Genomic DNA, 131,883 nt, shown 5'->3' with positions numbered 1-131,883 from the left:
ATTTTTGTAAATTGAAAAAAATACTTCCCTACAGGAAGTGGGATGTCCTTTATTATTACTAGAGGAAGGAAATAAAGTGCACCAAGTTCAAGTAGCTTTCTTAAACAGGTCTTAACAGGTTGAAATAGGGGGTTTTAATCCTCCCTCCACTCAAACAACTTCATTGCATCAATTAATTTTCTTCTGCTTTACACATTATAGCTGTAGTTCTGAAGATCAGTACCATTAGTGTAATCCCACTGAATTTGGTGGCAAAAAAAAAGAACTACAGCTGTCCTCAGTGATGGCAGAATGGCTCTGTGGCTTTTTTTAAAGCTAGGTTTTTAAAAGGGCTCATTTCTCTCTAGTGTTCATGAAGTCACTAGTACTGTGGCTGAGGTAAGGACTAGTGAATATACAGGGTGCACAGAACGGTATTTGTTGTTCCTTTCAAACGGTTATAAACCCCCTGGAATTGATTTCTTATCTATTTGGGGTTCTTTGATCGTGTGTTTTTATAAAGCAAAACACAGATGGTTCTTTGGGTTTATATTTTGATCTGTTTATTGTGACTTACAGGTACTTGGAGAGTGGAGAAAAATGGGGGTTTGTTCTTCACTTGCTGAAGTGCTGAGTTGCCCTTAATTTCTGTTTTACTCTTGTCTTCAAGATAATCCTTTTAATGCAGCAGTTCTGACGGTTTCACATTACTTTTTCTGTTTAATTTGAGGAGAATGATTCCTGAAGTACAGGATGTACCTCTTCCCACTCTCCAGTAGTTTTGGTTGGTTTAATTGGAGCAAGCAAGGTCAACAGTGCTTTAAAACACACTTACATTGATGTAGCTGAGCATCTGTCATAGCTTTGTAGCGAATGCTCCTAAAAACGGCTCGTGTCCAAGACCTCAGTTAGTGCTCTGATCACTTGTGACAGACATTAGTCTGTAACTTGCCAGAGGATTTAGATTTTTGGTTACTTGGCTTTTCCATCTTTCGCCTGATTTTGAACAGTATCTCAGAGTGCTGCTTTTGGAGATCACAGCTTTTATTCTGTGGCTTTGTGGTGTCCTGTCTCAAAGTCACTGTGATGAAGTGACCACGCTGTTCTCCAAGCCAGGAAGTGCAGTTAATTCCCTCTCATTTCCATCTGGTCCCATGCTTTGGGTTTTTTTTCCCCCAAATCAGTACAAGTTAATAATGACCAGGGAACTAAGGGAGCATTTCCTAGTGAATAAAAAAAGCTATAAAGCTTCAGAGTTCTGGCTTAGAAATAGGATTTTTTTTTTGTTAAGTAATTACATTCCTCACTGGAACTTATTTCTAAGGGGGAGAGTAGTCATTCTTGAAACCTTCAAAGTTTTTTCTTCTGTAAGAGACCAAAAAACCCCTATTTTTTTGGAAACAGTTCTATACATTTGAAAATGAGTTGTCTATACTTTGTTCTTAATTCTAATTTAATCATGGCCTGTAGAAGCCAAGGATGTATATTTTGCACACAGTCCAGAAAAGAGTATTTAATTGTTTTGTACAGAGAATCTTAGAGTATAAAGAATCTCACTGTTGTGTTTCAGTTTTTGAAAGCACTGTATGCTTTTTGATCATTTGGGTTTGGATGGGGGTTACTGATAATTCTTAATTACAGTGGAATATAGAGGAATATTCGATGTTTGTGTTTTGCTATCAACTTTCATGTATAGATTTTCATATACAGGAAGTTTGGAGTATTTAATGAGAACTGGGAACAAAACCAAACAGGTTTCTTGTTATGTGCCAGAAATGTAAAATGTTTGCAGTCTGCTATAGATATATAGACAGAAACACTGTACTAATCATAAATAACTGTTTTTAAGCCTGGAATTTGCTTTTGCTTCCTGAAATCTCTCAGATGTTTTTTTTTGGGGGGAGGGGAAGGGCAATGAGCATTAGTCTGATAAATGTTTCGTTACTTTAATGACTGTCTAAGAAGCAGTGATTGGGCAGGAAGTTACAAAACGCTGCAGAAAGTACTGACTTTCTGTCCCTATATTCCTAATTTCAGGTTTTTACCATTTAACGCTGTGAAATGACCCTCAAGGGCTTTAATGGCTGTCTGAGAGCTGTGGCAGTTTATTTCCAGTGGGTGGGACCTTGAACTGTGTTGGTGGGTTACTGGTGGTTGTTCTAGTGTGGGTATAAGATAAAAAACTATAAAGCAGCGTTTCAGAAATTGTCTTCTTGTGGTGAGAGGACACCAACAATGAGACACGTGGGTTCTCATCAGTGTTCTGCAAGGCCTTGCCAGTCCCTCTCAGGGATGCTTTGTCTCAGGGAATTACCTTGTTTTTTTAAGACTGTCATTTATAGTTCTGGAGTGAATTGTAAATTCTGTGTTTCCTGTTTAGTGGCTGCATGCTTTCCAGTTGGGTGCTGGTGGGGTTTTTTTGTTTTGTTTGTTGTTTTTAATCTTAACACTGAACTTTTGTTTTCATTCTTGGCTCTAAAAACAACAGTTTGCTCTGAACCCACGCTATGCCTCTGGAGCACTACAGCTCCAGCCAGGGCACGGGTACACATGTGATGTGAATGTTAAGAGACCCAGTGGGGAGAGGTGGTGTGAGTGACTATCACCCAGCTACCAGGTCTGCTGCCTGAGCGCTGGGTCTGCACTGATCAAAAGAGAATTTCTCTAATCCAAGGCCTGGGAGAGCTAAGCCATTCAAAGAGGTTGTGTGTAGCATATAAATTTGGGACCAGAATTGGCCTTACGTCTCTATGATGGAAAGACATCCAATCAGTCAGTAAATCCCCATTCAGTTCATTGACAGTCAGGACCAGCTGTAGCACAAAAAAGCTGACAGCTCACCAGAGGAGAGGCATACATTGTACAAACACCAATCACCTTCCTTTAGGAAGGGGCCCAGGCAGCCCTCTTGCTGGACAGCAGTGCTGTTTGAGTGGTTGCTTGTAAATATTTAAGTTAATTAGGCAAGGAGGGGTGCAGTGGTTGCTGCCAACAGGGGCATGAGGGCACTGGCAGACAGGGTGAGAACTCTCACAGACCCTTTTGTCTGCCCCTCGTCTCGGGCCTGGCTGTATTTACAACTGGCATTTTCAACCCAGGTCTGTCTTAGTCGTGGAAGTAGTTGCACTAAGGACTGCTGCCTGAGGCCCATGTATGACATCATTTGAGTTGGCTTTCAAATCCCACCTCTTCTCAAGCATCTAACAAGCAGTTGTCTCTTGAAACCCCGGAAATCTGCAAATACCAAAGTGGTTTCTAGCAAGAGACCTCAAAACCCTGCCATTGTATAGGAAGTTAAAGGTGCTCTTGCAGCAGTCAGAAACATGAAAATATCCAAATGACTTCTACAAGCACAGCAGCTCTCCGTAGAAAGGCAGAGAGGACATGGGCCAGTCTGCCATAGGGGATTCTCAATCCTGATACTCAAAACAGTAACAAAAAGTAGCTTCTCAGAACATGGCCATTTTATATTTAACAAATTCTGTGCAGTTTAACTGGTTGGTGGGCATTGTTCAGAAACAATACTGCCATCTGTACCAGTGGTCCTGTGACTTGGTGGACCTGTGGACTATGGCGCACTGTTGGCAAGTTAGGGCTTTGCTTCCTCACCTCCTAAAGGACCCTCTGTATTACTGTGTTTTCCTCAAGTGGGGTTGTTCAAAAACTCTGAGTATGGAAGAAGATGCTGGTCCAAAACTTCTCAAACAAGGGCAATGTGAAGTGCTAGCTCTCCTGTATGCCAGGTACCATGAAGATGGAAGCAACTGTGCACAGGCCCATCAAGGGAAGGTATGTAAAGCCTTAAGAGTTTCTCACAGTAGATGTTAAGAAGTTAAATGAAGGCTAGAGTATGACATTAATGGAGTGAGAAGCTCCATCCGGTGCCTTTTCAAGTGATAAGTCATTAGTTTCCTTTTGGTTACTCATGTTAAATACCTTTCCTTGTATAGCTGCAGTAAACATACACATGGGATGTTGTTTATATGACTCCTGTGGTACTGGTGGTCACCTAGTCACTTAGGAGACATCTTCATTTCTGATGGGAAGGGGGCTTTGCAGTTCAATTCCAGAATAACTGACACAATATGAAATTTAAACCACAAGATTTTAATAACCCCCATAGGGGGAAAATACAGCTTGTAAAAACAAAAATAGTTAGGAAGGACAGGTACTCGAATGAGCAAGGAGGTTCTGGTGTGCTGACCTGGTGTGCTGCTAGGGACCTACAGAGCTGGTTGTGCTCCCCCCCGCCTCCCCCCCAGCAGGTCAGGAATAGGAGTAAGAAAAGCAAAACCCAGAAAGATTTTGGGTCAAGAGAGAGGTTTAATAAGTAAAGAAGGTGGGGGAAAAAACAAGTGATGGAATAGCTGTAACTCACACAAGCAGACTGATGACTAGTCAGTCTCTGAGCAGTGACCACCTTGGTTGACAAAAACACCCACCACCTTCTGCTACCCTGTTTTATTGCCAAGCATGATGTTACATGGTATGATACAGGCCTTTGGCCAGGTTAGCTGTCCCAGCTGTGTCCTCTCCCAGTTACTCATTAGGGAGTGTAGTTTGAAAAAGAGAAAGCTGTCATGCTGTGCAAACACTGCTCAGCAATAGCCAAAGTAGTTGCATATGATCACCAATTTTAGCCACAAATCCCAAACACGCTGCTCCAGGGGCTGCCATTAAAGTTATGTGTCCTAGCCAGACAGAGTAAAAAAATACCCATTAATTTGTGTGTGTATGTCCATAACATCTCTTTCTCCTAACTCCATCCAAAGCTGAAGGCAACCCTGCCATCTGATGTGAGGTTGGTCAAAGTTTTGTTCCTCCTGTGCTGCTGGAACCAGGTGGTGACATGACATCAACGATTAGTTGTTCAGAACACAAATAATTACATTTTAGCTTCTGAGGTTTGCATAGTGTAATCCCTGTGCTTCTCCAACTCTCATCTCCCAGAAATTTATTTCTAAACAATTTATAGTCAATTAATTTCAACCAGTATTTTACCTATACATGAAACAACAAAACATTCTTAGCATTGAAGTGTTACTGGAGAAGTTACCTGAACCAGTATTAAACCATCTCTGTAGGTGAAGACTGTACAAAGAAGCACTGAAGCCTGGGCTGACATACAGCACTGGTGACCGTATGCTTTTCTAAATTTAACTAAATGTTGTGTGTCATGGAGGTTCTCAGGGCTGGGACTCCAGCTTACAGCTGAGCTAACAACACTGTTCCCTTTGCTTCTCAGCACAATGCCTTCCACACAGGACGCCCACGTACAGGATATCCCTTCCCCTGGCTCTAATGCTCACCCGGATGCTTCTCTGATCCTTTTCCTGCCATTACAATGGCAGAGAAGGGCAGTTGTTTCCCCTTTGTTTTAGTGAGATGAACTGGCTTACAAAAAGCCCAGCAAACTCCAGAGCTGGTGCAGAGTTAAGTGGCAGGACTGGGGGCAAGAGAAACGGCAGTGGCAGCTGGATCTCCCTCTTCTGGTAGCAGTGAACGATTACAATGCTCAGTAGGTCTCTTGACATTTGTGGTGGTACCCACAAAAATTTTGGTAATAAGCGAAGACAGGCATAAAACATGTAATACAGGTTATTGCTTCTGTAAGAGCTAAACTGTTACTAAAATGTTCAGAGGGCTGTTTACTTCTTTAAGCCTAAAAGTTACCACACTTCATAAATGTAATTTCAACTGAAAACAGGGGCAAGATGAGCTCAGAGCACAGCTTCACAGAAATGAAATGACTTGTCAGAACTCTGCTCCCATATAGCATTGTAAAGCTGTAAAGTTGGATCTTCCAGTTCACAAACGTTTGCCTGATTCTGTCATTGTACAGCATACTATACTCACAGAATACCCCAAGAATAGGTCTCAAAACAGACAAAAAGAAGGAAAAAAGTCATAGCAGAAATGCTTAATTGGCATTAAGTACAGCCAGAAAGAATCTGATTAAATGGATTTAGATTTATGGAACTTGCCTATGCTGCTTAGAAAGGTGACCATTCATGTTACACTGTCAAAGGTTCCAGATGAGAAGGGGTTGTCCACTAGTTTATATGGATGTGTGGTTTGTTATTTTTTAAATAACTGCTTTGGCAAGGCTAATCATCTATTTGCAAACATGATCAAGGCCACAAGTGAGAGTAAAAAACACCCGATCAGGTTACAAATAAAACAGTAGTAGAATCAAGTGTGATGGCATAACATTCCTTGGTCAGCTTTGTCAATAATGACATAAGGCTCCTGGATTTCATTTACTTTTGAATTATAGTTCTCTAGCTTTATGTCACTGGATTCAGGAGAGTCATGTTCAGGCTGCAAGAGGTTCCTTCTGCCCTGTGCGCTGTCCCCTCTTCTGCGTGAAGACCGGACGTCAATACTTCGTGGTGGAATGTAGGTGAGGTTTGGGGGCTCCCTAATGTGCCTGAAGCATTCAGAAGCTGTATGTGCATCAGGAGCATCCCTTAGTAGTCTCTTGCTATCAGAACCAGTGGTGGGGTCCTCCATGTTCCCCATGGTACTGTGGAGATCCGAAGGTGGCTCAGGATGTGCAGCTACTCTGTTCTGCATCTGAGCATTAGTCAGATATGTATGTTTTGTTTTGGAACGATTAAATTCTCCTACATTCCTGTCACTTGTACCTCCATATGGTACTGACTCAGACTGGCCAGTTTCCTCTACTGGATACATAAGGTCTTCCTGATTGTCCTTGATGTGTAGTTTTGTGAAGGTTAAAGACAGCTCACAAATCTCTTCTTCCCTAGGGCCACTGCAGTTTTGGACAGGTGCAATGTCCTTGTATGGCAGAGACTTCAGCTCATTGGGTTCATCAGCAGGGTCTGGGTCAATGCAATTTATGGCATCGTTAATTTCTGCCTCTATTGATTCTTTGGGGACTTCTTGAGCTTTGTACTCTGAGGTGGTTTTGCTGTCACAGGAGCTGTCAGCAAATATTGCAAAGGCTGGCGGGCCGCTTGCTCCTGGTGAGAGTGGCATGGGCCTGATCTCATTTGCAGTGGGCTCTGCAGTGACTGCCAAAACACATTCTTCACTTGGACTGGCTCTTGGCTTTTTTTCAAAAGCTTTTGGAGAAAGATTCTCACTGAAAATAGGTGTTTGTCTTATGACAATGTCACTATATTTGATCAAGAAGTCCTCACTGTCTGAGCATTTGCCCGGAAAACGTCCAGTGTTCATGACTTGCCTTTGGTGTTCCTGGAGCCTGCTAGCGGACTGAGCCGCTGCTACCTGAGGCGTGTCATCTGTGATCCTCAGATTCCCAGCAGCTTCAAAGGATATATCCACATTAGCTGAAGACTTCTGTTGAGTAGCAAGGCACAAAGACGTCTCACTGTTCCCTCTGCTTTCTAGATTTTCAGCATCTTCTCTCTGGGGTGTCTGATCCTCTTTGTCCTTATCTCCATGCTGCCGGTGCATCTGTGTTCTCTTCAGTAGGGTCTTCTCCAAATTGCCATGCTTTCCTTCATTTGTCATTTCCAGGATGGTTTCACACTCCATTCTTGCCAGGAATATTTCAAATGCAGTCTGCTTCGTTTCCTCATTGTTTCTCTTTTTGACAAGTGAAAACTCTGTTGCTGTTGTTGCAGTGTAACCTATTTTCTCCAGTACTGTTTTTACAATGTCATCTGGGAGCACAGATCCAATATAGTAGACGAAATTACCGGTGAATGTCTGAAAAGAATGCAAAATTCAAAACCAGATGAACACTGGGGGGGTGTGTGGGGTGGTGGGAAGCATGAAAGACTTCCTAAAAATTTAAAGTATTAAAAAAGATATTTAAATATTTTTAAAAACTGTGCTCCTGGAAGTCTGATGTTTTAATTGGAGTGAGGCTTTTCTAACAGCATTATTTTGTCAGCCTCTTAAAGCATTATAGCTTTGCTATAACACATCAATTCCAGTGAAGTTATGCTAGTTTAAACCTGCTGAGATACTGGCTAGGAGCATCAATATTCAAAAAGGAAGAGAATAAGAAAATAGTTTGTGTCGACCTAGAGAAACTCAGCAGTAAGTCTTATGTGCTGTACTGAAGAGTGGAAGTTTTTGAAACAATGAAGTTTGATAGAATGAATCACTGAGGTCTAATCTTTTCCTAAAGAAACAGATGTGATGCACTCACTGTTAATCGTAATTCTCAATCAGTAACAAGACTATAAACACTTTCTTTTTCCAGGCTTCAGGCTCTTGATGTAACTTTGCTATTTCCACTTTAAATTGCCACTTCTTTGAAAGGACCTTTCTAAAGGGCAGAAAATACCACAATATTGCAAAGCATGACCTGAATAAAATGCTGCTGCTGTGTAGCAACGTAAGAAATCGTTCTACATTTGCCTGGTTTGCAAGCCACCCCAGACACCAGGCCTGGCTCCTGAACTGGAAGTGGGTTTTGGTTTTGTCTGAAACATAGTGATAGGAGAGACAATGTTGACCTAAGCACGACCAACTCCAGGCAAGTTGGAACAGAACGGAGGTAGGAATAGGGAGTCAAGACTTCCAGAATCCAGGTACCTTATTTTCAGGCTACCCAGCTTAAGACTGACTGACATATTTCCTAAGTGTTAGAGGGAGAACAAAACTGCACCCCCCAAAAGCCATTAACCTAAAAGGCCATAGTATAATGTAGGACTGAGCCTCAGTGGCGTTCTCAGATAAATTTGTCAACTGTGTGCCTTTCATGCCCTAGCTTCTGTTTCTTCCAGAGGGGAAGGAAGGAGCAGGCACTGCGGGTGTGTGTGACATCAGAGTGAGAGAGGCAGAAAACGTGTGTAGTATTCCCTGAACAACTAGTATCTTTTTATTAAACCTGTATGTACACAAGATACTGTTTCTTCTCCAACCTGTGTCTTGCAGTAGAATAGTTTCAGGCCTTCCTCAGGTGCTCTGCACTCTGGATTACCCACAGTGCTCTTAAAAAGTTGATTTTAATGAAGTTTCGGGCTCTTGTGATACAAAAAAGCTAAGCCCACCATCTCACCCTGTTTTAGGGAGGTGAATGAGGACAAAAGGAATCTGCTGTTTAAGAATCTGCAGGTGAGACCTACAGGCTGGAAACAGGAAAGAAATGGCTTTTCCTCACTAGCACCTGTTGCTGTAGGAAGGGAAATATGTGTCAGTTCTGGGTGTTCAGGGCTTTTGTTTAAACAGAAGTACGTTTTGTGTGTGTTGAAGACTGCTGTCTCTTCTGGGCAATGAGGTGCATTGGGTGTGCTAGGGAAGTGGGGTGGCCTCGACCACCCTGCTGCAGTAAAAAGCAGCAGCATTTCCTCTTTTGAAGGGGGTTTTCCTGCCGCCCCCAGAGCCAGGAGAGGTGGTAAAACCACCGGGCCCGACAGACTGCCCCGCCCTGCCTTCGGCATCGAACTGTCAGCAGAAGTGACAGCCAGCAACAGAAAGTGCATCCTCCTCGCAGGCAAAGCGCGGTTAAAGCTCAGAGTAACGACAGCCAAAGCCTTTGGCCGTGCCCTGTCATTGCTCTGCCGTCTCACAGTAACCGCGGGGCTCTGCCCGGCTGCCCGAGCTGCTCGGCACTGCCGGGAAGGCCGCCGGCGGCCCGGCCTCACCAGGACCAGGCCTGCAGAGGCCAAGGAAGGCCCGGCAGCACCCTCGCGCGGCTCGGGGCACCCCCTCGCCCCCTCACAGTCGGGTCCCGCACGCTGCTCCTCGCTCCCCGGGGCGCGGGTGCCGCTGCCGCGCCGAGAGCCCGGCGACCAGGCCTCGAAACCCGGCAGCCAGCAGGCCCCGAGGCCGGACAGCCCTTCTCGGGGCCGGCTGTGCCCCCCGTCCCAGCCCCGCGGCGCCTCCCTACCTTCAGCGACCTGATCTCCTTCCGCCACGGGGACACCAGCAGGTTGACGCAGAGCAGCTCCAGCACCTCCAGCGCCTTGAGCAGGTCGCGGAAGACACCGCGGCTGTGCTCGCCCCGGGCCCGCCGGCACCGCTCCGCCACGCCGCACACGTCCAGCGCGCCGCGCCGCCGCGGGCCCAGCAGCCGTCGCGCCCTCTCCTTCAGGGAGGCCTCGTCGCACACCGCCAGTTCCCCCCGCGCCCCTCGGGCCGCATAGTAGCTCAGCAAGTCCCCCCGCAGCACCGCCTCCTCGGCCGCCGCCGCCGGCTCCTTCATGGCGGCGCCAGACCGGCCGGGCCGCCCGACCTGCCTGGCCGCCCGAACGCGGCGCCGCTTGGCCCGCCATTGGCCGCTGCGCCGGCACACCGGGCGGTCAGTGGTGTCCCGCCCTGTCAGTCAGGGCGAGGGGCGGGCGCCCCGGCGAACTGAAAGCGAAAGGCGGGAGGGCAGAGGGGGCGGTGCTGGCGTCGCGTGGGGAGGCGGGTGGCGCCGCGCGCCTCGCCTCAGCGCGGGCGCGTGGCGGCTGCGGCGTCGTGTGAGGGCGGCTGAGGCGCGGGCAGCGCCCTGGGCTGGGGTCTCGCCTTTCGGCTCTGCGGCTCCGGCAGCGCTGTGTTACCGCCTCCCCGAGCCCCCTCCCGCTTCTTCCCTCTGCCGGGGCCTGGCCGCTCTGACGCAGGACGCGAGGGCAGGTATTCGTCCACCCACCCGCCTGGGCGGGCGGAGGCCGGGGCTGAAGGGCGGGCGTGAGGGTGGAAGGCGCCCTGACGGGGGTCGCGCTGTGAGGCGGCACGGCGAAGCTCAGCGACATCGCGCGTTCTTTGTGCCTGGTTTGTTATTGTTTTTATTGCGTGTTGGCTCTGAAATCCTGGGTTAGGTTTGGGTTGGGGTCAGGTGAAAGAGATGTGTCGTCTGCTGCGGTGGCTGACGTGTTCCTGGGAAGGGCCTGAAGGGGAGGTCGGTTCCAGCAGCTGGCAAGCCTACCTGGCTTTGATCCCGATGGCTTTGTTAATCTTGAATTTGAGTTTTAGATGCTGCTCCACTGTTGTGTACCTGTGTGCCTTTGCAAATTAGTGGCAGTATGGGCCTCCTGTGGCCTTACCTGTTGTTGCAGACCAGCTGGGCTGCTGTCTTCAGTGATGTCTCTGCTGACTTGAATTTGCAGGTGTGAATCTGACTTTTTAATGGTTCATCTTCTAGATTGTCTTCATTGCGTGATTTTAAAATGAATATCTGTCTCGCTCTTAGCCGCTGGGAATGTATGTCTTCCTCTGATTAAGGGAAATCTCAGGCTTGCTTGACTGTGGTCTTGCATCTTTCTTGTGGAAAGCAGCTGTGTGGTGTGGCAAACAAACTGGTTTTCTGTCAGACTTTCCAGGCAAGGGGGCTTACCAAAAACATATGCTTTTGATCATCATTCCAAGCGGAATGTCATTAGGAAATAGTTTTGTAGAGTTTGTGTGTGGATAATTGCTATATAAAAATTGCTGATCTAGCCAAGAGGGAAGGGGGGACAAATCCCCATACTACCACCACATGTTGAAATGAGGCCATCTGGCCATCTGCTGCAATGTCTGAGCTTCCTCCCCTACCATATGTGCATCCATACACAGGCAAGCTTGGCTCTGCTCTTAGTAGGGTGCCTGCAGGCAGCTCAGCTCTCTTCTTGCCATATGCAAAACTTTATTGACCCAAATGAGAGGGTTAGATTTCATGTTTCTGCACACCATGGGGGTGGGGGGGGTGTTGGTTGCTTTAACCTTTGCAGCTCTTTTTAACATATAGAATAACTGTAATGTCTGGTACATTTTAGTAGAATAATACAGGGAATCTTGAATTGCAGCGAGTTCTTCTGAGTGTTTTGCTTTTCAGTAAAGCATATTTGCATAACATAGTCAATACCAACTTGTCTCATTTATCTATCTATCACTGCATTCTTATTCTGTGAATTAATCTCCTAGAACAGCTTGCAAGGATGGGATTTATGTGCTGTGTTTTGAGTGTCCAAATACTTTAAAAGTCTATTCCCTGAAAGGGGAAATTTAATAATCTCCTTGGTGGGTATGTATGCCCTGGTTTCAGCTGGGTTAGAGTTAATTTCATGCTAGCAGCTGGTACAGTGCTGTGTTTTGGATTTAGTATAAGAATAATGTTGATAATGCACTAATATTTCAGTTGTTGCCACACATTCAGGGAGTTCTCAGCTTCTCATTCTGGCTTGCCAAAGAAAAGGCAGAAGGTGCCCAAGAAGCTGGTTGGGGGACAGCCAAGACAGCTGACCCAGACTGGCCAAAGGGATATTCCATACCTTGTGATGCCATGCTCAGTATATAACTGCAGGGGCTGGCTGGGAGGGGGAGGGCTCAGGAATGAGCTGAGCACTGGCTCAGGGTGGTGAGCGCTTGTTTGGTATATTCAATTCATTGTTCTTATTCTGTTCCTTTGCTGTCGGTTGAAATAAAGACAGTTTAATAGGACAAGCTTGACCTTTCTTCTTTTTGATTCTCTCCCCATCCCACTGTGGGGAGGGTGAGCAAGTGGCTGTGTGGTTGTTTTAGCTGCCTGCTGGGTTAAACCATGACAGCGTGGTACTAATCCCAGCACTGCCAACAGGACAGAACACTCTCCCATGACCCAGGTGCCTGGAAGGCAGTCACAGTTCCCTAAGATGTGACGTCTCCTACCTTACTCCTCTTTCTTCAATGAAATGTTGAAATGTTTTGCAAAGAATTTTTGCTATTCTGGTTGTATTAATTTTGTTTATTACAGACATCAGTCTCTTGCAGAAATATAAACCCCTGCTAGCAGTAAAGCTGTGGCAAAATAAACATTTTGACACTTTTTTTTCCCACTGTTTTATTGTCCTCTGTTTTTTCATTGTGGTTGAGCTGATTTGGGCAGAGGAGGATTATTGAAACAATATGGATAGGAGATGGAGGAGGACAAATAGAATTAAGGCATTGGACCCAAAACATGAAGGGACCACCATGGGTACTTCTAGGTTCCTTAAAACTTCAACTTGTTTGCTCCTCTGTTGGGTATGGAAGCTATTGCTTGTTACTTTTCCTTGCTTTAGTAGAAATGAAAATGCATATAAATACAGACCGGTCTGAATTCTGAGCTATGAATTTATTGTATGCTTATGAGCTCAATGAGCTGAGGAAAAGGGAAATGAACATGAACTTTGCTAGCTGAGAAGAAGTTTTAATGCATGAGATGGTGCTGGGGATTCAGAAAACATAGGTTTAGTTTTTGAACTATCCAGAATTCCCACTTTGGGTGGGTATCCAGAGCTCCACTTCAGTGAAGTTAAGAGCTGGAGATACTTGGCTGTAATTAGGGTGGTATTTTCACTGGAAGTTTTGCTGTGACAACAGCTTGGTGTTAGAAAACATGTAGTTCTCAGTGGGACACTAATGCGGTCTGGGCTAAGAGAATCCTTTTTTCCCAGAGGGTACTGGCAGACAATCTAGGGTTTGGAAAGCTGCTAATATTAAGTGACAAAAAAGTACAACTGCAAATTGCCAGGTATTGAAGCAGGGTCAAGCACTGTCAGATAGTGATAAAGAGAGGATGTGGAAAGTTCCACTAGAGGACGACTGAAACTTGGCCTTTCTGTTCCTGGTAACACATGGATTTACTCTACAATGTTTAAAATACTAATTGTCTGTTTCCCATCAATTCTATTATTTCTATAGGAAAGTGGAGAGCAGCTTTCTGTTTTCTGTCCTTCAAAACCAAGAAAAATAGTAACTGGGTCTTTTAATTTTCTTGGCTCTTTTCTCTAGGCAGTCATGTCTGTCAGCCTCCTTGACTTGTGCAGCCTCCGGCTGGATTCAGTTTTCTGACAAAGCAGTAGTAAGGGGAGAGCAATTTTGAATGCTTTAAGAATAATAACACTGTCTATATTCCCAGGCTGTTGTAGGTTTTTTTTTTTTTTTTTCCTAGTATTAAGACATTATTGGCTCATAGTTAGCCTGTATGTCTGTCTTTTTCTCAGATGTTCTCCTGTAGCCATCTAACAGGTCACCCGAGTCACACTTTTGTGAACTTGAGCGTACATTTCTCAAGTGCAGGAACTGTTGTTTGTGTTCACTGAATCGCATCTTGATCTTTCCAGGCTGTTTCTGTCTCTTCAAATTCTTGTCCTGCTCGCCTACGTACTCCTGCCTCTCCTAGATTTATGTAACTTGATTTTAGTAAGTCCATTCTCTCTTTTGAAACTCTGAAATCCAGCAGCACTCAGTATATTCATTAGAGCACAGGTGATTCCACTTGACACATCCTTTCAAACTCACACAGAGCAATTGAGAAAATACTTTCTCGTATGTTATTTTAATTTACAGATGTCCATAGGTATGTAAGTAGAGTGTATTTCTGTAGTTTGAGGGGAGTGTCAGACTGTACTGTGACTAGTTAGATCAATTTGATGTGATTTTGATTCAGGAAATACACTATTACTTATCTTGCTGTCCTAAATAATTATCTGTTTCAGTATTTCTGCAAAGACTGGCCTGTTAATTCCTGGGTTTTCCTCTTTTTTTCCTTGGTGGTGTGTTTATTTTCCAGTCTCTTGACCTTAGTACTTTTCAGAGGAACACATGAATGTGTTAGTGAGGGTTTAAAATGCTGGAGAGTATTTCCAAGGGTTGCAGTTTTCACTGCAGCAGTGTTGCAGACTCTTCCCTTCCTGCTCTTGCTGAGCTGGGCTGAGCCTGACTGGACACATGCTGACTCGTCCACCTAAGCAGGAGAGACCTGGCTGCTTATTCCTGTGATCTCTGACAAATGAAAAGCCTAAATGTTAGTGGCTGAATGACGTTGCTTAGTTGACACTTGCTTAGTTGGCTGATTAACAGGAGGCTAAAGCTGTGAGTAGTAACAAGGTGATATGCAATAAAAAGCACAGAAGCTGTATTGAATACATGTATGTTCTTTACTAAAAGTTTTGTGTAAAGATCAGAATACTAAAAATTGAAGCAAAAGAGATAACTACAGAAATACAGTATTGTTATCACATAGCAAGAAACAGCATGTCCAATTTCCTGTTTGTATTAATTGTAATAAATGAAAAAAGGCCTGTGTTAAGCCTGTCTTAGGACTGGCTGTAAAATTATGTGAGAGAGCTCAAGGTAAAATCTGATATGAATTTCTTAAGTGGAGCATCAGGAGTCACTCTGTCAACTTCGCTGAGATTTATCCAGTATCTTAAATATTCTCCAAGCAATTACAACACGTTCTTATTGCATCATTACAAGAAATCTCAACGCTCTTCTGGTAGTACCAGCAGCAGAAGCTGTTAGAGCAGCTTTAGTGCTATAAACCTCTAAAAACTTCTCTTTGTAATATTGTCTGTTTGCAGAGGTATATGGGTTGGATTTAAAAGCTTTTTCCCCCCCAACTTAGTTGGAAGTCACCTAGTTAAAAAGATAACAAGAGTAGAAAATTCTAAGCCACTCATGCAATTGATCATGGTATCACTGAAGGTAGCATACTCTACTTTTATTTCAGTTTGTGTGGTTTTTGTTTTTTTTAATAATGAATGACACAACCTATGCATTCAGTGGCAGCTTAGAAAACTGGAACTGTATGGAAGTGTATGTTTTGGTTGGCTTCCATACCTGTGTGACAAAGTAGCAGGGATTATTTTGATGGATGAGTAGACTCTGCAAGGTGTGATAACTAGATGACTTGACTTTATAAAGCAGTATACCACAAGAGGGAGTAGACAAACATTTGTAAGTAATGCTGCTACATACAATCCAGACATCAACGTGTAACTGTTATCAAAGGAGAAAGACTTTGATTATTTTTCCATAGTAATGCATCTATATCATGAGGTAAAACAAAAATCTCCCACTTTGATCAGAGGCCTACTTAAAATTAGTAAGCTGTATATAGAAAGTTACTGAAAGGTCACAAAGTTCCTGTTGTCTGGTAGAAAGCCAAGCAGGTTGAAAGGACTTCTCAAAATGCACAGAAACTGTAAACATCTGTTACAGAGTAGATGCTTCCCTACCAGATGTGGAAAGTCTGATTATCTTCAGAAGAACCCTCAGGTTTGCTATGCTACAAGTGAGGGAAACTCACTTTTAGGGAGGGGAATGGGAGATCACATTTGTCTTCCAGTATTTGATTATTAGATTTCCTCTCTTACTCCCCAGTAGCATCCTGAAGTAGGCAGGGTTTGGTCCCAGTGCCTTACCCTGTTCTAGGCAGGTCTCCAAGAGCTTCAGGAAGACACAGCTATGAAAGCATGTCCTGTTCTGCATAAATAAACCTCTGTGCTTTCCTTCACATTTTATTTTCCTGCTAGTAAATCTGACTGGCACATTTCTGAGTGGGTTTTCATTTCTGCCCCCTAATAGATAGTGTTTTGCTTCTCTTATTGCATGCCACAGGACTGTTTTACACGAGTACTTTATATAGAGGAATAGTTCTGTTTGTTACAAATGTGAAATACAGCCTATGTTCTGGCAATGCTTGCCAGAAGTTTTGCAGTGCAAAGTTATGAATTTTTCTTCCTTTGGGTATACTAAGAATACTGAAAATCTTGCTGAATTGCAAAAGATTTCTCTTCTTTTAGCAAAATACATATTTACTCTCAGCTACTTAGCAAAAAATGCATACTTACCTTATCTCATCATGTGCATATGACTCAGTAATCTTATAATTTATACAGCAGTAACAACCATATAATTACTTCCCATCTAAGTATTAATTATAATTGTGTCAATCTTTGGAGTGTTGAATGATGATTACAGTTGAAAATTATTTAGTATTTACAGAAAATGTAAGTGCAATTTTAATAATTTGGATGATGCTTCCTTTTAAACACAATTATATATTTATTATACTCATTTTTAGTATAAAATGCAGCCCATTTTATCAGTGTAACTTTTTTTTAAGTGAAAATATCTTAAGAGATTTAGTGGAGATGAGCCTCTGATAACTCTGCTGAACTAGTAGTATTGGTTGAGGATGTAGTCCTTATGTGGAGGTAGGGTCCTTGTGTACCATTTAAGATTAAACTCTCACACCTGCAGTTTACCTCTACTTTTCCTACTAGTGTGCAACTCCAAATGGTGTGCATTTATCCCATGAATGTGTGGGAAGTTCAGGCCTATGAACAGAGGCTAGATCTCTGGGTAACAAAATTCCTGTGAAAAGGATCATGCCTGTTAAGAAAAGGTTCCTGCACAAAGTGAGGTTCTGTTACTGTGCATGCCAGGCCCAGCATCTATTATTTACATCACACTAATGCAATTACTAGAGGTGAGGGTCCTTTGTAACACTACAGGTTCCTTTCTAAAGACAGAGACCAGTTAGTGCCTGAAAATGCAGCAGTGCATGGGAAATGGCACGAAGCATCCTCAGGGATTCCAGAGGCTGCTATTCCCTTGGCTATGGCTAGTCCTTACGAAGGGCTCCCAGGCCTGCACACAGCTGCAGCATGGCTTCCCCAGGCAAAACCAGTTGGTGTTTGGGGATCTTTTCCCACCTCTCCATTGCTTGCCACCAGTTTCTTTTGAGGAAGACTTACAGCAGGCTTTGCAATGGTCTGGAAAGCCTGATACTGGCCAGGCTTTCCAAATGAAAAATAGGACTATCATAATATTTTTTTTTCTTGCTCCTGTATGGTATGGATAGTCATGTTTTGCAGGTAGTATTCTATCTACTGAAACACACATTTAGATGAAGAATTATTTTAAAATGCTGTGTTGCCAGGACACTGAATGAAATGTACTAGTGATACCTACAAAGACAACAAAATGCGCTTCTTTTTCCTTCTGTTCTAAAACGTGCAAAGTATCATAAACCCAAGAAGTAGGCTTGAATGGATAGCTTGTATCTACATTGAGTGGCTGATTTCAATGTGTTTTGAAATGCTTCAAAAAGGTGGGATGCACTGCTTGTCACTGCTGCTTTTTTATGCTGTGTGATGTCACAAAACACTTTGAAGCACAAAGAGGTAAACTTTCAAAATGGCCTGTAAAAAATAAAATCCCATTGCATCCCTGTTTAAAGATATAAAATAGATAAAACTTTCAGAGGTTTTATTCTTCCATTCAAATGTTTTCATTGGTCTGAGTTCTTCAGAAGAACTGAAGGAAGGAGCCACTTCTATTCACATGATTTGGTTCAGGAGTGTCTGATAGTCAGTGGAAGAATTTTTCAGTACTTCCATCGGAACAAGTGGGATGGGGATATTCTGTTCACACACCACTGTCTCGTACAGGGGAGCAGCCTCCAGAGTGAGAGATGACAGAGAGATGGATGAAATGGGCTGCTGCAAGTCCTGCAGCCTGACTGCATAATTTGCAGCCTGTCCTGTAGTCCCAGATGCTGCTTCCTCTTCCAGGCTAATGTTTATAGATATTTCATTTCTTTGACAAGGGTCCGTAAGAGAATACGGGGGGGGATCATCTGTAGGAAGGTATATTTGTGTTGCTCCTGGCCCCACGCATTCATCGTAGCTGAAAGAAAAAAGGGAATTTTTCATTAGGTTCCTGTGAAAAAATGCCACTATACATTATTTTCAGCATAACAGGGGCAGGTAAAGTGAGAAGGAAAGGATCATCTGGTGTTTCATTCCTCAGCCTACATCTTTGCTTACCCTGTCACGTGAGACACTTGAGAGCGTAATACTTTAAAGCCCTTCTTCAAATACCTAAAGATAATCCCTGAAGTCTCAGTGAAAGTTCAGACCCCATCCTTCTGCATGAAAGCAACATCTCTGGCAGCACCATTCAACTAAGGGGCCTGGGGATAAGCCCAGCTCCTTCCAGCCAGGCACACAGGAGCAGGAGGAATAATACTGCTGGCTCACACTAAGCTGTGCATGCTGCACCAGTCACCATAGGCACAAGATTTCATTCCTGCTCTCAACTGTACAGAACTAGGTAAGTTAGAAAATGGCTGGGGAAAAACAAAGTGATGTTGCCATTTTATGGTTATGAAATAAGGTACAGAGAGCTTTAGATGGAGCCTAAAGAAGAGTATCACATCAAATGCTGTCCTCCTGACTCGCAGGTCTCTGGTGCTTAGCCAACAGTTACATGCAGTGGGTTGTCTGGGTTGCAGATCTGTGCTGGCAGAGGCAGCAGGATTTCTTGCTGAGATACAGAGCTGTGATGAATAATCTTGACAGACGCATGCTGGTCATTCTGAGACTCTGCAGATGCCTTGTCAGGTTCCTTCCAAAAAAGAGGAATGCAAGACAGACTGATTCATGGGATTTCTGTGAGGAGCCAGCTCAGGTTTATCCAGGCTTAATAGTTGTGTCTGTGCCACCAATCTAGAGCTAGGGGAAGCTATTAACTCCTCACTCTATTACCATGCTCAGAGCTTGCTGTCCCGGTGTGAATGCAGACAGGCACCTTAGATTTAGAGGTTGGACTGCACAGCCTAGGGAGGCCCTTGAGAGATAAATAGTGAGCCTGGCTAGAACAGTGTGTCTTTGTGCTTGTTTTCTCAGGTTCTGTGTTGCAGGAAGGGGATGGGGATGGACAGAGAGGATATGGGCAGGCTTCATGCTGTTGTGCTGTGCTGTCTGGGCGCTCACTGCCCATCCCTCTGAGCCTAAGGGCTCCAGAGAGATTGTGCTGTGGCCTTCAGATAGGTTGAACCAGAACTGGGGAATCTAGTTAGTTATCTGTGTGGACCACTGTCTATCCTAGCATTCTCTGTCCACAAACTAAAGCTGCCTTCACTTATGCTATCAAATCAGCCCAGGTCTAGTGATCTAAAGGAATGTCCTGTTTTCCTGGCTCAGTGGCTTTAGGCAAAACTGAGGAAGAGTCATAATATCATGATCTTAAAAGTTAGACCTGCTTTGTTAGGGGCTACCTTGTTCAATGCTTCTAGGATCATTTTAAATCCAATTCTGAAGGAGGGAGTGTTTCCTGGGGGGGCAGGGGGGTTAGGAAAAAAAAAGAAAAATTCTTCACCTACTCAATTAACCCGAAGAACAATTCTGTTGGAGCCAGACAAATTAAGAACCCATTTCCTCAACCACACTAACTGCACAGCTATTAAGTTCTAGGATACTTCCTGAAACTTGGGACATTTAGCATGTGTCTTCCCAGTAGACTGCAGGCAGTCATTTGCCCCCCTCTAATTGCATTACTGCCGGCCTAAACCTAAGCTAATAAACCCAACCTGTAGATTGTAAGTGGCTTGCAGCAAGGCAGCTTGCATTGGTTAGAGAGAGCTTAAATCTACTGCAATCAACCATGGAGGGCCTGTCTTGGATAAAATATGTGCTTCTGCTGCTCTCATTCATACTCTCAGAATGTTCCTAATGATTTTGATTGTATTGTTCCTAGTCTGGGTGTTGGAAGTGGCTTTTTGGGAAGGGAAATGTAAAAAGCTAAATCTTAGTACTAGGTTACCAAATAAGTCAAATATCCACAGCTGCTTTTATTTTTATGTCCCTCATCTTATCCCTATATTCATGAAGACAACAGTCTTAAATTCAGACTAGAAAATTTCAATTTTCCCCTCAGAATGATATTTAGAAACACAACTCTGTTTTGAAGATGTTGAATAAGGCTGTTTGTTAGATATTTCAGAAACAAGTCTCAGCATGTAGGAGGTTAAATGGTTTTTGTATAAGCATGTGGAAAAGATTTCAGTCCAGCCTCTACGAATTCCACTGAAGCTTTCAAAAATACCTGATATTGTTTTAAAAGATATTAGACAGTTAGAGATTGAGGACCTGATGTCTTTAACTCTTCACAACCTCAAAATAAAGAGTCACTCCAGGATTACATACTATGAGCTCCATCTTAACTTACATTTTGCTGACCTCAAGTACAGTGAATTTATTTGGAATCTTTCCACAGATACTGACTTAATTAGGCTACTGAAGAGCACCTACTGTGTCCTTTTACCATAGTGAAACAGTTTAAATTTTGAAAAGTCCATAGTCATGTGAGTTTCAAGGTGGAAAATTTGGGATTTTTTGGATAAGACACAAAAGAAAGGAAGTGTCTCTGTCTCCTGATTCTGGATCCAGACCCCATGCAAGGGAAACCTGCTGCTGACCTAAAGGAGAAACGAACCAGTAAAAGGAACCAGTGCATCCATAACAAACTGCAATGATGATTCCTAATATTAAAATGATGCAGTTACATTCAAGTCACTGAAGTATGGTAACTAACGCTGTTGATTTCAGCTGAGAATGTGGCAGCTCTGAAGCTCAGTGACACTTAAAGCTGTGGTTTCAACATGAGCCAATGTTCCTGTCCTTGAAAGGAAGGTATCCCCTGCCCTGTTGCATACTCCTGCTGTTTTCCTTGCACTACTTCCCCCCAACCATGATCCCCAATCTGGAGCTAAATAAGCAAGAAGGTTGTGTGGGTGGTTGGTTTGTTGGTTTTTTTTGTGCACGTGTGCTTTTCTTTTGTTGGGGGGAGGGTGTGTGTGTGGGGTGTTCTGGGCTGGATTTCTACTGATCCAGCTACCTGAGTTGAAAGCTCACAGCATAGTCAGATGGGCATCAATGTAACACAAGGGAAGTAGGAGAGATGGGGGGAAGTGGGGTAGGTTTTGGATCACAGCACACAGGCAGAACTTACTAGCCATATAACAGTGGAGCCTCAGTAGCTGCTAAGGGGATGACACCTACAGGTATATGTGTTAATGTGAAAATGTGAGAGTGTGAGCTTGCATGACTTAAGTGGAAAACAAAAAAATATTTGCTAGTCTCTCTCAAAAGAAATCCAAAACCCAACAATGGTGGTTATGTTTTATCTGAGACATTCAGTTCTGTGAAGTTATTGTAAGTGTAACAAGTGCTACTTGGGTTTTTTAGTTCAGTACAGCAGTCAAGGAAAATCCTTCCAGACAAGAAAGCAAATGCTTTTGAGAAGTATTATGTAACAGTAACTTAATAATGGACCACAGGAATTCATTATACTGCGTCTCATGAATATGTCTCTCAGCACTGGAAAAAGTTACAGTACTTGTGAATTAAGTGAATCAATTTTAATCTGTTAATTTTGTTTTAAGTTACAGTATCTTAAGATTCAGTGTATCTTACAGGCAGCTGGAGAAGGAAGGGGTTACTGACCATGAAATGTGTTGTCCTTTTTTTTTTTTTTTTTCTTTGGCCTGTTTTCTTGACAGAATAACTTCACTGCCATTGCAGACTATGGCATTGAGTTTTTAAGGGATAACTGTAGCAGGAGAAGCAAGTAGGACTGTCTGTAAATGTCATCTTGCTGCACATAAACGTGATCTGCAAAGATAAGAATGTTGCCTAAAAAAATACAGCAGCTCTTCAAGCTGACCTTGTTGACTCAGAATGTTGGGGGGGAAAATAACTTCATGAATTTGTCAGGTCTTGTTGCAATAAGTATTAGGATAGGTTTGTTGCTAAGGAAACCCAAAAGAGCTTATTTAAGTAGCTGTCATTCATAAATTATGACCTACTCTCTGGGGAAAGATGGAAAGTTCTACTTTTTTAAGGTACAAAGTATAGCTAGTGAAAAAAGGGCAAATCTGGGGAATAAAGAATTCTTTGTGAAAAATGTCTCTGTGTACTTCATCCATTTCTTATATGTTATGACTCCAATCGCTGCTTCTGTTGCTTTGGTTCTGTTTTGCTGATGACCTGCTCTTGTCTTTCAATAATGGTAAACAGAATCCCTAAATCTGGAAAAATACACGTGCCCATGGGTTTAAGCTATAATGAAAACAACACAAAGGATGTTTATCTTCTGTTGTTATCTAATAAAGAAAAGTTGATACTAGTACAAATGTACCATAACCTTCTAAAAGGAGGATCAAAGGAAAAAAGTGATGTGCTTGGTGGCCATAGAAGTAGTTCAACTGATGATGTTATCTCTGTACAAGCTACTAACAGCTAGGTTTGTAGGACAGCAGCTTAAAAATCTGTCAGTGTTTCCTTGGAGGTGTTTTGTTCTTAGAATACATCTATTTGGTGGTGTGTAACTACCATGAGGAAATGCATCACTTTGAAAAGAACTGCTCTTACAGTGATACATGTCATGAGACAGGATATTTTTCTAGGTTTATTTTTGATGCAGTTTCCATTTGTGATGCTACGTGTATTTGCTAACTATGCTTTGACACTTCTTTTGCATGCTTTGCCAGTGATTAAGCACTAGTGTAATGTTTTCATATAATAACAATCCATTCCATGTTACTCATTGCCTCAGTCATTCACTTAGCTTAATTCTTGAACAGCGTCTTGGAATGAAGAGCCAAAACATCCTTATTTATTAAAAAAGAAACACCCTGAACTGTTGGGGCCTAGTAATTAGGAGAATGATAGTGTGAGAATAAGCATATATAGTCAAGTGGAACATCCCCCTATGCTAATTCAGTCCTCCTAGTTATTGTGTACATATGAAATTAAAATCTATCTGTCTCTCTCTGGGCTTGGGTATTATTAGATGAGAATTTTTTACTATGACTGATTCTAAATTACAGGGGGGAGAGGGTGATTAACAAACATGCAACACACAGAGATAATAGCCCACAGCATCAGCCAAGCCAGGGCCCTAAAGGAATGATCCAATGGTCCAGAAAAATCACTGGAGTATTTTCTGGTAATGTTTTGTCACATATGTTTGAAATGCAGCTATTTAGACAAGGGAGACTCCTCTTAAGGTACTCCAGAAGAGCTTCTCTCTTTTTATTATTGAGTGGTACTGATCTCAATTGACTCTTAAGTTCCCAGAGGTGTGGTAAACGCACCTCCAAGTACCCTGCCTGATCTTAGAGTAGGTAACCATGAACAGAAAACACTTTCATTTTTATTTTTAATGTGTTTTAAATAGTAACAAATGTAACCCAAGGTACTGTTCAAGGAAGCATCTAAGGCTTAAGTAACTTAACTCTTGAATGTAAAGGAAACCTGGAATTATTTTTTTTCCTGCCTTTTTTCTGTTCATAGTTATTTGTGGAATTTCCCATCCCTGGCAACTAAAATAGGACTATTTGTATTAATAAGCACTAAAAACCTGGGTCTGTATTTTGTACTATGTCTCAAGATATTGTTAAGGAAGTTGTAACTCTTTGATGAATAAACATTCCAGATAAAAACTGAAATGAAATGTTAAGTGTTTTCATGAGAACATATACCAGATAGAATTTGAAACTGATAAAATACATTTTCAATATAATTGTGCAGTTTTAAATAAGTAAAATAAATGTTTTCAATAAAACAAGTCATTCTATGATGAAGATTTTATATGCTACAGTTCAGCTTGGAATTAATTTTATATGTAAAAAGAACCACTTGATGATAAGCAGTGTTTAGTCTCTGCATTTATGTAACCATTACACAGTAAATGACAGTGAAACTATGGGCACTGGTTGAGTAATAACAATCAGTTTAGATACATTTATTTCAAAATAATCCATTGTAGCCTCCCAAGCCATGGAGTTAATACACAAACAGGGATCTGAACAACAATGACAGTTTTTGCATGTCAGCAAGAATGCCAGTATTGGAGAAAGGTTGCCATGTAACTGTTTTAGGATCATATTCCTAGAAAGGGCTTTGCTTTAATCATTCTGGGAATTAATTCTGAGGTTTGTGGGGTTTTGGTTTTAATATAGAGCATTATTTTGCACTTCTGGAGTGAAACTGGGACAGCCAAACAGAATGTCTGGTCAGTCAGTACAGCATCCCAACAGACGTTTTTGATTACAAAAAAGGTAGAGAGCCTTGTGCCAGAGCCTCACAACAGGCAGCTCTGAGGTGTGAGAAGATGTTTGACTACAAATGCAACATGCAAGTAAAGAGAAAGGAATGGCTATTTCAGAGGACTGGAAATGCCACAAAAAGAAACTATGATACAATGGCTGTAAACAAATTCAAGCTGGAAAGAAGTTTGCCATAATAATTAGTAATTAGATGTGTCCTTAGGTATTCAGGAATGACAACCAGATCTTTGCAAACTCTGTTATGGAATAGGTTAATGTCTACAAAGAAAGATTGCTAGCAGCAGCAGGGGTGTGACTGGGTAACTGCTGATGGTCCTCACAAGCCTATGATCCTCTGACTGAAATGTCTTCCTGAGGGACGATCTCTTAGTAGAAAATAGGATAATGAAGGCAGCTGGGGGGAAAAACTGTTCATAGAGCAGATATAACTTGATGGTGCTGCCACTGGTGTGGTGGCATTCACATCAGCTGAGAACCTCAGTGAGGGCAGGGCTGCGTTTAGAACTATATCGGAGACATTCAGAATACTGGCCTGGATACAGATCTCCCTTGCAGGCTCAGACCTCTCAAAGGCTGGCTTAATGTTGAGCATTAAGGCAATCTCCCTGTGCTCACTAGATGGGCTGTGGAATGGGAGCGTTGTGTAAAAATCCCTTCACGGCAGAGGGCAACTGATTAATCAAAAAGCAATTAACTTGTTGCTATTTCTAATTAATATTAGATAATAAACTGGGATGTGAAGGGAGGGGCTTTTGTGGCTCTAGCTGCTCAGAATTTGGAGTCAAAAGAATCACGAGTTTTACCTCCTCATGACTTTGAGCAGATTTAATGCAGTCATATTTCCAATGGTATTTTTTTACTGTCTGAAAATCCCAATAAGGGAATTGAAGTGAAATCTGAACTTAACCACAAATGTCCATTTCATGCTTTCCCAACTGTTACTGTAATGTGCCAAGAGCTACTTGCCTTGCATGCTTGCAGGAAAACTGGCCTTGGCAAAGGAGTCAACACAACTTAGCATTTTTTTATGTCAGTTTCCTGCAAGCCTAATTCTGTGTTTCAAGAAAATCTAGGAAGCTGGTTCAATCCTCCTTCCCTGTGGGACAGCTAACTTGCCTTCTCAGAAGCTGTGGATAGAAACGAATGTCTTGGAAAAGAAAGTACCTTAAGTAGGGGTTGGTTTTGGTTTTTTCATTTGTTTAATATTTAGATGGAAATTAGTGTCTACCTTTTTGAGAACTGAGAATTTCATTTTGCCACTTGAAAGTAATTTTAAAGCGGATTTGCCCATTTAAACAATGCAAACTGTACATGGGTATTAAGAGTGTAAACAGACAATTTTCCCTGGAATTGATCCTGTATAGATTTGGCAAGATGACCAGATGAGGTAGATTGAGCACACTTAAAAGAAAATAAAACCCCCAACGTGCTCTAATGTGAGTACTAGGATAATGGGTGACTAACAGGTTTCTATCATAGTGCACCCTGCAGGACACATTTTGATGTGATACACAGAAGGGACTTTCGTGACTTCCATTAAAACTATTCCTGAAGCTAAATCCCTCCATCTCGGTCAAGACTCATTCCTCAGTGATGTTCTGTGTTAGACAGCCATGAGTCTCAGATGAAAAGGCGATAACCTTGGTTGCCTAAAGCTCTGTACATACCATTATTATCCAATCACTCAGGAGTGAAAAAGCACTTAGTCAAATGGGCTGTGATGTATTTCCTCTGGCCAAAAGGTGAAAAGTTGATATAATTCCTTTTGTGCAAGGAACTTCAATGTCCTCATAGTTAGCATTTTAGAGACTCTAATCAAGTATATGCAATTGTTTAATACACTTGATTAGTGCTGTATTTCAAGCCATTTAAAACGTGTAAGATCAAATTATTTTTAAACAGCTTTCCTATTATATAAAAAGATAATGAGGAAAGCTCACTATGTGTGTTATGGTGAACATGAGCATGAGCTAGATCATCTTTCTCAGATGACTGAAACAAAGGATGAAACAAACACACTGACTGAAACTTTGTCATCTCTGGTAACGCAGACTGGAAAACATTAACTTAACTTCCAGCACTGTGACAAGCATCGAAACAGACTTTAAAGTACAGACCCCTAACACCTTGAAACTGCTTAGTTCACATACACACTGTATGTTTTTATATTTTCTTTCTACAGCTCATGTAAAATCAATCTGACAGATGCTAACACAGATCTGAGATTCATTAGGAAGTCACTAATTATCCTAAAGGGGTGTTTATGGATAGGAGCACGGAATATTTTTGGCTGTCAAGAAAAATTGACCAAATGGCTTCTTAAACCACCCTGCAACTATGGCAGGCTAATGACAAAACCCAGTGTGTGGTGCTGCTTGAAATCGCATGTAAAATCTAGTGTAAGAAAGAGGTTAGTGGAAGTGTCTATGGTGATAATCAAGTTGAGTCGCAAATGAAATTTGTGACTTAGGTATCAAAGCAGTTAAATCCTTCACATCCCTAGGCATTTTTCATATTTTTTTCCTCAATTAAGGTTTTTATATAAATAGTATTTTGTATTGGGTTTTCAGCTGGAGAGTTGAGAGTGGGCAGTCCTGAACAGCGGATTTTCCATCAGCCATAGAAACGGATACTCAGACTCTTTGTTTCATCAGCCTTCCCCTAAAATTCCTTTTCCATTTATTTCATGGTTTAAACCCAACCATAAAACATAATGAAAACATTCTAAACTGATTATAATCACCCCTTTGGCCACATAAAGGTGTCATGCTTTCTCCTGAAATTGTGTCAGAAGACATGGTTTTGGCAGAAATAGCACGTTCCAGTATACTTGGCTTTGCAGCTGCCTCTTGCAGGCTGTATTAAACAATGTGGTGAAATGAAGCTAATGCCTTACTGTCTGTCAATGGCAGCAGGATACTAGTCTTCACTCACTGAATTCTTTCACTTCAAATATGTGTTGAGAGTTACTTGCCAATGCAGTTGCTTTCCTTGCTGCTCTTCATTTCTGTTCTGTTTATGCTACAGTTGTGCTATTAGCTTTTGGGCATGCTAGTTTAGCTTTAATTTACATCTTGCACTGCATGAATTAGAAGGAGGAAATGCATTAAATTAGCCGGTGCTACATGTCAGAAAATCTAATCTTCAAAATATTATCATATGTAACAGGATTGATCCCATCAAGTTAATATTTTAAATGCACAAGGTCAAGCATGTCTTGTTTATGCTTCAAGGCCATGTCTCATAGTTTTCGTGCTGTTAGCACCCATCAGTCCAGATAATCTCTATGCTCTACTAATTAGAATAAATAGTCTTTAGTGTTATGCCATGGGGGAGAGTGTAAAGGTAACTATAAAGAAATTTTTCAGGCTCTCACATAATGCAATTCATACAATGCTTTTCAACCAATACTTTCCTGAACAGAAAGCTACACTGGACTATATAATATATTAATAGTAAGTTTAAATGTCTCTCTATGTAGCTTTGCTTTCAGCCATCTGCCAGGCTCTACTTTTCCTTAAGTCTTCTCCAAGTTATGTTGCTAAGATGTAAAACTTTGTAAGATTTTGATGGTTTGCTGAAGCTGCTACTTCTAAAATATTTAACTATGGTAGCAGTGACAAAACAGCAAAACCATCAACAACAATCTTTACTTTTGACCTGTGATGGTGGATTAATGAGATGAGCAATGATTCCTTCTGTATGTAGAGTTGGACTTCGGGCCCCTGAGGGGCACATTCTACTCAGCCCAGAAGGGAATGCTGAGGGGGCAGTGGTTGGACACCTTTATGTGTCTCTGATGTCCCAGAATAGCTTACTAGAACAAGGAGCACACAAAATAGTTCACTTGTCTGCCAGGCTTACTGTAGAAGTAGCTGGAGAATTAATAGGAAAGCACAGATCATCTAGTGCTATCCTGTGTCATTCATGTAACTCCTTCCAGAACACTCCATGTAAGAGGTAGAAAATCCTTTTTTAGGCATGTTTCAAATTGAAATGCAATGAACCTTTGGTATAATCTTAGGAGACCTGTCTACTAAAGAAATACATTCTAAGAGCTTGTTCACAGGAGTCTGAGCTCATTCTCAGAAATTTGTCCAACTGCCCACTCAAGCTGTTGCTTGGGTGTCAGCTGGCTGGCTTTTATTAGTAAAGACTCGTGGGTGTGGGTCCAAAAACCAGTCTAAATGCTGAAGTGGATTTATATGAAGTTCTACAAATTTAGATGCCAGGCTTAGAATGATTTTTCCAATGTGAGCTTTCTGCTAAAATATTTACACCATCTTTAAAAGCCCATTTCTTATGTATTACAAAGTCATAATACATAGAGGGTTGCTTGTAGAACGTGTATGGAATAGAAAAAGCAGAGTTCTATATATTGTGTGTTTATACTACTGACTTACTCTATACTGGGTATGTATACAAGCAGTCAGAAAAGCACTGATCTTATGAGTATCCCTCATAAGGTTTCTATGAGTATCACTCATTGACTCATAACACACTGTGCTTTAAAAGGAAGAAAAGAGAAAAAAATAGGAGGGAGAGAGGAGGACATGGCTGTTCAACTGTTTTCTGCTGTTTGTAAGATACAGCACTACAGAAGGTGATGTTCTGTTTAAAACTACCTTTGTTGGTTCATTGGAAGGAGTAACTGAATTCCCTTGTTTATTAACCTCAAGGTGCACAAGGCACACAGAGGAGACATAGATGGTCTGTAGTATGTCTCTTGTCACTCAGTGTCCATTCTTGTATCCTGTGAACGCAGGCACACAAATGTGGATGGAGATGCTACCTAATTTCTGGAAAAACTGTCTTTGGAAGAAACCACTTCTTGCAATGTTACCTGCCCAGGCAATTAAAGCTGCCTGATATTTGAAGGACATTGTTCTCCAAAGATGCTACTACAATCCAGGCAGCTATGGCTCTGCAGAGCAGGTTTATGCTAAACAGCTAAACTGGTAGTCATGCTCTCCAATAAGAATTAGCTGTACACATGCCTTCATTTACTAAAGAGATATTCTGCTAAGGGAAACTTGAAATTATATACAAACTGAACAAAGTGTGTCTGTTTGCATGACCCATGTTTTTGTAATGGGCATAGGTCTAGCAGTTTTTTTTTCCTCTTTAACAGGCTTTGCAAGTGCAGGACTGTAACAATCAGAATCGTAGAATAAAGTGCTTACCGTGGAGGTGAGTCAGGATACATGACGTTGACCTGAGAAAGTGTATCCAGATAGGAACCAAAATCAAAAGCTGGGGGAAACTCTTCCAAGCAGGTGGATCTTAGCTCTCCAAAAGAGCCACCATAAGAGAAGCCATCTGGAGCTGGAAAACAAGCAATTAATACTTGCTGCGCTTTTCCTCTGTGGTGGATTCTCTGAGACAGTACCACTGTTTACAACACTGCCATAAACCAGAAAATAAAACCTGTATGATGCAGAGGAATTGCTGGTATTCAGGAACAGTCAGGTGTCACAGGACACTTCTATGCCTGTAAGAGCAAGTTAATGTCATATGTATGTAGATGAACCGTGGTGTTTCAGGCTATGGCACAGGGATTGTATTCAGTGCTTCCACACAAGGTGCAAGCATCTGAAGATTTTCATGTGCCTTAAAGGTTAAAAAGGAGCATTGTTTCTGCTGCATGCAGCTTCCAGCAGGATTGCTGAAGATCCCAGGAGTTGCATACACTGAATCTTGCCAATTCTGGGATCAGTTTTAAAAGGCAGCTTAGCTATTTGACTGTAGGTATGTGTCTTCAGAAAATGCTGTTCTCTCAAAAAAAAAACCACCAAAAAACAAAAAAACAAAACCCCAACATTCACAAAGAGGGTAAAAACTGGAAAATAGTAGAGAAAATAATCCTGTTGCCTGCTCCAGGGATTTCTTAATGCTTTCACACTTCATAGCTCCAGAAATACCAAGAAGTCTGTGCTATTTTCTGTCTTTGAGGATAATTAGTTAATGCTCAATATTCAGGGGTAAATTTCCATAAGAATGTCCCAAATTGTGGAAATGCATCAATCTCTGTTCCCCTTTCCCCTCCAACTCTCTTCCAAATAAAGTAATCCTTTTCACTTGATGCATTAAAAATAGTACCTGGAGAGAAGGGTCACCTTGTAAAGTGACATCTAAGTAGCATCTTCCGCAAGAGAGGATAAAGGGCAGGACTCACTTGAACTGCCTGTGCCTCCTCTGTCAGTATAGTCTCCAGGAATTTACCAGGACTAAGTCAGTCTACAGGGTACTGTGCTTTCCTTTTGCTTGATAAGGGAAGGAAGCCAACTTCACAGTGACTCCAGCTGCTCTCATGCTGGCCAGAGGAAGCTTGCTGAGATAGGATCGCGCTTGCTAATGTCAATTATTCACTTGGATAGACTGACACATTTTAGTTTAAGATTATTCTTTTGAATGTCTTGGAAAATATCACCACGCTTTTCTTTCCCCATCTCTTTAGCATTGTTATTTCTGAAAAGCAATTTCAAAATTGTCCTTTTTGATTTTGCCTAGCTTCAGGGTTTTTAAAGGAGCTGAAATTAACATAGCAGTAGATTTAAATGTAATGTTTAAATCTTAAGGGTCAGTATTTTATCATATCAAAACATTGCTGTTCAGGGCAAAACAGGAACTTCAATTTGGGGTTAACTATTTAATCCCAAATTTAGATGCTGAAAAGTAGGGAAAAATAGATGTTACAATAACAGCACACATTAGTTTTCTGCATTCTTTTTTTTTCTTTTTTCCTTTGTACATTAGCATGGGAGTTTACATTTCACTTCTTTTGGAGTCCAAAATTTATTCACAAAACATGAATGCTACTCACTTATCTGGATAAGTGCTTCTGGAAAAGCTAAAAAAATTATTCCCGATTCCAGGTGGACAAATTCATATTTCTTTTAGACACAAAAATTCCTGGTCCAAGTGATTAATGAAGTGAAATGGACCTTCATTTACCTTGGTGAAATCAAGGTTTGAGCCAATGCATTTCTACGTAGCTTATTTTTTCTGTATGAAGGAAAAAACCCTCAACAGTATGTGAAGAGAGATGCTTTCACAATAAACTGCAGGTATAGGAGCCTAAGCACAGATGACACAAATGTTGATCTCCACTCAATTCATTAATCCATTAATCATTTGAATTTTTACTAGTTGTTTTTAAAAAGGGTTTTTTTCCTTAAATATAGAAATAATATGATTCTCTTATTTCCTTGACAAAGTGGCTTTTAGCTTCTGGTTAGCAACCCCAAAATTGGCCAGAACTGTAGTTCTACAGTTAATTCCTTCATGTTTCCAAATAATTTTAAAGTATGGGGTTTTTTTTTGTGGGTGGATAAGGGTATAGGAATTGGCAATTGTTTTGATAGCAAACCAGTCTCTTTGCTGGCAGTTGTAATGACTTTTCAATGCTCTGTTTTTCTGTCTACATCCAGTTACAAACTCTTATGTTCAGAAAAGAAGTAATTACCCAGTCACTGTAGGCTGATGCACAGTGCAGAAATGAAAAGGCTTTCCAACAAATAGAAATTACGTTATACACTATACCAAGGCTATAATGGGATTTGAAAATAAACTATCAGGAGTCTAGTGATGGAGAAGAAATCTCATACTCTATAAAGAGAAAATAAGCCATTTAAGAAATGCTGTCGGCATTGGCCTTGTTTATATTAACCATTTACTATGGAGCACGTACTCTGTGAATTCAGGGCCAGCACAAAGATGCTGTTAAACTACAAAGCTGCCTGTGACCTACTTACCCTATTTTTTAATTATTTCTTTTTTTATCCCTTGCACAGCAGCCAGCTGGTTTTTGTTGCCCGTAGCACTAGATTATTAATAAAGTTAAGCACTATCTTGCTATAACTAGCTATCTTACCATACACAGCATCTCTCCTCAGATGTGGGTGCCTTAACCGTCCCTCCTTTCGCAGGCTGCCAACAATGATTGTAACACAGGACAGAAATAGCACAAGTCCGATCACTACTCCAGCCACCAGGAGGGGTGAAACAAGTAAACTGGTATCGCTTCCGTTTTCACTGTAGCTGGGGAATTCACTGGTTGGGCTGCTTTGGTTCAAGTGAACTTCTGTACAGCAGAGAGAGAAAGAAGGTGTCAGTTGTGGAAAAGAGACGTTTGCAAAGTGTGGCTATACAGATGCCAAAACCAAGGGCTTTCGAAGCCCGAAGGGGCAGCCTGAGACAGAGCCACTGTATGAATTAGTGCTCCTATGGACAAACCAGTTATTAGACTGCTTTCTGGAGCTGTTAGTAACTGATGCTGGAGGAGTAACTCAGCAGTTGCTTCCCTGTTATCGGGGGATACCCTGCTGGAGTCAATGACATATGTTGCATAATTTGTATTGCTTATTCCTGGAGGGATTCTTTGTACTGTGAACTGAATAACTCTGAAAGAGCTTCAGTGCACAAGGAGGAATGTGAAAACTCCAAAACTTGGGCTTCAAGTACAACAGAGGAATCGAGTGTTGTTACTGGGTCTGAAAAGACTGAAGTTTTGCAGAGAAAGTTTTGGGCAAGAGTGAAACGGAGCCTCCTTTTGTAGTACAGGACATGCTGTAGTTTGTAGGATGAGTCAAGCATCCCTAGAAACTGATTTGGAGCAGAAGTACAAAGAGACTCATTCAGAGTGGGATTCTTAGTGAGGCACTGGACTTTCAAAGACATGGCTTTATATTAGGCAGAAGCTTGGGCAATATAAGATGTTGGTTCTCTTGCCCTTCTCATCTAATAAATTGTCAAAATAGAAAACCATCACAAGGAACACTTAAAATTTCCTCATTAAACACCTGAAAGTAAATAAATTACATTGCTCTTTGGGCTCCCCCATATGTTTACACAGTAACCCTCTTCAGTCCAGGCTTTCCTGGTGTTCACATGGGCTATGTGCCTTGTGGTGGAGAGGTTAGATTTGGGGTAGTCATTCTTGTGTCATTCTCCCTAGCTTGGCCTGATACTTGTGTCAGCAGGCAGACGTCACCTTAAAGCAGCGTGGAAGCACTGTGGTACAGTAGGAACACCCTGTGCTTCCCCAGGTGACTGCTGACTGAGCTGAGCTCCACCTACCTTGTTTGCCTCTGTTCCAGGCAAGCAGTTCTACACAGCAACATTAATACTCTTACTACTGCCCCATTCGACTTATTTTTTTTTTCCTGATCAAAATGCACTCATGTTGTATGTGACAAAAACTATTAGCTGCTTTCCTCTGTTAAAAAAGTATCTCTAGATATATTATTTAAATTCAATAATAAATCTACTGAAAGGAGAAAAAGGGAAAATGTGAGAATATGCCAAACTGAAAAGTCAGAATAATTTCAGTATCTTTATTCCCAAATCAAATACCCTCTTGAGACAAGCTAGAGAAAATCAAAAGCTAAACAGTAAGTTTCCCCTGAAGAATCAACTGGAGACAAACAGTTGTACATGTGAATTAACTGCCCATATATGTATTTGAGGGATTGTACTGCTAATGGAGGGGAGGTAAATGTTAGAAATGATGGGAGGAAGGATTCAGGATTTCAGCAGAAAGGCTCTGTATGTTTATTTGCGGAAAAAGTTTGGGCAAGCAGTAAAGGTAACCAAATTTGCACCTGGATCTTGAAAATGGGTGCTTATTACAACTTACTTTCCTACCCTTAATCCACAGGAAAATAAAATAGAAACCAATGAAAGCATGACAGCCCCCCAACAGCCCCCACCCCCGCAACCAACCCAAAAGCAAACACCACCAAACCAACACACTCACCACCAAACACCAACACACTCACCACCAAACACCAACACCTTCCCCCCTAGTTAAAAAGAAATCTCCCATTAGCTACTCAGGATCAGACTATGTACTGAGAAAACTAGATTTCTATTGAGATGCATCTATACCAAGCCTAGCTTTCAAGTATGGCATAGATATATTTTTGTGCCTGGCTGTACGCCAGCTGAACAGAGCAGTAACTTGCTTCCTACAGAAACTAAGGCTAACAAAACTTTGCTCTTTTCAGTGTTGTAAAATGAATATGTGCTTTTAGAAGTACAAGTGCTATTTACATGAGTAGATGTTAGTAGATAAGTTTTCAGCAATGTTTTTTTTCCCTGCTCTTTTCATTTGGGATATACCACTTAGTGTCTTGCAGTCACAATAAGCTTAAAAAAAGCTGATGGCTAAAAGCCAGCGTATGTTATCATTGGCTAACTCATGACATTGAGAGAACTGACTAGAAATACAAAAAACTGGGGAATTAGCATATAGTAGGGGCAGTGATAATTTTTTAGCAGTGCTTGACTATTGGCTGAGAATCTTTATGAGCAATTAAGATAGCCAAGAAATGTGCTTTTACAAAGCATTTAATTTCCACAAAATTCTGTTTTCTCTTAAACTGGTTCTGTAGCACTAAATCAAAAGGGTATGGAAACCCATCCTATTTAATAGTCTATTGGGAGATGTTTGAGGGGTAGATTCCCTTGCTAATCTTCCTCAAAGTTTACAAAATTCTAATCATGTTTCTCATTTGTGCAGTTTTTTAACTGTTTGTGCTGGTGGTGTCCAACAAGTGTGTACTCCCACTGGCTTTCCAGAGCCTTGTTTATTCAGAGTTTTGCAAAGTCATTTTGGAAGATGCAAATCTCACAGCAGTTCCAGTTAGCTTAAGTCACAATTGTTGGAAATCTACACCTGGACTGAAAGTACTGGAGGATAATTTATAGGTAATTTTGCCTGACTTGCAAATATTAAAGGGAAGAGTCAACTTTGTTGACAACTTCTAAATGATTCTCTTAACAGGAAGGGACTCTCTAAAGAACGGTAGACTAGATTTGTTTTTCTAAATTTTTTTTTCAGTTCTGAGTGGAAACCAGCTGGTTTCTCAACACATTGACTCTTTTGCAGGTTCCTGTGGTGCCACCCAGCGTGAGCACTAATATTTGGTCCTAGTTAGCTTGATGCAGTGTGAGCATTAATATTTTGGTCCTATTTTGCTTTATAGGAATTTAACACATTAGCAGTGACTTCAAATAAAAAGTACTATCTCTTACACTCTCCACTTGTACTTGAGGTGGTGTTGCTTTATTTCAAGATAGCCCATTTATCTAGGATGTTCTCAGGGCTTCCTTAGCTTCTCCAGGTCTTGTCTATTTTATCTCTTGTTTCTTACCATCATGAATCTTTCTCTTTTTTTTATGCTTTTAATGTGAACCTAGTCTGTGGTAAAGACAAGACAGATTGCAATATTGCTTTAATTAGAAGGAATTAATAACTCCCCTTAGCCCAGCTCCTAAAACAATGTGCAGTTGATAAACGTCTCTTGTGGTGGCATTTTCAGTTTGATACTGAGAGGCTGAGAGTCCTCCAGACTTCACAGGGAGACTTACTACTATCGGAATTGCCCAGGTGATTAACAACTACCGAACCAGACACTACGTTGATATAAATTCTTTGGTTTTGAATTTTTTTGGGGCAAAAGATGTTTATATTACTTCTGGTAAAGGAACCTGTTATAAATTTTTGTCCTTTTATCCAAATACATTTTCTTTTGATGAAGTGTACGTTTCTGTATAGAAAACTGCTATGTCTTTTCATTCAGAGTAGAAGTATCTGGAAATTTATGTACAACCCATAAATACAACAGCAGTAGTGGAGTGCTAACTCTTTTTGATGTAAGTTATATTTTTTCCATGAAAGTGCACATTGTAAACAATACATGCATAAATATGAACATACCTAATCCTCTATGTCAGAATTATATTGGATGCACAAACCATTGCTTTTAGCCAGCAATGGGAGTTGTGTAACTAACCAGGCATGGAACAAATGGAGCGTGTTTGCTGTTGCAGCCATGAACACAATGCAAGAAGCACATATGGCTGAGCAAAGGCTTAATTTAGAATGAGAATTCCAGTGTAAAATTGCCTACGCTATCCCTTCAGTATTAAACAACAAATTATCAATCTGCAAAATCCTTTAAATATCACATCATACTGTTTTACCCAGTGTCCATCTCAACAGACCAACCTGTAATTCCACATAATTGAAGAAGGGATGGTACAGCTCAACTCTTTTTTGGTGCACGTTGTGCTTTTCCCTCCTCATTAGCCTGTATTTGAAGGAACACTCCTTATCCCTTTCTAATTCGGTAGTAAGTAGTGTTGAAGTTTTAGTTGGGTCAGATCCTGTAAGAGTGAAATGTCTTGAAGTGCAGATATTGCATGGGAGCTTTGTCCATCCAAGATACAGCCCTTTACTAGGAGTGACTTCTTGCTCTTTCACTGCCCTTTACTGGCTTGTATTCCAGATGAGACAGAAGAGAAGAGCACTACATACAAATGAAAATCAGTTCTCCAAACTGAAACAATGGTGGGGTTTTGTTTTCTGTGTGTGATGGTGGTGTGTGTTTTTTGTGTTGTTGGTGGGTTTTTTTGTTTTCCCTCTGAAGGCACATCAGCTCTAGTGAAGCAGCAATGGTCTTTCTAATTGATAGTGTTTTCTTTGTTCCCTTTAAAAATCAGAGATGACTTTTAAGCTGAATCTTACCACGATAACCAAATCTCTTCTTCTGCTTTAAAATCACTCTGAACAGATAATTCATTTTATCACTGGTGGAGAGGGTGAGACATGGAATGGTTCTGTTTTGCAGACTGACCTGTTCATGAAGAAGTGTTGATGTGTCTACTGGTACAATTTTGTGTGTAGAATCATACACCTCTTCATCCCTGTCAGTCTTGGTTAAGACTTGCCTGAGGACTTAGTGATTACTTGATAAACTAGAGCTGAAGCACATTGACAGAATAGTGTTATTATGTGTATGCCCTGGGTTAGTACAAGTGTGGGGTTGGTTGATGGTCTAGCACTTCTTATTACCTTTGAATACACTGTGTTAACAAAGTGTACAGGATTGGAAACAAGTAGGAGGAAGCTCAGGAACAGTTTATAGTATACTTTGCTGTGATTATTTAAAAATCAGAGCATCTCAAACACTGAAGGAGTTGAAAGGACATTTCTCATATCCTTTTTTTTTTTTTTTTTTAAATCCCTCATTGGGATAGTGTTGGAAAATGCAGCCTCTTATCAAGGGGAAGACTGACATCCAGCAGGAAGGAGTTGAGAGGTCTGAGCGATGAAGCTAAATTAGCGGAACCGATGAAGATTTTGTTGATCCTGCCCTTATGACCGGTTGCTGTTCAGAGATGATTTAGTCTGGCCAAAAGTGACCAATTGGATTCTGCACTTGCTGCTGTACTGTGAAATCAGCCTCTGGCTGCAGCTGCTATCGGGTTGCTATCACACTGCTTACTTCTGATGCTCCCAGGCAGGGCTTCACAAAAGCTGGAAAATGTTTGGGATTGTGGGTATCCGCTTTGTACAGAGCATCACTGTAGCAAAGGAGAGAGGGATATTATTCAAGTTGTGGAATGCAAAGGCCCCACAGGAGCTAAATTAAAATAAAAATTATTTCAAAGTTACTCCATCTGGATCCTGAAGAAGGTTGAAACCTGTAACGTATTCTAGATACATGCCAGGATGTCATCTATTTATAGGACTTACCTTGGTTATCCTGAATATATGTCAGGTGTGAAATCTGGCCTGTATTTGATTTGCATTTATACTTTTTTTTTCTTTTTTTTTTTAAACTTCTCTGCAAACATCCTGTCAGTTTTAAATGGGATGGCAATTTAACAAGTTTTGAGATTTTTTTTAACCTCCCAAATCCCTAAGTGTGTTGAAAGTATCGACAATTGAAAAAAAAAAAAAAAAAGGAGTAATTCTGCAAAAGAAAAAGCTTATGAGAACAGCTGAGCTCTGCTGAACAGGATAATGAAGCCAGCACATCTTCCATAGAGTGCTTTGGATGGATGGATGTTTCCCTCTGACTTCCTGGTTAAGAGTCCCACTAATGATAGAACTCTGCTTTTTACTAATCTGACCAGTTTGGATAGAGAAGAAACTAGGTATGTTCAAGTAGCTTCTTGCAATCTACTTTTTGTCATCTTGCAAGACCACCTTCTATGCCTCTTGTGAAAGACTAATCTTGGCATAACTATTGTTGAGTGCCTCTGTCACCTGAGATCTACAGCAGCTGTGGTGGCAGTGTATTAAGGCAGGAATAACTAGGGACCCAGGAAGAAGAAAACAGAGTAAGTACAGGGACTTTGTAGCTGTTGTTAAAGTATGGAAGATGGAAAATTGGTCATTGAAGAAAGGGGTTTGTAGGTCTGGCGATGGCACTGCTACCTTAGGATGTTTAAGTAGTGTTTAAAAGGAACTGATGATGGTAATGGGCAAGGGTATTGATCCTTTTGCATTTATCATACTAGCGTGTAGCAAATTTTGAGAGGGTGAGTGGACAGCTAGAATCATCTGGGAACTGTCCACTCTAAATCAGTTTTACAAGACCATACAAATAGAACAGGGAAAGGAATTTTCATTTCAGAAGTCCCAGGAGCATATTTCATGCTCTTGCACTGCGTGCCTCTGCTACCCACAGCCCTAGGGGCCAGTCATGTCTCGTCATCTGTTCTGTCTGCTCTTTCTGATTTGCACACATAAAATTAAACTGTCTCTTAAGCTGGAATTGATATTCAGTAATAACTGTACAGGGATTGCTGCAAACTTCTACCTTAATGTGGCTTGTTAAGGGCATTGTATGATGTACATACTCATAGATTAATGATTGCTTGATCTTGTTTTGCTCATGTATATCGCTCCTCAGTTTTTCATCCACTTAGTGCTTGTGAGAGCCCGTTAACTTGTGCTTGATAGTAATTTATGTTCTGGAATGGTACTTTGTAGTTATTTGACAAAGTTGAATAAACAAATTTTTGCTGTCACCTGCTGCAACTGTGACATTTAAATGGTTTATGAAATGAGATGATCTTCATTAATATTTCTAAATTTGAAGTAAAAAATCTCTCTTTACAAAAGGTTAACTAGTCTTGCCTGATTATTGCTACTGTGGGAGATATTTCAGCATAATTCAAACCCTTATGAATGGCATTAAGCAGGCAGGACCCATAAATTTAAACCAAGTTTCTCTGCAGCTCACACTGCCTCTTTGATCTTTCCCACTGCATATATATATATGTGCTAAGTGTAATTAATTTTTTCCCCTGATTAACATTAAAAAATCAGAACCTTATTTGGACATGAGATTGTGGGTTAGGGACACTTCTGTTTTATCTGATGCACTCAGTTTAAAATGAATTTGGAACATACTTACAGGTACAAAAGCTGCCCATGACCTTGAGAAGCTCATCCAAAGCAGAAAGGGTGGTCTTGCCTCTGAGATATCTAACTCTGCCTTTTTATCATGTCTGCTGGCTATCAGATAATGACTTTTCTCTTCTTGCATTGACATCCTTATTATAGAGCCAGAATGAATAAGATTGGATCACCAGCAGCCTGCAAATTGAGAATGTCAGAAGCAAAGAGAATGTGGCTGCATAAGGGCTGAAAATAAATCTTTTTCAGATGCTGTGGCTTTAGGGTATTATGTTGATGTCACAGCAGCATGTATAGGTGCTGTTTCAAATTAACAGGAAAAATCTTCCAATTTTCAAATCCATGGTGTATTTTATCAACATGATAAATACCACTGCAGTGAAACAAATCACTCTGGAAGTATAACAGCCCACTTTGTGATGGGCAATATATTTCTTCCCCTATTTTCTCATATACAAACAACTCTGAACTAATACAATTTTATAAGCAGGACCCAAACCTATTACTTTTTTCAGAAACTCTGTATTAGGACTTGGAAATAAGTATGATGAGAATCCTATTTTACCCATTAAAGTTACATTCCTAAGCTCAGACCCAACTTAGGATGGTAGTGACTGGACTGGAGCAAAAGCAATTTTTTTAATTTATTTTTTTTTATTGTGAGGCACTCAGGTATTTTGGCACATAAAGGCTTGAAAAGATGTAATTGGGATATAATTCTGTATTTTACCTCAGCAGTCTGTCTGCTTGAACTTTGATCTAAGATGTCTCTTGTCTTCTCTTTAGGAGAGGTGGAGCTCTATCTGAACTATGTCTAACATGACCTTAGGAGGTAGCTATAGGGCAGATGACAGCTCATGTAAGATGTAGCCCATGCAGGGAACCTAACCTAGATTGGAGGAAAGAAAGCCAAAAAAGCCAAAACTTCATTTTTTTTGCAAACTTGATTTTCCACCTCCACAGAGAAAATGAAAGCAGTGAGAAATTCTTGCTAGCTCCAACAGGAGCAACTGATGAGCAGCTGACTACTTTTTTATTATCTGCTATAGGCATTTCTGAATATGTAAATCAGCTAGCCACTTCTGATTATTATTAAATTGGCTCATATCTATGAGACTTTTAAAATTATGAAGTTTTGCATTTTCCATATGTTAAACTGAACTATTCAATTTGCTCTATTAACCAGTATTTTTCAGCAGTCATTAACCTGGTCACATGACCTGAAACCCTGGGAAGGAGCTAATAAAGGCAAAATTCTGAGAATGACCTACTAACTGAGCTTCAGGAATCTTATACTTCTTATGTCTTGAACACCCCTTCTAGAGTGCTTGTGGCTATGTGCTGCTTCTTATTTAGGACTTTTCATATCAAAATAATCCTATTTCTTTTTCCATCCTCATCTCCAATCTTCAACAGCATAAGCTACTAAAAATTATGTAGAGGAATGATTGACATTTACTGCTTAGAAAATGATGACAGCTGAAATACTGATCTAGCCAGTTATGTAAGGAACAGGGTGCCAAGATAGAAACCTGTTAACAAATGCTGGAACCCAAAGGCCTTTAAGAGGTGATATATCTCGGCCTTTCTTTCAAGGTAACCTGAATATGTTTTGCTGTGGTGTTATGCACTTCCATATGAATTATGGTGTTGATGTCACACAGTATACAAAGTATGAGTTACCACTGTAGTTTTTACAGATACAAATGATAATCATAGAATCTGCCTGCAGAAATCAAGGAGTTTTCTCACACCATGAAGGAGCCATTTCATCCCCTCTGCTTTCGTCTGAATGGGACGAGGACTTCTGCTTACACAGCGGCAGCAATGCCAGTGATAGCAAAACAGACATTGATTCTTGGGCCAAGGTCAGTCACCTGGTTTCTCTGTTGCTAAAGAAGCCACCAAATTTCAAGGATACTGAAAGACCTATAGAAATTAAAGTAGTTCAACATGGCTATTTGTCAAACATGAGGAAAAATCCCTTTCTTTAAAATCCGTCTCTTTAAAATCCCTATTGCTTATTATACAGGACCTGTTTCACAGAGGATTGCTAAATTGGAGTACAGGACTTGCCATTCAGCCATACACCATTCCATATATATGCTGTGCAGTGTGTAGGGGCTGCTTGATACATGTCATGTACTCTGCCCTCTCCTATATTTATCTTTGGCCATCAGAACTGAGTCAGACTTACAGAGGAGAGAAGACTTGCACCACTGAAGGGCTGGAAATAGTAACTTCCCCCCCCAACTGACAGCAGTGGTGTTTCTTCTAGAGTGGTATAAGATTCTGCTGCCTTGCATATATGGCTTATTTCATAAGTTCCACATAGTTCCTTCTTATAAATAATGTTGGTTGATCTTCTGTTTGAGATGGCAGACGAAGAGCTTTAAAGAAACACCCCACCACCCAAACCTCCCCCAACTCTTGTGTAGCCTTTAGGAAACTGCATTTATTCACCCTTCTATATAAACTGCAGTGCATACATGTGTATGTTCTCAATGTAAAATGTAGTTTGCATGTCAAGGCTAGTTTCAGCATAGGGTAAACATTGATGGCTGCTAGAGATTGTTGTTTACACCTTCCTATTTGCTGGGAAGTCAGAAGAGGTCCTGGGTTGTTCCCCCAAACAGAAGATACCAGTCGTTAGCATATATTTACAGATGCCCTGAGAAACATCTGTGTATGCTGCAACACTTTCTCTTCAGGCAATTAGAAGTCTAGGCTGTGGGTATTCCTCCTCCTCCCCGTTCTTAAAACTAAGCTATTTGTTATTTTGAAAGAGGATTAATAAAACGTTTCTAAAGGAATTGCAGTATGCATTCTTCTCCATTGCTACCAAATGAGACTCTGTGAGAATAATAATAGAAAGATGCAGAGCTGGGCTGGAACAAGAACCTTGTCTTTTTCTGTGAGCACACCGTTTCTTAGATTAAGCTCCATTTAAATAATTACATGTTACAGGAAAGTTGATTAAATTTTGGATTACAAAGGTTTTATAAGTCCCTTTTGTAATGAATGGTGTTGCATGTAGGTTAGCACCGCTATGATGCCCACAGAGCATCCTTGAAAATGTCTTAACCTGGAATACTAACTGTTCTTGAGACTGGCTAGTTTTTGTGGCCTTTGGAACAAAAGAAAATGGTTCAGTTCCAGAAAAATATGTGCCCTGCAGGGGTGTTTCTAATAAGACAACCTAAATGAAAGCTCTTTTAGGGATACCGCTTGGAACAATAGGGAGAAATACCATCCAGCTTCCACCTCCTCACAGTAGTGGTTTTCACATCAGAGAAATGTGCTTTGTATGTTTAGTCTAATGTTAAAGGTCACTAACTGTTGTTCTTGCAGTTTATCAGATATCTGGGACTTTCATCTCTGGGCACAAGTCGATATTTCAGATGAGGCAGAATGATTTTCCTTTCACTATTAACCCTCCACTGCAGCACAAATTGACCCTCGCTTGTTTCCCGAGCTCTGCTGTTAACTCCTAACGTGCCTGTATGCAAACCATCCTACCTCTCTTCTATTAATATTCATAGTGGAAATGCATCTGCTAAATTATTCCCTTTTACCCATTGGAGAAAAAATCTATGGGATTCTTTGGGGAGAAACCAGTATCTAAACTGATGTAAAAGCCTCTCCTATCCCCTTTCAAGTGCATGGGCGAATGTATGGAAAAAGATATAAACAATCTATGTTATCTCTGCCCCTCATCTGCATCAAACAACTGCAACAGGATTTCCATCTGCATACTTGTGAACAGCAAGAGCTTTTAAAATTGCTGATTAACAAATTAAAGTAGAATCAGGAAAACCCCCAAAATTCCTTCTTCAATTTCCTCCTATTTGCCTTATTCATTTAAACAATGTGCTGGCATATAAAGGTCTTAAAATACAGGAGAACTCAGAATGCCCTTCAGTATGTGGGCAGTATAAAGACTTAACATTAGGAGAATTTATCACAATCTCAAAGAGATTGATAAACCTAGATATGTAAATTGTATGCACCTGCTCTTATGTGAACTAATATTTGCATGAGATAGCTGGATATACTGCTATTTCAATTCTGGTCTGAATACATAAACACCTTCAGTTTCTTATGTGTGAACAATCAGATTAAAAGACATTCCAAGATTAAAGGCAAGTTGAAAATTTATATTCTTTACATCAGTAGATGGTGAATTTTTTGTGAAGAAACTGACAGTGTGAGAATAGCTCCTGTTTTATGCGACACAGTAGAAGGACATTGTGTAAGCTGGAGAAAAGTGAATGCTGTTCTGAAAAAGGCTTATTCATGGAAATGATGTAGTGCTGAAAGTAATGAAAAGGGAAAAATGGTGCTCCTGAGTTACTAGAGAAATACCAAATCCTAGCAAAATACCACGGGATACGAGTCATCTGTGCTGGACACTATATTTACAATGACCTCACAATTAAAGACCTGGGGGGAAAATCCCTTTCAATAGCAGCAAAGTCACAGAGCTTTGAACAGCAGTAATGTTTCGGCCCATTCCTGTGAAAAGGTGCTGTGGTGCCTGGAGTGCTCCAACTAACAACTACCATGATCGAACTCCAGGGCTGGAATTCGTATTTTACTCCAATGGTCTCTACAGGTGATCTGTCCAAAGTCTGGTGAGATGCAGCTCCAATCTGAGGCCTCCACCAACGGTCACCAGTGAGTCTAAGTACTAGCTGAAGGAGTGAACCAAGTGAATGTTAAGGCAGTATTGAAGCCTTGAATTCAAGTGCTTAAAGCCAGGGTAATGCAACGATTGGTTCATTTGCTGAAATAGAACAAAAATAAGCTTAGAAAATGTAGCCTTTCGCTCTTAAAGCTCTTGTGCTTTACTGTAAGCATGAAGTCTTGATGGTTTTCATAACTGGACAATGAAAGATGTAAAAAGTAGATGAGCCTCAGACTAATTATAAAAAAGCAAACAGTAAGTTTTTGACCTGTTGTAGAGACAAGATGTGAAGTCAGAGTTACCCAATTTCCTCCAGGCAATTCTGAAATATTACTTTACCCTGGAGTAGCAGGTGAAGAGCTGTTTCTCAGAATTTATAAAACTGTGGACTTCACAGCATATCTTAAATAGAATTGTACTGGCAAACCACCCAGTCAGGATGGCAATGGAAAGTGGATGCTTTTGATTCTTCTAAATTCTTAATATTTCTATTCTTTTAATACAAAGTGCCCACTGTCCTGAAGCCTGAGGAAAATACTAAATGGGAAAGGTCTGAAATCTCTGCATGTATCAAATAGCTCCTTTAACTCCTCATATCTTCTGAGGGGGTCTTAAGAGTGGTGGGATTGTCTTGAAACTGTACTACAGTGATGTGCTGTTCATGACTTGGAAGGCAGGACTTCTCCCTTCTCTGTTGTAAGTCGGTAATAGAATGTGGTTTGCAGTTAGGTGTGGGTTTTTTGGTTTGGGTTTTGTTTCTTTGGTGACGTGTTTTGGTTTTTCTTTGTTCATTTGTATGTGTTTTTGGTTTGTGGTTTTGGTTGTTTGCTCTGTTTGAGGTTTGGCTGGGTTTTGGGTTTTTTTTTTGGTTTGCTGTGGGTTGTTTTTAAGATACTAGAGATAAATGGACAGATTACCCTTTTTTACCAAGAGAGGTATATACACTATGCAAAAAGAAAATCCTGTTTGAACCTCTGCTGCCTTTTAGATAAGCTTCTGCATTGGTATTAATTGGAGAAATGCACTAGAAATGTTAACAAGGATAAGCACTGTGCTTTATTGAGCTACACCTACAGTTTCATAATACTCAGACTGTGCACACCGTCCTACTACAATTTGTTCTAAGGCTGTACTGAACATCATACAGTGCAGGGACTTTCATTTGGATCCTCTGATCTCTCTTGCACTGACAGCATATGATACAAGAAATGTCATGCTGTTTGGATTATTAAAATAATTGATGTATTCATATTTACTTGTTAAGACTATTTTGTTAGGTCCTTCTGGGGATGAGATCACAGATTTTTCTAACTAGCAGCTGCTGCTGCAGTTTCCTGAAATACCAGACTTTAGGGCTGGGCCAAGGAAGACAGGGTTGATGATAAAAACAGATGGCCTCATTGCTAACAATATACCTGAGCTTGCAAGCCCTGAATGCTTGTGAAGGTGTGGGCAACCTTGTTGATTCAGGAAATGCTAAGACACTTTAGTGAGCTTTTTTGGTTCTGGAAGGAAAGTCACTGCTCCTGTTCACCTCCTATGTTACTTGATAAACCCCGTCTCTGAAGAAAGATTAGAGGTAGTCTAATAATGCCTATGTTTATCTTCATGTTGCCCTTTATCAGTGTTTGATTACTCAAAAACTCTGCAGAGAGAAACATACACATATCAACCTTAGAAAATTACTGTGAATGAGATAAAAAGTAATGAGTGATGTATGATGCATTAATTTACAATATTTGTCAAGATGATTATGGACTGTATGAATTATGATCCTATTTCCTCTGATTAATTTAGCACAAGATTTCTTTTTTATGATACCACTGATGAAGCACCCTGTAATTTCTTTTGCCCTACTACTCAATTCAAACAAGTCTTCATCAACCACCAGTTCTTGAATCATTATAGGAAGAATCAATACAGTGTCCAGTCAAATTATCTAGTGCTCTGGTTAAGTTATCTGCTTATCTCTCTGCTATTTGCAAACATGAAATTACAAGGAGGCAGGCACTTCAAGGTAGGATTCCAAATGAGCAGGATGTCAGTAAGGTGTGCTGGGGGAATGCTGTATTTTAGACATGCATTCATACCAGTTTTACATGTGCAGGTTTAAAGTACGTCCATAATGATCATGGTATGTGACCAGATTAACTGTTAATCCATGCAAACATCTATAAATCAGGAGCATAACTGCAATCATTACTTGCAATCTTATTGAATGAGATTTGAAATACACTTTTTTATAGTTGCATTTTTCAATGAAGCTTTTATTTTTCTCCACTGGAATTCTGGCTAATCGTATTTGATCTTAGCACTTTTTTTTTTGTGAACTCCAGAAGCAATTTTAAGCAGAGAAATCTAACTTCAAGGGGTTTGCCTCATCTTGAGGTAACATTTTTTTATTCCAATTAATAGGTTCCTGTACAGGCAGTATACGTTATCTTCATTCTTGGTATTGGAATGCAAGAACAAATGTAGAAGAAGGGTGCTTGAACCTTGGAATAACATGTAGTTGATCTCTGTCACATTTGCTTTAGATGTGGCTTCTTTAGGGTCACCATTCCTTCCTGAGTGGAAGGAGGAAGTCATGGAAGAGATGGTAAGACGCCCTCATCTGCCAGAATGGGATCTTTCTTTTCAAAGACCACTTTCACCAGTTCTATTAAGCTTTGTCCAAATAAAATTACAAGCCATTTATTTGTCCTAGTAGCTAACACTGAAAAGCCAATGAAAACAGTAACAACAGTAACATCCTTCTGCTCAGCACCTTGTCTCTGCCCCTTGCACAGAAGGTGGACAGGAGAAAGGTGCAGCAGGTTTAAGTCACTTGCTTGCTCAGTTAGGTGAAAGCTTGGGTTAAAAGGATTAGTTTGTCACAAAAAGCAGCCCTGGCTGAGGTGTGCAATCTGGGGCTCAAAGGCCTGGGAGAGAGGAACAGGTTGCAGCCATGGGCCCCATCAGTATGTACACAGTCTTTGTTTGGACCTTCTTTCTATGGTAGGGATGTGGTGATATTTGTGATGGATATCTTTGAATTAATGGAATATTTCACTAGTTTTATTTACTCTAAACACTGTTCTTTGGATTCTTACTCAAGATAATTTAATGGGAATACCTCAAACCCATAAAACGTGTGTCTGCCTCCTACAAATGTGTATATACATATAATATCACAAATTGTTGTTGTGCTATGATCCCAAATCAAGATCAATATGTAATTAGTTTACCTAATGTCAGCATTAATCTTAGCTTTCACTTATCATCCTTTAATGAAGAGGTCTTCTCACTCTTGTTGGCAATTCATACTGATAAAATTAAGCTTTTTTTACTGCAACCTAGCAGACTGAAGCAAGGTTTCCATGATTCCATCAAGTGGTAGAAAAGCTGCTGACTTTAAGACATGTTTTATTTGCATTTGGTGAATGCCAGTTTGCACATCTCTGACAACTGTAGATGAGATGGAAGAGGCAGGGTTCTAACCCATCTCTTCCCTTCTAACTTGGATGTAACGACCACTAAAGGGAATGGACCAAGAGCAGAACTATCTCCATCCATATGACTCTGATGCCTTATTTTTGTGAGTGACATGTGGTAGGGCACTGTGGTTCTCTATGTAACAGGTCACGTGGCTTTTGATGAGTTACAGAAAGAAAATCTGTGGACTTACTTTGTATTGTATTAGCTCCCTGTTAGGATAAAATAACACCCTACACACTGGAGAGGATATGGTGCTTGCTGGATGTTACAGTGCAGTGGGCAGCTACTAAACTGGAAATCTACTTGCCTGTATATCTACCATAGCCTTTTCTGTCCCAGTACAAAAGATGATGCATCAGAAAAATCCAAAGTCTAAATTCTTGCTCCCTTTTCAAAGAGAAGGCATGGTATGAGTGATAGAGAGTAGCATGTCACCCAACACTGCATCATCTTAGCATCTCTCATGAGAAGTCAATTTCTCAAGCACTGAATGAGAAAGTAAATGCACACAATTTTAGCACCTCCAGACTGTGACCCCTTTATTTAGCTTATTCAGTGCTGAAACCCCGTGCTGACTCCTATTAGGACATGTATAATCCAACTTGATCGGAACACTTAACTGTGTGCCTCCTGAAAGGGCCAGCAGCGTTCAAAAGGCACTGCAGTCTTGTGAGCACAGATGGCTGCACTGAAGCTGTGAACTGACACACCAGTGCACGGAATAGAGTAGCACTTCAACTGAGTGTGCGCTGGTGCTTTAACCTGAATGTGTTTTGTAAGTCTGCAACCAAAAGGGCAATACCTTCATTCTGCTGGTTTTTGAATTGACTTGTGATTTAATTTAAACCCAGCTGACGCTTTCTGGAGCATGTGATATATGTCTTACACTCTGTGTTAAGTCACATTCTTATTCTTTATATTTTTCCTGCATTTTCTATGACCTGTGGAAGAGGGTTGAGTTATTGCACACTGTTTCCTTAAGCTGAGCAATAACTTCTAATGAATATTAGATAGGTTCTGTGAAGGTTGAAAATAGGAAAAAAGAGACTTGCTATGGAAACATGGGGGGTTTTGTGTGTTTTGTTTGGTTTTTTCCTTAATGCTCTCCTTTCTTCTGCAGTGGGGATTACTGTGCTATTTATTTCTTATGGTGAAAGTGTGGCACTTACGTCTTTCTGTCCTTCTTGTTAGCTCGTAATAGTCCACAGACTATTTCCAGAACGGGGTTTCTGTAGTACTTTGCAAAGCCTGTGCTGACTATTATCTACTGCATAGTACTTGAGGGAAGAAAATGTTTGGAGCCCAATAAAACTTGTGTATCTAATTGAAATATCTTGTGTATTTTATCTCACTATACCTTACTGAAGCGATTAATCTGTCTGGTACTTTGATTGTCTGCTCTCTTTGTTTCTGTACCCATTACATACTTCTACGTGTTTCTGCTGCACTGTACCATATACTGTACTCCTGGTACTGAGATTCAGGATTCCTGCAGCAAAACACGTGTGCAAAAGAGCTAGCTGACAAGCACAGGGATACACACTTTATTCTCTTGGCATTAAACTAGTTTCAAGAAAGAGAAATGTAGCTCTGCACTGCTGACACTGAGCCAAGAGTTTCAGTCTGAGAGGAGGAGAGAGAACAATGATATTTGTAATCCCCTGCTAAATGCAAATAGGTTCTGTGTCTCTTTCTCCTGGAGACTGCTTCCCTGAGTCAGTGGAGTTCATTTACATTTTGGTGACATCTACAAGAATTTTGCAAACACAGCTTATTACTGCAAACATTGTGTCAGTTCTGACATTTGCCTTTCCTGGGAGAATCCCCAGAATGGCTGTTGCTGTTCTTAGTAGCAGACTTGGGGTTTCAGCAGCGGCGGCACAGGGGACGCGGCGCTAGCCTGTACCATTCTTGTCTCATCGGGTAGAGTGCTATTCCTTGAGTTATGACACCACAACCTTTATGGCCATGGTGTGAAGCCCACTGTGAATACAAAAACCTTCCCCACAATATTTTTATTCTGGAAGCAGAATTGGCACAGTGATCTTACTCCTAGAGCAGACCAGGGCTCCTCAGGCCTTGTTTCTAGAGCAGATGCACAAACAACTACATTGACACAACTCAAGAGATTCATGCTGTGGTAGTGGGGCTTGCCTATGAACACCAAATGGATCCAGCTCCCAAACAGGCATGCAATTCAACTGCAAATTGATCCAGCACTCCTGGGGTTAGACAACTGAATCCATGGAAATCAAAGACTATGCTGTAATTGCACTGAAGGTTGTTACAAAAGGATGCTTAATTCCCAGCAAAGAGTCTTCTTCCCACATAACTGTTCTGGGAAGTGCAGCATTACAAAGGTGGTGAAGGACTTAGATGATGCTTCTGGCCTAAAGCACTAATAAGTCAGAGCCTGAACTCTTTAGTCTTCCTAACACATAGCACTGGCTTGTGCATTTTTCTGGCTCTCCTGTGCAGAAGGATTGAGGTAATTCTACCTCTCAGAGAAGGTTGTCATCAGGTTTTCATTCATTTATAAACATCATTTACTAGTTCTGTGAATTGCAGTTGTTTATGAGAGTCTCCAATGATGCCTGGTAAGATAGATCAGGAGAGTATTTTCTTGCCTACTATTATGGTTTTTTTCCCCTATCCTGCTTATGTATTTATATATAATATGCATTTATTTCCACTTTTCTGTCTGGAACAAGGCCTGGCAGCTATAAACACTTTTCTTGCAATGTAATGATATGAACAAGCCTCTTCTGTTAGCCACTCAGATGAAACCAACCAAATTATTTGAGTTATGACTTAAGGCATACGTGAATTTACAATTTCAAGGTGGCTTTATACCCCCTGGCCCTGCTGTTTTCTATTTGCTCTGTATTTTTCTCACTTCTGCTGCATGTAGTGTTTCTCACTAGCTTCTGTTTCTTAAAGCTAATGTAGCAAAAAGCTGGGTTCTGCTATTTATTTGAAGAGACTGGGGATAAAGAAGTTAGGCCTCAATTCAGGAGAGTGCTTATGTGCATGCTTTATGTTTTGTAAATGCATTCTTGATTTTATTCATATAAAATTTTCCAATTCAGAGAGTACTGAGATGCATGTTCAAAAACTGTCACGGTTTTACCTATGTAATTTGTGGGAACAGTGTTTGCCTAGCTGATGGGCTTTTTCTTGTCTTGTCATTTTGAAAGCTGGTATTGTAGAAGTGTTAAAATAAAGTTTACCAAAATGTTTTAAAATGCCTTTTTCTGAAATTCATAAACTCCATATTACAGATGAAGGAAAAGGCATGTCAAGATAACTTTTTAACTACATTAGTTTCTTGTCTGTGTTTGCAGGTTTACAGAGCAGCCTTTGGCAGGCTGCCTTGATAGAAACTCCCCTTGTAAACCTTAGCTTCTCTTCCTCAAAACATGCAACTACACAAAGAAATATTTTAATATATTTCAAAATGTAACAATAATGCTGATCGCTTCTCACTATGAACCTGAACTAGTCATTCTTTATGTCCTATCACATAATTTAATAGTATTCTCTCTACCATGAAAATAGCTGTATTTAGCAGAATTGAGCATTTTCCAAGTTCATGGGGCAAGGAGAGGGGGGGTCATCATCAGAATGACTGCCACATTTCAGGAAGACCTGCCACTGGTATCTTTACTTGATAGTACCTGATCATACTCCTTTCTCAAGGCTGCTGATTACCATAGCTATGGCTAATTTCTCTACCTAGGAGACAAAGGGGGCAGAGCCATGCTGGCTTGCCTTTTATGTTTACTGTATGCCAGAATTCTGTGCTCGCTTGTCACCTTCTGAACCCCCTATTCTTTTTAGCTAGGTGCTTATGAAAAAGTAAGTTGTCAAATTAAAGATGCAGAATCCTGATAAAAGTTATGTTCTAAACAACAGTTACTTGAAGGCTATTTCAAATATCTCTGTTGTTCATTTCTGCTTTAAAAGTTGGAAGTATGTGAGTAGGATTTTCTCTATCAGGCAAGATAAACCCTGATCCTCTGCTTGCAGTACCATATGCATTAAATAAATCTAAATGTTAGCAAATAGAATAGAAAAATATGCAGAATAAACATAACAACACTGGAAAAAAGTCTTTCAAATTAATACTTAGGATAAATAAATTTGTAAGAGAAGATTATTGTTGTCTTCAGTTTTGATAATCCAAACTAACGTAGGACATGAAACTTATGAGCAAGTCCATCAACAGCATTTTTGTATCTAATAGGCTGCATATTATAACAGGCAAAGAGTAGAGAGTGATTTCCACAGCAATGTAAATTCTCCTAATGAAACAGAAGTTTCATGAATGCTTCACGGAATTGAAATCTGGAGGGCAAAGCATCTTCGTGCGACTAAGCAAGCAAAGAGTAACCAAGTAGCAGTGAATTCAGAAATTAATTGCAGATAAAAAGTGTTTAAACTACCATTACCACAAACAATCTGATGTCTTTAGAAACCTGAATTAGTCAGCAATATTATAAGAGCTAATTTACTAAGATGCACCCAGATTAGATGCAGATAGTTTGATGTGTGTGTTGTGAGTGTTTTGTTTGGTTGTTTTTGGCAGGGGTTTATTTTTGGGTTTTCTTTTTTTTTGGTAGGGGAAGTTGGTTTAGGGGGGTTTATTTGGTTTTATGGGGTATGTGTATTTTTTTTTCTCTTGGTTTTTTAGATGCTGAAGTTCTTTTCCTAATGAAGAAGGCTGTACTATAAAAACATTCCTGAATTCAAGGAGTATCATTCTGAGTGTTAGTGTGCCTATAATGCAGCAATTTGCCAAGGTGACAAGTACAGTTATGTACCTTTGCTGGGTGAAGAAGTGAAGTTAAGGAAGATGAAATGACTTCTCAGGAAGAAACTGGTGCAGGATAGACTAAGTCTCTGGAATTTGGCATTCTTCCCTGTAAGACAGTGCCTCTGATACGCCTTACATTTGTTTCCTTCACTGATCACTAAAACTAGTTTTTCCTATCTTTTTCTGGTGTGTAACAGTATCACACAAGAGCAAGTATTCACCCACTTCTGGAATGTAACTTTGGAGCTTATTTTAGGAATCAGTGCTTTTTAGTTCTCTCATTTGGGCAGTAAGGAGACATGGATCTATCCACAGGGCAGGCTGAACCGCTATGAAATCACGTTTCTGAGTACCTGTCTCCACTGACAATCTGCAGTATGTAAACCTGTACTCAGAGGATTTCTATACCTTCCCTGAAACTGTTTGCAAGGACTAGGAGAAGCCTGGATACAAATCTGCAAGGCGATTGTGAAATGACTAATTCCTTTTTTTCTGTTGGAGCGACTTTACAAGGACATCTAATGAATTGAACTTGGAATGAATGGAAACAAAAGAATGTGTGTGTTTGGGCTAAAATTCAGTATTTTCAATGACTGTTGTCACTCTATTGCAAGTGCTGTTATGTTCACATAATACTTATTTAAATAATAGTACTGTGCCTCCCTTGAAATCTGCTTTTCTGATGAGAACTGTCCAAAATCAAAGTCTGGATAGTACTCACATGCACTTTCTCAACAGGAGACATCATGGAAAGGTGATGCTAATCATCCTGGTTGACTCTAGGCAGGATTATCTGAAAAGAACTTTCTACAGGCAGGATTACCTATGTGCCTTTATATAAACTGCACAGAGTGTGATGGAGATTGTTAATCCAAATGGCCTGTGGTACTTAAAAGAAAGGCAAGCAGTGGGATTATCTGTGTAGATGCAGCTTTTAGAACAAACATAAACTGGGCTCCTACTGTGACCCTTATGTAAAGTCTTCATGACAGAGTACTTTAAAGTTTTTATGCAGTGTTTAATTACTTTAATAATAAAATGGAACTATTAAGTAGTGTAAAAGACAATTTCAGTGGGACAAAAGACTTACTCCTGTAACCCTTAGAAGTGGCAGCAACAATTGCACAGGTCATGAATGTCTTTGGCTTCAGTGGGAGAATTCTTTGGTCCCTGTGAAAATATATGTTTAAATCTGAAGCAGAATTTTACCCTTCAATACCAGTTTCTCATGGTTTCAGGAAACCAGTTTCTCATGGTTTCAGGAAACCAGTTTCTCATGGTTTCAGGAAAGTCTCTAGATAAATAATAGAGTCTTAAACAAAGCACACGGACACTAAAAGATAGCTGAAGTCTTCGTATGCATGTAAGCTTCTATGCTAACTGGTTGGCTAGAGGATTGGAAAAGGAGGTGGTGAAGGTGAAGTACATCTTAAGTGCTACAGGTCAATGCTATTTTGTTGAGTATATTTTCTGAAAAATCTATAGTTAACCCTTGAGCAAAGATTATACATTTTATTTCTTCTTACAGCAAGGGAAATATTAGCTTGTTTTCTCTACTGGAACAAATCCATGCATTGCTTCCCAGGGCAGCTTCCCTTGAGTACATGCAGTACAATGCTTTTGTTAAGATTTAGCAGTGGTTCTGCTTCTGATTTGAGAGGATTTAACAGTGAAAAATGGCTGTCATACAAAGTAAGAAAAGAGAGCACAAGAGAGAAAGGGGGAGAAAGAGAGAAGAAGAAAGACACATGAAAGCATTTTTTGGTGTGCTGATTCTGGATGGCTGATACAGGAAGGAATAGGCAAATATATTTGTACTTGAACTGTACTTTAAATAGTTCATGTTCTTTCCCATTAGACTGAATTTCATGGTACCTGCACATTAAACAAAGTACTTTTATGTCAGAGTTTTGCTTTCTAAATGTTAAAATTAAGCTCTCAGGGTAAGATAAGGAAATAACTATTTTGTCCCTGAAAGCCAAGATAACTATGGCAGGTAAAGAATAACTGAATTGTGGGGATTTAGAATCCTTCAATATGAAATTAATTTCTGTTTTATTTTTTCTATGTTAAGGCACATCTCTTATAGAGCTGTGTTTATATATGGGTATGCACACATCACGTGTTGGTAAGCGTATAATGTTGGTTGTGTAAGCATCCTCTCTGTGAATGCACACAGATAGCTTCTCAAGCTGTTGTTGATTACTGTGATGCCATAAACAGCTTTCTAGGAACATCAGAGCTATGGTACATGCCAACTGGTACTGTTCTTCTTTACTGACATTACCAGAATGCCTAGAAGCCATGGTTAGAAAAGTGGATGTCAGGTGCTACAAAAAGAACAAAGATGCCCTGCTCTCAGAAGATCTTATCCCTCATTATTCTTGTTCAGGCCAGCACTTGTTGAGGCTCTCCCTGCCAGAATTAGACTATGGTTTGTGGCAGTAGCATGGATGTCTTCCATCTTGTAGCAATACACCAAATGTATGATGGAAATCTCTCCTAGAATATAGCCTCACTGGGAACTCTTGCTCTTGGTAGATACTGTAGATGTTGGATTTGAGGACCCAAGGTTCTCCTCCTTCCCTTCCCTGAAAATTCACTTTACTGTGACTAGCTGCAAAACCTTTTCCCATGCCAATATTGAATGTCTCTACTATTTACTCATAACTGGGTAAGTAATAATGTCAAGAGTTCTAGTGTGACTGGGTTGCCCATAATAGTGGTGGATATTCTCAAAATACTACAGCCCCATTCTTGTTTTACAGGAGTGGGCCACGAGGCATTTCAGTGACCTGCAGTAAAGCTGGTCTTGAGAAAGAGCTGTCAAATTTGGTTTCCCCCTTTCCTAGGTCTATTTCTGAAGTGCTTGCTTAGAATCTCTTTCTTTTCTCTTCCCATTTCTGAGTTCCTGCTTACCTGCTTAACTGATACAATGCAACCTCGTACTCTAAATGAATACTGAGCCCACACGGTAGTGGGTACAGGCACAGGGAGCCCCCATTACTGACACTATTGTATCTGATTTTATAAATGCTAGAACAAAAGGTTCTCATTCCCTCCCAATGCCTAAGTACATGAATCCAGACTATTAGGTTAGGCATTAATGACAGTGGGCAGGAGGCAATTTGAAAGTCATTTCCCTTCCACTCTGTCATTAGTCTGCTTCCGTGTTGATGTACTGCCACCGCCTTAAGAAGTTGATCTCACGCGTTCCCCTCAGCTACTGACAAATCCAAAATCCCCTGGAGCAAGTGCACAGTGAGCACACGTAACAGACTGAGGAACTTTGCTGTTTATTCCCCTGCTTAAGGAGAAAAGGGTTTTTCAAACCAAAAAAAGAAAACTGGGGGAGAAATAAAGTTCTAATGGGTATACTGTGGAAAAGCTTTTTGGTTTTAAAACTGCACAAAGCACAACCTCCCATGCTTTTGGATTCTGTAATCTGAAGTTGTGTGTTCAAACATCTGAGTACTTGCAGCAGGGCTGCTAGTTTAAACTGAAGTACCATCAGAGAGGATCTATTGCAGCGCAAAGAAAAAACCACCACAAAAGCACCTGAAAAGGTTCTTGTTTTCCAGTTTGATATATGTTAATGTATGTTTGGAAGTAAAATTATTGAATGGATGATTATCATGGTTCCAAAAGATATGTGTGCTCTTTATTGTATCCCTGTTGTGTAACTACTACTTGTAATACAGAAATAGTACTATTACCTTTTCAGTGTTACTAAAATGTATCTGGGGTTTCTAGAAAGCCAGAGGTAGGGGAAGGAAGTGGAACAAAATTAAAATAGAGCAAAACAAAGTAGCAGGATAAAGCACCTTACCAGCACTGAAAGTCTTTTTGGGTTTTGATAAACATCCCGTATAATGAATTTAAGAAACAGACCACTGCATGCTGTGCAGCAGTACCAGCTGCTTGGCAATGTAATTAATTTATCCTATCACAGAAGTGCTCTGCCAATTACATGGAAAATAAGTCTTCTGAGTAGTACTTAGAGGATTCATTTCCTGTCCTGTTGAGTGCTGTGCAATACACTTGTATGTTCAGTCCTTCCATTAGAAGCAGGGATTGTGATCCAGACAGCATTTATGGCAATTTTTCTCTATAGTTCATTCTGTGAACCTCCTGTACTCAGGAATTTTGGTGCTCAGGAAGTAATCTTGAGCCTCTTTCTCAGAGTCAGGTTTGCAACGTGCTACACTTCAGCCTGAACAGCTGCTTGTGAAGACATTGCCATCTTCTCTATGAAGGTTTTTCCCTTTTTGCTAGGGATGAGGTGCCCTTTAATTCTTGAAGTTCACAAAAAGCTTCCTACTAAACTGCTGGTAAAATCTGAGGAGCGGATTCAGCTCACCTATTTAAACAGGTGAGCAGGGAAGCTGTCCTTCCTAGATGGTGCTTTCTTTAGCACGGGTTAGGGAGCATTCATCTCAACTCAAACTGGTTTATGAAGGTGATTCCTTCTAGCTAGTGGATGGAGGTGAGCAACTGTGATAGCATGATCTTTAACTGATAGTCTGACCTGGAGAAAAGAGCTGGTCTACAGCTGCAGGATACCAATGCTAGGTGCAGAATCATACAACCTGGAAGATCCTCTCCAATCTTAGTAAGATCTAATGCCAAGTCCTGCTTAAGCTTTTCACTGCCCTCTACGTAATTTCAGGCTATAAGCATAAAATTAGTGATGATACAAACACCACTCCAACAGCAACTTACTTTAAGCAATAGAAAGGGATTTAAATTCCAGCTTATCACGAGTTTCAGTTTCTGGAACAAAGAATAACTTTGACAGGGGCACAATTTGTCACAGACAATAAATATGGATTTATGACTTTTTAAAATGCTGAAATTATTAATTTATAATATGGTAAAATTAGGAATTTTAACTTATCATATACTAGTTTTACATTGTGATTTATGATGAGAATTATAAACTTCTACCCCAGTGGAAACTTGCTTCAAACCATCTGCATAGCATCCATCATCCATTGAGGCATTTTTAGTCAACCAATAACATATTAGATGGCAGAAACTTGGACCAAAGCTTTTGTTTGGGTTTAAAAAAAGCTCAGACAACATCTGTCTCTTTCCTTTCCTTTTCTAGTTAATTAATTATAACTACAGGTAGTAATAGGCTCTATTTCACGCTCGTAATGTGCATTCATAAATACACAGACTAGTGATGACACTGCTAACTACCAGCATTTTGACTCAGAAAATAATGTCAGCTTTTGTCCTTGAAGAAACAGAAATTTAGCAGGTCAGAATTTTCACTGGGAATTGGGAGAGTGTGTGTGTTGGAATGCAAATGTGGCCTCTAAACATGTGGGGAGATGATGGCCATACACTTTTTACTAGTGGCAGTTTGATCAATGTAGCTGTATAGTATGCTACATTTGCCTGTTGTTGAAAAAAGTTTAAGTGACTTAATGCCACTTATCAAAAGGTTTTTAGATTGTTAAAACATTCATATGAAATTATTTTTTTATACATATGTGATCCTTTTCAATTTAAAATTTACAATTGCCATGTCTTTCAAAACAGTAAAATAAAAAAAAAAACCCAACATTCTTACATGATCCATCTATTTGGGATTTTAATCTGTTTCCTTAAACAGCAAGACAAATTGTCCAGGGGCACCCAGTGTAAATAATGGCTAAGATGTAAGGCTGAGACAAGCTTTAGAAGTGAGTGTATTACCAGTGCTTTAACAGGACAATGTGCAATGCAGGAACTACACTGCCTTCTTGGTACCTGTATTTAGTTTATCATGGATGGGCTTCGCATGCAGTAGATGAAGCCTTTATTGGCCAAAACAAAAAGAAAGTTACAGTTAATGGCATTTTCATTCAGAAATCTAAATTAAACGTAACAAACTTAAGCTGACGAAGAAAACTAATACGTAAAAGCCTAATACTCTTATTCATGCTTTATGGCTCAGTGGTATAGTACTTAAAATGACTGTTGCCTTTAGTGGGCATCACAGGTTCTTGGATCCTGCCAGGAAATTCTAACGTGGTATTTTCTAACCTATGGGCTAAATGTTAGTAACACAAAAGCAGAAAGTTAGAAATAAGAACAATGAGTAATTCAAGTGGAGTGCATCTATCTTGCATGCATATAGAAAGAATAAAGAGGATATATTTTTATATCTACATGCTCACCCCCTTATATGCATATGATATAGTGCAACCTGTGTAGCATTTGCAAAGGGATGTATTGTTTTATATGCAAGTACTCTTTTCATTTAGCCACATGTTCAGATGTGACTTCCCAGTGCAAATGGAAGCTGTGTATGGAAATCTATCTGTCAGCTTTTGAATTCAGTGTAGCTCTGTCACTGCCTTGTCCTTGGTTACTCAGTGGCAGGGCTATTCTGGACAGTATGAGACTGGAAGGAATGGTTCGCCAGATGTAATGACACGGCCCTTCTGTGTAGATTTTCTGTCGGTGCTGATCCTGCTAACAGGTCTTCCTTTTATTCAGAAAAATCAACACATGGTAGAGGTGCTTTGGTGCTTGTCTTGTCTGAAACATTGCTGTGTCTGCGAAGCATATATGAAGTGACAGATGTTAGTGCCTTGCTGGGTGATGCTCTGTTCTGAGGTTCATCTGTGAACAGCAAATCAGTCCTTCTGTTGAAAAATAATGAATTTTTCCTCTAGGCCATTTCTGATCTGTGTGTGCTTCTGTAACCATTGCAAATGATCTGTTGGTTTTGTGTTTTTTGAGCTCTTAACTACTTAATGTGTTCAGAGCAAACCTGTCGCTATTTGACTCTTCTGTCAGCTATCATTGTTAGAGGTTTTTCTTATTAGCACTGAGCTGACAGCTTTGCATTTAGAAAAATATGTATTTACATGTATTAAAGAGTTTGTTGCCACTTATTACTTACTTTATGCACATCTTCATAGAAGGGCAGAAAAGGATGCATACTTATGAGCGATGTAAGTTGTTGAAAGGTTGGCATGATGCAGCCAAGATGCAAGACCAAAACTGATGTGTTCCCATGAAACCTCCCATGACCACAGCCAATATGTCTAGCTCGGATCTCTGCTGATTAGATTAGGTACTAAGATCATAACAACCTGAGGTCTTGACTAAATTCAAGTCTTGTGTGTCCTTCTATTCATATTAACTGTAGCCATTCTGAATCCTCAGTTCTAACCGCATAATTTTTTGTGTACCGTGGATCTGACCTGAATCCTGCTCTATCTAATGGACTGTGAACAATTCTACAGGGTGCTTGTGTTGAATGAAGGCTCAAACTCTCCTGTAAAGCCAGGTAGCAGGTTGTGATAAACATGGATCTGTAGACTCAATGGTTGGTGCTGAGGGCCTGCTGTCTATGCTTTGCGTGTTTCAGAGCGCTTTACTCTGGGTTAGCTTTATCCTGCCTCCATGTATCTGAAAGCCTGAGGATGGAGTGTACTAGGCTCACTCCTTAAACTCATTTTTTGGTTTACTTTAATCTCAAGTGCCTTGCTAGTAGCTCTCCCTGTTGTAAATTATGCATGGAGGGGGTATTTTTGTTGTTTTGGGGTTGGGTTTTTTTGTTGGTGTACAATGTCATGTTAACTGAAAGCCTCAAGTCTGCAAATATTTCTGGCAAGTAATTAGTGACAGCAATATGTGATCCGTCCTATTTGTGCTGTGTGGAATAGAGGTCTAAAACCAATTTGCCCTCTCAGATGGTGCTAGTTACAAAATGGGTTTTTTAGAAGGAAAGTTTCAGAGTTAAAACTGTAGCTTGAAATTAGCAAGTAAACATAAGAAGCAGAAAGTAGGGACTGAAAAAGCTGAGATGGTTCCATCACTAAGTTTGCTAGTAAGCAGCAATTGCTGAGATTACAACACACTTTAGTTCACCAGCAATCCCCCAACTTATCTTTCTACTTAGTTCTTGCCATTTGTTTTAGAAACAGATTTGTTGCAAATATCTGCACTGCTGACAGAAGTTACCCTGCGACTCCTTTGAATACACTGGCTGTATCCCCCTTGACAGTAACTCTTACCTCCCCTGCCCAAGTATTCTTGTAATCAGCCGGCAGTCTGTTTGTTCACGTTAACATTCCCAAAAGCAGAGTGCCCAGCCAGCAGTCACAGCTCTGCAGAGCTGCCAGTGTCTAATTGTTTCTGGCAATGGAGACTGCCTTGTTTATTTTAGGCTTTTTTTTTTCCCCCCTCTCCCCCTCAACTGGCATTTCAGAGCAGCAGCCTTCACAGTAAATTAGCTTAATGCATTTTGAGCTCAACCAAATCTTCCATTCCCACTACTGCTGGTATTTCTCTACTATTCTGCTTGAAATCATCATGCAGTATAAATGATTTAGACATATGAATAAGTAAACATCTAAATATCCATATCCCTGCAACAGCAAAACCAGATCAAATCTAAGGTTTAGAACAGCATATTGCTACAAACACTGATTTGGTGTGCAAATGGATCCACAACACCCTGTGTCATGATTGAGGAAAGGGAAGGGTAACTCACTTGAGCATGTTAGTTTGATGGACATGTAGTCTCTGCCACAGTCCTTCTTATAGTGACAGCGCAGCCAGTTTAAGAGACAGAGTCCGTCACCACACTGCAGTTCTTCTTTTTTACATGGCAGAATGCTCTGTTCATCTGCAAAGAGAAACAGTAGATGGTTTTGTGTAACAAGCAACTCCTTCCTGAGCTACAAGGCCACATGTCTGCTGAAAGTCATTCTTCCTGCTTTTGAAAGCCCTGGGTGGATGAAAACATTGTCTACTCTGTCAGATGTGAAAAAGGTCTCAAACTGAAACATTTCCTGTACTGTTGTTGCTCAGCATTTAAATAGCATTTGAGATAGATGAGGGCTAGGTGACCACTCTGAAGAAATCACAAGGGTATCCTGTGTCTGAGGTACCTAGCCTTCTGACTGATTTACATGCTTTAATATCCAAACCAAACCAGCCCACCTCTGCCTCAGCTTAACACACAAAATGGATGCAAGGGGGGTGGGAGGAAGAGATCTGTTGTCTTGCACAAACCAGAAGGACTGGATTAAGGGCTTCTTAGCTGTTAAGTGTTTTTTGAACAAGCTTAATAAGTAAGTTTATGGAGATGCACTCAGGGTTTGTCTGCAGGGACATTAAATCCTGTATAGTAGGGTTTGTAGCTCTGCATGAAGCCAAATCTTTGACTGTGTCCTCAGTTGAAAGATTGACACCTCGTCCTTGGGATGATACCTGAACAGGATCATCAACATTTACCATGCAATACAAAACATGCCATGAAATGCTAGTGAGCAGTCATAGTACCTCAAACACACTGAGAAAATGATTGAAAAAAGAACTTGTTCTGTAAACACCCTTAGTTAGCTAGGTTAAACATCTATATAGCATATCATAAGGAACAAAAAAATTCATGGAGATCAGGAAGTCCAAAAATTATCCAGAAAAAGAAGTATGTGTGTGTGGGAACTCCCCCCCCCTCATTATTCAGAGAAGGGTTTTTTTATTTTTTCCCAACCTTTCACAAGTAGTGATATGAAAGTGGTCTTGTTTCAATGGTAGATAAAAGGAAACTATTTTCTGACAAGTGCATCTGAGCACACAAAGAGACACAGTGACGTCATTTAGCTGCGAGGTTTTGTAGGGACTTCCAGTAAGGAGGAAGAGAAGTAAAATAGAAAATAGCTCATTAAGGACAGAATAAAAATTTAAGTTTGGTAATGAAGACCTTTGTGCAGAAATACTCTTTGGAAATCAGCTTTAAGTTTCATTAGACCACTAGAGGAGAGCTGTGTTCAGGGTACTTCATGTGAGCAATCTAAAGCATTCCATATACAGGCAAATAAAATTCGAGCCCAGCTTAAAAAAACACTAGCTCTTGCAAGTAAAGGCACAGGGGCTAGTGTGCAAATCCATGCCCAACAGAAGATGGGCAATTCCACTACATCTCATCTTTGTTTGCTCTCCATTATTTTAAATTTGGAGGGTTTTTGTTATTCTTTGTAGCTACAAAACCATGCAGTTTGGTATAATTGTTCATGATTTCCATTTCTCCCCACAACTACTCCAGTGGACAATACCAATACCCCCCTAATGCATTTATAAATATTGTACAGTAAATCTTACATTGTATGCTTGTACCTGGCAGCTCTGCAGGCTCGAGGCCAATCATCAGATCATATTGTTTTGTACTTCCAGAACATCTTGCAGCACGTTTCCCAAGTGGCTACTATATTTCTTGTAGGCATCACAGACAGTTTGGGGGTAAAGTGACACAGAATTCACAGCAATTGAAGTTGTGGGGATTCATGTCTAGGATTATTTATTTTTTTTTTTTTAGAGTTAAAATATCATAGAAGCAGCAGCTAAATAATAATTACTTTGTGGTACCAAACATTGTGTAAATGGGAACAAGCTTTATTGACTGAAGGCTGGCTATGCAGTCATTGCAAGTATCAAAAAGGAATTGACCTGCTGGAAAATGATGCAAATGTGTGTGTGTGTGTGTGTAAATTAGCAAATTTATTGGAGTAATCGGTCCTAGTATGCATCTCACATGTTTCTATCTTCCATGAAGTCTGTTTAGTTCTTAATCTACATGGAAGTTGCCCTAATTATTTAAACCTCTTTGAACTTGCTCCAGTCTACACCCTTTAGTATCTTTTTTTGTTCCTGTTTTCACTAGTTGAACACAGTTCTCCCCTCTCACTGGCAATGATTTCACTACTTTTTGGATGTAGAAAAGTTTTCTCTAGTTCCTGCAACATAAAATTCCTGTTTTACTTTCATTGCTTTACTGACTCTACTTTAAAGGTCACAAAATTAAATGCCTCTCTCTCTCTCTCATCCAGAAAGCAATACTGTGCTTTCTGTTTCTGCTAGTTGCTGTTGGACTATGTAAGTCACTTTGGGATACAGACTTTATAAAAATGCTAGAAAACCATTGTGATGTTTTATCATCTTCAGGGAGAATTACTAAGATTGTAAGCTGTAAGAAATTATATGGGCAGATCCAAGTGTTTTGGACTGAAAAGCAGTGGGGGACAATGATGGTGATGATGAAAGTGTGTGCAAATCTATCCCATAAAGCTGTTCTTCCCAGATGTAGTAAGAGACAATGATGTCTTTTGTGAATCCAGATGATGGAAATCTTCCATCTGTTCTCAGGGAGAGCTGCAAAATAACTGAAAAACACCCCCATGAAGACTACAAATATGTAAATGCTTTTTTGAGGAAGAAACTGAGGCCCAGGCCTATGATCGCGCAGCGGGCAGGGACAGAGGGGGCAGCACAGTTGGTGTGGTACTGACTGGACAAATAACAGTGCTCCAGTTCCATGCCATGAAAGCTCTTTGGAGACTGATAGTTTCATTTGTGACAGAGTGCATTACTTTCAAAGATGATGTTTCTCTCTCCATGGAGGCTAACACAAAGTATTCGGTCTTTAAGGTATGTCTTACCCCGAGGCAAAATTGACTTGAAAACCATTTTTACTACAGGTGACAATGAGCTAACAAAGTCTCTTTTGGAAAAGCACTTCTCAGTTCTAAGGCCCCATGTTCTCAACTAGTATGTGCCAAGGATGATGGTTTTCAAGGTCTGTATTCTAAACCAGTGCATGTTTTACTTAATTTATGAAGTGAAAATTAGTAATTTAAGACCATAAAAAAGATCAGATAAAATTTAGGTTAAGGTGTGATATTACATAAAAGCTGTACAAAAAATTAGTCCACAAGTTGAAAATTAATCTGTACCATTAAAACACACAGAATAGCTTGTGGCTATTGTACATTACCTAAATTTGTATTTTCTTACGTTAGTAATGCAATTTATTTTTCAGTTCAAATGACCATTGAATTACATATCTGTTAAAGTGGGCACAGACTTCTCCCCTCAACCCCCAAGTCTGAAAATGCCCTGATCATCCACCAGCAGGACCTACTCTCTGCAGTGTAACCCTCCACACTTTGTTTAAAATCATACTCCTCATTCCTGCCTGCAGCCTGGCTTTGAAACCTTTGTAGCCAGCTGTGGGAAGAGAGTCCTGATGAAGAAGGATCCTCCAGTGGCACAGACGATTTCACAACTCTTGAGCTTGGGGAGAGGATGAGAGAATAAACAACACATGGCACGTGCTAGTTTGATGCTCAATGTTCCACTGTGCTGTTATGATTTAGATGACTGAGAGACAGAAACCTGTGCAAAACACAGCATAAGGAAGAGAGATTCTTCTCTCTCTGATGACCCCGTGCCCCTCATTTCCGTAGTGTTTTTGCATTGATGGCAACTAGAGAAACTCAGAATAACCTTAAATCAAAGGACAGACACAAGATGTCATTTCTGTGCTACTGAGGTACCATGATATTGCTTTTAGCCCTGCATTTTACTGTGCTGTCCTTGGCTGTATTTGGGAATCAGAGTTTTACATGTTGGAAAACCTAGGAAAAAGTTTTTATTTCTACCTCTATCTTCTGTCTCCTACTTTTGGGGAAAATTTCCAATTTACAGCTTGTATCATTAAGTATAAACATTTTTCTTAATCAGAAGTACAGAAATGTAGCTCTAAACATGGTGTGTGTGTATTTCCTGTTTTATTTTAGATGTCTTTCAGGTTTTTAGACATCTTGCAGGCTGATAGGATCAAGCTGTAGATGTACCGTCTCCACTCGTGTTTCCATTTAGGATTGTGCTGTTCTAAAAGCAAATTGTTTTTTAAAAAGTGGCCATGTATACACCAAATCTGTCCTGGTGGTACTCAGATTTTGTGCTCTCCCTGTACATTGGGACAGTTTCTGATTGTGACTGGTGCTAAGACATGTACTGTACAGCACGTACCCCAGTGCACAACAGCATGAATAGGCTGCAGCTGACTTTGCAGTCTATTACTGAAGGAATCCTGTTCTTCCTAAAGGAACATCTGATTTCACAAATGTGCTTAGTGTGAGGAGTGTGACTATTAGCATAGTTTAACATCACTTCAAGTGATTCATAAAAGCCATCCCAAGTAGCTACTCTTTGTTGCTTCTCTTTGCAGTGGGTGTATTCTCTCTGTAGCACCAAGTTCCAGGCCAGAACAGGAATCATTTTGGATTCACAGTCCTCTCCCAACGTGTCTCTAAGGCAGAGATATAATTACAATACCAAATCACTAGATATTGTTGGGCTAGTTGTCAGTGTGGCACCTGCAATAAACCAGGAGTGTTCATTTGTCATTCAGAGCTTTTATTGTTTGTTCTAGTCTGCAGGGTTTTTACATTTGTTTGCTGAACAGGGAATGAGCATCACATAGTAGACTGCCTAATCACTGCACCTTTAGAGGCAAGTTTCAGAGCAATACATTAAGATGACAACAGGAAACCATGGCTTACAACTTTCTAAAAACTCTACAGTCTTTTGTCTTCTGCATTGGGCTTTCTATTACCTACTTTTATTAAAAAGGTCTTAGGCTTCTTCCCAGCTGTTTGGGCCAACAGCTTGTATACTGTGTGTGTTTGGAGAGTGGAAGTGGCCATTGTGCACCTCAGTAGTCTAACTTGTAAAGAATCCTAAGTGGGGAGCGTTTAACCCAAGATACTGAACTCCACTAAAAAGAGAAGATGGTTAAGTGTGGATTAGAAGGAAAGCTCAAGATGAGGTTGGCCTAGTAAGAGCTAGTCTTCCAACAGGGACTAAATAGCTCACCATCTGCTGGGGGCTCTGCCATGTACTGTATTAGTTGTCCTGAGAGCATTTGGGGATCTCTTCTGTAAAGCTCTTCTCTTTAAGGTCCTTACTATAGAAATCTCTGATTTAACCCATTCTGAGAGCTGGGGGCTGTTTTCTGTGTTTAAAAATTGGAAGCAGCCTATTAAATTAGAGTGACTCATAAAGCTGTTCTTCTGACTGAAATGCTTGCCCTTCTGATGCAAAACATGTCACGTGTCTCTCTTGGGTTCCCCAGTGGAAGGGAGACCCACCTGTATTTGTCATCAAACATTACTGCTCAGCTGTAGTTACTAATGAAGTGGGAACTGAAAGCTGAGGTTGTCTAATGTTACTCTTTATATATATATTACTCTTTACTGAGCCTGATAGATGACAGGTTGTCTGTGGGCATTGAGTTCAGCTACATAATATAATTATGAAAAATAAAAGCAGAATAAATGTTCTAGAAATGGCCTTGCAGCAAGCCTGTTCCTTTGACCCCAAAACCAGAGACAGATACAGGATTGGGCAAAGACAGAAATAAAGATGGTACAAGAGAAAACAGCTCATGTGGTACCTTGTCAGTGCCAAGTAATGGACAGATACCAATCCAGGAGCCAGGAGAGCCTTGCTTTCTCCTTAAATTGCTATGCAAGCTAAAGCAATTCATTTTTTTGCCAAGGTATTTTTTTTCTTTCTACCTTTTGTGTTCTCTAGACACCTGCAATCTGGAAGGACAAGGCTACTTATTTTGTGCAGGACCCACTGCAATGAAGTTTCAGTCTTAGCTGGGTCTTTTAAGTAACCCTACCTCAATTAAGAAGTAATCCTCTAACAATTTTGCAGCTAATTCAAAGTAAAGCTATAACACTGAAAACCTGTAAAGATCATATGCTTACAGAGCTGCTTCTCTTGAACTGTGGAACTAAAAGAGACTACTTGCCAAAATGAGAGATTCAAAAGTAATAATAATAAAAAAATGACTGCACGTATTTCACTAGTTCTTTCTAATACCTCTAATGAAAAAGAAAACAATTGCTGAAAAGAGAAATCCTCATTTTAATGGTAGAAGTAAAGGGATTAACACTCTTGCTACTAAAAGCAGCAATTAAAAGATAAGAAACTTAGAATTAAAGAGGGTATAGAAACAAAGTGTTATAGGAACACCATTTGCATTAAGAATAGACAGTGATCAAGTGGCTTGGGCTGGAATAACCCCCAGTGAATTATCTTCACACAGGTCCTTGAAGACTGTGTGTGTCTCAATGTCATATGATGTCACTATTTTAAAAATCAGTCTGAGAGATTCCATGAAGTTCTAGCAAGATATGTATTAAATCTTGGAGCTAAAACATCACTGTTTGCATAAATGCTGTCAAAACCAACTGAATTGCTTGTTTCTGCCAACTGAATTTCAAGCCAAATTTTCAAAGCATCTGAAGACAGAATCTAAGTAGGCTTCACAAAATCTCATAAACAATTAGGTGACCACCTCTCCTTGAAAGATGCTTTGCATGAAGGCATCTGGACACCTACTGCATTTTTAGGTGCTTGGACAACTAGCTCAAATACAATCATATAATAATGAAATGTCAGACTGCAAGAGTTAATAGGGCTCAGCATGTCCAAAGCCTATCTTCTACCCCTACTCTTTTCTCTTAGAGGTTTCTCAGTATGACTGCTTGTAACAGTTTTCATCAGAGCTCTTCAAAATCTACAGTGCTGTTTCTATTTATTTGAAGAGAGCAGCATTAGATCTAGTCTATATTTCTGCATAGTAGCTGCATAGGAATGAGTTCTAATCTATTATTTTCTCCACTAAAAAAAATAAATCAGGAATGGGAGGTAGGAGTTGGGAGAAGCTGCTGAAACTAAAGCACTAAGTCAGTAGTTACAATGGAAATTAACAACTTGGAGTTGTCAGCCTACATCCTTATAGACAAGGATAAGAAATCATCAGGCTCAGAGAAAAACTGATACCTTTGTAGTGCAGATTCTAGTCTAATAAATGAAACAGTGGAAAAAATCATCCTGGATGTAACTGAGACAATTTCAAACCACCATAAAATAAATTGGTGGCAGAAAGATACTGAGCGGGATATGACTTACTAGGGGAGAAGAACAAAGAATTGTAAGGTTTGCTTATGGAAGCATTTGAACATCCTTCCCTTCTGCAGAGCTGGAGTCAGTACATCCTTGAAGTGCAGTGTGGAAAACTGTAGGGAGAGATGGGTGCCTTCAAAAACATCCACACTTTGAGGAAAAAGAATATGTGAAGGAAAATAAAGAGCAGATTATTCTGGGAATTAATCTTTGCTGGGCACTTAGACAACAGGGTGCAGCTGGAGCGGGTGTTTCCCTCACTGCCTGGCATTGCAGGTGTGTAGGGTTTATGCCCTTCTCTGTTAGTAGAAGGGAGAGACTGATAATGGGGGTTAGATGTTGGTGCTTGGGTCACTGATGCTTCTCAAGGCATCCCGTGAGTGCAAGGGAATGTACTGCTGTCTCAGACTTCCCAGCATAACGTACTCTCTCTGGGACACCAGCTCCCAGCAAAGCTGTCACACACAGGCTTGAAGCAATCTCCTGTCTTTCTGTGTATCTCAAATCTGGTGCAGCCAACAGAAGCAAAGTAAGATACTTGCACAGACCCAAATTCACCCAGTTTCTTCACCTCCTTGAGCTGAGGCACTGGGCTCTACCTATGCATACAAATGTGAAATCACATGTATTGAGCACTGGCCTCTAGACAACTGTGTTAAACTGGCTGAGTTTGGAGACCCCCTCTCCATCAAGAGGAAGAGCTACCGACTCCCTAGTCTTTGGCAGTGGAGAGTGTGTTCTGTTCTTGCTGTGTACAGAAAGATTTCCTTGTTTATGAGAAGTTTATTCAAACTTCCATGGTTGTCCTGGGGTCTCAGAGCACAGCTAGCATAGCTGTAGTTAATGACAACACAGCTGGCATCCAGCTGTGCCATTACTGTGTGTGAGCTGAATGCTGAGGGACAGCACCCAAAGCATCTACTCAAGGGCCTGTGCATTTTAGGATCAGGATTTTCTGCACTTTTCCTGTGCTCCAAATATGTTCCTGTGCCTGGCTTAGCTGCGTTTTCGTGCAGAAAGAGGAGAGCCCCAGTCTGAAAGCTGTTGCTCCCTCTTGGTTTTGTGAAAGAATTCTGTTTAGTGAGAGTAAGTTTGTAAGAGCTGCAAAGGTTAGAACACAGGAATCTTAATTCTGCATTTTAGAATGCTGTCTTACAGTTTTGTTTCTCTCAATGCACCCAAATGAACTATTTGCTTGTCTCTGGACATTGTTCTTAGATGTAACAGCAGATACACAGTTCAGTGTAGATTTACTAATATTTAAGTGCATAATTATATAGTTACTTAATAATGGTAAAATATTTATCATTTTATAATAGCTGATATATATTGGCAATTCAGATAAGTGATTGAAAAAATCTTTTTGATTGTTTGTTTTCACCTGTACTTACAGTCCATTTCTTCAGAACTGCTGGGGAGGAGGCAGCAGTGGGGAGGGGGCAGGAAGGGGAGGCAGTTTGCATAGAACCGTGTATCTGCCTTTTACTTACAGTGTTGGGCCCCCTCCAAGTATTAGAAACAGCGACTGAGGTTGATGACTGCTGATTAATAATGATTAATACTCACTATCACCTCATCAATATTTTCTAGAGATAACTTTGACTTTTTATTTTAAAACCCTACCACACATTGGACTCGATGATCTCAAAGGTCTTTTCCAACCCAGTGATTCTGTGATACCTGACCAAAAGCTAAAAACACTTTGCAAAGGAAATCCTATGTTTCTCTCAGAAAGAAACATCTAAAGCAACAAAGCAACTAGCAAATTTTATCTCCAATCAGAAGGTTGAATTGAATGCTTAAACTGTCAACCCACCTTGGTACCATGTGGCTGAAGTCACAGTGTTCCATTTCAGAGTATTAGCTTGTCTGGACTTTGCTTGTGTGACTTCACCCCCTTGTCCTGTACAAGAACAGTATGACTGAGACACAGCCCACTCTGCATGAGAAGAGCTGCGGTGCTGCTCCTGCACCTTTGCACAGGTCTGGTGCCCAGTATCCCTGAGTTCTGTACAGCTGAACAATCCCCTGTGTGGTCTCCTTACCGTGATACGTAGAAACAGCCTGGGATAGCACCAGTCTGTTTTCATTTTCCATCTCCAATCCCACAGCAGTTGTTTTAGTGGTGTGTGTCTCTGGTGTGGAGGTTTGGTGTTTTGTTTGTGGTGGTGTTTGGCATTTTGGGGTTTTTTTTCCCAATTCTCACCTAGCATTGGGTTAATATTATCTGTTAGTGTCAGTAGAACATTCACAGTCTGGGCATTACATTAAACACAATAGCCCTTGTGTAGAAGGCCAGAGCATTGGGCCTACTTAAACCGTACTCAGTGAAGGACAAAGTCAAACAAAACAAATGGTCTTCACACTTAATTTTGAGGAGATGTTGGCACCCATCTGGAAATGAGGGCAACTCAGGCTACTCTGAACTGTTTGCTGCAACAGTTCTATTGCAAAACTCCACTGATCTACAGCTAAGGCAATACGAAGCTGTCTTGCCATGAAGAAGTGGTCTCTCTGGGAGGGGCAACGGCAGGGAAAAATCTGAGCTTAAGGGTCAAGGAATGTGAAAGCAAAGAATGGGGAAGAAATAGGCTATTTTGATATGAATCCCCAAGCTAAGCATACAGGCTATGTATGTTATGAAATGTCATTTCATGCATAACGTAAACCCAACAGTTCTATGGAAAAAGGGTGTTTTTGCAATGTTGACCTGTAACAACATCAGCACCTTACCAGTATTTTTTTGCCAAGTCTACAGGCAATTCACTGATGAATAAGCAGACTGCCTCATGCAGCTTTACTAATGTAAACATTTACAATTTCCTGTCATTTTTGTGCCGTTAGGGATTTTGTCTGACTCAGGTGATGCCAGTTGGTCATTTATTAGGTAGCCAGAGGGTGAACAGTTTTAATCAGCAGCTAGTGATTTTGTCCAGTTTTAACAGGTATTTTCTAGAAGTTTAAGGGATTGTCAGGCAATCTGAAAGACAACGCTGTGCCGTTACTTGGTTGTGTACTGCCTTCAGCTTTACCAACCCAACTCTGCTCCTAGTTACCAGTTATGTTGTGCATATATTTTTAGCATTGTGCATTCTTTCATCTCAGAGCCTGGGCACACTACTCTGCTGCTCTGCGTGCACGTGGTCTTCTGCCCAAGCGGGTCTAGGCACAGGGGCAGAACTGGCCCCTAGGATGTTGTATTTCCTGTTCGGAAAACTTTCATGTAATAACTACAACAGTCAGAAAAAGGAGAGCAAAAGGAAGTCAAATGTCAGGAATTGTTTTATTTCAATGACTAGAAGTAATTTGTAGCCACATTTGTTTCACTAGTGTGTGCCAAAATGATACAAATTTTGACTGGTCACTGTGCTCGATCAGTTTTAGCAGCTATGTGCTAATTTGTTGTGGGAGAAAATACTGAAAAGGTTGATTTTTTTTTTCTGTTTTTTAAAGGAAATAATGAAGTACTTGTACCTGACACTAAATTTTACAGTCCTCTATTTCAGACACTTCTCTCACTCATTTCTGTGAGTTTTGTCTGTATAAAGATCACAAGGGTAAGTCCCTTTCTGTTAACCCAGTTGTTTCCTTAGTCAGGAAGCTATTTGCTTTTTAATGGATTGATGTTTATCTGCTAGAAGACTTTAACTATAATATTCCTACAGCTGTACATGACTGCAAGGCATGCTATTAATGCAGTTAAAAAAAAAAAAAAAAGACTACTTACAGAGATTGGAATAATTGCTGCCTATTCCAATACGGATGGAGCTTCCAGAGATGAGAGGAAGATGGAAGAAAAGAACTAGGGAGGGAAAAATGGAAAAAAAATATCTTTAATAGCAGTTCAGAGTTTTTTTGTGACCAGATGTCAGTAGAAGACACCCTGTGTTGTTAATGTGCACCCACTCTCTCTTGGGCAGGATTGCACCTTTCAGATTGAATATAGACAGATGTAGATTGTTCACCCCCAATCAAGCTACAAGTCATTGCTTCGTACTTCCAGGAATCACTCCAGTTCAGGAAATGATATTACATATGACTTTAATGCCTCTTGCATTCAAACCCCCCCGTATAAACACTGTGTTATATAAATATGCTAATTATTGTTGTTAAGTCATTCACCAGTCCCTGAAACAGGCACCTACCGTTGTAAAACAAAATAACTCTTCCCTAATTTGTTTAAGTGCATCTTGCATACATCAGCCGTGTGTGTGTGTGTGTGTGTGTCAAACTGGGCTGGAATAGCTGTATTCTGAAGGCTGATGCACGTACTCCCCCTATGCATTTAAGCGTTAATATTTATAACTTGCACTTCAAAGATTTATACTTGCAGGCAGCAAAACGCACACGAGCCAAACGTGTCCTAAATAGCCAAACGCTTCGATTGCTTAAAGGGGGGGCTTGTTTCCTCCCGCAGAGCCGTACCCGAGGTGCGCTCCGGAGCGCCAGTCGGATGCAATACAGCGTTCGGAGCGCCTGCACAGCCAGCCGGGGCACGCTCTGCCCCGCACCACGGGCACAGCGCTGGCCTCTGCCCCTCCTGCCGGCACCTGGCCGCCGCGCTTCCCCGGGGGCTTCTTCCCCCTCGAACCTCCTGCTGGCCAGCCCGGCCGCACCCCGCCCGGCGCCGCCCTGGGGGGCACGGCCCGGGGAGCGGGGGGCTTTTTCTCTTTTGGGAGGATGTGCCCGAGCGGCAGAAAGTTTCCGCGGAAGCCCAACCCCGCCGCCGCCCGCCCCGCAGCACCCCCCGAGGCCGCGTCCTGCCCCGCCGGCCCCCCCCTCCCCCCCATCGCTGCCGCCCGCCGCAGGGGCGGGCGCCCGGCGCGGCTCCCGCTGCCACAGCGTGCCTTACCCCAGCACACAGCGGCGGCCGGTGTCTCCATGCGCCTCCGCCGCGGCTCCCCGGCGGCTGGCGAGCGGCGGCGGGCGGCGAGGCGAGCGCAGCCGCCGCCAGGAGACGCGCCCCGCCGCCTCCTCCTGCGCGCGGGGCCGGAGCGGCGGCGGCTGGACGGAGCCGGCGCCCATGGGCGGAGGGCGGGGGGAGGCGGGTGACCTCCGCCCTGCGAGGGCCGGCCGGAGCTCCCCCTCCTCTGCCCTGCCTCCAGCCGCCGCGGGGAGGGACGTAGCCGGGGTAGCCCGCTGGGGTGCGGGCGGGGCGGTCCGGCCTGGGGGTGCGGGGCCCGGAGGCGGCGGGGCCAGCGCAGGCCCCGTGGCGGGCCGGGCCGGGCCGCCCGCGGGGCGCTGGGGACTGCACATGTGTGGGGGCCTGACTCAGCCGCAGGGCACTCCTGAGCTCCGGGGCCTGGAGGAGCCCCGGCTCTGCTCCTTCTCCTCCCCTCCGCAGCCCCTGGGGAAAGGGAAGGGAAGCGGTAGGGACGCTGCGGGGATTTGCTGCTTGGAAAGGAGCTGTAGGCGGGTAACGGCTCTTGAAAGCCGAGTGCAGCCCCGGCACTTCGGCAGAAAGGGAGGGGACTGCCTGGGCATCAGCCCGCGGGGATGGACGGGATTATCAGAGCAGTGGGGAGGCAGCAACGCGCCGCGGCTGGATGGGGCCAGGCGAGGAGTGTACTCCAAACAGGGGCTAAAACCGCTTTTCAATAGTAAGATCTACTCGTTACCAGGGATCTTGGAAACGTTTTTCATTGTGAATGACAGACAACCTAGTGCTAGAGACAAAGAGGGTTGCAGCAGGTGCTAAAGCGTGGGAGCTACTGGTTCCTTACCTCTAGGAAAATGAAGCTGTTGGCTGCATTGGTAAAGGCTGCAAGAAATACGGCCTTTTTTGTGGTTTCCTGTCAGCTGTTTGGATTTCTTTAGGATCAAAGTGATATTGGCGGTTTCTTTCTCCCGTGCCTGCGTTAGCCCTGCAGGCACTTGCAGAGGGGTCTCACGGGGGCTGCTTGTGAGTGAGGGAAATAGAAATGGATGCTCCACGAGTATGTAGGCAGCAGCCTTAATTTACCTGCCCCCGAGTGGCTTTGTACTCCAACGAGCAAGTTCTCTCACATTGAAACAACTTCACTGTCAGGATTTAGGGTGTTTAATTTCTCTTTGGTTCAGTAGTGATGGATTAGGAGTTGTAATGAAGTTTGAGGTGGATGTGAAGTTTGTAAACCTTCTGAGCTTTCTGCACACAGCTTCCTGCTGTCATTGACAACCTATTTTTTTTTTCCTTCTTTTTTTCCTTCTTTTCTTTTAAAATCCAAGCAGTCATTAAGTGAGTCCAAGGCATTTGAAATGAAGGTCACCTGGAAATTTACAAGAACATTTCATTATGGCTCAGGAATACCAGTACCTTTTGCCAAGACTATAGTACCTTGTTTCATAGCTAACCCATCCCTACCCTAAAATCCTTTAAATGCTGCTGCAAAATTATTTTGGGATTTATTTAGCCTCTCAGAATATTTGACTCCTTCTCATTGTTTCAATAAATGGAAACTGTATGGCTTCATTTTGGGTCTCGTTTAGTTACGATGTGAAGGTGTGAATTTACATACGCTCATTTTCTGTGTGGTGTTTTTCTGGCTGTGTCTTTCTTGGCCTCATTCTGCATGTGAAGAATCATGTACGCACTCAGTGCTGTAAATTTCAGGAATTTCTAATGCTCCATGCTTCTGCAAATTTTGGTGATGGCATTTTTCCTGAATGGTGCCTGCCACTTAGCCATAGTATCAGCATTAGCTTTAATCCTGGCAGTCTTGGGATCTTGTGTTTGGCTGAAAAATCTACACTTAGACTATTACAGAAGGTGACAAACAGGAAAATACAAAGTCCTTGGCAAGTGACTTTGAATGCAGGGGAATTGCTTAGTGTTTAGTAATTCTGAAAGAAAAATCTGTGTCTTGGTCTGGCTCTAGACTCTCTTCTGTGACAGTCTTGTCCTTTATCCCCAGTAGGAGTTGCAGCTACTTATGAGACAGGAATGTTTGTTTCTCAAACAACACAATGTCGCACATTTGATCCATCAGAGTGCAGAGTCACAGACTGGTTTGGGTTGGGAGGGACCTTAAAGCTCATCTAGTACTAAGCCCCTGCCACAGGCAGGGACACCCTGCCAGCCCAGGCTGCCCAAAGCCCCATCCAGCCTGGCCTTGAACACCATCAGGAGTGGGTAAGTGTTGTGGGTTTTGCTCCCCCCACTAATATCCCAATCTGCATCACACGCATACGGAGACAGGTTGGCTTTTTACACTCTTATTATGCTTTTCAGGGTTCAGTTGTGCACCTGAATGAAACCTGAATGTGTTGCAGAATTCAGGCCAGTCTCACATTTGCACACTTAGTGTGCAGTACCTCAGCACTGATGTGTTGTGTCAGGGTGTCGTCGATATTTTACATTTTTATTTGTTTTTGTTGCATCTGCTTTTCTGTTTCAGTAAAATAGATTTGTTTTAAAGAAAACTTTCCATAAATAAATGATATATTACATAGGAGATTGTATTTGGGAGAGATGCAATAAGGATAAAAAGCCCTCAGAATTTGTGCTACTTTTATGTGTTTACATTGGGTTAGCTTGTCTTCCTCGTGTCATAAATCAAGGAGGACCAACGTGGTGTCTGTCTCTGGTGGTTTATAGCCTGTGTGCCCAGTCTGAATTCTGTCACTTTCTCAGGAAAGTTTTTTCCAGCCTTTAGAAACAGGAGTGTGACTGACTAGGGGCTCACATCCATTTAGGTAAGATTTGGGATGGCATTCCTTGGGGATGGAGCTGTACGAAGTTGCCGTCCTCAGTGGGTGTTTCTCAATTTACTGGTAAGTTGAAATCAGTGAGAACCCCCTGCTGAAGAGAGATGATTATATTCTTGGATGATTTTACATTTTCTTCAATCTAGGGACTTCATTATAAAACTGTACTGTTAGTGCAGTCTGTTGAAGTGACAGACCTCCTCAACTCAGCTTCCCATCTCCTGTGGTTTCATCTGAAATTCTTGGAGCTCGGTGCTGAACTGACGCTGAAGTGTGGTGGCTGCTGTGCTGCCCGCGTGGACTTTCTGTGGCAGCCAATTTCTGTAAGGCAAAATAAGCACTATTGCTATAATGAGATCTCCTTTTGACTGAGAATTTTTATGGATTAGTAACGAGGTGTTTGGGGGATACTGTTCACATCTTTCTCTTTTTAAGGAAAAGGTGGTAATGAGATAAATGTCAGTTGGATTCTACAATTAGTCTTAGGTAAAATGCCTCAGGATGAGCAAAACTTGATTAATTATTGTTTATGGGAACAGGAAAGGTTTTTCTGTGTAGAAAACATCTTGGTGGTGGTAATAGCATTGATCTCATAGGAGTGAGACTTCATCGGTGCTAGGTGCTGTGGGAGTCTCATCACGACGTGCAGATGTGTTTGCCTTCACGTTGCTTGGCCAGACCTTACACCAACTCAGCTAGCCCTGCACCCGTGCCAGACCAGCAGTGCCACAGTGCTGGGCATTCCCAGTGCTCTGCCATCTCTGGGCACGCAGATCACACCCAGCCCTGGGCTGAGGTAACACCTTGCTGGGACTTTCCACTGTGTGGTGGACCAAGCTGTATAAATCTGCACTTGCTGCTGAAAACAGAAGAGGTCAGGAAAAGAGGGACTGTGATTTGGTTGGGAGCATCTCCTGCTTTCACAGCTCACTAAGTTCTGAAATGTAACGATGAGAATCCTTTGAAGAAAAAAAATTAAGTTTTTCTCTTTTAAGAAACCCCATCAATGTCCATTCTTCTGTCTGAGAATTTTACTAAGCAGCTGAAAAAAGACATTTGTGCCTGGACTAATTAGTTAATGCCTAACTTTTATTTTCAACTTAATTTTTGTGAAAAACCTCAACATTTTGGAGAGTGCTTTTCACTTGATACTTTAACATAATACAGGGCAGCAGTGCAAACTTGATACTTGTAGGCACACATCTGTGCACTGATTATTTTTTGCTGTCTGTGCCCCCTTTGTTCAATTGCAGACCTTTCCCCTTGATCTCACATTGCTGTGGAACAGTGTAGGTTGGAAGGGGGTTCTGGAGGTCACCTTGTTCATCCTCTTTCCTATTTTTTTTTCTTTGCCCGTTTTTATGCTGCTGTAATGGGATAATGGGAAGCAGTGAAATCAGTAACAGTTTTGAGATCTGCTGTGAACAGAATTCTTGAAGGGTTAGGATGGGTGGTGAGGTTTTAAAATTCATTTGATATTCACTAAATCACATTTTAAAGAAGCATTAGGGTGAAGATAATTTTCAGTTTTCAGGTTAGCAATTTTCAAGCAATGGATTTGAACATGGTGAAAGTAAAATGAATTTTTAGGAAGTTCCTACAATTTTTTTAGTAGAATTACTAGCAAAAGGAAATTCCTCTGTGCAAAAAAGCTATTTTAATGAAAAGCATAGAATTTTAGACATATAAAATCACTGTATAATATTTTCCAGCTGGCATTTATAGGAGAGGTAAATTTTATCTTGAAAAATATTTTTTAGATGTTTGAATGAAGTGATTTAGTTCTCTAGGCTAAGATTTTAGGCATAAAATCTCTCAAGAGGAAGAATAATTTTAAATTATTTATACAGATGAAACATATCAATAAAAAATATTTTAGAGCAGCACCAAGGCCCAAAGGCAGAAGTTGCTTTCTTTTATGTGCCTTGCAAAGAAATGAGATCTAGAAAGAAGAGACTCTTCATTGTGTTTCTGTAGTTGCTATGTCAGAGTATTCAGTAGGAATTTTATGTTGTGCCCAAATTCTCAGAGGCTATTCTGATTTTTAAAGCTACCAACTGTCTTTTTCTGTGGAACAAAAGATGCTCTTAGGCTTTGGAATGGGGCCAGACTTAGTCTTAATTATTCACCTGTTTGCAGACCTTTGAGGAAGGTGATGAATTATGCTGTTGCCTTCTGTATATATATATTATTTTGAATATGTGTGTATGTGCTAGGAAATAATTGTGTCCAAGATTGATATTGAAAAGCCAATAATATTTTCCCTACTGTCTGTCGGTGATTTCATTCTTCCTGCTGCCAACTGAGTTAATGTTTAAGGATGTAGAATGAGAATTTGATCTCTGTTCTTTTCCTTCTCATTCTGTGACTCCTTAATTAAATCTGTATTTAATTATTCGATTGATTTTGTGTTGACCTTTCAAGGACCTTAAAGCATCTGACAGTGAGTGCAGAGTCTCACTGTTTGTTTCCCTGAGTCCTTGTGTGAATTTATCATGAATTTATCATAAATTGTAGTGGTACTGTTGTAATTAAAATGTAAAGGCGTCCCAGGGTGTACAGAACTCTAAACATACACAAGTGCATAGAAAGAAATACTGCATGATGGCAAACACAGCATTTAAAATCAGGTAACACCACTACCACCAGTCATAACAGTAATTCTGAATGCCAGCATGTTAAGAAACATTTTATATGTTGCAGCCCCAGTCTTTGACATAGGTTTTGCTCATGGTGGTAAAAATCCTGCGTTTGGACGATGAGGTCCTCTGATACCCCTTGCCTTAGAACAGGTATCTGGGGCCCTGGGGGGAGAGGGACCACACTTGAAAGCTGTGTCCTTGATGTGCAGGCAGAGCTTGCCTAAGGCTTGTGTGTGTCGGGTGTCATGGGTAGGGAGAAGAGGGAAATGAAAGTAAGCTTCATACTGCAAACTAGTTGCCTGAGTAGAAAGATAGGGCTGGTCAGTTGTAACCCTTGTGGAGGTTGGGAGTTTTGTGATTTATTTCTCATTCTGTATGGATGGACACTAAATTAGAGTGTTTGTCATTTACTCTCAGTAATCATTTTAAACCAGGCTTTTGACAGAGAGCTCTTGGGGAAAAAAGGCATGCCCTGGAGCAATGTTAGTGTAGGCAAACAGCTGAATCTAGCAGTGATTTCGTTAACCTAAAACAAAGGCACAAAGGAGAAAAACCCAGGCTGGCAGCAAAAGAAAATAGATATGTGACCCAAAACTGATTTTGTCTTTCTGAAACTGTTGTGTACCAGGAAGAAGTAGTGCACCCTGGTGAAGTACAGACCCTGTAATTCATTGTCTTTCATGTTTTACCAATAAAGACACAAACCAGTATCTCTCCATTCTATTACTGTTTTATTTATGGAGTGTTCTGAATCTGTAGGACCTCTGGAAGATGGTAAACAATTTATAAATACACATAGGTCCAAAGTTCCTCACTGGACCTGTCAATGTTTTTCTTAATCATAAGGAAGAGATGCAGTCTGGAGATGAGAATACTTGAGGATGTACCCTCAGGCTCATGAAACCCTTGTGCAACTCAAACCTGGTTTCATTGGCATAGTGTGTGTGAAAGTCAGAGGAAAATAAGGCCCTGGAAGTAATGCTCAGCCTTACGTAATGGTAAGGCTCTTGCATGGCAGGAACTGCTGAGAGAAGCAGGAAACAGTGGCAGAAAAGAACTTGCACAGAGGATGATTCCAATGCAGCCAGATACTCTGTGAAGAGGATTAAACCCCCTACATCGGCAGCCTCCTGGTTGTGTTTCTCCCTGCGCCCTGACAGACTGGCACCACTTAGGAAGTGAGGCTTATTTTTAATAAACTATTAATGGTGAAAGTAAGGATGTAACATATTCTCCTTTTAATAGTTCTAACCTGTGGAAATAAATGTGCAGCAGGACAAGGAAACTGGCAATTAATTTAAAACCTCAAGAGCAGAGATGTTCACTTGCTAGGAGAGAGAAGCACGGTGATAAATGATTTGGAGAGGTGGGAAGCCAGGGCAGAGAAGTGGCTTATGCAGTTCATTTGCAGAGAAATGTGAGGCGGGCTTGGGGACAAAAGGAACAGAGCAAAGCCAAGAAAAAGGGATGGACCCTGAGGGTTTTACAATACAAAAAGATTGTGCTGGGGTTTAGGATAAAATTGTGTCCCTGATAGCTCGGGCAGGGCGTTGAATGCAGGCGAAAGGGCAAACGATAGTGTGGTGCAAACTAGTAAAGAGATGCCAAAAGGAAATCAGATGAACGGGGTTGCTGCGGCACTGAGAGGCTGGTGAGTGAGACCACGTTTGGAAAATCGGCTGCATCAATATCTGGTCAGCCTTTGTGCATGCTTTTGAGAAAACAAGATACTCTCAAAATTGTGGGTAAAATTATAAAGGAGCTGTTGTGAATGACCACTCCAGGGTATGGGTGAGCAAAAGGCAGTGCAACTGGCTTCTGTCTGGAGACGGAAATGATGATTAAGTGTCAGTGGAGAAAACAGAAAGGAATTCAAGGGAAGGGAAGCCACGGGCTGCTTGAGTTAGTGACTTGTAATCACGAAGGACACTTCTGTCTTCCTTAGTGCTTAAAAGGACAATTGACTTTCATCAAAAGCCCAATAGTAAAAATGAAATGTTACGGACACGTGTGCCCGAGTTGTGTCGCTGCCACTCTTGCTGTCGTTACTTCGCAAGTTGGGCAGATATTAATCCTAATTTGCTCCAGCCTTAACTGAAAATGTACTGACTGTCAAACAGAGGCCAAAGAAAGCAAAGGGCAGCTGGTCTTTGCTGTGCACTTGGGGTTTTTTCTTTATTGTTTGTTAGTGTGAAAATGGATTTTTTAAAATTCCAGTATGTGCTTTATTATTTGGAATAGTTTAGTATTTTAGGGATTCCTTTATTCAGGTTGTTGAAAGTTTTTTTATCAGTAGCTAGCTGTTATTAAGGTTAATTAAGGCTACTAAGGTGTTATTAAGGTTAGACACATGAACATAGTGTGCAGATTCTGGTCTTAGTGTCCAGTCCTACTTTGTTTCAGTGATCTAACAAAAAAACCCAGGTCCTAAGATGAGCATCTATTAAATGATGTAAATGAAGGATTCAGTTTACCCTAATAGGCTTCAGAATTGATTCTTCTTGTCCTGACTTGTTAAAAGATTACTTAATTTATGGAATTTTTGGCTACATAAATTTTTTTTCATAGGATCCATCAGTTAGCTTTTCAGATCTGCTATACAACATTGGATGCAAGTGTACTAGGAAAAAAAACTGTTGTCCCAGATGCCTGTATTTTTCCTTTCACAGAATCATGGAATGGTAGGGGCTGGAAGGGACCTCTGGAGATCATCTAGTGCCAGAGCAGCATCACCTTGAGCAGGCTGCACAGGACAGCATCCAGGCAGGTTTTGAGTATCTCCAGAGATGGAGACTCCTCGACCTCTCTGAGCAGCCTGTTCCAGTGGTCTGCCACACTCACAGTAAAGAAATTTCTTCTTGTGTTTAGGTGGAATTTCCTATATTCAGATCATCCAGCATCAGAAACAAGGATGTGATCAAGTACTGACATGACTAGGAACAGGAGCATATGGCATTAACTCATACGTTCCTGTTCCAAAGCATGGATTTGCCATCAGTGCCTTACCTGGATCTCTTCCTAGGAGATGATGCTTGGCTGTGAGCAAAACCAATGAGGGCAAATCCTATACCCTCTCCTTCATTTTATTTTTTTCACTGCTATTGAAAATATTGTAGCTATTGTGTATCTACAAGGCCTTTGATCTTGGGAGTCTAATGGTGGTTTTCTTGGTAGAACAAAAAATGGTCCAACAACAAAGATGTGAGGAATATGGACAACTCTGTCCCTTCTGTTTTCTCTCTCTGCTGCCTCCCCAGGTACTTCCCCAGGCTGTGTGTTCTGGTTGTGGCTGCAGCTGCACAGCTCAGTGCTTGTGAGTGGTGCTTTCAGTCAGCATCGTTGGTTTTTCCACTGGTGGTTACCTGTGTTTAAGAGTGAGCATGCAGAGGGAACAAAACTAGATAAAATCATAGAATCAGCTGCTGATTTCCAAGCTAATCAAAAACTACCTCACAGTATTCCCTGCCTGTGCCAAAAAAAAAGCTCTCAAGAGCCCATTTCACTATATCTGAACACTCAAGAGCCCATTTTACTATGTCTGAGAGTTAGTCACCTTCACTCAACCCATCATTACAGAAGAAAAGGACTCAACCTGTGCTTCCTTCTGCTCACAGATACTGTGAGACACTGAAAATCCGTCTGAGAGTAGTTTCTTAAAAAACAAACCAGAAACAAAACCCAGCACAGTTATTCAAGCTTTGGAATATATCAAGAAGGTTGAGTCTTGTGTTTTCTGGGGCATTTGGATTGTTGACACCACCCAAGTAATGCGAAGGGTTTTTACAGTGACACACCAAGACCTACTGCATTTTACCAAGCTAGATTGTAAATGTTAAGCTAGTGTCCTTACCTGCGCATCCTCTGTTGGTTATTTCTTTGTGTCTATACTCGCTATCGATATTGTGAATCTCCAGGTTCAACTCCTGTTTGAAGTTGGGCTTGTAACAGTGCCGGGCGGTATTTAAGGGGGAACAGACAGCAGTCATGTCAATAGTAACCTGATTCCGGTGCCATCTGCTGTATTACATCTGCAACTGCCACTGTGTGAGGGATGAGCAGAGATCCAGTTTAGCTGGTGCTCAAGGAAATGTAAATCCTGTGTGTTCAGAAGAAACTATTTCTGCAGACTTGGGTCTTTTCTATGTAATAAATTAATTGTATGTCAATGTTTTAAGTAATACCTATTGCAAAAATGAAGATAATTCTTTTAGTACTAAAGTAGGTAAAGACCAAAATCAAAGAGCTATTAAATCACAGAATCACAAGGTTGGAAGAGATCTTTGAAGATATTTCAAGTCCAACCATCCCCATACTGTGCTAAACCATATCCCTAAGTACTTCATCAACCCATTTTTTGAACAAATCTTACCTTTAAAAAGATGTGTGGGGGTTATATATATATATACATATACACACATATATAAGGTTCTATATGATCTCTACTGCCAGATTTTAAGCTAATTGCCATGCAGCAGATGTAGCAGATTGTACCACCAAGTAAGCACGTGGACTAAAACACAGTTGTTGTCCGGAGTCCAGGAGGGAAACCCCAGACTGTGAGCTGGTGACACTGTGCTGCTGGTGGAGCTCTGAGGCCCTTGTTTCCTTGGGGTTTAGTCTGAGGCCCAGGTGAGGCAGGCAGAGTGCAGCTGCAGCACAGCGAGTTTCTCCTGTGCCGGTGATTGCTCCTCGGTGTGGGTACCTCCTGCTTGGCTGAAAGCTGTGCAGTGTGTGCACATTGGCTCTGAATGTATTACTAGAACGTATTATCAAAACAATAAATGTATGAAATGATCACACATTCAGTAAAAAGCACTAGGGAGCTGCATTATTTAACATACTGCCTCATGATGGTGTTTAGTCTGCAGCTAAATGCGGCCTCAGTGTGATTATGTATGTGCTTTAGCGGTGGGGCTCCCATGACTGGATTTCAAAGCCATGCTGAGGACACAGTTATTACACTGATTTTCTATTACTTTCAAAATAATTTTGTCTCTGACAATGTGAACTGACAACGAAATGAAAATGTGTCCCACCCACTTAGTGTTTTGGGACACGCTCTCTCTTTCCTCTCCCATCAGTTGCCCTGTGTGAGGGACTTGATGTGGATCTTGCACTTACTAGAGAACAGTGTCCAGCTGCATTTGAATTGCTGCAGATGTAAGCCTGTGGGGCAAGGGCTCCAAGATGAGGGAGGCTAAAGAAGAACACTCCTTTCATTGAAGGAAAAGGATTAGTGTTGCTGTGGAGAGATTTAGTTGCAGTCTGTCTGTCCTGAAGCGGCTCTTAGGCTGTACAAGAGCCTGGGTTTGGGAGTTGCATGGTGCTTCCTTAGGTGGTACTGGATGGTGGCATGGATGAAATGGGCACAAGGCATAGGGAAACCCAGTGAAACTGGGCATATCACCTCCATTATTTCTGTGGGCTTGCATGTGACCTTAGAAGGTTACACAAGTACAGTAAAAGTATACCTTTATGTCTGACGTTTCATTTTTCAGGTTTTATTACATAAATACAGCTGAGCCCAGTTAATTCACTTAGAAATTCTTATCAAAGTGATCAGCTTAGGAAAATTATCTTTCTGCTATTGAGTGGAATGAATTGTTAATGCAAAACCAGAATGTAACTAGACACAAGACAATGTAAAGCTATGACTATATATATGAATAATGTATTTTTGTTTTATTTTGCTAAATTAAGAACAATTCAAGTGATCTGACCTTATTAATTCCCTAGAAAAATACAGACAATCATTACCTATGTTTTAGAATACTTTATTAAAATACAATCATTACCTATGTTTTACAGTACTTTATTAAAAATAAGCTATTAGTTGAGCAAATAATCTGCCATTATTTCACAGATCATTAGGCTGTTACATGAAAAACAGGATTTACTCAGAAGAAAAATCAGAATCCCAGGGAAGCCATAGCTAGAGATGGGATTAAGCAAAAAGTCTTATTATTTAAACATGGTATTAGAGGCTAAGGTAAATGGCAGATGATTGATTATAACGTTTGTATACAAATTGCCTTAGATCATGTCTTGCCATTGAAGATGAGTCAATCTGAACCGTAAAGCTAATTGACACTGAATAAACCTTCTCTTTGTAGGTCAAATCTGTGCTATGGTGACACTGTTCTTTTACAGTACTGCCTTTTGTGAACTTCATGTAGACAAAGGGGGCTTGATTTCCCTGTAGGCTCTGTTGCCCTGTCTCCAGTCCTTAGAAAGTGTCTCTGCCTTGAGCTAGGTGACAGGGAGTAGAATTGAAGCAAACTGAGGCAGGTAGGATCTTGTGAATGTAGGAACCTCACAGTATTGTTTGTAAAGATGTGGGTAAGTGTGGGTGAGAGAATTTTTTGGATGGGTAAAGGTGTGTCAAGGAGATGGATTTGGGGTCTTCTTTGGAAAAGGTGGGGGTGTAAGGGAGGAAAAAACATGTAGGAGCATGGATGGAGGGAGCAGTACCTAGTTTGGGGAAGGAGAATGAAGTGAAAACAAACTTGAAGCTGAGCAAGTCCAAACTCTTTTAAGAGGACACGTCTCTCTGTTTTTTTTTAAGTGCTACTATCTGGTGTCAGGGAAAATGATCTCTCTAGGTGACCCCCACTTATACTTTTTTATTTCTTCCTTTGGCTACTTATATAGAAATATCTAGCTGGTATTTCATTTTCTCTGGCTTCTTAGTAGGATAAGTGTTGCAGCTCTTTATTACCTAGCAGAAAAGAATTACTTGGATGAAGCGCAATCACAGTTCAATAAGAACCCTTCAGTTTCCTCAAATAAATGAGATATGTGAAAAAGATATGCTGATTTTAGATTGAGTGTACCTCCTCTAAGCTGAATCTGAAAATCATAGCTAACTGGAAATGGCAGAAAAAAGGCAATTGTGTTCTCTAGAGATAAAGACAACTGATAGGTGGAGCAGCAGAAAAAAACTGCTTAAATGAGTGCATTGGAAGGGATAAGCTCAACTGCTATAATGTTTTGTGTGGCAAACCTGTTATTGCAGCTTGAACTGTTCCCATTACAGCCAAACATTATTGAAAGGACTTAAATAGCTTGCCTAGCAGAACAGCATATAGTAGTATCACTGTAATTAAGCTTCCACAAGCATTTCTATGAGAAACATATCTTCAGGGTCCTATAACCCAGCTTTCAAGCCTTTATTTGGTGCTTGCAATGTACCGTACGGTGATGTAACGTTTGTCCAAAGATTTTAATGTGAAACTGTGCTCTTGCTCAGATCAGAGGCGCTTGGAGCAGTTTAGATGTTCCAGAGTCCTGTGGACAATGTTGACTCTTTGCAGTCTGTTGTGCCTGTGGGGAAATGGGCAGCTGAACATGTGGGTATAGTGAAATCACAACGTTTATGTTCTGTAAGAGCCTTATCCCTGCATGATTAAGTAGTTGTGCAGTGCTTGGAAGAGGGCAGGAAAATCACAGTGGGCTGACAGCCACCGTCTGATTCCTATTTCAGCTCCTCTGAGGAGGAATTTAATCGGTGCCAGTCCCTTTCTCTCTGTATGTAGTGTTGAAAGTCTCTCAGGGTTGAGAGAATCCAACAGCCACTGAACGTGCATTAACACATGTGGGTGGGCAGAAGTTTGGATCTGCACTCAAAATACGTCTGATAAGGGACCTAGAGAAGATTGCTAGTTCAGTGCAGTGAGGAGAGGAAAAGACTCAATAAACTTCAATTTCTGTACACTCTGGGTGCTTAACAGTGACTCAGGCAGGCATCCTCTTTATGAATGTCCTGTCTTTTTCCAGAAAGCAAGGAAGCCTCAGGAAGCCTTTAGCTTATAAAGGCAGCGTGTTAACAATGCTCTTGCACCCAGCATGTAAGTGCCAGGATGGTTTCCTGAGCCACTGAGGTGCATAGCATTTTATTCTCTAGTTGGTGGCTGTATAGTTCAGCTTTCTTTCAGGAACTTGATGCTATCAGCCTAGCTACCTTGAAATTCACATCTCCCATCTCCTTTGGGATTAATATAGATATTTCAGAGTCCCAACAATAAATAAAGAAGGTATCATGCTCATTCAGTGTTTTTACCAGCTGTAAATCCAGAGACTTAAACTAAAGTTCGTAGCAATTCTGGACTAAAATTTGCTTGTTACTGGTTTTCATATGGATGCTGGTATGTGAAATCCTCTCCTTTCTTAGCAAAAAAAGGAAAGTTTTGAGATGTTGCCTTTTTAATACTGCCTGCTCTAAAGAAGTCTCTGAGGCAAGTACCCTGTAAACAGTGCCTGTGTTACTGCACGTTGGGGGCATGTCATAGCCATTGTTTTCAGTAGCTTGTGCAGCCACAGCTCCTAACGGTTCAGTGACAACTAGAAGTAGATCCTGTTTATAGTGATGCAGTTCTAGGAGCCTTTGAGAAACATCAAAGTAAAATGCACTGCATAAACACATACAGTGTAGAACCTTGGTTGTGCATGTTTCTTTTGTTCCCCACAGAGTTGGAGTCCAGAAAAGCCCTATTTGAAGTGTGTCAGCTCTTAAGTTTAAATTCTACAGGCAAATGCTTCCAAGGCTGATTCCTTGGATGTTAGCCCGGACAGCTGCTGTCATGGAAATGAAAGCTTGTCCAACTGTTCAGCTGTCTTTGGGGTCTTCAGAACTGTCCTGGGATGAGCTTTCTGTGCTTTCATGAGTCCTTCCCTATGCTGTAAAGGACTTGAATCTGAGGGCCTGTTGAACCTGGTGACTAACAACATCAGAAGTGGGTAGAAGTTAAAAAAGCTGATTTTAGAGCTTTATGAGCAAGACAGCTGAGTGTTGATTATTTGTTGTGGTCTAAAATGGGGTGATTTTGGCAGCTGCAATAAAGGTCTGATGTAAGTAGCATGAATGGCTGAAATAAACACATTTCTTAGAGGCAGAATTGAAGTAATGAAAAGGCACTGAAACTTGAGTCCCCTCACTAAATGTAAATCTCTTTCCATCCCATATGGAGCCACATGAGGTATGTTGGTCATACAATTTAGCATCTCATAAAAGTAAAATCTGTGCTTTATTTCTCACCAGTGTTTTTCTGCATGCAATAAATACTCTTTGTGGCTATGCCACAGATTTTAAATGCCTAGCATGGTAATTTTAACTTCCAGATGTGTATGTGACTACTTAGCTGTAAGTTCCTCACATTAACTGTGTTACACATTGCTCTTGCTCACAGTGACCTGTGAATGCAGGTTCTACTCATACATTGTGCTACAGGTTCTGTCTTAATAGCTGTGACAATATTGCTGTATACATCATGCAGAGCTGTAAATATATGCAGGGGATGGTGTTTTAATCATAAGTCTTCATCGATCTTTTGCAAAAATCTCTTGTGTTTGGAAGTGTGCTGTGAAATACTGAACAGTCCTAAAGCTTTCATCCTTAAAATGCACCAGCATTAGAGAACCTTACTTATTCAGGATGCTTTTATGCATATTAACTAACCCTGTGATGATGTGGGGAAGTGTGTGTGTACGGTTGCTATGGCACATGAAGGGGAAGACAAGGCCAGATAATCTTCCAGAAGCCAGTGCCTCTTTGAACACTTGATGTGTAAGAGCAAAAATCTGGCCTTACATGACATACCTGAGATGAATGGGGAAGTCTGTGTCACAGCTAGGATGTGAGCCTGGAGTTCTGCTTTTGCAAATGGGCTTTATTAGTGCATATTGTTGCTAAGTCATGAACTTCCTCCTGAAATGTGTTTATATCAAAAGCAGTCAGCTTTGCATAGGTCTGGTGACCATTTAATGTTCTGCCAGATAATGTTCTGTTGGAAGGCCATGTGGTGCTTTCAGTTCACTCAGAAGTGATGCTTGTGACAACAGATGGACTGTATACAGATGCCCATAGAATGTCTTGTTGGCTTACCAAATGCTTGCATCAACATCCAGAAAAATCCAGATGTTGTGATAAGTCCTAGCAGCCCAGGTCTGGTTAGGTTTGATGTTTGAACATCTGTTTACAGGAAGGGATTAATTGTGGAGATTGTTTAACTAGGATTGAAGAGAATCACTTAATTTTTAGCCAATTCAAAGCTCTTTTAGTGAAGAAGAGGTGGCTGGCTGTGTTCTAACACTTCTTTATGGCTCTTCAGTGAGATGATAATGCTTTTCACTTACTCAAAGCAATCCTTCTACCTGGCTTGGTGAGTAGTTTTACTAGATCCATACAGGTACTGATCTGAGTCTGTTCAAAATGGGATTACTCAGTCAGGTGACAAGTGGTCACTGCCAAAGCAACAGAATGAGATAATGATTTTGTGTCAGCATGAGACATAGCTCTGCTGCCTGGTATTTCTGGCTGCCCTGTGTCTAGCTAGCCCTCTGCTAGCTTTCTAGGTGTATTCCTTGATGCCAGCTCTTTTGCACAGTTGACTGTTTTGGTGGATCCCTGCTAGCTTTGCCTTCTGCTGTGGGTTGCTGTTGAGGACTAGAAGGCAGGCCATGGCCATTGTGTGTTTCTGACCTGTCTGGGATGAATTGGCCACTAAAGTTGTGGGTTTTGCTGCTCTGGGTGCTCATCTGGGTGCGACTGCGGAGCTCACATCGTTCTCAAGCACAGTACTGTTAGGAGGGCAATGCACTGCTTGTGCCTGCTTGCTCCCCATGTTTGCACTGGCAGAATACTCCAGGTCTGGGAGATGCTCAGGCACCCGAAGCTGCAGTAGGTAGCAATGACATTTGGGAAGTTTCAGTATCCGTGTGGATAGTGCTTACTCAACTGAGTGACACAGAGGAGAGCTTTGTAGTCTCCCCAGCTGTGTTACATACTCATAATCTCTGTCCATCCTCCTGCCTGTTCAGTCATTCCTCAACCAGGAAGCCACCTAGTCTGCTGTACACCATGGCATGGCAAATTACAGCAGCAACTCAGCTTCATTGACATCGGTGCTTGTTGGTCTGGGAGGGTGCACAGAACTTACCCTGGCAGCCCTTTGAGCAGGCTGGGGCAGTGCAGGGCTGCCTGCACATGGTGCAGCACCTACTGACCTGGGTGGAGGCTGCAGGTTGTCACTTCTGCTTGGCAATCTGCTGAGACAGCAGTTTTAGGAAGAAGTCCTCAGCTATTGTCAGCTGTCTGGTTCTCCAAAGGAGAAGGAGGCCTGGCAGGACCTGTGGTCAGTGTGTGGTTTGCTTTCAGAGCCCTGTTTGCTGGCTGTGTTGTATGTAGCATCTGTGGGAGGAAAGAGGAGCAGATGGCTGCAGCATGGGACCCGTGTGCATCAGGGGAGCAGATGTATGAGCTGAGCAGGCTGAGGTGGCTCAGCTGCTGCCTGGGAACCAGGAAGCCCTGTCCCTCAGGCTAGTCTCTGCTTGCAGAGAATTTGCTACATTTTGGTACTTGTAGATAACTTTGGATCAGATGGAGAAATAATCCCCCCCACACCCCGTTTTTGACCTACAAATTGTGGTGCGGGTCTGTTTCGCTTTCCTCACCTCTCCTCATTCTAGCAAGATTTGCTCACTATCAGGGAGCTGTTTTGGGACATATTCTTAGGCAAAGTTTGCAAAGTCATCAGGCATTTAGGGAGAGGAGTGGTAGTAAGTAGAGAGTGTGGAGGGAATGCTGGGACTCCCTACCCTCCTGCTAGGAGTGCATTACCAACTGTTGGTGTGGGCATTTGTTCCTATTCTTTGTGATTGTCCAACTTGAGTTCCTCTTGTGGGTCTGCAGACAGCATTGTTTTGGGTCCCAAAGGCAGAGCCCTCCTCTCCTACCATATTGCATGCTGAGATGTGCAGGGCTGGTGCATCAGCAGTTACAGTAATCTCTCTAGAGGAGCAGCAGGAGGAGAGAGGATGAAGGCTGATTAAATCACTGATCGCAAATACTGAATTAAATCCACTTGCAAAGAGTGTTTGACTTTCGGGAATCCATTAATCTGTGATTTTGCTGAATACTTGCAGCTATTGGGATCATTGAAGGGCTCCTCGTACTTTTCAGTGCTTTGCTTGTATGGCTACTTGGGAAAGTTTTGCTGCAAAAAACGATGACTAGTGGATAGTGCATCTGTTCATACAGAAACACACTGATCCACGGCAAACCCCAGCTGTTTGACAAGAGTCACTGAAAAGAAGCTTCTCGGTATTGCTTGAGACAGCCCTGGTTAGTAGTCGCACTTTGGTTGGGAAAGGAAAATACTCTACAGAGGCAGGAGAGGGCAACTTCTTTAGCATCAAACCCAGATTTCTGTGGTATGACACACTAGCACGACTCAGTATTTGACTTTCTGGCGAGCATGCCCCAAGTAGGGTGATCTGGACTGACGTTTGAATAAAGGAGACATCTGGAGCGCGCATCCTTTCCCCAGAGCTATTCCCCTGCCCCTTCTGCCCTTCAGAACTCCTGCCTGGAGCAGATCCCCACCTTCCCCTTTGTAAGCTCAGGCTTCTGTCGCCTCTCTGGCTTCTGGAAAGGTCAGAGCATTTTTGTGGCGTCAGCGTTAACGCACGAAAGCGATCGAATTGACTTTCTGGACTGACTAATGTTACTGAACGTGAGTAAGACGTTGGTGTGAGCTGGCGGAGCCGCGGGAAGCCGGTGGCGGGGCCGGCGAGCCGGCGGCGGGAGCCGTCCCGCCCGGAGAGCTGGGATCGGCTGCCACCAGGCGTTTGCTTCTGGCCATGGCAGCCCCGGGCCCTGCAGCTGCAGCTTGGCCTTGCGGTCCTCCCGTGCATGGCACGGCCCTGAGCACCATCTGCGGCTGCATTCGGGCTGTGCTGCTGTTGTGCTGTCATTTCACGCAGCCGGGCTGCGGGACACAGTGCGCGCAGAGAGTGCCGCAGTAAAGTCTGGGGCTCCAGGTGCCTTCCAGGTGCCTTCCAGGGGCCTGGCGCTCTCGGGTCTGCTCCGTGAGCGGGGAGATGAAAGTGTGGCCAGCAGCGCAGGAAAGACGTTTTTAAATGGCTGGATTTGCACTCTCTGTGCTGCCCCAGCTGTGTAAAAACAATTTGTAGTGGCTAGATACTTTCCCAAGAAATACCTGCGATGGAGCAGGTTTTCTGCAGGTCAGAGCCGCAGGTGGCTACATGGTGCCTGGTTTGGATCTCTCCGTTTGAGAAGGTCCTGGTTGGTAGAGGGCGTTGCAGGTCAGGCCTTGAGCTCTGCTGAGGCTGCCAGAAGAGCTCCTTGGACTGTTTGCAGTCCAGCTGTTATTGACTTCCCGAAAAACCTTCCTTGGCTTAGATTTTGGATGTGTTTGCCTGGCGAGCTCGGCCTCGCTTTGTTCTGCTTGTTTTGGTAACTTCACTCGGAGCACTGGCTTCCGAGTGGGAGCGCCTGTTAGTGACAGTGACAGGACTGCAGAGGTGTATGGTTGGTTGTGGCAGCGATGAAGGGGTTAACTGGAATAAATTCAGAGTCCTGTGGGGAAGCAGGTGGGATAAGTGGAAGGAAATGCTGTTTTTCCCTTCTCTTTCAGGTTGGACAGGAACAAAGTCAGGAAGCTGAGAGAGGTCAGCAGAGATCCACGGGTTTTTATTGCTCATTAAAAGAGTTTTGCTGGGTTTGTTTTCTTTTCCGTTTTCTGACAGACTAAACGGTGTCTGTGCTGTTTTGTTTTCTGTTATGCTGCTTCTATGGATTAGATTTAAGGGAAATCATCCACTTTGATCTGATCAGACTCTTATTCAGTTCCTGGTAAGACCTGATGATGTGTGCTACAATAAAATTGTGATAGTTTCTAAATGGGAAAGATGTCACCTTGGTGATTTCTTTCATTCCAGGAAGCATGTGAAGGTAAAACCACAAGAGTTTTATTTATTACTCCCTCCAACTTGAAACATTTATTAAAAAAAAAAAGGAGGGAGAACAGGTCAAGAAAGATAACAGTTGTTCTTTTTCTCTTTCCTACCCCCACAAGAAATACAATGAAAACAAGTATCACTCTTACTTCTAGCCAAACAGGAGAGTTATATCTGCATGTGCACTACCACCACGAGCATTTCCCCTGCGTGTGACACAGGCATAGAGGTGAAAACATTTTAAATAGATGTATACAGGTGGTTCTGTACTCAGAACTCGAAGCTCCAAAAAGCCAGTGTGGCTTTATGAGGCTTGGTCGCTACAGTTAGTTCTGGTGGGATGACAGTACCTTTGCTTGCTTGGCTCTGATTGCCAGGTTGGCTGGTCCCTTCTGGTGCTATTCTGAGCTCTTGTTACTGAAGGGAAAGAAGGGATAAACCACTAATTGAAGAATAAGAACTCAGAAGAAGGTTTTGGTGGGGGGTTTTGGTGGGTTTTGTGGTTTTTTTTAATAACTAATCTTTTGGTTTTCACTGGATTTGCTGTTACATTCTTCTGGACAGTGTATCAGTAGTACTGGACTTTAATCAGATAATACCTGATAGAATTGTTCTTTCTCTCTCTGAACAATGGAAATTTGTTTTGATAATGGGACCTTAGCTCATCTGATCTCTCTTGGAAGTGTGGCAGTGTGCTAGGTGTTAATATGCAAACGGCTTTTCATTGCTGTTTTGATTCATATCAAGCATTCTGATCAAAAGTCATTATTTCATAAAAATTTCTGATGGGGTGGGAGTAAAGAGCCTTTATTAAATGGCATGAACTTCTGTGTCTGACTGTAATAAAATAATAATTTATGATATATTTTTAGGGATAAGAGATTAAAATGCATATTAATTAAATGAATAATGAAAACCTTTATGAGAATCTTTGCTACAAGTTGCAAGTGGCTGTTTAATCAAATTCTTTCTATGGAAAAATGCATTTCATTATAACATAATTAGCACATCTATTGTGTTTTTAATACAAGTTGTGCTAAAGTGTGTTTGATCTGGAGTTTGCTCATGGCAATTAGCAGTGAAGGAATTGAACTTTTTTGCTTTATTCCAGGCTTTGTAAATTATAAGTGCCATATCTGGGGAAAATTGATGTGATTTTTTTAAAGCGCTTGAATAATCTTGGGAATATTGGGGTAGTCATTATTAGTAGCTAAAAGAAGCTGTGCTATCAAAAGCTGCAAATTTAGAGGTCTTTTTTCTTTCTGTTGCAGGTGTGTATTGTCCTATCTAAACCCTGGATTGTGAGGAAGCTGGAGCCTTTTGTGTACTACAGAGCAATTCTGCTTCCCTGTGTCTGTAGCAGCAGATCAGAGAAGAAGAAGAAGAAAACCAGCCAGGGGCTGGGGTTGTCATTCTGTTTTCCCATTGAGGTAACACTGATAGGACCACTCAGGTTGTGGGCATATGTGTAGTTCCCCCACAGGTGGGATGGTATGTACTGAGCCAGGGAGGTGGTACTTTCTGTTCTGCAGTGTGTCCTTCACCATTTGAGAGGAGTGCTTTTCCAGCAGGAAAACAGGGCAGGATCTCATTAGACATGGTGGTTCAAAATCAGCCTGATGCCTGGCTGCTAAAATACCAAACATCTGCTCGGAAACCGAATGCATCCTTCAGCACTGGCAGACACCAGCACTTCAAAGTCAGAGGATTCAACCTTACCAGCTGGTGAAACCAGTCTGCACTGGTGGGGCTTCTCTGTTCTGTACCCCAGGAGCTTTACTGACAGCTTTCCTGAGAGTGGGAGAAAGCATCTTTTGCAGGAAGCAGTTTGGTGAATTTGTGTCTAGTCTGAGGTCACTTAAGAGCATAGATGCTGGTGTTATTATGGTTGAGTTTACTGTGCTACAAGCCTGCTGTTGTCTCCTGTGTGAAACTCATTAATGCACAGAAAATCCAAACTTGAGGTTGGCTTTTATGTAGTAAAAAACCCCCAAACAGTACAGGAATATCAAAAGAAACTGTCCAGTGCAAACATCTTTATACAGTGGAAATTGATACAGTGTTCCTTAAAACAGCTTTATAAAACAGGCTTAAAAATACTGATTACAATTAATACTATCTGGATGATGCTTACCAATGTTCTTTACTTACTGAACTAGATAATTTTATAACTAATACCTTAGCTACTGATCAAAACCTTAAACTGTAAGTATTATTAGTTAGCAATCCTTATAATATACTAACATGTGGAACCTCAATAGCATATACTGTTGACTGGATTAGGCAAAGCAGAAGAGAATAAACACATTAAAAACAAAACCAAGGCTGTCATACCAAAAAAATACTTACAAAGGATGTGATCTGGAGCTGATTTGATTGATGGGCTGAATTCTACTTAGTCTTCCTTTGGTTAATATTTGACAGTTTGAGTTAGTGTGTTATTGATGATAGCAGGCTTTAGTGTCCAGCTGAGAACAACTTTTTACAGTAGTGAGGACTAAGGTAAGACTGTATCATTGTGCATTGCTATTTCCTGCCAAGAAAGGATTTTGGGGGAAGGGAGTGTAAACTAGAGATGACATGAGTAAGTGAAAAGCAAATTTGTGAGGTTCCACTATACTGGTTTAGGACAAAAAATAAAATAGTGTGTTATTTGATTAGCTACCAAATTTAAATAATCAAGTCAACTAAACTAATATATACAACTCCAGCACAGATTTTGAAAAATTGAGTATCTGTGTGGTAGGGCTCTGTTCCTGTTGAAGGCAATGTGGATCTGCACTTCCAGAAGCCAGAGACAGGCCATTGTCCTAAGAGACCCGTTTTTACAAAATGCATTTGTCTGGGTAACTTCCTGCATGGAAAGTTTCATTCTGTTCATTCTGTGGCTCTTCATCAGGCGGGAAACTAAACACATGTTCACCAGGGACATCGTAGTTGCAGCTCCCAGACCTTACTTAGAGTTGTGGTTCTCTTCTGCTGACAAATGTGTGGGTGTGTAGCATTCTGGTTTGGAAGTCTACAGTATCTTCCTAGGTGGAAAATACCTGTTTTACAGTACCTGCTTAGAAAAAAATCAAAACAGTTTCACAGTAATGAGGCCCTTCATTTGTTTGTCCCTGAAAAAATACAACTGCTTTAATAACATTGAATAAAACCCCTATTCAACCTCTTTAGAAATCTAGAGACACCTGTGTTGCCATCTAGAGAGATTTACAATATTGGAGTCTTAACATTCCCTCCATCTCCACACTTCCTGCCCTGCAGGACACGATCCCTTGAGTAATGATGAGATCCTGTTTACAGAAAGAAAAAACAGGGTTGCTGCTAGCTAGAGCAAATTCTAGCATGCCAGAAAGGTGCCTGAAATCATCATCAGGCTGTTAAAAATGACAGATGAAACCAGATTGTGCATCTAAAAATCCTGTCTAATTTTATCTTTAGTAACTCAGATATGTAGTAGAAGACTGTAAAGCAAGAATAATTAATAGATTGGAAAGAAGGAAAAATCATGCCGCCTCTTGAAAGTGATGGAATAATTTCTAATATTAAGTGATAGACCATATGTTCCTCCTCTTCTCTGCTGGGTAAGCATAAGTGTGGAATATCAATAAAGATGTTACAAGAGGGCCAGGCAGACCATCCGTCTGCAAATACAGAAGGTTATTCAAAACATTGGTTCCCAATGTCACCAAACATCTCTCTCCCAGCCGACCCTGGAAGAGAGGTGACCCTGAATGCATGTTGATGAAAACAGTACAGGACAAGAGGAGGACTGAAGGAGAAATTGGGGACAAAACTGATCTTTAAGGAGGAGTCTCTATCAGGACAGGAAAATGAGTTGTGTCCTTAGAAGACTTTAGCAGGTCCTTGAGCAGCAGTTTTGGGGAAAGAACTGAATGTTAACAAAGGTAGCAGTACTAGGGGAAGTCAGTATACATGATCTGTGTGTGTTTCCTTTTAACCCTACTGCTGTCAGGTTGTTTTTAAATGTCTGTTTGAAATCCTAGTACAGCTTGGGTGAAGGGCTGTGAGTTCTTCTCTGGCCATTGGCAGGTTCTTGGTGTCTATCTGTAGTGGGAGGGAGAAAATTCATGGCTAATTTGAACTTAATACACAAAATCTTCACTTGGTTCTGATCCATACAGCTCAGCTAACATTTTAAACCTGGGTCCCCAGTCATTTAGAAAGTCATAATCAATATCTGAGTCTGAAGAGCCAGATCCCAGAGAACTGAGAGATTCTGCAATGGACTCAGCACCTTCGTAGCCGTAAATGTGAAGTGTGTCATATGGCAGCAAATCCCTGTCATTGTCAGCTTCGTCCTTCTTCACCTCAATCATCATTTCCATTTCTCCAGCACCAGAAGTTACATTTCCAGGAGGCTTTTGGACTTGTGCATAGGGAGAGGGAACTACTTCTGGCTTTACACCATTCTTGCGGACAGAGTTGAGTACGGATACATCGTAGCTGGTGGTATCCATTTCACCACCACCTTCTTCATCGTAAGTGACAAGCTGCTCATGAATCTCTGCCACGTTCCTCCCAAGGCCACTCAGATCCTTCTTGTGTCTCTTTCTTAGAAGAATGAGCAATGCAATTACTGCAAAGAAAACATAGATAAGCAGGTGTAAAGAAATAAGGGAGTAAACCCAATTGCATTTAAGATATGTAGCACTGTCTGAAGTCTGGGTTTTGTTTTGTTTTTCCTGAGAGAATTTTTAAAACATATTTATTTAAAAATAGTTTAAAATACTGTTTAACTGTAGGATTTGTATGTTGTCAAACCAGTTCAGTCTGTACAGGAATTGTACAACTGACTCTTGAGTTGGAACCACGAATACAAATACATAGTTTCACAATTTCTTTAAATTAAGTACTGCCTTGAACTGGTAAATCTTTATATGCTAGGCATCAAATGCTACTGATGTGGTAACTGCAAAGGAGGCCCCTACTCAAACAAGGAAAAAAAATACCCCTTCTCTGATAGATTCCAAATAGAGGGAATAGGTAGTGGTTTGTTACAGATTTATTTATGGCTGTATGTTCACTGTACTTTTTAAAGGGTTTCTAGACTACTTCAGCCTTTGGAGACAGGAGTCCTATTGCTACTGCCCCAGCACAAATATCCTGGTTTATAGCTGCACGTGAGCCTAGTAACAGTAAATCAAGTGTATTATACATACATGCAATTACCCTTTCCAGTGACTCAGCCCTTCCAATAGAAGGAGCAGCTTTCTAGTTAAAGCTATGCTAACCAGTCAAATAGCAAAAGCAAGTGAGATGAACCAAATAGTTACAGTATTTCGGCCTTTGTGACCATTTTATAGTCACAAAGCTTTTGTAGATCTCCGCTAAGGGAATAAACCAAACAAAACAATCCCCACATTTTAAGTCAGAGAATGTTACAAAAGCCAAATACTTACCAATGATTGTGAGGATGCAGATGAAAATTGCCACCAGTGCTTGTATGCTAACTCCAACTTGTTTAGCTCTTTCCTCACAAAAAGTGAAGTCACCTCTTTCATTACACTTGCAGACACTGATGACAAGTGTATTTGTGCTGCTGAGCTCAGGATCACCATTGTCTGAGATGATGACAGGCAGGTAGTGGATTTTGGCAAGTTCACGATTAAACTGTCCATATTTGACAGTGATATTAGCTGTGTTATCTGGAAGAAGTAATGACATCTAATTAAGTGATAATCTCTACCAGATTTTCTTTATAGATTATCAGTCAGTTGGTACATCTTCCCCTTAGACAGAGCCAGCCTTTAGGGAACCCAGTGAAACTTGGGTGGCAACAAAACCTGCTTTTTTTCCCCAGTAAGTTAAGCCTTTGAAAAGAAATTGTTGCTTAGCTCAGCTAGACTGATGATAGGGCCCTGCTACAGCTTTTCTCCCTGGTGTCCCAGTGTCTCTCTTTGGCTAGCTGAGAAAATGCATTACAAGGATACGCTACCGTAGTTCTCAACCAAGGAGAAGTTGCTATCTTCTGTGGCCAGGGAGTATTTGAAGAAACCTCTAGGTGATATTTCGTCCTTGTCAGTGGCTGAAATCCTGATGATTACCTACAAAGATGGAAGAGGTCATAATTTTCAGTATATTTTGCCTCCAGTGATAAAACTGCTTCCAGCATTTACGTTAGTCAGGCTGTGTATCCTGTATAACCCCGCAGTAAAGGGCAGCACAGAGATATCTTGGGATGCTCCTCTTCAAGTTCTTTCAAATCAAGTAATATCCTTTTAGGTCTTCAAAAAGAACAGTCTTGCCCCTTCATGAGCAGGTGGGAAACAAAAGAGGCACTCCTGTATAATTTAAACATTAAAAAAGTCTTCTGGTCAAAGATATATGGCTCATTTAAATACCTTTGATGGCTGTCTTCAGCTTACAAGTGTGTCTCTCATTCATTGACTGGCATTGAGACTGCCACTCCTGACTGACATACTTGTTTTTGAAAACAGATTATATTGAAAACAGGTAGATTATATGCATAAAAATATTTTAAAAGTAATTATGTCTAAAGGGTATTTTAAAAACTAAATTAAAGGTGAGATAATACCTCTTGTGTTGTAACAGATTCCTTCAGAGAGTCCAGTCTGTGACAAAGTCTTAAACATTGCATCTGTGGGCTAAATGTTGTGTTTGAGGCCAAACATCTAAAACCAGAAGTACTGACACTATTTGTGCATACAGGTACTTGCTCTCTGAGGAGTATCACAATAATATTATATGGAGCAATGTTTCTCCTAGTGTTTGGAAATGGTTTCATTCTCACTGTCACGTATGAACGTTTGCATGATAAAACTGAATTGCTGAGGCTTGATTGCAAGCCTTGACTGTACTTCACAGTTCAGTTGCCAAAACCAGGACATGCACATACAAACTGAAAAGCCTGAAGGGAGAGAAACTGTGTAGCTCGTGTATAAGCAGATAAAAGTCAATATTCCAACAGTGTAAACTCCTGAAGAGAAATTTCTGACCTCTGACATTTTTGGAAATGATCAGATGCTTGGGTATGAAAGCTTAGACTAGCTTTTATTAAAAGACATCTTTTGATTGAGCTGGCAAGTAGATAATTCACATTTCGGGGAAAAATTCTCCCAGTCTCACCTTCCCTGGTGCAGCATTTTCACATACTCTGGGTTCTTCAGGATAAACAAGTTCTGGAGCATTATCATTCTCATCAGTAACTATTACATGAACTTGGGCATGTGATTCTCTGTCAGAAAGATGTCCTGAAATGACAACAACAGTACTACAGGTCTTTCAGATGTCTGGAATCCCAGTGCTGTCTACGCCCCTCTTTCCACTGTTTGTGTCCACCTCTGTGCCTCCTGCATGATGAATACAGAGAGTTTCTAGCTCCATCATTACTTTAAACGTTTCTTTGACAGATTGGGCTAGATCATCAAGGAGCTATAGGAATAAAATGGCAATTGCTTATGGCTTCCTCATTCTTCACACTGCATTGCTGTGGGATCCAGTATCGTTTTCTGGCACTAAGGCAACAGGCACGGAATAGGCCATGTCTATATTATTAAATATCTTTCACCCTCCAGAAAAGGCTTGCCTCTCCCAAACTGACTTGGGACTGGCCCCTGGACCCACCCTGCTTCCCAAACCCAAGTGAAGTTATGCAGGGATGCCTGTGCTGTCGTGCTCCCTGGCAGTAGTATAGGTGGGGGATTTTGTAACTGTGTGTGAGTGGGTAGAGCTGGCTGGGATGTTTCTGCTCTAACCACAGGCTTATCCCTGTTTCCCAAGCTGCTTCCTCTCCTCATGTCCTTTTTATTCCCAGTAACAAATGGAATGCATTTTCATAATAGCTAGGGGCCAAACCTTAAAAATGTGTGTGACCTGTTGGTGGATACTCATTTGATTTGGAGGATTATTGTGCAAACCCTACAAGCATCCCTTTCATTAGTAGCTTAGTAGAAACAGGCTGTTGGGTTGTGGCTTTTCTTTCTGATAAGCTACAGTCCTGCTAATAAAGTTGTGCACTGATTTCTTTCAAACAGGGAAGAGGAAAGCACTTACCATCTTCAAGGACTTCCTGAGCTGCTACTGTGATATTGTATGAGGAACTGAATTCTCTGTCCAGGGGCTTGGGAAGTTGAATAATTCCAGTATCAGAAACCCTAATATAGTCTCCATTAGGACTTGCTCTACGTCGAATAAACCTGGTTTTTGTTTGAAAAGAGATATGTCAGTGCAAAGGTGATAATACTGTTTCACTCAGGTTCTGCCTAGTGGAAGGTCAGAGAGTTCTTGTGTGACAAATTATATGAATATCTTGACCAGTTGCTCTCAGAATATTTCCCTAAGATTATGCAAGCTGTGAGGATGAAATCTATCCATCAGAGAAGTTTCCAGATTATTGTGTGTTTCTGTTTCAAAATCTCTTTTCAAAGCACATGTTTGAGAGAGTTATTAGAATAAACCACATTATAGACATGTAAAGATACCCAGGATTATGCATTTTCCTGTAAATGCACAAATGTTTCAGCAATGAGTTTATGTGGTAATTACATGAGTACAAGTAATTTACGTTCGTATTTGGTGGTTGCCACATACAACCACGGCTGCAGTGCCTGAAAAGTCAGATTGGATTTTTTTTTGGCATGCAGATTCTGAAAAATGGCCCAGAGTCTCAGTTTGTGTCACATTCTTGGAGTCATGAATGAATTCTCCACTGGCAAATAGAATTGGTACAGCTGCTGTTGCATTACCTGATTTTCCGTTTAGCTGCGTCAGGGTCATGTGCCCACACCGAACCGAGGATTCTTACTTCTGCATCGTTTTCTCTTACTTTAAATTCATATGGTAATTTAGTGAAGACAGGAGGCTCATCAACATCAGTGACTTCGATGGTGACTGTTGAAATGCTCCTAGAGCCACCAGTTTTAAAATAGCGAAGATCAACTGTGGGATCTGTAGCTTCAATGTCAAACCTGTATTCTGCTACTTTTTCAAAATCCAGGGGCTAGAAAAAAGACAAACAGATATTCTGTCTTTGGAGATGTCTGAGTAAACTTTGCAGTAGCTATCTATGCAAATTTAAGCTCTATGCTCTAATTAATGTTTGAAATATCACCAAACTGCATCTTGGCTGGGCTCCTGGGAGAGCCTTTCCAAACTCTCTCGTGGAGTGGCTGGAGCAACCTCTGGTTTTGAACTGATTCGTCCAGGATTCTAAGTTCAGCAAGTATTTCTTGATTTAAATAAGATTCTGTTTAGAATCCTGTAGCTACCAAAAAATTGTTTAGCTCCATTTCCTCAAAAGTAAGGGCCTGGATTCTCCAGGTTTTGGCTAGGCTGTGTGTTTGGCAGTCATTAATGGCAGACTTCATAGCTGCACTGACTGATAGATAGCCAGGGCATCTAGTGATGAATGACTTCTGCTTCCTTGGTTTTCCAATCAACTGAGATTATAAAAGGAATTACAGTTGAGGGAAGGCCAGGAGCTGTCACTCCAGGCTATCACTCATTTCAAAGTTTGGGTTCATTTGCACTTAATATCACCTGATATTAAGAAAGCACTGTGAAATGCGTGCTAGTTAATTAATTGTGATGGCTCTTGTTTTCTTGAGTAGACATTGCAAAGGGAAGTGACGGTGCTTGTCTAGCAGCTGATACGACAAGTGCATGGCCAAAAGCATGCAACAAAACAGAGGGGTGTTAAAAGATGAGCTGATTCCAAATCACCCAGCTTGTGTAGGTGTGGGTTCTCTTATTGCTCCTCCTCTGGGTAGATGTTTCAAGGAATGCATTCCTCAGGTCCTGGGAAGACCAGGGGAAGGACTGTGTGTGGTGAAGGGAAGCCACTTACATTTAGTGTGACCACAGCTGAAAACATCACTGCCTGTCTTGGAATACTTGGTACTTTGTTTCCTTAAAGTTTTCTCCTCTTCTTAATGACATTTCTAGTCTTAACAGTTACAGAGAGACATTTGGAAGTGAAAAACACATTCCTGTCAATCTGAGGATTACAGGAGGTGATTTATAGTCCTCTCATCTTTTTTTTTCTTCTTTTTTTTCCCTATTTTTTTTTTTTACTGTAAGTCAATGCAATCAATGAAGTCTTGGCTTGGCAGTACTCTGCATAACACAGGCATGTACCTTGGTACAAATCAAATAGGTCTGAGAATGAAGAAACAAAGTGCAAACCATAATAAAGTCTTTGAAGAGTCTGGGCCCTCTTAAAATGATAGAAGGAATTGGTGGGGAAGCTCTTAAAACCCCCTTAGGATGTAAGGGAGCTGTGGCTCGGATTGGAGCGAGTGCCAAACATTAAAGAACACTTCCAGAAGAGTGGTTGGGTGGACTTGTTCACATTTTCTACTTGAGTTTCACTTGGGCTGGAAGGGAGAGATTCTTTGACATGGTCAGACACCGACTCTTTGAAGTGAGTATCTGAAGGTTGAGAGGAGCCCAAAGTGCATAACCTGAATAGCTGACACAGTCCCCATTGCACTCACTGTAATTACAGACTTTCCTGGGACTGGCAGTTGAAATGGGCTGGAAAATCACCAGCTTTCCTTCTCTCAGAGCTGATAGAACAGGACTTCTATGATGAATTTATTTCGTGCTGACTGCCACACATCTCCATTTTTTCCTGCTGCTAGTCCCAAACTGACTCAAACACTCTGACTGCATGTGGAAAACCACAATAATAATCTTCATCTTTGTTACTGGGAAAAAGTACCTTTTTTGGCCTAATTATTCCTTCATTAGTGAATGGATTTGCTACAATTTCAAAGGTGTCCCTGTAATCTCCTCTGACAAAACTGTATTTTGTATTTCTATGTTGTGGTTCATCAATATCTTCTACTTTGACTCTGCCAACTTCTCCTCCTACTGAAATGTTTTCAGGAACTTTGAAGTGAAACGATGCTGAAAAAAAGAAACAAAAAAAGACATAAAGAATGTGTACATGGAAGTTAGAAGTTATTTCAAAAGTGTTATTAGTTTATAGATGTACAGAAAAATAGTTGATCGAGAATTCAGCATTGTATCTCTACAGACAGCATTTTGATGTATTTTTTATGAGTATAATTAATTATCAAAATTGTCAAGATCTTGTACAAAGTGGTGAAATTAATGCTGGTTTTATTCTGTCCTCTAGATGTGTGTCACCCAGGAAAGGTGGCTAGGGCAGAAGTAGAGAAGACCTTCTGGACATGTAAGAATCTTTTGTCTACTTTTAAGAGAAGCTGAATGGTGATGATGTCTGACATAAATTCATTAAAGTTGTGGCAGTGCTTGGTTCCCAAATGATGCAGTGCTGGCGTGGTACTTACGGTGTTTGAATACTGGGAAGTTGTCATTGATGTCGGTTAAAGTGATAATGACTGTAGCTGTGCTCGATTCCCCAGAAAACCCTGGAGCATCTTTTGCTTTAACAATAATTTCGTATGTTGATTGATTCTCTCTGTCTAAATCAGCCCTTGTTGTGGAAATCACACCTTTGAAAAAAAGAACATGATTAGATTTTGCACCATGTCCAACATCTCTTAATTTTGACAGCAATTTTTTTTCTTATGCCACACATTCAGCTTTAAGTAGCATTTTTACAGTGGTATTTTTCTAAGGCTAGAAATGTTAGAATTCTTCTGTTGTGACAGAATATCTGGGAGATTTTGTACAATACATTCCTTTAAAATTATCTCTGCTGCTTAAAAGCAGTCTAATTACGTCTAAACTTGGTCACTACATCACAGCATCTAGAGAGTTTCTCTGAACACTTCTTTATCTGAGTTATTTGCTTCAGAGCACTACTATGATTACAAGAGGTACTGACATGATTTTTAAAACTGGTGAAATTTAAACAAGAAAGTTTAGGAAAGCGAAGTGTTGAGTTACTGATTATTGAATGCTGTTTCAGAATTTATATATTCCCTTTTCCTGTTTTCTTAGAGAAATGATATCTATGCTAACCTGAAAGTGTGAATTTGTATTAGCTCCTAGTCAGTCTCTTCATCAGAGGGAAAAAAAATGACCTTTTCTCATTTAGTTCACAACACTGCATACCCTGATTTTATTAGTTAATTTCCAGATGCAGACACAGTGGCATTGTGTGATTGGGAATGAGAAATCTGTCTAAATTATGGTTGAAATTATATCTTTGAATTATTATCCCCCCTTTCCAGAATAAAAAAAAAAAAGCTTAAAACTTAATTTTCTTCAAGGTGTAAGGTAAGGACAAAGTATAAGGACAAGTGTGCACCTGACTTACCAGAGTCATCAACTGTGAAGTATTCGTCTCCTTTAATGACTTGGTAGCTAACAGTGGCATGACCTGTAACTGTTGGGTCATCAGCATCTACAGCTGTCACTTTGGTGACCGAAGTTCCTAGAAAAGGATTTTCAAACAGCATTTTTAGTATAAATTCTGCTTTTTAAACAGCGATCTGAAGGGAAATTGGTGGTGGAAGAACATACCTACTGGTGACATTTCTGGGACAGATCCATTGAATACTCTTTGTACAAACACAGGGGCATTGTCATTAATATCATAAACCTTGATAATGAACTTTGATGGGGGTTCCAGTGACTGGTTGTTTCTTCTGTCAATGATGAGAGCTATCAGCTCATACTCTGCTTTCTTTTCTCTGTCTAGCCTCTCAAATGCATATACATCACCACTGGTTTCTTCCACTTGAAAAATGGTGTTGGCATATTCACCTTCAATAATATACTTAGCGTTGTTGTTCCTTACACTTGATGTGATCTAGAAGGAGAGTGTAATTCAAAGAGATAAAAACAGGCTTTGGCATCTGGATGCAACACAGTTTCTACCAGAAGATACACACAATCAGGACTTCAGACTCAGTTTGAAACCAGAACAGCCATCAGGACTTCAGATGGCAGCCGGAGCGTTACTGAACAAACAGCACCGCAGCAGCTACAACCATGCAGGGTTACAGGATGAAACTTGCTTGCTTTTATATCAAGAAGCATTTTTTTTTCCTTTAGATTGTATCTCCTATTTCCTAAATATATAAATTGTTCATGCAGTTAACACATACAAATCATTAACCTCATTATGTCTGAAATAACACACCACCACATTTGGTTTGAGCTACTCTTGTTTACAAGGACCCTTCTGAACTTAGCAGAGATTTTGCTTGGATTTGACAGAATTACAGAATTAAATCTATATTAACAGCTCCTGACATTATTCAGCATTAGTTGCTATTACTTAGCATTTAGTAGAATCCCTGCCATAGCTAACAGCTTTCTTGTGTTTAGTCACATGCAATTTTTTAGTCAGTCTTCAGGCTCATGCTATGACAGTTAAGATTAAATTTTCACCCCACAGATTTTAAAATTTAAGAGCATATGCAGTGTAAAAGGGATGGGGTGAAAGGAATGAACATTAATCAGCTTTAAAATGTAATTTAATCCAATCCCAAATAGTTTTGCACATTAATCTGCAGATAATCTAATGATTCTTCCTTTTCTGTACCTGCAGCCATGGAAGGACAATGATAGAAGGTTTGAACCATGATTTTCCTTGCACTATATCAGCATTCATATTTCAGCAAGCTGTTTATCAATAATTGCTGGGTTTGACCACGAATTTCTAGTCTTTTGTTACTGATGTTATCATAAATTGCAGCTGTTTGGTATTCAGGATTTGATTTATCCTGTAGTTGTCATTTACTGTTTAACATTCTTTTATTTCTGTTTTCTATTTTGAAATGTGTCATTAAAATTTTCTTCCCACATTCCACATACTTAATTTTGCTTCTGGCTGCTGGGGCTGCTGAAGAGTGGGTTACAACTCCAAAGATGTGACATGAGAAATGACCTCACCCGTGTCACAAAGACAGTATAGCCTGTGCCTTCTTTCTCCATTTTTATTTACTTATTCAGTGTAAAAGGTATAGACTTCTAAGATTGCATTTCCTAAAGCTGAGGATGAACATACAAAGGGAAGCATCCAAGGTCATGAAAGATAAAATCAAAATGTATCAGCATATTCCTGCAGCTGTCACTCAGTTCTGCCACGCTGCTGCTGTGGCCTTTTTTAAAGGGTTTATCAAGTGTTCAATCCTGCAAATGCAATGCACTGAGCAGAGCCATTGCAAAAGTAATCAGAAGCATTCCACTGTTGAAAGACCACAGAGCACAGTACAAAGTGAATTACTCTTATTTAGGACAGCTCCAGGAATAGAAGCGTTCTCCTCAATCTGCTACTGAATTGGTCTGAAATGAAACAGAGATACCCTGTGTTAGCTGAGAGTACCCTATGGCCTCTTTTCTCTCTCTCTCTGGTGCTTTCTGCCAGTGAGCAGCACTGATCCAGAAAGGTCTGTTTCACTTTGCTGAGACAGCCCTGACAGATGCTGATTGTTGTACATGGGAGGAAAACGTACAACTGCATTTATCTGAAAAGTGTCAGAGTAGTTCAATTTGAAAGACTAGATTGGAAGAACTTTGTCTGGGTGATATGCAGCTAATCATTGGATTTTATGAGCGCTGCCCTGAGGAAAATGAGTTTGCAGGCAGGTCAATGCTTGTTATTATTTTTAAAAATTATTTTCTTTTACTTTGTGAAACAATTTCTTTGATTGTGTAACTGTGTTCCTAAAGGTGTAACTTCTGTATCCAAGCTGAGAGATGTAAACTGTATGGTTTTTTAATGCATACATTTTTATTGGCTGATCTTTTAGGTTTGTGAAGAAATCTTGAACTGCCAGAAAAATATTGAGAGACATGAGCTGCCAGACTTCCTTTCTAACTGTGCACCTGCATGCAGTGCAACTGTTTCCACGCTGCGGATGCTCCCTACTTGCCATTCTCTAAAATTTATTTGTGTTCTTCAAAGAATTAGAATCCCTTTGACATTATTCCTGATTTACTCTGTGTCCACATTCTTATGGTTTTAACAGCTTAGCATGTTGGTTTTAAGTCCCATTTCTGTTTCCTTTTCTTCTTCCATTCTGCCTAGACTGCAAGCAAGTAATACTTTTCAAGATCCTAATTTGCTCCCTGCATTTCTAATTATTTGTTGCTAACAGATTGCTGTTTACCTTGCCAACATGGTGTGGTAATGGTGTATCAATCTCCTCTTTGATATGCATTTGGTTCCATATCCAGTCTCTCTTCTGTCGTTTGTGACTGGCATTGTTTGAAGAAAAGTTTTGGTTTGTTTTCTGACTTTCTTTGTCAGCAAGTGCTGGGGCCAAGAGCAATGAGAAGAGTAGAATAATGCGGTTCATCTTCTTCTGTAGCCTAGAAGGTAATATAAAATATAAAAATTATATTAATAACAGGATCTGATTAATCAGAGCACACAAAGAAGTGCAAATGGACTTTCCTTCTGTAGGAAAGTTTGATTACTTTCTGTATTTCTTTTCATCTGCCTTAGCATCAAAATTTGAACTGTCAGGCTTCCTCCCTTCCATGAAACAGTTTCCACTAGATGACAGCTGTGAAAAGCAACAAATATATTTTAATGACATAAAAAATGTGCAAGCTTTGAAAGCTTGCCTAGAAGCCAGCATCCACTTGAGCTTCCATGGCCAGTCTGCAGAGATCCAGAACTGGAGACCCCCCGTTGTGCGTTACAGGACGTGTAGTCGGGCCGCCGAGCGTCGCAGAGCGCAGCTCGTTGAGAGGGCAGCTGTGGGAGGCAGCACCACGGCTGAGCCAGATCAAAGCGTCTGTTAACCCGACTCGAAATGAAGTGTTCCAGCTTGACAAACCCAAGCGCAGTGTTCTGACTCGCCCTGACACAAAATATGCTGTAGTCAATATCTTCATATGGAAAATATTGATTTAGAATAAAATCCGGGGGTTGGTGGAAAAAATTATTCGTGTGAAATTTTCAATCAATTCCAAGTACAATGTAGCAAATTACCTTGCTCAGAGAGCTCATTTATTGATTCAATTGTCTTTTGAAACATTTGAAGACATGTGTAAAGTTCCTTTATCCTCTATTCTCAGCTTTTACCAGCTACAAAACGATAATTTGTGAAATTATTCTCAGGTGAAATTATGGTTTTTTGCATCACCTTAATATTGGCAAACTTTAGGCCTGACTTTCATATCAGGTCGAGAAGTTATTTTAATGTAGTAAAGCTGATTAATTTTCTAATTTAATTTCCCGTTCCCAATATAAGGAACTATCAGGGAACTTTAACACTCAAATAATCAGGCTTTAAATTACACATAAGTGACTTTTCATTAGCTTTTAGGAGCTGTCAGCATGCATATCAAAAATAAAACCGTTAATTGTGATAGAGAAGTTGACATCACACAGGGTGCTAGATGGGAGATGAAATGAATGTTTTTGGCAGGAAGGTGCTGAGACGTTTCCAAAATTACTCTTTGGTAACTAGGCAATCAGAGTTATCCCATGGTGCAGAATCATTGTCAGTGAAAAGATTTTATTTACCATCAAATTTTGCTTTCCTATACTTCTCTCTCTTCCACGTTGTTGTACATAAGCTGAGGAACATTCCTTTTTCTTTGTGTAGGAAATGGCCAAATAAAGTGGCTTTGAAGTCCCTTTTTAGTAGCTAAGCTGCATTTCATACAGTTTCATGGATTCATATTAAAACTTTGTGATTTAACTATTCTTTTGTATTCTATGCACTTGATTTGGCTCTCAATATTTTTAGAAAAACAATTAAGATTTAGTTGGTTTGCTTTGTTTTACTTGTGTACTAGAACGTTCTGCAACTGGAATCTGGAAACGGTTCTGTTGTGATCACGTCAGTCTGTCTTTGTGTCATAAAATTACAAACCTTTATAACCAAAGGGAACCTGTAGGTTTATGTCAGCTAATACAGACTGTAGCTTTAAAAAGTATTTTTTTCTTGTTGCTGTAGTAGAGTGGAGATCTCCTGTACTGCTGTAGTGCAGGTTAGTTGGGAAAACTGAGGACAGTACTGCCCACTTCAGCTGCTGTCTGTTTCACTGGAAGTGATACATACATAAATGCAGAAAGCATTTTTAACTTAGTCAAATCTTCACTGAAGCATACTGATCATAGTATAAATCTACTTTGTAAAGACAAATTTTGTGTTTTCTCAGTAATATTTTCCTAATATTTCCCCTTGTATTTATTGATGCTTAATTCAGAGGCTGCCATGCGCTCTGTCATACTCCTCAGGGTACTTCTCTCCCTGTTGCTGAGTGGTTACTAGTAGCAGTAGTTGCTTTGGTATCCTCATACAAGGCACTGCTTGTCAGAAACTGAAGGCTGTGAAAAGAAGCGTCTGGTTATCTGTGTAGGAGCTCTGGGACTGGCATTATCCTCATTTTCCCTGAGGAAAATGCAGTAAATGCAGACTCTCCTTTGAAGCAATAGCCCAGGTGTTTCTCAGTTCAGGCCTTCTTTGAAAGCTTGTCCATTAGCACAGAAGGTGCTAGACTGATCTAACTCCTCATTAATGGAATCCTGTTAATACTTGTCCAGCCTCCTTGGTAAGGGAGTGGTTCCTTTCTGGGCAATTTGGTGGAGTTTGGTCTACCCTCAGGTATGCATGAGGTCAAAGACAGAATTAGACAGAGCAGCATCTTGCAAAAAATGACTTCTGGTTTGTCTTTGGCATCTTTCAAAATTTCTCATTTTCTCATTTGGTAGAAGTAACACTGCACAGTCAAGCACTTTGTGTGCTGTCTTTTCTAGGGATATTTGGTGTACATTGCTCCATAGGACAGTCTGACTCTGAGGACACTTTCTCTCTGTACTGTGCAAGTTTTCCATTTGGCAGCTGGAAGTCACTGCTGTTGAATCCGTAGCTGAATTCCTCTCACTATTTAAGAATACCCTCCTTAGGCAGCACAGACAAACACTTCAGTGGCAGGACCCTGCCGAGCAGTAACTGGATAAGGGCACTGTCCTGGTGTTCCATGGATGTTAGCTCTTGACAAGCTGCACTAAATCCACTCTTTTTCTGGGCAGGGTAGTTTCCCTTTGCTGCAGATCTCATTAGAAATGCCAGAAGTAGTAGGAGAACAGAGATATCCCCCCCCATGCCTGAGCAAGGGAATGCATTCCCATGGAGATAGAAGCAAGAAGGTTTCAGAGGGATGACAGCTGGATGACACGTAGGGATTGACTCTTCGTTTCCTCTCATGTCTGCTGTGGCAGCCGGAACTGAGAACAGGAAGATGGACCTTTTCCAGTAGCGACCCACATGCTTCTGGAGAAGGGGACAGCACAGTGTGTGCTGAGACTGATCTGTCCCTGCCATGATGCCATGACATCCCATTGCTGGTCTACCTGACTGTGCAGTGTGCAGATACCTGTCTGTCTATAAACAATTAGACCAATAATTCAGGTTTTGTTCAATTTAAGCAGGGGCCATAAATGTTCTTTAAAGTTAGCAAGGGAATGGTTTATTCAAATAGCTGAGTTTCTTGCTTTGCTCTTAAATTTTCTTTCAGCAAATGATGGCTTTTCCTACCAACATTATTCATTTTATGTGCTGAATTATTTTAGCAAATAACTCTTGGTCTGCAGGGTACTACAGACAGTTAACTGAGAAATTCTGGTATTCAAAGTGATTGATAGCACAGATGACTCATATGGTGTAGTTTCTTCTCACAGATTGGGAGTAATTATTAAAAAAACGTCAGGTGGAGATACAGACAATACTGTACTAATTAAAAGTTTGTATTTTACAAGTTGTTTTGGTAAGTAATCAACTGTAGGGTTGATGAGCAGCTAATATAAATAAGGTCTTCATGCAATGAAAACACATTTGATGAAATATTCTTATAAACATTTGCGGGTTTTTTTCTTGGTTGATCCAATTAAAATCTTATGCTGATCTTTGAGAATTTTTGTTTTTCAGTATCTGAAAACCAGAAACAGTGCTAGAAATTGTGATAAGTAATGTCCTAAGAAAGAAATCTGCTTCAAAGGTCTAGTATACACTAGAAAAGAAAGACATTTTAAAATGATTGTGTGGTTATTTTTCACATAATTTGCATACCTGATTGTCAGAAAAACTGGAAAGAAAATTATTATTGATGATTATTTTTGCTTATGGTACCTTGGTTTGAATTGAAACAATGCAAATGAAAATTAAAATCCAATGCAAAGATGAGAGTTTCATCAAATCAGAAAATATTAACAAACTTACTAATACCAATACTGTAGGACATAACCTGTTCCATTTCTACAGTGCTGGAAATTTTGCTGTTTCTGAGTCAAACCTGCAGCCTTGTAAATTCAGGGAACACTGAACAGCTGAAACACTGCAGTCAGAGAGCTGGGAGAGCATGGAGCTTGAAGGGGAGCGTTTGCTCAGCCTGACCTGCCTGGGTGTGGGTGTGCGCCTTGGCCCTGCCGTGTCCTGGGGAGCGGGGTGCCAGGGTGGGTGCCTGCCCGTGGGGGCACGCTGCCTGGCCTGAAAGAGGAAGAAAACTAAGAAAACATTATTCACAGAAGGTTTTCTGGTGGGTTTTTTGTTTTGTTTTGTTTTCAGAAAGTTAACTTTGGATAGCTCTAGTTTAACTTAAGAGATATTTTCTGACTGTCTTTCCCATCCTGTCTGGTGCCTCCTCCCCAGTACACCTACGTAGCTCTTTGCAAAAAACCTGTGGAGTTTGCAGTGGATCAAACCCAACAATACAAAGTAGACAACAGTTCAGATTTGATTTTTTTTCCAGATGCAAAAAATTTACTTTGATGCACCATCTAAACACCTCCAAAGTTACTGTGCCCAATGGGCCATGATAGTTGTAAAGAAAGCAGAATCTGTCCCTTTGTCTAGTAACAATCCTCAACAACCCTGCCATACAGAATCTATTTTTAACATTCATTTCTCATGTATACGATGTTTAAAATGAAAGGTAAATATGTGAATGCAATGAGGATTAAGAAATAAAAAGGTGACCTACCAGCCATGGGTGGGGGAACAATTATCTTTTTCTGTGCAATGCCTGTAGTTTTGGTAAGCAGGCAAAAAGAGGAAAGTCCAGCAATACGTAATGCTGCCTTCAGGGACCTCTAACTGTGCAAACGTGAAGTGATAAAGCCTCCTCATTTCTCTGTGAAATGCACTGACTGCAGCCAGATGAAAAGCAATATCCCTTCAAAGGGTACATTTGAAGCACAGAGGACCTAAATGTGTTTGCCATCTTCTGAAAGTGGACCAGGGTCAGGAGTAACAAGAGTCTCAGATTTTGTTCTCATAGATTCATCTCATTATTAGCTATCATTGCTCTAGCCAGCTTCTAACAAGCCCAGAGAAACATGGCAGCAAAGTAAACACTTAGGTGTAATTTTTACCTTCACTCCAGTTTCTGCTTGGCATCCAAGTTGCCTCCTGCACTCCCTTGAGTTTGCAGTGTAAGAAGAGTTGAGGGCACGTAGCGAGTGGGTGCAGTGAGAACAGGAACTAGTGAAGGTCTTCAAACTCTAGTAACACCACATAAAAACCTAAGTAAATTGTGCAACTTTTAATAATTGAGCAATCATTTTTCTTGGTTAATTTTCAGATACATTTGTTTTGGGTGGTTATTCAGTGTTTCTTATTTCTTATTAAAACTGTCTTGTCACGGGTCCTCACAGGGTACAGTGATTCACTTCAAAACAGGCCTTTCCTGGGAACACTCTGCTGCTCTGTCGTTTCCAGGTTATTGAGCTGATTTAAATGGGCCCAGTGCCTGAATACCTGGTATTATATTTTTGATTGTCCTTACGTCGATTTTATGCATCTGAGAAGTGGTTTCCACTGATGACTAAACAGTCTGGAGTGCAAATGCTGACCTGAAAACTGATTATAAAATAACTTTTTGTATGCATGATAGTACCTTTGAGTAAATAGCCACTTTGATGACTAAACAATCTGGAGTGCAAATGCCTGCCTGCAAACTGATTATAGAATGACATTTGATACTTGTGATAGTACCTTTGAATGAATAGCCACTTAAGCAATATCTTAACTAAACTTGCTGCTATTTAAAAAATCCCCACGCCACTCAGTATTGTCAGAGAGAACACTCTTGCGTGTGTTTGGTCTGCTCAGTTCTTGGTATCTCTGCTGCAGCATTGTGTATCAGTATAGCTGAGGAGATAATTCTGCACTTCTGATTTTGGCTCTGATTTTGGGGCCTCATATTGTATCCAGGGGAAAAGAACAATTCTTATCTGAAAGTTCTTTCTGATTTCAGTTCCAAGTTTCTGGTAGGTCTGGGGAAATTTCTTACTGATTTCTGCCCCACCAGAAGATTCTCTCCTGGATGATACGATTGCAACTTCATCGCATGGGTGGGTGAAGTCCTCAGTCAGGACAGATGTCCCTTTCAGAAATGAAGAAGTTTGGCTAGAAAAGATCTAGAAGTACTTATTATGTATACGTTCAAGATGCATTGCCTGGTAGAAATCAGGCAGCCAAAGTGGTCTCCCAATCTTTCTGTTCTCTCTCAGATACAGAACTGGCTAAAAATGGGGAAATGGGGCAGGCAAGCACTGGGTCAGCGCTTTTTTTTTTTTTTGATTTTTTTTTTCTTTTAAAGAAGCAAAGCCACTGTCCAAGCCAGTGAGTGAGAACTTGTGCACTGAAGATGGGTGAGCAGCAATAATGCAATCTGGGTGAATGTCCTCCCAGAGCTTCCTGACACCCCTGCTTGTACATTAGCAAGGGACTTGCTGACTCCAGGATTAAAGTGCTGCAATAAATACTGAGAGAAGGGCATATGAAAAGGCTGACTGAACTGAAAACAAGACAGACGTTTGCTGTAAACAGAATAATTTTAGAGAAATGAACGAGGAAGAAAGGTATAAGAGGTCACACAGATCTGCTTTGTTTCTTGTCATGAAGCTTTTATGGAAAAGGGGTGTAGAGATTGCAATTTGTTTGCTAGAATTTACCTCATCAGGTGCAGGATCTGATCTTGCATCACTAAATTCTCCTGACTTTACTATGGTTTGCTTACAGCAGGGATGTGCTTGGTAACATTTTTGCTGGGTAGATTAACAAAAATAAAAATGTTGGCAGGAGTGGGGAAAGACTAGCCTGTGCAGCCTTGGTTTATTTTAATCTGTGAACAGTGCACTCCTAGAGCTGCAGTCTGCCATCATAGGGGATTACTTATAGTACTGAATGCATGCTACTGGTGTAGGTTCAGATTTAATTTCCTATTCACAAGTTTGTGTCGTTCACATCTTGATTTACCTGTGTGTAACACCCATACAACTCAGAATCAGCTCTGCATTTCACTTCTGTTAGAATTCAAGAAAACCTCAAACAATATGTTTTACTGGGAAAATTTGGAAGAGATGGGCTGATAGATTATTGCTGGTTGTTCTGTGTACTTTAGGGACTGGTAGCCTTTTGTGGATAATGTTAGTTTAAGTACATCTGGGGATATAAAACATTTCTGTTTCTGGAAATGAATCCCATCCATGATCTGTATGAAACAAGTGACTCTACTTCTATGTACCTGTGTAGTATGTACAAAAGTATGCAACTCCCACATAGGTCAGAGAGAAGCTAGGATTATCTTACATAGTGAAGTTATCCAACCAAGGGGGAGTGCTTCTGTGTGTTTCACGGGCACAAACTATGATACTGTTCTAATTTTAATTAAATCATCTTTCCAGCAATATATAGTAAATATTTTTTAATTTATCTGAGTTTCTTATTTGGAAATATGGTAATTGCATGCATTTCTAGTTACTTGTCTGGTCTCTTCTGGGACTTTAAGGTTATTTGTCAAATAGATAATAACTCCTGAATCACTTCTGTTGTTGAAATGACAGTGTAAATGAGGGTTGTTTGCTGTGGTGAAGGTGGCATCTGTGATGAAGGTAGAACAATACTTTGAAATCATTAAAATGACCAGTGAGAGCACTGACTTTCTCCTCATCAGATCAGTTATGCAGTTTAATTGTTGTTTTAATGGATGATGACTGTTTTCCTTTCATATGGGCATCCTGGAATGTGTAGCAGGTAATCCACCAGTCTCAGTTAAACTGCTGGCCTTCTGTCTCGCCCAGGGAGAAATATGTATGTGGGTCTGTCAGAGCCACGCTGAATTACTGGGTGAGTTGTAAGGATCTTCCTCATTTCACACTCAGCATGCAGATCATGTGCTGTGCCAGGTGCGGAATCAATGTCTTTCCTCATTTTTCATGATAATGTCATTTGTCATCACAAAGGCAGTAGAGATACTTGAGAGCTGATGGTAACTGATTCGGAGCTGAACAACATGAAACACGTGTGTTCTGGTGCTGCTGAAGAGTTCTTACTCTGGCCATGCTACTCTTATCATACAGACAACTGTGTTCTGTTCATTTAGAGTGTTCCACTTTTAAAAATCAGGGAGCTCATAGTGCCTGTGAGGACTGTGTTTTATTTGCTTTGCAGATGTTGCAGGGGTGAAACTAACAATTACATGGCAGAAAATTTCTTCTTGGCCACGCGTCTTTTGATGACAGTTGCCAAATGCTGTTGAAATCCAAGCTATTTTGGGGGATTAACTTTGCATTAAATGCAGCCCTTCTGTTCTGAAGTGAGATAACAAGATGGGTGGGATACACCCTGCATGTGTCATTTGGAACTGCAGACATTTTCCCCTGTGAATTCTTTGTCCAAAATACACAGCGAAGAGGATAACATCTCCCATCCAAATTAATTATTGATGAGGACAGATGCTGAAAATGGTGATGAAGTGCCAGTGTTACAGACAGGCAAAGAACTTGTTCTCTTCCTTGTATCCAAAAAGTAGTTTCAGGGATGATCTTGCAGTCAGGTGTGCTCATCCCTGTGAAGGGTCTCATTGACTTTGGAGAATGATTGAGGCTCTGTCAGTCGCAGTGGCATGTTTACACAGCTGTAGATCAAGCTTTCTGGCTTGTTTTGAGCCAATTTCCTTTTGCTTAGCCCAAAGTGCGGTGGCTCCAGTATGAGAGAGGTGCAGGTGTCTCGGCACTGAGCCCCTTTCATCCCCAGCACCTCCCTCAGTCAGATGATGATGTTTGATTTTTGTGAAGTGGGGGTTTGGGTGAGAAGGGGACAAAGCAACCCTTCAAAAATTACTTGGCTCGTCCCAGTGCAGTAGGGAACAGTTTGGGTATGTTGGAGGTGTCTGTGATTTCTCAAGCATCTCCATCGAGAAGCTTTGTTTCCTACAATAAATTGTGTGCACGTTTCAGAATTGATCTGTTTTGATACTGCCCCTGGTTAGCTCTGCTGTACACAGAGATTAGCTGAAGCTGTCACTGAATGTTTAAGAGTTTGGCCAAGCTGAAACAAACTAAGGTACACTAGGAGAATAATGTATTATAGAGCTTTTTCCACTTTCCCTTTGTTTCCAGATAAAGCCTTAGTATCAGAGAGGCTTCCTAGCACAGAGGTCTGAGTGAGTAGCTTTGATTAAGGAAGTCCCTATCCTTTGAGGAGCTCCATGCAATAAATATGATTTTTTTTAAAAGTACAATGTAGCTGTGTTTACAGCAGATAAGATTTTTTTTTGACATTTTCCTTCAGCAAAAGCTCAAGAGCAAAAGTATCTGTCTTGAACACAGGCATCATGCACAGGTCACAGTAATTGATATATATTGTGCTAACAGTAATCTGAAGCAGAGAAAGCATGTTTAACTGGCTGTGTGTCCTGATTCCTTTGTCCAGGTTATTCTACTGAGTAACTGAATGCATTAGTATTTCCTCTGAAAATTAATTTTGTGGCAGATAAAGAAAGCATGTACATATACATAAATCTCTTGTTTTCTGGCTGGGCAAGAGGCTAAAAAAACAGGGTGTGTCTGAATATAGTTTGTTTGGTAATTAGTATTCAGTATTTTTCTGCCTTTATAAAATGTCTAATTCAAATGTCAGTTCATTCTTCTCTATTTCCTGCCCTTATTCAACTAGACTTCCAGACCAGGCTTAATTAACTTTATGACCTTTTCTGCCCACCCCTATAGATACAGTCTTTTCCTTGAACATTTCCATTGTTATAATCTCCATGTGTTGTGAGATGATACAAATGATACTATTACTGCTCTTATGAATTTACAATGAGTCTTTCAATATTTTTACTTACAGCTTAGCTCTTGTCAGAAAAATCTCATCAAAATAAAACTAGGGAAGCAAAATGCCAGCTTACAGTGCTGACAAAGGGAAGCTGGAGGGCTTGAAAATTCAGGCCTCAGACATGGGGAAGCTGCAAAAGATGAGGAAAGCTGTTGTAAGTTTTGTGACTCTTTTTAGAGCCAGATTTGTTTCCATGTGGAAGTGATTGTGGTTTGACACAGAGGTGTGTTCTGTTTTGCTCCATTATCTGTGCACTGGCTTAAGCAGGTCATTAATCTGATGAATTTTACAACCCTGGTCCAGAGGCAGAGAGGGGACTCACACCCCAGGAGAGGTTGCTTCGTGAAACAGGGCGCAGCCGTGATAGGTGCCAGTTCAACACGCAGGATGTGACTGAAGAGTGACCCTGTTCCAAGGCTGCTTCTGTTTACACCTGGTAAGAAGCCATTGGGAAAGTGATGAAAGTGAGAGCTGGGGCTTTGCAGCTGGCTGACCCAGGGACATTGGTGCTCAAGGCTCTTCTCCAGCCAGCACCCAGGACCTAGGCTAGTGGCTGCTGCTGCTGCCCTGTCAGGGCTTGGAGTGCTGAGCATCCCTCTGGGACCTGAGGGCTTTAAAGTAACCTGGCTGTTTGGGAAGCTCTTATTCACAGCAGTGCTGTGCTTGTGGGTTTGCTGCCTGAATCCGAAACACAGCTTGAGATATTCCTTAAACTGAGGTGGGAATATTTTTTTCTCCTTAGTGGCTGTGTAAGTGGAGTGTTTATTTCTCCCACAGCTCATGGTTTAATCACAGACACTGGAAACCCTTTCTTGTGGGAATGAAGCCTTTCTCTTCATTTAAAGAAGCTGCAATCAGTCCATATAAGGCAGGTAATGGAATTCACTATTTCACAGCAGGAAAATGACGCAGTATGTTCTGAAGAGAAATGTGCCCCTTTCTTCCTGTTTGAGACTGAAGTCATCTCCAAGTGCAATTACTGGAGGACTCGTTATCTATTTTAATACTAAACTTTTACCAAGGCTTTTGCTGGCAGGTCTCGTGTACAAAGCAAACGTGTTTGTGCTACAGATGATAGAGCTCTGCAATAGCTCTGTCACTGTCAAGCTCACCTTACTGTCTTTCTCAGATGAACCCATCACAAAAAGCATTCCTGGTTTTGTGCTCTCTGCCTTTTGCTCTCTAATTTCTGTGCTGGGTCTGTGGTTTTAGTGGAGTGCACTGGCATTCTGGATGACACTAAAATCTGCACAGTGCAGCAATACTTGTTTATGTTTTAGTGACAGCCTAAAAACCTAAATTAACAGTACTGATTGAATACAAAATATGTACTATTTTGTCATAGGTTTGGATTAATAGATAGGTGGTTAAAAGTCTGATACCTTATTAGGAGTATTGATTGGCTGGCCTAACCCTACCATGAGTAAACTCGTTTCCTTGCAGACAGTTCATATATATCTGAAAGGTAACGACAGTAAAAGCCAGTAAGATAATGCAGATCTCCTCTCAATTCAGGACTGGAGGTAGGGAGAGGGAGTATCCCTCAAAAAGAATGGGGAAGCTAAACTACAACTGTGCTGGTGGAGGTTATGCCGATGAAGCTCAAACTGCCCCAGAAACAGTTCCCATCAGTGGCAGGATTTCCTATCGTTTGCTCAGGAGCAGCATCAGGCCCGTACTTCCCTCAGGCAGTATGTGGGAAGGTAGGCCTGGGACTCCTAGATGATTTCCAGAACACAAATTCATAGCAGATAGCATCATAAAAGGAAGGGGAAAAGGAAGACTGATCCTACCAAAGCATTGCTCAGAAACGTGGACAAAGGCAGAAGTAATTCAGCTGTATCCTCCAGACACACTGTGGAAGTGGAATTTCCCTTTACACTGTCATACACAATAAGCACCAGGGCCTGTGTGTGCTGCAGATAACCCACCTTGCGCCCTGTGAACTTTGCCAGGTGTCAGGAGTACCATTCCAGCTGTTGATGGTGGGCTTGGGGAGAGAAATGGATGACTTCAGTGAGGGCAAAGCCTGATGGGCTACTATGAATTTGTGGAGCCTGATAGTAGGCTTTTCTAAAAGAATGTGTGCGTCCTTTTAAAACAGGGAGCTCTTTCTCCTAAAGATTTGGCAGAGGATGGTTTTGCAGGGTTTTACAGGGAACTAGACTGGGACAATAAAACTGATCTCTTTGGATTTTGAAAAATTAAGAATTTAAAACATTTCTGCTTTGGGTCTGTGTCTAGTTATGGTGGTGCTCTTTAACTCTTTGCATTTCAAATAGCAATGTTAGGGCGTAAGAGTACTCTTTCCACTTCTGGAAAGGTCCCCATGCAATTTCTGCAGTGTGTGCAAGGTAACTGCTTGCCTTTCTCCAAAATATTAGTCACTTCTCACTCTCTGTTCTGGACCCTGGTACTTGGTAACACTTTCACGTGTTTTGCTGTCCATCTCACACAAAAAGAAAAGTCTTTCAGTGGCCATCCACCTGCTTGACTGTCTGGTTTACTGACTGGAAATCTTTACTTGGATATACTCAGAGTACCAAAACTGAAGTGTAGGCAGTGTGAACACCTGATGGATGAGCTTCCCATCTGCCCTTCCCCTGTCATTGTCCAGTCCTGGAAGATAGAGCTCTTGAACTGTTCCAGGTCCTGTGAACATCTGTGGGCTTTAACTAGCACCTAGGAGGGTTGGGCTCCAAATCTTCTCACTGCCTGCCTGACAGAGATATATAGCAGCATATGTACAAAATAGACTCGTGGCACAAATAACATCCACCTTGGAAGTATGTTACAGAGAGAACTTATTTAAAATATTCAGCAATATCTTGCTTTCAAATATAGCTAGTTCTGTGCTTCTTGGCAGATCTGAAATTCAGATCAAGACGAGTGAAGCTCAGGTTCTGGTTGAATGAAAGGGCTGGTCTGTATTCTTGCATTGTGGAACTCTAAACAGGTTCTTTGCAATTTTTTATTAATTTTTTTGTATTTCAAGATGACATTTATTGCACAATTTAGGAGGTAGGTGGCACGTGTTGGGGAGTGATGTGCCTTAATTTTGCTCACTGTTATTCCCAGCATTAGTCCTGTTGGTGGGATTCCTGGCTTTGCAGTGACCTCTGTCTTGGGCTGAGGACAAGCCCTGGAGCAGGATGCCTGCAAGTTTCTATGCAGCAAAAATGGTGACTCCTGGTCATGACTGTGGCACCAGAGTGTTGTCTGTTCTCTGTGTTTGCAGTAGAAATACACCTACATAGGCCCTTCGAAAGGAGTGAGGTGCTGAACTGAAGTCCACAGATGGATCAAGTGAACGTTCATCATGGATCCAGCTCTGGACTTGCCAAAGTCTGTTCTCCTGGTTCAGATTCTGATCAGCTCTTCAAAAGTATGTGGGGGAAATTGTTTTACCTTAGTGATTGTGAGCTGGCATCTCTGACCTAGCAAATCGCCAGTGTACACAAATAAACACTGTCTGCTCTGTCCTAGGGTAGAAGGGAAGCCAGTCGTATCAGGGCTAAACTTTGAAGCATTTTTTATTTGAAAGCCCACAAGGATAACATAGGGAAAGACATTTGTTTATATAAAAATAAAAACACACCAAAAATCTTTCATGGCCAACAAATTTCTCACAAGGACCAATAACCTCTTATTTTCTTCTTGGCACATTTGAACCTCTGAATAAAACTTCTAGAACCTGAACAAAAACCCAAATTATGAATGTGTGACAAAAACAACCATGAAGATTCTTTACAGAAAGCTTAGCTGCCAGAAATAATTGGTTACCTCTAGTCTGTGGACCTCTGCTCTTTTAGAAAATATAAAATATTAGCTGGCCTGCTTTAAGCCTGTGGTTCTGCAGACATGTATCTGGACAACAAAAAGTAATTTGTAAAAATCTTTTCATTTGAAATATGAAATGAAGCAATTGATTTATGGACGGACCGTGAAGTCCTTTGTTCCTCAAGTGCTATAAATCAGAGGAACTTCTAAGCCATCCCCAGTGATTTTTACCTATATCCTGTTTTCAGTTCTGTTTCACTCAACAGAGGCAGGATGTGAAGCAAACCTGGCACCAAACCTGTTAACTGTTTGGGTGGACTTTCTCTGCCTGGGATGCTGAGTTCTGCCTGTAGTGCTCTGCAAGGTGCAGATTGCTGAGTGGCGTGTAGCTGTTCTGTGGCATAATTTCAGTGTTAGCATTTGTTTTAAACTGTTTAATAAACAGTTTCATGGTCTTACGTTAAACAGTAAAGCTTTGGGAAATACTTCTTGTTGCAATGCAGCACAGCTGTAGCACTCTGAAAAATAAAGCCCAGGTTTGTGGACAAACCAGGAGTGATTTGTTCCTTCAGTTTATCTTTTGCTTTCAAATTCGTTTGTTTTATTGTTTGTAACTTCACATTCTTCTCTGTACTAGGCTAAGGCTTTCATACACTAAATTAATCCTGTGTCTTTTCCTCCCGTCGGTCACCCTTTTTTGAGGATAAAAAGTAACTCCTGGAGATACCGCAGAGAAATTGCAAGTCAGCATTTCTGTGATTTGCTTCTGGTATATTGGTTGTTTTTACAAGGCACAAATTAACCTGTGATGAGAAGCTTTTGTAAATCATTGGAATATCCTTGCTTTTGTCTAATATTTTTTCCCACCCGACCATCCATAATGCTGTATGCTTTTACAAACACTGCTGTCATGATTTATAATCAATGGAGGCAGGGACACATTGATTAACTATACCTTTGTTAACTGCAGTAGCAACCAACTTTTAATGTTTTCTGTGGCTAAGAATGGAACAGATTTTCTCACAGAAATTCATCTTCTTCCATATCTTTTTTCCTTGCATTTCTTTCATTCCTTTATCTTTATTACAGCATGACAACCAGCACAGTAAGGTACTGTGCACATTGACAGTCCCACTATTGCAGAATAGAGTTCTTACAGGAAAAGCAGTATCAGTTCATCTCTTATGCATAAATGCTTTGTCTCTGCAAGCTGTACAGCAAGCTTGTTAGCTCAGGGGCTTGCTACACTATCTTTAGGATAAGATAAAAGCCTTTTCAACCAACTTTTTGTATCAAGCCACTGCTCATAAAATACCTCATCAGAAAAAATGGTTCTTCTTCAATTTCTAAAATAAGAATGGTTGTTTTTTTGGAACAGGGGCTGTAAAACCTGGTAGTCCAGGGTTGGGGTGCTAAAGTACCCAGGCCACGTTAAACTTGAGGTTTAGGAGACCAAGTTACTGACGTTGTTTGTGTAACCCCCCCCCCAAGCCTTAGCCAGATCTCGCAGTGGTTGAGCTGTGCTGAAGCTGGCTGGTGGGCACGGCGGCTTTCACCTCCTCCTGGCATTGGACACAGTAGAGCCATAGCACCTTCCCCACAGATACCAGGTCAAGCCCCACTTCGCTAAAACATGTTGCAGCAAATCATAGCACAGTGTACACCTGCTCATAAACAGCACTAAGCCTGTAACCATCCACACTGCAAGTGAAATCCTTTCCCAAACAGTTTACAGGTGCAATTTGCATTTCTGTCCCTTTTCTGTTATGAATGAGCATTGGCAACACAATCTGAGTATTAGAAAACAGCATAAAACACCTCTTCTTTAAAACCAGCTGGGCATATCATGGTATGGCCCAAGAAAGCAGGAGATTTGATTCTTATGGTGTCAGTTGTAAACATCTCTGCTGTTGTCTGTACTTTACTTGGTTTAAGTTCCATCAGTGTCAGGCCCAAAGAATTCTCTGGATCTGTATAAAGTTGATAGCCTGTCTGCTGGTAGTTCTTAAATTATTTAAGACATTAGAAGAGATTTTTGCTGGAAGTAAATAACTTTTGAAATTAACTTCGTAGCGGGAGGACAGCAAATACCATGTGTCCCTTACCTGAGCCGGAGCTGGTGGAGCTTCGCTTTGTTCCCAAATCAGGCAAACGAAGATCAACAGTATCCCAAAATGTTAAGCAGCATGCAGAAAATGAAGATCAAGTAGAAAAATCCACTTCTCTTTTCATTAAGCAATACTGGGAGTGTTCAGCTCTCTAGTCTCCAAGGTTTTCCAGCTGGGACTCAGCCTTTTCCCATCCTGTATCCCGGCATCCTGTTATTGTTCCAAGTCTTAGTGAGAAAAGGGCGTGGAGGAAGCAAGATAAACTTAGCCTTATTATTGCTGTACCTAATCATTTGTTACTCACTCTGATGAGGGATCTGAATAAAAGGAATTTGGCTTTGAGAGAAACACAAAAGTTGGATGTTATTTAGTATCATTTTATAAAGAGTTTCAGGAGTTAGCAAACATCTGAACGGTACTTTAAATAGTGCCTGATATTTGATCAGCACAGACTATACCTGTTTTGCACAAACAGGATTTTCAAAGCCGTTTGGAGATGCCCTATCTATAAGGATTTTTATATCTTCAAGCAAAAAAGCAAGAGCCCTCGTGTGAATGAGACTGGGTTCCTGTAAAGCTCTGTCAGCACTGGACATAAAAATTAAATTTAACAGTATTTTTCACAGGTAGAATTATGACCCCAGAAACAAGACAGTGTAGATGGGCCTTCCAGAAGGAGAAAGTGTTTGTAACATCTTGATTACAGCTGGTTTTGAGTCTCGAGGCCGCTCAGGGCAGACAGAAGGGAAGGATTCAGTGTTTGTGTTGCACTCCCGAGGCTGACTTGCTGGGCAGTGGCAGCCTGGAGGACGCTCACCAAAGTGGAGGCTTCAGTGTTTCTGATACAGTCACCCACCTAAAACCCAGGACAGGATGTTGTTTAGGATGTTGTTTCTGTCTCCTAGCCCAGTACCCAAGTCCTCCCGCAGGACTGTGGGGCATTCGTCAGTGCCGTCTCCCATTGCCGGCCCCCAGCCTGCATGTTAAAACTGAAAGCAGAGGTGTAGCTCAGGCATTGTACAGTACAAGTGGAAAAGGAATTTTTTAACTAAATAATGCAGAAGTAGTGTGGGACTTAATTCAAAACTCGGGGGTTTTTTTGAACCAGTTATAATAAACGTAGGCAAATGTTCAATGTGTCTTAAGTATGACTTTAAATAATAATGTTCTGCAGTTAAATACTCTCTTGTGCCTATTTGTCATCACAGTCCAGCACAGGTGATGGCATTGATTTCCTGGCTTGCTGGAAGGCTGAAGTTAGTTAGATTATTTCACATTTTTATGACGTACAGCAGCAAAGATGAATGCCTTTAAAAAAAATTTGATACATTAATTATTCAGAGAAGTTAAGCAACTAATGAGGAGACATTTTTCAAAGTCTTACATAAGAGGAACAACTAGAGTTAAGTTTCCTTACAAGAAAATAAGCTGGTCCTCTGTCATTGCTGAGAGAAGAGCAGGGAGGATGTTGATAGGAGTTTTCCAGGGAACTGCAGTTATCTGGTCAGGATGCAGCTCAGTGATAATTTGGTGCCCACAGCAGACAACGGTCACAGATATGATTTACTTTTGCAAATGACTTCAACTGTATTTACAACTGTTGTATAGCCTTTGATGTTCATATCTGTAGACTTGGGAGTAAGCATGCTATTTAGCTAATCTAAACAAAGGATGAGGATAAGGGGCTCTTCACGTCCACTGCTCAGAAAAGGAAAAGAAGAAGCCCCCATGTTCTCTCTGTATGCCCTGAGGCAACTGGCCTAGATTATCAAGGTCTGTTTTGATGCCTGCTAAATAAGCTTTGCATTAGTTTACTTGTTTTATCTCTACTGAAAAGTTCAAGAAAAGAGGTGAGAAAGTTTCTAAAGGCATTTCAGCACACCGTGTTTCAGAGCTCAATAGAATAGCTGAAAACCATTTATAAGCTTTGAGAAAGGTATGTTCATTTAAATTTTAGAGAGCTGATTTAATATCTCAAAGCCTTCCAGATTATGCTTTATAGATTTCATCTCTGCTGAACTGATTCTTTAAGTTTTCTTTGTGGCTGTGAGGAAATGTCCACTGATGTTTTACTAAATGAAGAAGCTATCTTTACAGCCCTCTCCAGCGGGTGACAAAGCTCCTAAAGGTTCAGGCTACCCCATGCCCTCTGGTTAACCCCAGAAATTTGCATTGCTGTGGGTCCTCAGCAGTGAATTTTGTCACATTTTCAAAGGTACTGACTCAAAATGCCAGCAAGCAGCTTTTCCTGTAGCTCATAGATGTGCCAAATGATTGCACTTCGGAAAAATTCCTTGGTGATTGGTGTCTTGCAAGCAAGGGGGTAATGTTTTAAATCAAATATTACTAAGTCACACCATCTTTTGGTAATGAGAACCGTCCTGTCGAATGATCAGACAAGGTTGGCAGGTATACTTACCTTTTAGATGCCTCATTTTATGTATGCAATCTTACTTAATGGCCAGACTTCTGGAAGTGAAAGGAACAGGTAAGAATGATTAGAATCCTTAGCACATAGCAACTTTCCACTACTCTGTGTGACTCATGGATGCAGCTGGTGGCACAAGTTAAAGGAGTGATAACTCTTTGGCATTTCCCAGTGTTGTCTGTTCCTTTTTCCAGATGACACCAGGCCTTTTTCATTGGTCTGTTCAGCCCCACTGTGTAAGTTTTCTTTGGTGCTGTATCCAGCTGTTCCTACTGGATAATTTGCCTTTTTCCCTGAGGTTTTCCCACAGATGTTCATTAACAGCTATTTTTTTGACTTTGTGGCACTTGGATTAGATGTGTCTGGTTCAGGTCAATATTTCTTGCTGCCAAACCTTGCAACGTTAGCCTGGGTTGTTTAAATGCTGGTGTCTGAGCGATCTTCCAGACCCCTTATGCTAGTAAAGTTTGAAATAGTTGTTTCTTTCTTGAATAAAGGGGGCAAAACTCAACTTTGCTTTGAAGGTGCTTTTGCACAGTTTGAATTTGATATTTCTGGGAATCTAATAACTGTCATCTTGCTACTGCTGAAAGGAATAATGAGCTATAATGGGCCCTCACTTGCTATGCTAAATCTATGAAATCTGACTGTTCACACTATACAGATACCTGTGAGTGGGTTAGTATAAGTTAAAGGAATTGATAACTGAATAGAATAAATGAGAGATTAAAGCTTGGATCTTTCATCAGAACTATATTGTATCTGTCGCTGAGGAGACTGGTCAGGTGATGTGAAACTCCAGTTTCCTTGCTTTATGCGTAGCAGGCAAAGCAGGCTCACTTGCCAGCTTTTGCTCACATCTTGTTTCAGTTTTTCACCTAGTGCTTGTTTGCTGTCCCATCTGATCAGTGGCCTGTGACAGTTTCCTCAAACCATTCAAGGAGGCCCTACTGGTAGGACCAAGTCCATTGCTTTCCTAACCAGCACAAATTCCAGCAAAGTTGATTAAGCAAACAGCCCATCTCCTCACTGAGGAAGAATGGATTTATTTTTTTTCCTTTGCAAGTAATTCCCAATTCGACCTAAATAAGCCCTTCTTAATAAGCCACATCAGCTTTTGGTAACCACAAAGACAGCTACTGATACAGCTGCAACGAGGGATGTTTGAATTTCTCCACAGCAATCCTCCTAGTATTTGTCTCGCAGCAGAGAAGGGCTTTACACTTGGCAATGCAGCTCAAGAACGCTTTTGTAACAGTTTGTAAAGGTTAGACCTGGTAGTCTGCCTTGCTGAAACCAGCCCTGTGCAAGGGTGCCTAAAAACAGGCTGCCAAGGTTTGGAGTTCAGTCACAGCAGTGAGATTTGTGTCAGTATTTTTATGACCAGCTAAGAGTTATGGTAGGGGAGAGCCTCAGCTTCCCTTCGGTTATAAAAGTAAACCTGAAATGCTAATTTTGAGCAGTTCAAGTGATCATTGTAAAATCCCTTCCATTCTAAATGTGCAATTGTATCTGGCTGTTGTCTGAAGCCTCTCTGGAAGAAACATTACTTGAAGTTTAAAAAATAACAATTGCTGCTCCATGTGGAAAGCATAATCTCTGCAGAGCGCGGTGTTGTTATTTCTGGGACGTGTAATCAGGGCAGTGCAGTGCTCTTAGTCATTTCCACTTGGTAACTCTTTTCCTTTTTGTCAGGGGCTGAGGTGCGTATCCTGGCGTGGGTCTGACTCAGCTTCCTTTGGTCCAGTTTGTTAAATGAAAGAATGGAGCTCTGCAATTTTTTAATATAAGGTGTATTTTTAAAAAAAAACCCCAAACACCTGCTGAGGAATTTCAGTTAAAGCTTGTGGAACTGGGTGTTTGCTGGGGACACATGGTAACAGTGTTGTGCAGTGTTTCCCAGAGACTCGCCGTGGCTGCGCCATACGCCTTTCAGTAAACCGGGTCTCGCGTCGCAGATTAAATCCTGTGCTCCTTGATCAGGCAAATCTCTCATCGTATAGGAGACGTCTGGCTGCATAAAGACTAATGACTGCAGGATTTATGTCTGAAATGTTCAGCAGGGAATGATCCCGAATGATCTTATTTCCTTGTTTGGAAATGACAGGAAAAAATAGATGGTAGAGAAGGCACCCATTCTGCACTAAAACTCCTACTAGCGCTCTGAGCAGGGGCTGTAAAATGAAACTGCCTCACCATTGAACTGAAAGAAAGGAATCATGAATCCCTTTGATTTGTTCATTGAAAACACAATCCACGGGGATTTTAACAAGCAGGCCTGCAGGCTAACTCAGGCACACTAACCTTGATATGTGATTTGGGTTTGAAGAGCAAGTCTGATGCGGAGGTGTGAAGCTGATCAAAAAATTTCCAGGAATGTTTTTGATAAACAGTCTTGATTTCAGGGAAACTTTTTCATCCAAAGAACATATCTGCTTTAATTGACATTTTCCTTAAAACAGAAGCCCAAACCAGCACTATATCTTCTCCCACTTAAACAAAAATGATGAAAATTGTTAGTTTTCTTTCATTAATCCTGCTAATTGTATGTAGAAGCAGCCCAGCTTTCACCTCTGACAAGAAATGTAAATGGGAAGCTCGTGTTGGTGTAAAGAGTTTCTCTCTTACGCCAGGTCTGAACTGAGAGAGGGGCAACATCTGTCTTAATTTTTGGTAAAGTTTGCAGTGCAAACACGCTAAATATCTATGGCATTAATTTAAGAAGCAAACAGAACCAGAGACCCCAGTCGGTGATGGAGAGGTAGTGCTGTGGAGCTGCTGGGACAGGAGGGACTGGGGAGGCTTCCCTCTCTTGGAGCTCTGTCTCATGTTTCTCCAGACACTGTGCTCTTGTCCAGACTCCTGATATCCCTTGCTTGGAAAGGGATGCAGCATACCGGGAGTAGGGAGCTGGAGTGAAGCAGGGATGTGCCTCCTCTGTTTCCTTCTGTGCTATTTACATAACTGATATGCCCATTCTGATACTGGCTTTCCAATCACATTCTCCCCATTAGTGGGTCAGATGTTGCCAGCTGAAACGCTTGGCTGCAAGCTCCTGACTTCGGTGGTGGGGTGACCAAGGGTAGCAGATCTTGGTCCCTGTACTCAGTAACACTGGCTGTTTGACTTGTTCTGAAGGTGAAGGTCTGCTAGGAAGCTCTAAACCGGAAGATTTTAGATACACTTTAAGAGAGGTTGAAATAACATTGACTTTTCTTTCAAAAAGGACTGAAACCTAATTTTTCTGCCTCTTACTGTTCTGTGAGAGCCTCAGGGGAGATAAAAAGTCAGATTACTGCTTCAACGGCAAGCTATATACCAAATAACCATTCCAGACACTGGGGAGATGTCATCCCAAAAGCTGCAGCACACAAATAGCTCTGTGATGCTGGGATCTATGGGGCTAATCAAGTGCAGAAGGAGTTGATCTTGCAAGTAAGTTTTTACAGTACTGGGATGAAAAGAGCAGGGTGCAACAAAGAGTAGGCTGTAGACTTGGAGTTGCTTTCAGGGTTATGTTGGGGTGCCACTCACCTCAGTGCCATTCCTGATGCTGATACACCATATCCACTTGTAAACTTGCCAGAGAAGGGATGTGTCTCACTAGTGCTTTGTTCTGTGCCAGATGAGTCTACGAATAAACAAGTGTCTGGAAGGGAAGCTGCGCTGGGTGTTTATAGGGCATGAGATGACCCATGTCTTAAATGCTTTCTTTGATGCCCCTTGAAGTCTTTAGATTTTCCTTTTACATTGTTACACTGAGCTGCCAGCGCTCCAGTGATTTAATCTCAAGTCATGCACAAAGTCATGCCACTGACCTTAGCGTCTCCAGCACCAGGTCACAGTCCAACCCTCCCTTCCCCCCAGTTCCATCACGCAGGGGCGGGCAGGAGCTCTCGGCTGCTGTGCCCGGAGCATCTTCCAGCACGGCTGTGCTGTGCCCTGCTGAGGTGTGTGCACACATGCTGTGCCCCGCTGCTGCGCGGCCATGGCCCTGCTTGGAGCACCGTGTGCCAGCCCCAGCTGGTTGGCAGATCGCGGTTGGGTCTGGCCAGATCTCCCTGGCATATGGTTTCACCGAGCAGGAGTGAGGCAGCGACACCCTGCGTGAGGTGCCAGGGAGGGGATGGAGAGGCGCGAGGCATGGGGTCTGGGCACAGGCTGTGTGTGAGAATCCACAGGCTCCTGTGACGGAGATCAGATGGACCCGCGTCTCAGGCTGCTGCCACCCCTTTCCCAAGGGCATGGGATGTCAGAGTGGGGTTTGGTTTTGCTAAAATAGCATGTGGGAGACGGGAAGGAGGTGCATGTGCTTCCTATAAAAGCTGTTCGTGGGTCTGTCCGCTGGGCTGAGCGTGTCTGAGCGTTTGCCAAAAGGAGGGTGGAGAGAGCTGCGCTGAAAGAACTCTTGCTGAGGGGCTGGAGTCTGGGAGCCAATGCACTAATGCCTTGTAAATTGGTTCAGTGACTTTTACTCATTTATATGCGCTCCCTTTATTATACCCCCAGACCTAGGCTGCCTTATTCCTGGTTTTGCTGCCAAACACTGTGCAAATGCAGATGGTTTAAGTGTATCACTGACAGTCCCCCATGTATTGTTCCCGTTCTGCAGTCTGCATTGTGCCTCTCTTTGCCAGGGAGCGTATGTGTAAGAACTCCTAATGCCTTGGAAATCAGTCAGTATAGATTTTTTACCCCAGCCCATTGAAACTGAGCCATGCATGTGGCAGCAACAGCAGCTAGTGTTTTCCTTTATTTAAACACTGGAGGCCATTCTCTGCTGTGATGTTGTCCCCTTCTCTGTGCTGAAGCTGCTCTGATTTGCACTAGTGTGAATTTAGCCACTGCAGTGGAATGTGGAATATAAAGCTTCAGTCTCTCCCTAGATCTGATAAAACAGCATGGAATTTTTAACAGACAAAATATATTTATAATTCCATTAGTTACTTCCTAGCTTTCAATAGCATAGGGGCAGCATAGATCTGTTGGAAATCCAAAGATTTGGGGTTGGGTTTTCTTCTTTGTTATTTTGGCATAAAGAAGTACCCTGCAAACAGGCAGGGAAACTAGTCACAGAGCTTGAAGGGGATGGTCTATAAAATGCCAAATTTCAGCGACTCTGATCTTTGCAATGCAGCAAAAAAGTAATTTTTAATCTTCTGGTTACCTGTGAATTGCTCAGTTTGATAGAGCTGAAGCATGGGACTGGTCTCCCCAGCTACATGCTAACACTTCTGAGCTGTAAATATCTCATTGCAACTCTGCTAACTGCAGGAATAATGCAGGGTGAAAAAATGTGTAATGAATAATGAAAAGACTCAAGCTTTAGGAATTAATGATTCATGCTGAAATATATCTGCCCTGGACAATTTTCTTTTGCTGATATTTCATCTTGAACGTACAAATGGTTATGCTGTGCCCATCCCTGTGCACTTTAACAGAGATTAAAAAGAATAAGAATTGGTTACTAACATCTGAGCAGAATCTCAAAGGAGAGAATATATATATATATTTAAAAGCACAATGGAAAATTTAGGACAGTTAAATCCTTGCTTTGACTTTTCAGGATTTACATTAATTTTGGAAATTCAGAGAAATAGAAAAATGATTGATCTTGCTAGTTTGCAAAGGATGAGCATGAATACTGCTATTAGGATCTATCTTCCTGAGCATGCCCCTGAAAAAACACGCCGCTAATTTAACTTATTGTGTAAAGATGTTTAAAATAAGCAAGAGGAAAGATAAATGTTCATGAATTACTGCAATAGATTTGCAGCTATTTTGACTTCTTGCCAGTTTAATGCAGCAGAAAATCGTGCTGATTTAACTTTAAAAATATGTTTTGAAGAGAAAGCATCATTTTAAAACACTTGATTTTCAAAAAAAGCAGCTTTTGTGTATTACTTGCACACTAAGTGCAATATTTTTAAATGTGCTTCAAGTGTCTATGGAA

General features: G+C 41.1%; 2 protein-coding genes across 2 annotated transcripts; both read right to left on the bottom strand.

Annotated features, from left to right (window-relative positions):
- Positions 1 to 17,975: 17,975 nt before the first annotated feature.
- BEAN1 (brain expressed associated with NEDD4 1) lies at positions 17,976 to 73,404 on the bottom strand (the record flags this gene model as incomplete). Its single annotated transcript, XM_084270233.1, has 6 exons — positions 17,976 to 18,324; positions 29,734 to 29,875; positions 32,424 to 32,633; positions 61,248 to 61,382; positions 72,249 to 72,323; positions 73,374 to 73,404. The coding sequence occupies 6 exons, from the start codon at positions 73,402 to 73,404 to the stop codon at positions 17,976 to 17,978; spliced, it is 942 nt and encodes a 313-aa protein (XP_084126359.1).
- Positions 73,405 to 96,713: 23,309 nt separating this feature from the next.
- On the bottom strand, positions 96,714 to 107,840 carry CDH5 (cadherin 5; the record flags this gene model as incomplete). Its single annotated transcript, XM_084269935.1, has 11 exons — positions 107,646 to 107,840; positions 105,049 to 105,337; positions 104,843 to 104,959; positions 103,908 to 104,072; positions 103,313 to 103,500; positions 101,337 to 101,590; positions 100,645 to 100,787; positions 99,718 to 99,842; positions 98,567 to 98,675; positions 98,031 to 98,276; positions 96,714 to 97,207 (listed from the first exon to the last, which is right to left on the bottom strand). The coding sequence occupies exons 1-11, from the start codon at positions 107,832 to 107,834 to the stop codon at positions 96,714 to 96,716; spliced, it is 2,319 nt and encodes a 772-aa protein (XP_084126061.1). The 5' UTR covers positions 107,835 to 107,840.
- Between the last annotated feature and the right edge of the window lie 24,043 nt (positions 107,841 to 131,883).

This window comes from Gallinula chloropus, assembly GCF_964237585.1.
Source record: "Gallinula chloropus genome assembly, chromosome: 13".
Taxonomy (NCBI): Eukaryota; Metazoa; Chordata; class Aves; order Gruiformes; family Rallidae; genus Gallinula; species Gallinula chloropus.
The sequence above is the reverse complement of the archived record's forward strand: the minus strand, read 5'-3'. Positions and strand labels throughout refer to the sequence as shown.